Genomic DNA, 144179 nt, shown 5'->3' on the forward strand with positions numbered 1-144179 from the left:
GCAGATTGCTGTCCTTTAGCCTCTTACTAGATTTAAATAGCCTTACAGATATTTTTCTTCCTAGAAAACCTGGTGCAAATACTGTATGAGAATGTGATGGAGTCTAACATGCTTAGACATAGTTGTATGGGGAATATATTTTTAAAGACTCTTTTGGAAGTGAAACTCATGTTTCACACTATTTTCTGAAAAAGCTCATAGAATAACTGATCTTCCAAAACAGCAAAAATATGTAGAGGATTGTGTTCTGGGAAACAATGTTCCATGCTCATTCCAGCAAATGTGCAGGCTGCTCATTTTTGCAGAAGGATGTTGGTCTAAGTACATTAGGGTCATCAACGCAGGTGTCATTACTAAGCAAACTTTCAAAGCAACTCACCTTTAAAGGTTAACTCAGGAGACATCTACTCTCACAGATGGGCATGTAGACATAGGCTTAAAAAAAAAAAGCAACCATGATTTATTCATATTATTGTCTTGTCTAGATCATTACTGCCACCACTGAAAATGCTGGGATCGTTCTGCAAATTGACAATGCCCGACTGGCTGCTGATGACTTCAGACTGAAGTAAGAAAAGTGAAGACTTGAAAACAAACATTGTAGGAAAAATAAAATCCAATCCCTTGGCTTAGTTTATTCTAAATTTTAAAGAAATCTTTTATGGGATCAAGACCTAAATTCACAAGGGTACATTTTACAAAACCCTCATTCCACAAACAAGAACAGAACAAAGGCAATTTCAGGATGAAATTTTTGCTATCAAAAATGTTGGCCATCAATAGAGTTAATGTACGGTTCAGGTTTTGCGTTACAAGGGGAAAACTCCTAAGAGAAAACTTATCGTTCCTTGATCAAATTGCTCAGGGGAGAAAAGATTTTTTTGCATATGTGAGAATGCACTGCACTCTTTGAAATGGGCTGTACTGTGCTCTTCCAGATATGAGAACGAGCTGCATCTCCGGCAGACCGTGGAGGCTGACATCAATGGCCTGCGGAAAGTCCTGGATGACCTGACCATGACTCGCTCTGACCTGGAGATGCAGATTGAGAGCCTCACTGAGGAGCTGGCCTACCTGAAGAAGAACCACGAGGAGGTAGGAACGGGGTCCACATTAATCAACAATGCTGGCCTACAGAGGTTCCCCCACATCCATTCTATAAAAATAAAATAAATTCCATCTGGATGGACTTTCAACTTCTGTAACCCAGAGGAAAAAAAGTAATCCTGAGAAAATTATATGTGAATTTGGTGGGTTGTTTTTTTTTTTCCTTTCAGTGTCCTAGTTTCAACTTTTTGTTGGCTTATGCACATCTTAGGAAATCATTGCTTTTCTTTTAAGTTTCTCTTTTCTTTGTTGGCTGCACTGGGTCTTCAGTGCTTCATTTCTCTATTTGTGGCGATCGGGGACTGCTCTTTATTGCGGTGGCTTCTCTTGTTACAGAGCACCGGCTGCAGGGCACACCAGCTTGAGTGGTTGTGGCACCCATGCTCTGCACTGGCAGGTGGATTCTTAACCACTGGGCCACCAGGGTAGTCTGGGAAGTCGTTGCTTTTCATCACTATGGTCTTTTTTGCTTCGGGCTAGGAAATGAAGAGTATGCAAGGAAGCTCCGGAGGGGACGTGACTGTGGAAATGAATGCTGCCCCGGGCACAGACCTGACTAAGTTACTGAATGACATGAGGGCACAGTATGAGGAGCTGGCTGAGCAGAACCGCCACGAGGCCGAGGAGCAGTTCAACAAGCAGGTAGATCATCACCCTGAGCCTCTAAGTCCATGGCCACATGTAAGCCACTTCCTGTCAATCCACCAGCCCGCAATGACTGCATTTTATTTGTATTTAGAGTGCCTCACTGCAAGCACAGATCTCTACTGATGCCGGGGCAGCCAGTTCCGCCAAGAATGAGATCACAGAACTGAAACGCACTCTGCAAGCCCTGGAAATTGAACTGCAGTCCCAACTGGCCATGGTTTGTGCAAAGAACTTCTCGCAGTTCTCCAACAGGGAAGTTGAGCAGTTGGTTTCCTTTCTTTGCCAAGATGTCCCACTTGGCATGTCATAAAAGCAGGATTAGGGAGGACTGTATTATGGTTGTCAAAAGCGTAAGACATTCCAGTTAAAGATAACGTATCTATTTCCACGAAAGATTGTGTTTAAAAAATAATGGCAAGAAAAATTAAGGAAGCAGAGAAAGCCATAGAGGTTGTAACTCATGGAAAGTGCGTTTCTCCTAGTATTTTATAAAATGTACTTTTAGAAAATCACCCAATGATTTATTTTCATGGTGAATTTTTTATTTGCTTTTTCTCTTAGAAAAGCTCCCTGGAAGGGACCTTGGCAGACACAGAGGCCAACTACATGGTTCAGCTGTCACAAATTCAGATGCAGATCAGCAGCCTGGAGGAGCAGATCTGCCAGATCCGGGGTGAGACCGAATGCCAGAACGCAGAATACGAGCAGCTGCTGGACATCAAGACCCGCCTGGAGATGGAGATTGAGACCTACCGCCGCCTGCTTGATGGAGAAGGAGGGTAAATGAAAGTCAGAAACGTGCTAAATGCAGACCTTGGTGTATTTATGTTATGCAACCAAAAAGGGGCGTGGGGACCAGACTTGTATTTCTAATGTAAGAGTGACACGGTCCCATGAAAAGGCTGCTGCCATCATGAGAAAGAGTCCACTGCGTGGAGGGTTTCTCCTGCCTTTGCAAAGTGCAAAAAACAAACAATTCTTTTTTTCTCCAGTGGTTCTGGTTTTGGAGGATCTGATTATAGATGTTCAGGATCTAGAAACATGGGATCCAGGGATTCATCCATGTCTGATGGCTCAAGATCTGGAACTTCTGTCCAAGGCAGAGGTAGATATTTTTTTCATGTTTCTGAGTATTTTATAATTAAAACATAAAGACATGCTTAGCTTTTCATACAAAAAGTATGTACTGTTGTTATATACTTACCTAGATAGAACATACTCAGTGAATATATTCGGATTTCTCTTGATCTATGTTTCTGTGAGTTTCCAGACTGACATTGTGATTCTGTGATTTTCAGACCCAAGCAAGAGTAGAGTGACTAAGACCATCGTCGAAGAGGTGGTGGATGGCAAAGTCATCTCATCTCAAGTCAGCAATGTTTCTGAGGTGAAACTGAAATAAGCAATTTCCAGAGCAACAAGAGTGTCTTTCAGAGGAAAAAAAAACTCTAAAGGACACCAGTGAAGAAACTGCATCAATCTAGCCATCTTTCAGAATCACTTCAGGGAAAAGTATCTATCCAGAAATAGAAGACTAACCAATTTTCCTGCATCCTCTTCTTTTCTTATTAGAATGCTCTTGAAAAAGTTGAAAGACAGCTTTGCTCTAATTGTTTCTGTGCTTCAATAAACTTACTTTTGCAAATTAACTAAATTATTCCTGAATTTTTTTTAAGAAATGCAATACTTTAACCTAGAAATGAAGTTACCAATTATGACCTAGCTGCATTATCATTATGAATAATAATGTATGTATTATACATTATTTATATAGTATCTTCTTCATGAGAATCAAAATTATAGCCATTTTGTATGTGGGAAATTTTAACATCACATTAGAACACACTGATAGTTGACATTAGACCTCAGGTCTCTACGACTGCAGTTAACAGTTCAGCCCAAAGAAGGATGAGATTATTTGAATAATCAATCTATAATTAATTAATGTCTAATATCTTTTTTCTGCTTTTATTTTTGAGTTTTATTTTATATTAGAGTATGTTGTTGTTTAGTCACTAAGCCTCTTCCAACTCTTTTGTGACCCCATGGACTGTAGCCCACCAGGCTCCTCTGTCCATGGGATTTTCCAGGCAAGGATACTGGAGTGGGCTGCCATTTTGTCCTCCAGGAGATCTTCCCGACCCAGGGATCGAGCCCAAGTCTCCTGCTTGGCAGGTGGATTCTTTACCACTGAGCCACCTGGGGCTCTTTTATATTACAGTTGATTTACAATGATGTGTTAGTTTCAGGTATACAGCAAAGTGATTCAGTTATACATACCCATATATCTGTTCTTTTTCAGATTCTTAATATATAGTTTCTTTTTGTCCATCACTGAACTGGGGATTTCATGAGATAAAAAGAAACATAAAATATGTCTCTTACTTCAGAAAGTTTACATTTTAGATGGAAAGGAAAGCTAAAAGCACAAAGAAGACAGCAGACAATACAGTGTGTTACTACCAAAGGGCTTGACCCCACAGTATCCACCAGAAGTGCCACGGGAATCTGACAATCCACGTGTGCAGGACACTTAGGAGAATGGTCAGAATAAAAATCTTAGGAAAGAAGACGGGATGTGTGATATGGTGCCAAATTTCTGAAAACTTTCAAAGTCCCAAAGAGGAGATGCTCCGACATTTGCTCCCTTGTCAGATCTAGCCACATCTCTAACCAAAAATTGTCACCTAGCCAAGCTGGCATTTCCTTTTCCCCTGTTCTCCATGGCTGAAGTCTTTTACCCCATCAGTGGTCCTCAGAGATCTGTCTTGCCTTGCTGGGAAAATGAAGCCTGTTAAAATAGGGTAGAGGGTGATATAGGTCAGTCTCAGGAAGAAACAGACAAAGGACAAAGCCAGGTTCTATAAGGACTTTCCCACTCAAGGAATTTAACAGGGCCAGATCACAAATTAGATCATCAATCCCACAAGCCAGTCCTCAAGAAAAGAACATGGAGCTTGGCACAAAAACTCAAATTAAATATTACAAAAGGGTAAACTTGAATGTAATTCATGTAAATTGTACCTTCAAATATAAAGTCAATAAGAGCTGTATGAGCGTATCATACCTTAATAATAAAAACAACCAAATAATGTAGCTTTTTTCTTATAGGCACATTGAATAAAAAATTAAAATGAACCCAAAAGCACCCTGTAACCAGAGAATGAAGTTAGTACCTAAGCATTAACCACTATTCCCGGAAAATGAGCAACATTGTCTCAAGTCAAACATGTGTTTCCCATCAAAGCATTACAGCAAGTTAAACTTGGATGTTTCTTCTCTGCTGAAAAGTTAAGAAATGTAAACTGGCTGATTCAGCTTTGATTAAAGACAGAAGGACAGACTTGGAAGCCAGCTTATATGTGACCTCCCATCCTTTGGGCCATCATGGTCACATCAAGAAAGCCTCTCTCCATGAGTCGTCCCAGGTCCTGTCTTCCAGTCCTGTCCTACCTGGGACCTATGTTTATGGCTAGTATTAGCTTCATGTCAGGGCAAAAGTATGTGGCTACTCTGAAGATTATCTTTAGGTGAAACCCTCATTCTGGGTTTCCTTGGCATGTGTGGAGATGCTGCATTTGTACTAAATGATGGTTTACAGATACGGAAAGGTCTAGTTCATAAGCACCAACTTGCTGAGATGCAGTAGAATGTGTTATGAGCTCATTCAATTTTAAAAATTGAAATTATTGAATCATTTTGGATTGTAAAATTTATTTAGAGGGCTGAATAAATACTAAGGACAGGGTGTTCATATGTTATTGTTTGACATTTCAAAGACAGGTACTGGATTCCAGCCTAGTTGTTATTCAGACTGTTGTTATTCCAGACTGTTGTTATTCAGTCTCCAAGTCATGTCCAACTCTTTGAAACCCTGTGGACTGCAGCACACCAGGCTTCCCTGTCCCTCACTATCTTCCAGAGTTTTCCCAAGTTAATATCCACTGAATCGATGATGCCATCCAACCATCTCATCCTCTGTTGTCCCTTTCTCCTCCTGCCCTTAATCTTTCTCAGCCCCAGGGTCTTTTCCAATGGATTCCACTCTACCCACCACAAAACTTATCCAAAGATCTAGAAACTGTTTTAAGGAAACTGCAACAGTTAAGTGTAAAATGTTATAATATATTATAATAAAGAGTTATGATGTGGATATCCTAAAAAATTAAGAGAACAAGGCCACTTCCTTTGGGAAGCTAATTCATCAGAATAATAGGGAGAAGAGTTCTCTCAGAGACCGACCATTCCTCACAATGTGACAATTAAGATCTGTCAGATTCTTTAATATGCTTAGACCCAGAGATCTGGTATGTGCAAGGATGTTTGTTACATTATTTTCTAACAAAGTAAAAGCATGGAAACAGCCTGAATGGCCATCAATAAAGAATAAACTATGTGCATACAGACAATGGAATATAATGTAGACATTAGTAAGAATGCATTAAATAGAAATAAACACACAGACATACAGAACAGACTTGTGGTTGTCAAGGAGGAAGGGAGGAAAGGGGTCGAGTGGGGTGTGGGGTTAGTAGATGCAAACTCTTATATAGAGAGTGGATAAACAAGGTCCCACAGTACAGCACAGGGAACTATATTCAATGTCCTGTGAGAAATCATAATTCAGTTCAGTTCAGCCACTCAGTCATGTCCGACTCTTTGCGCACCAGGCCTTCCTGTCCATCACCAACTCCCAGAATTTGCTTAAACTCATGTCCATTGAATCAGTGATGCCATCCAACCATTTCATCCTCTATTGTCCCCTTCTCCTCCTGCCTTCAATCTTTCCCAGCATCAGGATCTTTTCCAATGAGTCAGTTCTTCGAATCAGGTGGCCAAAGAATTGGAGCTTCAGCTTCAGTATCAGTGCTTTCAATGAGTATTCAGGACTGATTTCCTTTAGGATGGACTGGTTGGATCTCCTTGCAGTCCAAGGGACTCTCAAGCGTCTTCTCCAACACCACAGTTCAAAGGTATTAATTCTTCAGTGCTCAGCTTTCTTTATGGTCCAACTGTCACATCCATGCATGACTACTGGAAAATCCGTAGCTTTGACTAGATGAATCTTTGTTGACAAAGTAATGTCTCTGCTTTCTAATATGCTGTCTAGGTTGGTTGTAGCTTTTCCTCCAAGGAGCAAGCATCTTTTAATTTCATGGCTGCAGCCACCATCGGCAGTGATTTTGGAGCCCAAGAAATGAAAGTCTGTCACCATTTCCATTGCTTCCCCATCTATTTGCCACGAAATGATGGGACCAGATGCCACGATCTTAGTTTTTTGAATGTTGGCTTTTAAGCCAACTTTTTCCCTCTCCTCTTTCACCTTCATCAAGAGGCTCTTCAGTTCCCCTTTGCTTTCTGCCATAAGGATGTTGTCATTTGCATATCTGAGGTTATTGATATTTCTCCTGGCAATCTTGATTCCAGCTTGTGCTTCATCCAGCCTGGCATTTTGCATGATGTACTCTGCATATAAGGTAAATAAGCAGGGTGACTATAATATCCAGCCTTGAAGTACTCGTTTCCCAATTTGGAACTAGTTCATTGTTCCATGTCTGGTTCTAACTATAGCTGCTTGACCTGCATGCAGATTTCTCAGGAGACAGGTAAGGTGGTCTGGTATTCCCATCTCTTGAAGAATTTTCCACAGTTTGTTGTGATCCACAGTCAAAGTTTTGATGTAGTCAATAAAGCAGATGTAGATATTTTTCTGGAACTCTCATACTTTTCTATGATTCAACGGATGTTGGCAATTTGACTCTGGTTCCTCTGCCTTTTCTAAATCCAGCTTGAACATCTGGAAGTTCATGGTTAACGTACTGTTGAAGTCTTGCGGAAGCCCAAAAAAGATGTCGTTTTCATTATAGGGGACTGGAATGTAAAGGTAGGAAATCAAGAAATACCTGGAATAACAGGCAAATTTGGCCTTGGAGTACAGAATGAAGCAGGGCAAAGGCTAACAGAGTTTTGCCAAGAGAATGCACTGGTCATAGCAAACACTCTCTTCCAACAACACAAGAGAAGACTCTACACATGGACATCACCAGATGGTCAACACCAAAATCAGATTGATTATATTCTTTGCAGCCAAAGATGGAGAAGCTCTATCCAGTCGGCAAAAACAAGACTGGGCACTGACTGTGGCTCAGATGGTGAACTCCTTATTGCTAAATTCAGATTTAAATTGAAGAAAGTAGGGAAAACCACTAGATCATTCAAGTATGACCTAAATCAAATCCCTTATGATTATGGAAATGACAGTGGACATGACAAATAGATTCAAGGGATTAGATCTGATAGACAGAGTGCCTGAAGAACTATGGATGGAGGTTCATGACACTGTACAGGAGGCAGTGATCAAGACCATCCCCAAGAAAAAGAAAATCGAAAAGGCAAAATGGTTATCTGAGGAGGCCTTACAAATAGCTATGAAAAGAAGAGACGTGAAAGGCAAAGGAGAAAAGGAAAGATATACCCATTTGAATGGAGAGTTCCAAAGAACAGCAAGGAGAGATGAGAAAGCCTTCCTCAGTGATCAATGCAAGGAAATAGAGGAAAACAATGGAATGGGAAAGATTAGAGATCTCTTCCAGAAAATTAGAGATACCAAGGGAACTTTTCATACAAAGATGGGCACAATAAAGGACAGAAATGGTATGGACCTAACAGAAGCAGAAGATATTAAGAAGAAGTGGCAAGAATACACAGAACTGTACAAAAAAGATCTTCACAACCCAGATAATCACAATGGTGTGATCACTCACGTAGAGCCAGACATCCTGGAATGTGAAGTCAAGTGGACCTTAGGAAGCATCACTACGAAAAAAGCTAGTGGAGGTGATGGAATTCCAGTTGAGCTATTTGAAATCCTGAAAGATGATACTGTGAAAGTGCTGCACTCGATATGCCAGCGAATTTGGAAAACTCAGCAGTGGCCACAGGACTGGAAAAGAGATGATGGAATTCCAGTTGAGCTATTTGAAATCCTGAAAGATGATACTGTGAAAGTGCTGCACTCGATATGCCAGCGAATTTGGAAAACTCAGCAGTGGCCACAGGACTGGAAAAGTACTGTTGAAGCCTGGCTTGGAGAATTTTGAGCATTACTTTGCTAGCGTGTGAGATGAGTGTAATTGTGTGGTAGTTTGAACATTCTTTGGCATTGCCTTTCTTCGGGATTGGAATGAAAACTGACCTTTTGCAGTCCTGTGACCACTGCTGAGTTTTCCAAATTGGCTGACATATTGAGTGCAGCACTTTTAGGACTTAAAATTGCTCTGCTGGAATTTCATCACTTCCACTATCTTTGTTCGTAGTGATGCTTCCTAGGGCCCACCTGACTTCGGACTCCAGCATATCTAGATCTAGGTGAGTGATCACACCATCAGGGTTATCTGGGTCATTAAGATCTTTGTTGTATAGCTCTTCTGTGTATTCTTGCTACCTCTTCTTAATATCTTCTGCTTCTGTTAGGTCCATACCATTTCTGTCCTTTATTGTGCCCATCTTTGCATGAAAAGTTCCCTTGGTATCTCTAATTTTCTGGAAGAGATCTTTAGTCTTTCCCATTCTATTGTTTTCTTCTATTTCTTTGCATTGATCACCGAGGAAGGCTTTCTCATCTCTCCTTGCTGTTCTTTGGAACTCTCCATTCAAATGGGTATATCTTTCCTTTTCTCCTTTGCCTTTCACGTCTCTTCTTTTCATAGCTATTTGTAAGGCCTCCTCAGACAACCATTTTGCCTTTTCGCTTTTCTTTTTCTTGGGGATGGTCTTGATCACTGCCTCCTGTACAGTGTCATGAACCTCCGTCCATAGTTCTTCAGGCATTCTATCAGGTCTAATCCCTTGAATCTGTTTATCACTTCCACTGTGTAATCGTAAGGGATTTGATATAGGTCATATCTGAGTGGTCCAGTGGTTTTCCCTACTTTCTTCAATTTAAGTCTGAATTTGGCAATAAGGAGTTCATGATCTGAGCCACAGTCAGCTCCTGATCTTGTTTTTGCTGACTGTATAGCAAAAATGCTATTTATTATGATAAATCATAATAGCAAAGAATACATATATATACACATACAACTGAATCACTTTGCTGTACAGCAGGAATTAACCAGTACTGTAAATCAACTATACTTCAATAAAAAATAAAATTTTAAAAATACATTAAATTTCTGTGTACTAACCTGTGTGTGAGTACTAAGTTGCTTCAGTCGTGTCTGATGCTTTGGGACCCTGTGAAACGTAGCCCACCAGGCTCCTCTGTTCACTGGATTCTCCAGGCCAGAATACTGGAGTGGGTTGCCATTCCCTTCTCCAGGAGATCTTCCCGACCCAGGGACTAAACCTGTGTCTCTTATGTCTCCTGCAATGGCTTGCAGGTTCTTTACCTCTGTACCACCTGGGATCTTCCCTGATAGCTCAGCTGGTAAAGAATCTGCCTGGAATGTGGGAGACCTGGGTTCAGTCCCCAGGTTGACCAGATCCCCTGGAGAAAGGAGAGGCTACCCACTCCAGTATTCTGGCCTGGAAAATTCCATGGACTGTAGTCGGACACCACTGAGTGACTTTCACTTTCACTTTTCCACCTAGGAAGCCATGTGGTAACCTGGAGTAATCTACAATATTTTGTTAAGTATAAAAAACAAATGCTCAGTCAGTACACATAATACATTTGTGTAATATATATAGAAGAGAGAGAAGAAAGAGTAACCCTTACGTATTTTTATGTTTGTATGAGTGTAGAAAACTATGCCTACACCAAAAGATTAGCTGTGATTACCTAGTGGGGCCTGGTGAGGAACTGGTGGGCAGGGGAAGAAGAAGGTGCAATTTTTCTTAATACATCTGTTAATGGCTTTACTGAGTCTATGGAGTAGACATTGCTTTTGTATTTAAAGTAACTTAGAAAAAGTGCAACTGTACGTGCTTCCTCTCATGATGCAAAAGCATTACAATGAACTAATAAGTCTATAACTATAAAAGCTAGGTGTTTTTATAAGTGATGGCAGCATAACAACTTTTTTTTTATTTAATAATGGGGTTTGGCCGATTAACAGTGTTGTGAAGGCATAACAACTTTTTGAGCCAACAAAAAAAGGGGAAGAAGATGAATTCAGAAAAGAAAAGGAATTTGCATTTCCTAAGCACTTGTTATACATGTAAATACTTTGTTGTTGCTGTTCAGTCATTAAGTCATGTCTGATTCTTTGCAACCCCATGGACTACAGCACACCAGGCTCGCCTGTCCTTCACTATATCCTGGAGTTGGCTCAAATTCATGTCCACTGAGGAAGTGATGCTACCTAACTGTCTCATCCTCAGCTGCCACCTTCTTCTTTGCCTTTCAATCTTTTCCACTGAGTCAGCTCTTCACATCAGGTGGCCAAAATATTGGAGTTTCAGCTTCAGCATCAGTCCTTTCAATGAATATTCAGATCTAACTTCCTTTAGGATTGACTGGTTTGATCTCCTTTCAGTCCAAGGGACTCTCAAGAGTCTCCTCCAACACCACAGTTCAAAAGCATCAATTCTTCAGTGCTCAGCTTTCTTTATGGTCCAACTCTCACATCCATACGTAAATGAACGTTTACCATTTCCTATATTCAACTCACAATGTAGCCTCATTCTGTAAAAAGTACCCAAAAGATGACTATGTATATTTCCATTTTTCCAAAACTACCTTTCCCCCAACTAAAGTAAATAAGCAGGGTTTAAAATTCCCAGAACACTCCTCCATCTGTCTCAACAGGGGGAAACTCCTCAAAGCTGGAGACAGGAAATGCTAACAGAGGTGGCCCTCAGCCTGAGTTCAGAACAGAAGCTGCTGCTGCTAAGTCGCTTCAGTCGTGTCTGACTCTGTGCGACCCCATAGACGGCAGCCCAACAGGCTTCCCCATCCCTGGGATTCTCCAGGCAAGAACACTGGAGTGGGTTGCCATTTCTTTCTCCAATGCATGAAAGTGAAAAGTGAAAGTGAAGTCGCTCAGTCGTGTCTGACTCCTAGTGACCCCATGGACTGCAGCCTACCAGGCTCCTCCGTCCATGGGATTTTCTAGGCAGAAGTACTGGAGTGGGGTGTCATTGCCTTCTCCGTCAGAACAGAGGACAGGATACTAAATGCCCCTTTGGCCATTAAAACTGAAGCTGGATTTCTGATAGTGGGCAAAACAAGGGGAAGACCAGCTTTCAAAGTAGGATAGGAGATGTTTCCTGGTAAAGTCAAGTGTGGCATCTTGAAGTGAGCTTCAAAATCTTACCTTGGCTGCAAAGGTGGAGGATGGAACAGGGGAGGCAAATATTTTCATTAAAACTAAATTTTTATGCACAAAAAGTATATATGATATGCATTATAAGCAAGAGCCATTCTAAAAATTTTATAATAAGATGGTGAGGAGATCTTCTGCAAAGAACTTTGTAAAGATCTGATACATGTTTTGAGAGATGTAATCATAGTCTAAGCATTCCCTCTTATCCTTGAAAGCAATCTATAGGTACAATACATAACTGAGATTATTAGTACCTGGAATTCACTGGCCTTGTGGAAAGAGGTTGTCATACTCTCACAATCTCTGTCAATTAAGCCTGGCATCTTCATCTTTAGAGACATATCTTTTTTAGCTTCACTTGTTGCTGACAGCTATCTGTGAAATAAATTACTTCAAATAATGTTTTCTTAGTTTGCCTAAGATCGAAAGGTCAGATTGTTAAATCTCCATGTTTTTATCAAGAACTCCATTGCACCATTTCAAAATGAGGTCATTTTGCTTTCCCCATAGGGTGTTCCACATCTAAAAGTTTCTGTAAAGATCCAACATTAATGCTTGTGATTTCTATCACAATCGTAGCATGGGCTTCCCGGGTGGCTCAGTGGTAAAGCATCTGCCTGCCAATGCAGGACACACGGGTTCAATCCCTGGGTCAGGAAGATCCCCTGGAAGAGGAAATGGCAACCCACTCCAGTATTCTTGCCTGGAAAATTCCATAGACAGAGGAGCCAGGCAAACTACAGTCCATGGGGTCCCAAACAGTCAGACATGACTGAACAACTGAGCGCAAACCACTTTGCTGTACGCTAGAATCTCACACAACATTGTAAATTAACTATGTTTCAATTAAAAAAAAAAACTCACACAATTTTAAAGAGCTGGATAGTGACTTTTATTTCAACTTCAAACCCAGAACAGAAATTTTTCCTGAAAGATGATTCTAGGCCTCTAGCCTCCAGCTGAAGGTGCCCAGAGCTTGGAAAGTTCCTGACCTGGTAAAGCAGGTCATCCAATTTAAGAACAGATGTAATGTTAGAAAAGTTTTCCTTATGTTAAGCCAGACTTGTCTCCCTGTGTAACTTCCAGCAATTATTGGATCCTGGCTCAGGCTTTGGGAGCAGTTTTTTATAGACTGTGTATCTTCTCTTTTTTCTAAACAAAAATTCCAGTTTCTTTAGCCTCATCTGACATTGTTTCATTCATTCACTCTTCATTATCTGGATCAGGTGTTATTGACATAATGGACATATTTGCAGTTAAACAGTATCCTAAAATACAGCACCCAGAACTAAACACCTGGTTCAAGAGTAGAGGGAGAATGCCCCCTGGACTCTGACTCCTTTACTGTATGTAGTCTCAGCAGCAGGCACTAGTCTGTTGGGGAACTTCTGCAGAGAAACTTTATCCTTCACCTGATGTTTTGTTCTCTTTGTGTCTTTAACTTATAGAACTTCACTTTTAAAACTTCACTTATTTTACAAAATCTAATTTATTGGGCATCATCCTTTCAGCCTGAAAGATTTTGTAGTGTACTTTCAAGTCTCTCACTCAACATATTACATATATTTGGGATCATTTAAAAGAAAAGTAACAGTCATGAAACCTAAAAATGCAGATATCATCACCCTCATGATGGTGATCACATGGCCCCACATGATCACATCATGGCCCCACACAGGCCAATTATAGCTATCAGCCTGACATCTGTGTTTCCTAAATATGCCATTTGAGGACTTTATTCTGTGTGCAACTGTTTCTACTTTAACAGAAGTTTTAAGGGATGTTTACTTGATGACCGGGGTGTTAGAAGACACAGGAACAGGCTCAGATTCCACCTTAAGTACAGTGAAGCCAAGGCCACGCAGAGAGAGAATATCAAGTAACACCAAGGTTATTGACCAAAAATATTCTTTCTAGTCGGACAGCTTTCATTAAAGATAGATAGACTACGTATAAAACAGAAAGAGACTCAGATGTAGAGAATCGACTTGTGGTTGCCAAGGGGGAGAGGTAGGTTGGAGAGGGATGGATTAGGAGTTTGAGGTTAGCAGATGCAAATGATAGTGTGTAGAGAATAAATAAACAGCAAGGTCCTACCGTACACACAGGGAACTCTATTCAATATCCTATGATAAACCATAATTGAGAAGAATATGAAAAAAGAATGTGCATATATGTATAACTGAATCACTTTGCTGTACAGCAGAAATTAACACAACATTGTAAATCAACTAAAAAACTGAAAAAAAAAAGATGATAGATACGTGAACAATACATTTTGTAATATGGAGATAGTGGAGGAAGGGGCTTCCCTATGTTAGTAAGAAATTGAGTGGGGGGGTGCTGGAAGTGCAGCATGGCATGGTTATTATCTCCAGGTAGAGTATTTCCGCTACAATTCAGGATCTTCATAGAACAATTTAACTGCAAAAGAAATAAGAAGCAGCCACTGCAGAGGTTTTTAAGAACCTGGAGAAACTTATAAGCTTGCTGTTTAATACTAACTCAGTACACTATATTATATCTATTCCACTTTAATTATTTGAGGGTCTTAAACTTTAATAAAATAAGAACACAAAATTAGCACTAATCGCTTCAGAAGTCCAAGGCAGGCTTCAAGAAAATTTCGAAACTTCATTTTATTTTTCTACAATTGACAAAATTTAAGAAAAACATAACAAGAGAATATTAAAATGATTTAGACCCTTTTCTCTTCCTACGTTTTATTTTTACATACTGTACAGGGTGCATAAGCTAAGGATCGGCCACTTTCTATTCCTTCACCAGAAATCCCTAAAGTTGATTTCAAATAACTTCATCTGAAAAGATAGCACTTATCACACAATTCCAAAGCAAAATAAAGTCTAATAATCACAGTCATAAAAAAATGCATGAGAGCAGAAATTCATAAGGGAAAATACAAGTTTAACTAGGTTGATATCATGTAAATATTCTCAGCTCCACTTCTCCAATATTAGAAAATAGATATCTGAAGGTATTTTCTGTACTTTTAGGCAAATAAATTCTATGGAGTTTAACAAATAATTATCAAAACAATAATTTAATATTGTAGATGTCATTAAAAATCCTTAAGGTAATTCCATCAGAGATGAAACATCCACTTTATCCACTATAATAGGAGTTACTAATTGATAATTCTCTCAACACTCCTTTGAAACACTGGGTTTTGCAGTGTTGAAGCCTTTCTTCATGTCACACATTGCCCAAAAATCAAGTGTATGGCAATTAGACTCTCTTCAAGGGAAAAGAAGAATTGTAGGGGAAAATGTGGCTTAAGTGGCTTCTTGGGAGCTTTTTCCATCAACTTTGGGATTGCCAACTGGGGAGTAAGTGAGAGAACAACAACATTTAGAGAAATCTAAATGTCCATCTCACAGTTTACCTAGACCAGGTGGGACTCTGGAGCAGGCAAACAGTACACTTTAATATAAAATCAAAGCATTGTATACAAAATTTTGGATCTGGGGCTAATGGTCCAAGAGAAAAACAGGACTACATGGGAATTACCTCGCAGTTCAGTGGCTAGGACTCCACACTTTCACTGCCAAGGTTCTGGGCCCTGGTTGGAGAAGTAAGATCCCTCAAGACACATGACATGGCCAAAAAAAGGGAAAAAGAAGTAAAATAGTTCTACAAGAAGTATTAATCAGATAATTGAGGTATTTCAAAACAAGGTAAGAAATTTTGCTACTGCTGGACGAAAGAACTGCACTAAAAAAAAACCAAAATATTAAAAGATTGGGAACATCTTACACATAATCTATACATTTCTCAATTTAACCAGATTAAGGAATTCAACAAGCAACAAAATCTACCTCTTAACTATGTTAGCTTTTTTTTTTCTAATTTGTTCACTTTTAAATAGTTCATTTTATGGAAAGAGCTATAGAAATGTTTCCAAATGTTTCAATAAAATTAGACTAAGCAAATTGCATACAATTTTTCCTTCTCAAAAGAATAGATAAATGCTGTAAAGAAATATTTAGTCAGTTATCTAATGTATTTGTGTTTAGAGAATCATATATATATACAATTTTTTGAAGGCCCTGAAATTGGCATTGCTAAATACCAGCGCACAGAAGTTCAGAATGCGAGTGTAACAAACACAACTTCTGGGGGTCCTGCTTCCCCAGATATCAGATGCAACTGTTAATAACACCATATTCCTGCTACAGACTGACAATGTAAAACGAGTAGCCAAGGGCTCCAGACAAAAGTAAGACGTGGTTATTTTATCGGGCACAAGGGAAAACACAAGCCAATGAGAGAAACACTATGTGAAGCCATACTCATTTTTATACTGGAGTCACCAGTTATGTAAAGAGTATTTTTCTGTTTAGAAATAAATGAAATCCTAAAAATGAAAGATCACTTTAGCTGAATACACTATAGAAGGTCATTATTTACAAGAATGCTTCATGTTCAAAGAATCATTACCTAATTAATGCTGCATAAGTAGGAATTATTCCAATTATGTAAAGTTGAAAAACATGTACCACTATGAAATGATGTATGGTTTAGTGATGCAAACAAAAGAGGTGAAACTAAAAAGAATAGCAAATAAAACAAAAACGCAAAATTCAGGGGCAGGAAGAAGAGGCACACAAGAGGCTCAATGACACTGGTAATGACAATGTCTCATTTCTAACATGAGTGTGGTTCACGGGTACCTGTTGCATTATTTTTCCCAATACTTTGTACATGCTGCTGCTGCTAAGTCACTTCAGTCATGTCCGACTCTGTGTGACCCCATAGACGGCAGCCCACCAGGCTCCCCCGTCCCTGGGATTCTCCAGGCAAGAACACTGGAGTGGATTGCCATTTCCTTCTCCAATGCAGGAAAGGGAAAAGTGAAAGTGAAGTCACTCAGTCGTGTCCTACTCTTTGCGACCCATGGACTGCAGCCCACCAGGCTCCTCCGTCCATGGGATTTTCCAGGCAAGAGTACTGGAGTGGAGAATACAGCATACAGGTTCAAATCAGGAGAGTCTTAAAATCTTCTCTGAGAAGACACTAATCTTAAATTTCACAAGGAACTCTTGGAAGCTTTAGTCTTAGGAGTAACCTATCAAGGTTTGAAGAAGGAAAGTAATATGACCTCTGTATGCAAGATGGTTTGGAGTGGTGGGGACAGAAACTAGAGAAAAAGTGAGCATGTTACTATAGCAACTCAAGGATAAATTGAAATTTTTCCGAATGGAGATGATCCTGGGAGTAGTAAAGAATCTGAAAGTTGGGATTTAGTCAGTTATTAGACTTTAAAGAGCTAAAATATGGTAAGCAAAAATGTTTAGTTTTCTAGGTAGAATAAAAATTGAAAAGTTGAGAGGGAGAGCAAGAAGAGATAATAGAGCAAGTTGTACTTAAATTGAATTTGATGTAACAATGGAACACCCAACTGGAAATATCCAATAGAAAACCAGAGATACAAATGGACACTGCCTACAAGTTACACTGAGATAAATCCGTAGAGCATGAAAAACAATTGTGTTTTCATTGTTATGCAAAATTTATTATGTACTGCAAAAATCCTAACCAACTGATAAATAGTCAGATTTGTAGAGTAAGAATCACTCTACAATTCACACAACTCTAGAAATTCAGAGCTAAATATATTTTGAGGTATGAAATATCTCAACTCAAGAACCAGAAGAGAGAGGTCCTTTCTGGAAGTGAGTCACATATTCAAACACACATTCAGAATGGAATCATGTCTGTCTTGTAGGTATTCGACTCAACTCAAAAAACAGTTACTGATTGTTCAGAATAGGCAAGTACAGTAATAAGGTAATACAACTAAACTATTAAAGGTAGTTGAAAAAAGATCAAAGTTAATCCTAAAAGATTAACATATAGGATTCTCAAAAGAGAACTGAACGCATTTGCTAATTCTCAATCAGTGCTGACCTCAGTGAACATCTCTTTCAAGGCAAAAGTCATCAGTTTTCTAACAACAACTGGAGAAGTTTCAAAGATAATGATTTTTGTGGGTAACTGAGCTTGTGGTACTTGTAGGTCCACATGTCACCCAATTTCATTTCTGGGGTCAGAAATTATAGATGAAGTGAGCTTCTGGGAAGATGAGACGTTTGAAAAAAGTGATTCCAAAGGAGTTAAAGCTTAATGGATTCGTATAATGAATTTTCTGAGGGCAACAGTGTGGAAATATTTCTAAGAGGTGCAGCAGAACATGGAATCACTAAAAGGCAACTATTCTTGCCCAACCAACAATTTTATTTTCATATAGGCTGGACAAATTTTCAGAAAGTATATTAATTTCCCAATGTAATGGTTTGTATTTTAAGCGAAAAGATATCTTTAAATGTACTGAAATTTTTTTTTACTGAATTCACCAGTGGTGTAAGAACCAGAAGAGAAATAAAAGTCAAATTGAGAAGCCAAAAAAAAGAAAAGGAAATCTTCAAATGTTCACAAATACCACAAACAGTATTGTAGGCTACAGTCTTCCAGAAATCAACAGCTGGGCTTCCATAGTGGGCCAGTGGTTAAGAATCCTCTTGCCAATGCAAGGACATGGTTTTGATCCCTGGTCCAGGAAGACCCCACATGCCACAGGGCAACTAAGCCCATGGGCCACAGCTGCTGGGCCCATGTGCCTAGAGCCTGAGCTCTGCAGCAAGAGAAGCCACTTCAGCAAGAAGCCCACACACCACAGGTAGAGAGCAGCCCCACCCTCCGCAACTAGAGAAAGCCTCGTACAGCAATGAAGACCCAGCACAGCCAAAGATAAAAACAAATAAATCTTTAAAAAGAAATCAACCATTGTGTTACACACAAAATCAGAAAATGATTCTTGAACACTCTTACCTTAATACCAGATTATCTTTCAAAGACAGCTCAGAAATTATTATTAACTATATACCAAGTTATAGTTAAAAGTAAAAAGGTAGCACAGCTAAACAGTCAATAGTATCATATAAGAGTATACAGTTGAAAGCAGAGTGGATTCTGTTTTACTCGATCTTTGAAATTAACACTGAGAATTTATCAAAGAGAATAGAAAATAATTTTAAAACAGTGCTGAGTTCAATGAACATCTCTTTCAAGACATGGGTAGTTAGTCTTGTAGCTGCTTGAAGAGGTTTCAAAGATAATGATTTTTCAAGGTTAAAATCTACAGACTCCACTATTTCCTCCAAACACTCAAAATTGTTCACAGAAGTAGAAGAATTATATTCATGTAAAATGATACAATCTAGAGGTGTAATTAAGTCGCATTATACCAAAAATTGCCAGTATGCTGTATTAATGTCTTGAATCAGAACACAGCCCCACGCCCAAGAGGAAAAGATTATCATTCAGTGCTAAACAGACAACAGTAATCCCTAAGGGAGCAACTCCCCTCCTGGTTATACAATAAGAAAGTCAAAACAAACCTGAGCCTTGCAATGAACATTCCATTTATTTAATAGCCAGAGTTTACCTCTTCCAAGCCTATGGGGAAATATCATTAAAAAAAAAAAAAAACTGTACAGCTAAAAATTTCTTTTGTAAAATATCTTTTTATAAACAGCCTAAATGTAACACTCCTGAGACTAAGGTTTTTATATATAAACTTACTTAGAAAGGGATCCACGTATAAATACGATCTGCCATACTACCAGCCATGCACACTGCATCCTTCAAAGCTATACAACAGTGCCAAGAAGCCGAGAGTGCTCAGACACTCAGAAACTGACTGGAAAATTGAAAGCAAGAGAAGAAGAAAAGGAAGGTATGGACAGAAACAGATGCATCTGATAGCAGCTGTCAGGGAGCAGAGTCCAGCCCAGAAAAAGTCTGTCATGACAGCACAGAACTGAGGAAGTGATAAGCACCAAGGGGAAGTAAGAAGCCAGAGGGAGACATAGGACATGGAGAGCTTGCTTCTGGAGCAGGCGTGTTCATTTAGCCAGTTTGTGCAATGTGAGTGCATTTAAGCCTGAAAACAGCGCTCAGTAATTCAAGCTATTATGTTAAGACCAATAAGCCAAAATAATATCCAAAGATATACAAATCTGGGTTACCAATAAGAACTATGTTGTACCTCTGAATATGATCCATACTTTTCCTGCTGCCCACACAATCTGTCCTGGGGAAGCTGCTAGAGACAACAAAAGAGGAAAACTAAAGCTGAGTCCTGCATTCAAGGTGTCTGAAACACATGCTCAGTTCTGAGGACTAGACAATTACAACTCTAATAGTGATGCAGGGCATATATCCAGAACTAGGAAGCAATCAGCACTAATGTCAGAGAAGGTTTATACAGAGACACAGCTTGCTTAGGCAAGACGGATGTTCAATGTCAAAGAGAGGAATTTCTGTAAACTTTGTGTCCCCTACCATCAGCCACCCTCTGATCTTTCTACCTCCCACCTCTCTCTCTTTACTGCTACCATTTACCACTTCACATGAAGGCCACATCATGCGTGGTAAGAGCTCCAAGTCTAGCAAATACTGTCTTTCCATATGTGTTAAAACGTTCCTTCCAAAAAAAAAATTTTTAACCAATTCTGGATGTTTAATACAGACAGTATGTGTCCTTTTGTGGGTCTGGCTCCTCTGACTTTGTATGATGTTTTCAAGGCTCATCCATGTTGTATCATGTATCAGTACTTCATTCCTTACTGTGGCTGAATATTCCATTGAATGGATATACAACAGTTTGTTCATTCATCTGTTGATGAAAACTTGAGTTATTTCCATTTTGGGGGTATTATGATTAGTGCTGCTCTTCATAAAGACAGACAGCAAATGATGGTTACATAGGCTGGGGGATCGAGGAATGGGGAGTGATTGCCTAATGGGTACAGTTTTTCTTCTGAAAATGCTTTGGAACTGGATAGATGTGTTGGTTACCCAACATTGTCAATGTGCTAAATGACAGGTACAGTTTTATTATTTACTTATTTTTGGCTGCATGGGGTCTTAATTGTTGCGCTGGCTTTTCTCTAGTTTCGGTCTAGTTTCAGTGTGCAGCTTCTCACTGCAATGGCTTCTCTTGATTTGGGCAGAGCAAGGCTCCAAGGTGTGCAGGCTTCAGAAGTTGCCACACGAGGGCTTAGTTGCTCTGCGGCATGTGTAACCTCCCTGAACCAGGACATGGGATCCAACCCATGTCCCCTGTATTGGCAGGAGGATTCTTAACCACTGCACCACCAGGAAGTCCTGTACATTTTTTAAAGGTTAATTTTATGTTATGTGAATTTCCCCTCAATTAATTTCTTTTAAGTGCAAGTCAAAGCCGCCATTGCCACCTGCCTAAATCAGGCTCCTATGTGTGGGCTAAGTTACAAAGAGGAAATGTTAGATAGTTTAAAATAGATTGCCTGTAACATGTAGGTTGTCTTTCAAAGCCAAGATCAGACACTACCTGCTTTTTGAAGCTTAGTGTGTGTGTGTGTTAGTCACTCAGTAGTGTCCAATTCTTTGCCACCTCATGGACTATAGCCCACCAGGCTCCTCTGTCCATAGAACTTTCCAGGCCAGAATATTGGAATGGGTTGCCAAGCCCTTCTCCAGGGGACCTTTCTGACCCAGGGATCGAACCCAGGGATCAAACCAGGTCTCCACTGCAGGCAGATTCTTTACCATCTGAGCTACCAGGGAAACTCACTGGAACTTGTTGGGGAAATATAATTAAAAATAAAATATTCTCCTCATTCAGAAAGCCTCTCCACAAAGGTAGTAGAGAAAGAAGACATTTTTGCATTGAATAAGCATTAAACCAGAATGTGATGGACATTTCATTCAATCCACTAAGAAAAGCACAGACAGAAGGATCTTTTACCCTTTTACAGCCAAGCAGTTAAAACCCATTACATCTTTGTTTTCGAGATAAACCCGTCCTCAAATAAAAGGACTTGACGTCATTATTTGTCACACATAGTTCACCTAGTAATTCGGGTGACTTTACCTAGTGATTGGGGTTACTATCTGTGTTCACTAATAGGCTTCATATAGAGGAAAAGTACATATCTTGTAATAGGAGGTAGTTTTGGAGAGAGGCTCCTTCCTTCCCTCAGGAACTAGAAGACCAGGGTGCTGTTTTCCTTGAATGTTTACATTCCAAAGTATGGTTCCCAGGTCCCTGAGGAAAACATTCCTGGGTCATATAGCTGGCCAATGGTTTATTGACCTTTTTAAAATATGCACTTATGTTTTGAAGAGAAAGAATCTACAAGATTTCTAAAGCAATTATTTCAAGAAAAGAGAGATAGGGGAGATATCTCTTTCCTTATTTTCAAGAAGGAGAATTAAATCTCTCATTTTTAATTTGTGTTTATTTTCTCTGATCTCAGCAAAAAGTAATTACTCCCTCTTCCAAGGTACCTTTCTGTGGCACTTCCCACTTAGTATTTTGAACTGAAGTAATTTCAACAGGATCAGTATCTGTTTTCTTTCTGCACCCCTCCTTGTGCCCAGCACTCTGCCCAGAGCCAACACTCAGAAAAGGCCCTGCATGACGAGAGAACCTTGTGGTGATGGAAATGTCCTGCACCTTGACTGCATCAGTGTCAGTATCCTGGTTGCCATTTTGTCCCACTGCTCATAGGATACTACCATCAGTTCAGTTCAGTCACTCAGTCGTGTCTGACTCTTTGTGACCCCATGAACTGCAGCACACCAGGCTTCCCTGTGCATTATCAACTCCCAGAGCTTGCTCAAACTCACGTCCATTGAGTCAGTGATGCCATCCAACAATCTCATCCTCTGTCGTCCCCTTCTCCTCCTGCCTTCAATCTTTCCCAACATTAGGGTCTTTTCCAATGAGTCAGTTCTTTGCATCAGGTGGCCAAAGTACTGGAGTTTCAGCTTCACCATCAGTCCTTCCAATGAATATTCAGGACTGATTTCCTTCAGGATTGACTGGTTTGATCTCCTTGTAGTCCAAGAGACTCTCAGGAGTCTTCTCCAACACTGCAGTTCAAAAGCATCAATTCTTCGGTGCTCAGCTTTCTTTATAGTCCAACTCTCACATCCATACATGACTACTGGAAAAACCATAGCTTTGACTAGACGAATCTTTATCAGCAAAGTAATGTCTCTGCTTTTTAATATGCTAAGTTAGTCATAGCTTTTCTTCCAAGAAGCAAGTGTCTTTTAATTTCATAGCTGAAGCCACCATCTGCAGTGATTTTGGAGCCCAAGAAAATAGTCTGTAACTGTTTCCATTGTTTCCCCCTCTATTTGCCATGATGTGATGGGACCAGATGCCATGATCTTAGTTTTCTGAATGTTGAGTTTTAAGCCAACTTTTTCCCTCTCTTCTTTCACTTTCATCAAGAGGCTCTTTCGTTCTTCTTTGCTTTCTGTCATAAGAATGGTGCCATCTGCATATCTGAGGTTATTGTTACTTCTCCCGGAAATCTGGGAGCAGTGACCCCACAAGAGACTGACCCAGACTTGCCTGTGAGTGTGCAGGAGTCTCTGGTGGAGGCGTGGGTTGGCGGTGGCCTGCCGCAGTGTCGGGGGCACTGAGTGCGGCAGTGCGTGCATAGGCCCTTTTGAAGGAGGTCGCCATTATCTTCATTACCTCCATTTGGTCTCAGGTCAAACAACAGGAAGGGAACACAGCCCCACCCATCAACAGAAAATGGATTACAGATCAAACCAGTCAATCCTAAAGGAAATCAGTCCTGAATATTCATTGGAAGGACTCATGCTGAAGCTGAAACTCCAATACCTGGGCCACCTGATGCGAAGAACTGACTCATTGAAAAGACCCTGATGCTGGGAAAGATTGAAGGCAGGAGGAGAAGGGGACGACAGAGGATGAGATGGTTGGATGGCATCATCGACTCAATGGACATGAGTTTGAGCAAGTTCTGGGAGTCAGTGAAGGACAGGGAGCCTGGTGTGCTGCAGTCCATGGGGTCACAAAGAGTCAGACATGACTGAGTGACTGAACTGAACTGAACACGGCCCCACCCATCAGAACAAGACCCAGTTTCCCCCACAGTCAGTCTCTCCCACCAGGAAGCTTCCATAAGCCTCTTATCCTTATCCGAGAGGGCAAACAGAATGAAAACCACAGTTACAGAAAACTAATCAAACGGATCACATGGACCACAGCCTTGCCTAATTCAATGAAACTATGAGCCATGCCGTGTATGGCCATCCAAGACAGACGAGTCATGGTGAAGAATTCTGACAAAACGTGGTCCACTGGAGAAAGGAATGGCAAACCACTTCAGTATTCTTGCCTTGAGAACCCTATGAACAGTATGAAAAGGCAAAAAAAGATATTACCATTGGGGGATTTTAATAAAGGACATGTGAGTTTTCACTGTACTATTTCTTACAACTAAATCTACACTTACCTCAAAACTTTAATTAAAAATTTTAAATGTCCTTGAATGAATAAACACATGTGAATTACCATCAAATACAGTTACAGAATACTATAAAGAGAAATACAAGCCAGACTGAAGGGAAGAAAATTGACAGGTGCATTCAGAGGAAGAGTTGAGCAGAATTAAGGGATGCCTTTAGGTTACTATGGGGACTATCAACCAGGTTGCTAAAAACTTCTGTGCAGAGCAGAACGCTTGAGAATGGACTGGGTCAAAAAAAAAAAGTTAACAAAATTAAAATGTTTAGCAACATGGATGAACTAGAAATTATCATACTATATGAAGTAAGTCAGAAAAAGACAAATACCGTATTCTATCACTTATATATGGGATCTAAAATATAACACAAATGAACTTATCTATGAAACAGAAATACTCACCGACGTAGAGACTAAGCATGTGGGTGCCAAGGGGGTGAGGTGAGGGAGCAATGGATTGTGAGTTTGGGAACAGCAGAGGCAAACTATTATATACTGAATGGATAAACAATAAGGTGTTACTGTATAGCACAGGGAATTCTATTCAATATCATGTGATAAATCATTATGAAAAAGAATATATATATATATATATTTAATGTTTGCTGCTGCTGCTGCTGCTAAGTCGCTTCAGTCATGTCCGACTCTGTGTGATCCCATAGACGGCAGCCCACCAGGCTCCCCCGTCCCTGGGATTCTCCAGGCAAGAACACTGGAGTGGGTTGCCATTTCCTTCTCCAATGCATGAAAGTGAAAAGTGAAAGTGAAGTTGCTCAGTCGTGTCCGACTCTTAGCGACCCCATGGACTGCAGCCTACCAGGCTCCTCCATCCATGGGATTTTTCAGGCAAGAGTACTGGAGTGGGTTGCCATTGCCTTCTCCATTTAATGCTTAAAGAGAGACAAAAAGAAGGCAAGAAGATAATATCCAAGAAAAGGAAAGTGAAGTCGCTCAGTCGTGTCCAACTCTTTGCGACCCCATGGACTGTAGCCTACCAACCTCCTCTGTCCATGAGATTTTCCAGGCAATAGTACTGGAGTGGATTGCCATTTCCTTGTCCAGGGGATCTTCCCAACCCAGGGATCAAACCTAGGTCTCCCACATTGTAGACAGACACTTTACCGTCTGAGCCATCAGGATTTATTTTAATAAACTAAGATAAAGGGAAGTTAACTAAGACAAGACTCCCTGGGACACTTACTAGAAGACAGCAGGGTCAATGTCGTGAGTTAGAGAAAGAAGGTTTAGAAAAATCAGTTCTTCAAAGGCAGGAAGAGAAGCTAAAAGAATTCCTGTCAAACTGGTGAAGAAGATGTACTGGGACCCAACAAAGAAAGTCTAATATTGTGACTCAAATGGGACCAATGGATGGGTGCACAGTTTTAGCTTAAGAATTATAACTTCAGAGGTTGGGACCTCCTAATGAAAAGGGAGTGGAGAACAGGAAATCGAATTCTTGTGGAGTTTCGTTTAGTGCTTACAGTCTGCAATGCTAACAATATAGCATGACTTATATTGGTCAGATCAGATCAGATCAGATCAGTTGCTCAGTCGTGTCCGACTCTTTGCGATCCTATGAATCTCAGCACGCCAGGTCTCCCTGTCCATCACCAACTCCCGGAGTTCACTCAGACTCCCGTCCATCAAGTCAGTGATGCCATCCAGCCATCTCATCCTCTGTCGTCCCCTTCTCCTCCTCCCCCAATCTCTCCCAGCATCAGAGTCTTTTCCAATGAATCAACTCTTCACATGAGGTGGCCAAAGTACTGGAGTTTCAGCTTTAGCATCATTCCTTCCAAAGAAATCCCAAGGTTGATCTCCTTCAGAATGGACTGGTTGGATCTCCTTGTACTCCAAGGGACTCTCAAGACTCTTCTTCAACACCACAGTTCTAAAGCATCAATTCTTTGGCCCTCAGCCTTCTTCACAGTCCAACTCTCACATCCATACATGACCACAGGAAAAACCATAGCCTTGACTAGACGAACCTTTGTTGGCAAAGTAATGTCTCTGCTTTTGAATATGCTATCCAGGTTGGTCATAACTTTCCTTCCAAGGAGTAAGCATCTTTTAATTTCATGGCTGCAGTCACCATCTGCAGTGATTTTGGAGCCCAGAAAAATAAAGTCTGACACTGTTTCCACTGTTTCCCCATCTATTTCCCATGAAGTGGTGGAACAGGATGCCATGATCTTCGTTTTCTGAATGTTGAGCTTTAAGCCAACTTTTTCACTCTCCACTTTCACTTTCATCAAAAGGCCTTTGAGTTCCTCTTCACTTTCTGCCATAAGGGTGGGGTCATCTGCATATCTGAGGTTATTGAGATTTCTCCAGGCAACCTTGATTCCAGCTTGTGCTTCTTCCAGTCCAGCATTTCTCATGATGTACTCTGCATATAAGTTAAATAAACAGGGTGACAATATACAGCCTTGACATACTCCTTTTCCTATTTGGAACCAGTCTGTTGTTCCATGTCCAGTTCTAACTGTTGCTTCCTGACCTGCATACAAATTTCTCAAGAGGCAGATCAGGTGTTCTGGTATTCCCATCTCTTTCAGAATTTTCCACAGTTTATTGTGATCCACACAGTCAAAGGCTTTGGCATAGTCAATAAAGCAGAAATAGATGTTTTTCTGGAACTCTCTTGCTTTTTTGATGATCCAGTGGATGTTGGCAATTTGATCTCTGGTTCCTCTGCCTTTTCTAAAACCAGCTTGAACATCAGGAAGTTCACGGTTCATATATTGCTGAAGCCTGGCTTGGAGAATTTTGAGCATTACTTTACTAGCGTGTGAGATGAGTGCAATTGTGCAGTAGTTTGAGCATTCTTTGGCATTGCCTTTCTTTGGGATTGGAATGAAAACTGACCTTTTCCAGTCCTGTGGCCACTGCTGAGTTTTCCAAATGTGCTGGCATGTTGAGTGCAGCACTTCCACAGCATCATCTTTCAGGATTTGGAATAGCTCAACTGAAATTCCATCACCTCCACTAGCTTTGTTCGTAGTGATGCTTTCTAAGGCCCACTTGATTTGACAGAATGTGGTCCACTGGAGAAGGGAATGGCAAACCACTTCAGTATTCTTGCCTTGAGAACCCCATGAACAGTATGAAAAGGCAAAATGATAAGATACTGAAAGAGAAACTCCCCAGGTCAGTAGGTGCCCAATATGCTACTGGAGATCAGTGGAGAAATAACTCCAGAAAGAATGAAGGGATGGAGCCAAAGCAAAAAGAATACCCAGCTGTGGATGTGACTGGTGATAGAAGTAAGGTCCGATGCTGTAAAGAGCAATATTGCATAGGAACCTGGAATGTCAGGTCCATGAATCAAGGCAAATTGGAAGTGGTCAAACAAGAGATGGCAAGAGTGAATGTTGACATTCTAGGAATCAGCAAACTGAAATGGACTGGAATGGGTGAGTTTAACTCAGATGACCATTATATCTACTACTGCGGGCAGGAAGCCCTCAGAAGAAATGGAGTGGCCATCATGGTCAACAAAAGAGTCTGAAATGCAGTACTTGGATGAAATCTCAAAAACGACAGAATGATCTCTGTTCATTTCCAAGGCAAACCATTCAATATCACAGTAATCCAAGTCTATGCCCCAACCAGTAATGCTGAAGAAGCTGAAGTTGAATGGTTCTATGAAGACCTACAAGACCTTTTAGAACTAACACCCAAAAAAGATGTCCTTTTCATTATAGGGGACTGGAATGCAAAAGTAAGAAGTCAAGAAACACCTGGAGTAACAGGCAAATTTGGCCTTGGAATACGGAATGAAGCAGGGCAAAGACTAATAGAGTTTTGCCAAGAAAATGCACTGGTCATAACAAACACCCTCTTCCAACAACACTAGAGAAGACTCTATACATGGACATCACCAGATGGTCAACACCAAAATCAGATTGATTATATTCTTTGCAGCCAAAGATGGAGAAGCTCTATACAGTCAGCAAAAACAAGACCAGGAGCTGACTGTGGCTCAGATCATGAACTCCTTATTGCCAAATTCAGGCTTAAATTGAAGAAAGTAGGGAAAACCACTAGACCAGTCAGGTATGACCTAAATCAAATCCCTTATGATTATACAGTGGAAGTGAGAAATAGATTTAAGGGCCTAGATCTGATAGATAGAGTGCCTGATGAACTATGGAATGAGGTTCGTGACATTGTACAGGAGACAGGGAGCAAGACCATTCCCATAGAAAAGAAATGCAAAAAAGCAAAATGGCTGTCTGGGAAGGCCTTACAAATAGCTGTGAAAAGAAGAGAAGTGAAAAGCAAAGGAGAAAAGGAAAGATATAAACATCTGAATGCAGAGTTCCAAAGAATAGCAAGAAGAGATAAGAAAGCCTTCTTCAGCAATCAATGCAAAGAAATAGAGGAAAACAACAGAATGGGAAAGACTAGGGATCTCTTCAAGAAAATCAGAGATACCAAAGGAACATTTCATGCAAAGATGAGCTTGATAAAGGACAGAAATGGTATGGACCTAACAGAAGCAGAAGATATTAAGAAGAGATGGCAAGAATACACAGAAGAACTGTACAAAAAAGATCTTCATGACCCAGATAATCATGATGGTGTGGTCACTGACCTAGAGCCAGACATCCTGGAATGTGAAGTCAAGTTATATTGGTAATACACTGAAACTCTACATAATTGGTATCCTAAATTGGCCTCACTCGCTAATAATGCTCATTTTGGGAGTATGAAACATCCATGTACTGGGCTACAATGAACAAGCCAGGAAGGGGAAGCACTTATGGAAAATGCCAGAAAAAATAGGACCCAAATGCCAAATCTTTGATTAGAAAAATAGCCCTGCGTTTCACTCTTGAATTACAACAGTGAAGAATTTTACCAAGAACACCCTGGTGTGTGTACAATGCTCTGATAAATCACTCCATGTGAAATGCATGTGCAGGACAAACAGAAACGAATGCCAGTATCACTCACACACCTTAAAACAGGCTGGGAAATGCTGACAAACATGTTCCAACACAAATCTGTCTAATTATATTCTTAATTGATACATGAAACACAAGATTAAACCAGATCGTGTGGAGGCGTGCTCCTGTGAGAAAAATCAACAATATAACAGAAAGAGGGCAAAATAGTAAAGTGAAGGTCTGTCACATGCCAATTTTTTTAAAGTACAAAAAAATACATTTTTATTTGCTGATGAATTATGTATCTATAATCTATCAAATGGCATGATTGATTAAAAAAGAAACTCACACTATCTTAAGCGGCTAAAGAAATTACTCTTAATAAGCAAAATAATACCCAAGCTCTATGAGATTAGCCCCCTAATTAAAGGATCAGTTAGACTGTTTAAAGAAAAGATATTCGTATGTATAACTGCCTGGAGGAGAAATCCATTGGATAGAAACTTGTGTGCCATCGGTTCTCTCTGGTACGGTTTTTACCTTTTTTTCAAATTAATTTTTATTGCAGTGCAGCTGCTTTACTGTGTTGTGTTAGTTTCCACTGCACAGAAAAGTGAATCAGCCAACCCCTCCCTTTGGGCTTCCTCCTCATCCCGGTCACCAAAGTGCATTAAGCAGAGTTCCCTGTGCTATGCAATACAGTTTTTAGAATAAAACCTGATCACAACTTTTATGTGTAGGACAGGCAAATACTAAGTGGATTAAGATTCATGACCCACACAGGCAACAAAATTAGGCACTTGAACAGATGCCCAAGTACGTCACATTAAAAGCGCATACACATGCGCCCGAGTACATTACTTGAAAATAAATGAACCTATTATTTTCGTTTCGATATTTTTTTCATCCTGAAAGCAAATATCCAGTCTTAAGTACAAGCAGGTTAGAAGAGACACTGTTTCCTTCAAAGGTTCAGGCCCAAATCCCAACATATCACTCAGTAAAAATCCATCAAGATGGAGGATGGGTATGTGCCTGACTTGCTTGGATTCATAAACACTAAAAACGTGGGGAATGTAATGGTTTTGAACTATGTATCCGTCTGCTGGTAGTTCATCACCCCCCACTCCCACCTCCTTCAAGCAAATAAGTGACTCTGTTCATTGCCTCAGGGAAGCAGAACGCAAAATCCTTGGTCTTGGAATAAAGAGGATTCAGAGTCCAAACAACAGAAGAAGCACCATTTATTTTACATGCATCATATGCAGAGTACATCATGAGAAACGCTGGGCTGGAAGAAGCACAAGCTGGAATCAAGACTGCCGGGAGAAATCTCAATAACCTCAGATATGCAGATGACACCACCCTTATGGCAGAAAGTGAAGAGGAACTAAAAAGCCTCTTGATGAAAGTCAAAGAGGAGAGGAAAAAGTTGGCTTAAAGCTCAGAAAACTAAGATCATGGCATCTGGTCCCATAACTTCATGGGAAATAGATGGGGAAACAGTGGAAACAGTGTCAGACTTTATTTTTTGAGACTCCAAAATCACTGCAGATGGTGATTGCAGCCATGAAATTAAGAGACGTTTACTCCTTGGAAGGAAAGTTATGACCAACCTAGATAGCATATTCAAAAGCAGAGACATTACTTTGCCAACAAAGGTCCGTCTAGTCGAGGCTATGGTTTTTCCTGTGGTCATGTATGGATGTGAGAGTTGGACTGCAAAGAAGGCTGAGCACCGAAGAATTGATGCTTTTGAAGTGTGGTGTTGGAGAAGACTCTTGAGAGTCCCTTGGACTGCAAGGAGATCCAACCAGTCCATTCCAAAAGAGATCAGTCCTGGGTGTTCTTTGGAAGGAATGATGCTAAAGCTGAAACTCCAGTACTTTGGCCACCTCATGTGAAGAGTTGACTCATTGGAAAAGACTCTGATGCTGGGAGGGATTTGGGGGCAGGAGGAGAAGGGGACGACAGAGGATGAGATGGCTGGATGGCATCACCGACTCAATGGGCATGAGTTTGAGTGAACTCCAGGAGATGGTGATGGACAGGGAGGCCTGGCGTGCTGCAATTCATGGGGTTGCAAAGAGTTGGACATGACTGAGTGACTGAACTGAACTGAACTGAACTGATTGTCTCCTCACTGCCAGGCACAAAGCTAGAAAGTGATGAAAGAGCCGTGAACAGGACAGACAGGTCTTGGGGCTTATATTCTAGAACAGAACCTTAGGATAGAAGAGCTTCCCTGGGACTGAAGGGAGAGGGGAGAAAGGAGGAATGAAGAGACAGGGGTAGTGGTGAGTCTCCAAGAGAGGAGCCCCAGACCCTGCTGCTGAGTCAGAGCCCCTGCAAAGCAGCAGAACGGGAGGTAATCTTGGGGACCTGATGGCTTAGGAGCACTACATCCTGCTTCTTGGACTGTGGCCCCAGGAAATGGACAAGAGCCAAATAGGTTATGGTTGAACGAGGTGTCTGGCAGCTGGAGCTACTAACAACCCACCTGGTATTTCCATGCCAGCGGCACACTAATGTAGCAGAATGGTTCTCAAGGCCTCAAGCAGGAAGCAAGCAGCTAGAAGCACAAATACAAATTCAAACTAAGAGGCTTAATCATCCCTGTTGAAATAAGGTAAGATACACACACACACTCTGTTTTCTAGAGCATTTACTTTAGAAACCTTGTCATTGTAAATTCTTTCCTTGTGTCTTTGAAATGTAAGTGAATCTTTTTAAAAGCTAGATAAGATTTTGTCCAGCTTTGCAACCTGTCTTTGACTTTGAAATGTAAACATCCAAGGAAAATAGCACCCCAGTCTCCCAGGTCCTGTGGGAAAGTAGGAGCCTCTCTCCAAAACTACCTCCTGTCACAAGAAGTGCAGTTTTCCTTTATGTGAAGCCCATTAGCGAACACAGATGGTGACCCCAATTACCAGGTAAAGTTACGACATGAACTGTGTGTGACAAATGGCGATGTCAAGTCCTCTTTCTGGAGGACTAGTTACTGCTTCTCTTGAGAACAGGGGTGTAACAGATTGTATCTGCTTGATTCTAGAAGGAGAAGATTTCCTTCTGTCTTTGCACTCAGTGATTCCTGGGATGTGCATCATATTCTAAGATAAAGCAACATGTTTTCTTTCTCTACTATCTTTGTGGAGAGGATTTCTGAGTTGGGAGATTTTGTGTTAATTTTTTCCCCAACCCCCAACAACACAAATGGAACCAGTAGGAAAGACAGAGACTGACACAGGGAACCCAGACTTAGACAGATGACATCAAGAAGCAGGATGTAGTGCTCCTAAGCCATCAGGTCCCCAAGCTTACCTCCCGTTCTGCTGCTTTGCAGGGGCTCTGACTCAGGGGCCCTATAGTCACAACTACGAAGTTCCCCAAAACTTAGACACAAAATTTTGGGGGAAAAAGGTGGGAAGTCCATATGATGAAATTTAATTACACATCCTGTGCAGAATCAAAGCTCAAGGTAAAGACTAATTTGTTATAGAGAAATATAGTAACGTATACATCCTGTCTACCTTAGCCTATGGACTCAGATTTATATCAACTATAGCAAATAATGGGACTTGCCAATGTTTAACTTTGGGAGTCCTATTTCAGACATTTGTGCTAACAACCCATTTCTTCTGGGTGAAGCATAGAGGGAAAAGAGTGGAGTGATTCTCAAGTGATTGTCAGACTTTGCTGCATGTTAGACATCAAGGAAATCACAGTCAATCTTAAAGGAAATCAATCCTGAATAGTCATTGGAAAGACTGATACTGAAGCTGAAGTTCCAATACTTTGGCCCCTGATGCAAAGAGCCAACTCACTGGAAAAGACCTTGATGCTGGGAAAGATTGAAGGCAGAAGGAGAAGAGGGGGACAACAGATGAGATGGCTGGATGGCATCACCGACTCAATGGACACGAGTTTGAGCAAACTCCAGGAGAAGGTGAAGAGCTAGGAAGTCTTATTCTCCCTGGTGGCGCTAGTGGTAAAGAACTCGCCTGCCAATGCTGGAGACATAAGAGATGCAGGTTCGATCCCTGGGTTGGGAAGATTTCCTGGGTTGGGAGAAGGCCATGGCAACCCACTCCAGTGTTCTTGCCTGGAAAACCCCATGGACAGAGAAGCCTGGTGAACTATAGTCCATGAGGTCGTAAAGAGTGGGACACGACTGAGGTGACTTAGCATGAATGCACCTTATGTGCCCAATGTTTTACATCGATTACTAAGACATTACCAGCTTATGTTCTAAAGGGTAGACTCTGGAGTCAGACTGCCTGGCTTTGGATCTTGGCTCTGCACTTCACTGGACTTCAGTTTTTAGAAATTTCCACTGCTTCCCCAAAATAGTTGGAATAATTCTCCCACTCATTAGCCTATGAAATTACTCAGCCCTGGTGGTTCAGATGGTAAAGAATCCACCTGCAATGCAGGAGATCCCAGTTCGATCCCTGGGTTGGGAAGATCCCCTGGAGAAGGAAATGGCAATCCACTCCTGTATTCTGGCCTGGAAATTCTCATGGACAGAAGAGCCTGACCCCGCATGAGGGTCACAAAGAGTCAGACATGACTGAGCGACTAACACACACACACACACACACACACACACACATAAAAACTAAACATCCCACATTTCAGAGCTCCTCTCACTTTCTCACACAGACTGCTTTCTGTCTATGGAATGTGTATCTCTCTAAATAAACCTGCTTTCATCTTACTTTGTGAGCGTCCCTGGTGGCTCAGACAGTAAAGAATCTGCCCTCAACGTGGGAGACCTGGGTTCAATTCCTGGCTCAGGAAGATCCCCTGAAAAAGGAAATGACTACCCACTCCAGTACTCTTGCCTGGAAAATCCCATGGACAGAGGAGCCTGGTAGGCCACAGTCCATGGGGTCCAAAGAGTCAGACACGACTGAGCATCTAACACTTTCACTTTGTTTTTCAACTTAACTGTGGCTTGCTCTTGAATTCTTTCCTGCTCAAAGCCAAGGACCCTCAATTGGTGGCCAGTCCCAGAGATTCACTCGAAACCTGGGACAGAAGCACTCATGTTCTAGCTGCAGAGAGTGTAAATCTATATCATCTTTGCCCTTGCCTCCTCTTCCCTTCAAAATCAGTTGCCACTTGCTAAAACTCACTGATTGCATGCATGCTCCCCCTCCTCTATGCCCATGGCATTATTCACATCCAGTTTCTTATGATTGCCCAGCCAGAACTTTGAAAACAACTTTACTTCTTTCTTCATGAACACTGGTTCTCAAAATGATGTCCTTACTCTGAAATCTTCTGCACTCCTCCCCAATTAATCTGACTGTGTGACTCTCCATTTCATAAACCGGGAATGATTCTCCATTTCCGACCAAATAAAATCTAGGCTTTGTAGCTTCCCTTTTCTATGATCTGACCCTGAACCTCCCTCTTTTTTTTTTCTCTTTCCTCTACAATGCCTTCTCCACCATTTCTCCCCACAATATGGCCCAAAAGGTCACCTCTCCACTTCAGAACTCTTCTAGAACTTTATCTTTACCCAACACACCTCTGTGCAAACAGTAATCATCCAATAACCAACTGAATGAATGAATGACCTTCAGTCTTGAATTCTAATTCTGAAGGGTCTGGGGGCTCACTCTTGTGAATGTCCCTACAACTGGTGTTCTCAACCACAGCATTTTGGTTCTTGTGAGTTATGTTATAATTAATTTTTTTCTAGTAACAAAACACAACATTTCCAAATGCTTTCTTTTTCTCATAACTAGAGTAGATTCAAGATGATCCCTATAAGAAGGAAGGATGTCCTTGCTTATTTGCACTCTGTTATGATTTCTAAAACATAAAGAATAGCATGTAACTCTAATGCACTGAGAATTACATGGATCCTGCAATTTTATATATGCCACAGTCTTTAATGAGCTATTATTACTGATTTCTCTAATAAAAGACAGTATTTTTGACAAGCAAATTAGCAAAATTTTCCTTGAAAAGTGATGATTGAGATCTTGAATTAAATAACTTCATGATTCACATGCTTATAGAATACTTTTAAATACGTCTCCTCTCTCATTAAAAAAAAAAATCTGGCACTATTTATTTTAATCTAGCATGTACGTGGAATGTTCCAGACATGGAACTCCCAGTTGTGTGGGCCAGCAGGGCCCAAATATTAAAGCTGCAGCGTTTAACACAGTAGCTACTAGCCATGTGGGTTGTAAGCACTTTAAGAGTAGCTTGTCCAAATTGAAATGTGCATAAAAATACGCATTGGATTTCAAAGACAGTATCACAAATAAAGAATGTAAAGTATCTCATTAATACTTTATATTTATTATATGGTATATGGTCCAGCTCTCACATCCATACATGACTACTGGAAAGACCATAGCCTTGACTATACAGACCTTTGTTGGCGAAGTGATGTCTTTGCTTTTTAACACACTGTCTAGGTCTGTCATAGCTTTCCTGATGAGAAGGCTGAGCGCCGAAGAATTGGTGCTTTCAAACTGTGGTGCTGGAGGAGACTCTTGAGCATCCCTTGGACAGCAAGGAGATCAAACCAGTCAATCATAAAGGAAATCAACCCTGAATATTGATTGGAAGGGCTGATGCTGAAACTGAAGCTCCAGCACTTTGGGCACCTGACACAAAGAGCCAACTCATTGGAAAAGACCCTGATGCTGGCAAAAATTGGAGGCAGAATGAGAAGAGGGTGACAGAGGATGAGATGGTTGCATGACATCACCAATTCCATGGGCATGAACTTGGGCAAACTCTGGGAGATGGTGAGGGACAGGGAAGCCTGGCGTGCTACAGTCCATGGGGTTGCAAAGAGTCGGACACGACTTGGCGACTGAACAACAACAATAACAACTACATGATGTATCTTAGGTACTTAAGGTCAAATAAAATATTTGAAAATTCATTTCACTTGTTTCTATCTTTTGATATGATGACTAGAAAGTATTAAATTACATATGCAGTTTAAATTTGTGGCCCACATTCTGTTTCTTTATTGGAAAGCACTGCTATAATGAAGAAATACCTGAGAGGTTTGTTTCAAATGCAGATTGCCAGGCCTGGAATCTAGTTCAGCTCTCTGTATTTTAGGCAGAGATTAGGCAACCCACTCCAGTACTCTTGCCTAGAAAATTCAATGGATGGAGGAGCCTGGCGTGCTACAGTCCATGGAGTCGCAAAGAGTCGGACGCGACTGAGTGACTTTACTATCACTTCACTATCGCAGGAACTACATGAAGTAATAAGAGTGTAATTCTTTCCTGATTCTCCTCCCACCATCAATGCCTGTTTCTCTTCCCATTTCTCAGTTGCAATTACCAAAAAAAGAGAATCAGTTTGGCCTAAATAATCATAAGCAATGCTCTTTAGTCAGAGCTTTTGGGTCAGGCTACCTCACAGGTCTCTGACCTACAGATTGACTCTCCTTGGGTAAAGTGTCCACCCCTAGACCAATCCACTGTGACCAATGGGGAGGGTGGAGGAGGCGAGGGTCAAATTAAACAGAGCACAGGAATGACCTGGAACCTCACCTCTCAGCAGGAGTTCTGGGTGCCCAGCTTTGTTTGGAGGGGACGGTGAGAATGCCCGGCACAGACTGGACTAGCCAACGGTGAGTTAATTCAGAAATTAAAAGAGCATAATGTACATTCAAAGGCCCTGTGAGCGCCAGAGCCAAAGATTGATTATTTCCTGAACTACACTCCAGATACAATTTCAGCCAAGCCACTCTACAAATAACAGTGACAGATCTAGCCTTTAAAATATTTCACATATCCAGCAGCCAGCTTTTCAGGCTAAACAAGGAATTTAGGTGGGGAGAGACATAACGTGGAAGCAGACTAGATAGTATTTGGAATATAGCCAAGGGATCAAAGCCCAGTCCCAAGGATGCCATTACATCACCAATCACCATATGACCTTGGGAAAGACACCTTAACCCCTCCTGCACAGACTCATCATCTTTACAGTTTACAAAATGACAGGAATTGTGACAATTAAATAGAATGACAGATGTAAAGGTGCTTTATAAAGTTATAAGAGCTGCACAAATGTTATATAAGTATGCAGGACTTGTCGTCAACTCTACTCTTACTCATGAAAGAGTAACCCGACAATACATCTTATCTCAGTGAATACACCCAGCACAGGGGCTGTCTTGTTGTATTTCTTCAACCTTGTTGAAACGTTGGAAATGTTAACTGTCAGTTCTCATCCTCTATTAGCACTTATCTCCAGCCATAGCTTCATCTGTAATATGCCTTCAGGAATTCACCTCAATATATCAAACTCTGCCATCAGGCCAGCCGCCCACCACAAGTCAAGCAGTATGTATTTAAGAGAAATACAATCAGTCAATCTTGCAGCTTATGACAGCTGTCAGCTGAATACAATGGTCACTTTTTCCAGTAACTGTCAGAATGGGTTTACAACATATTCTAATGCCCTCCCATAGCATTTCTGTTTAAATAATCCAAATGGTGAGGAAAGTCATAAAAGAAAAGCTTAGGTACCATGTTTTAAGCCCAGGTTTATTTCCATGTAATATTTTGGGAAGACAAAACACAATTTTCTTTATGTTATGCCCCATTTTCTTTCCACAAGCTAAATTAACTTCACTCTGCCAAATGTGCTCAATTTTACAGAGACCCAATCCAGGAATACTGAGACTGTGTTCATTTTTTGGTTCCTTTATGGAGAGACTGACACTTCTACCAGATCAACAATAGGAGAAAAGGGTTTACCAAATATTTGCATAATTGATGAGAAACCCAGGGGTTTCCACGGCTTCTGAAAAAAGGGAGCTCTGTATCTTTAAGGCTCCATGGCGCTCTCTCTGCTCGCGATGCAGACAGAGCAGGTTCTGCCGCAGAGACTCATCCTATCGATAAGGTTCTGTTAGCCAAGGTGGAGGATGGGAAAAGAATGGAGCTGTCCCAGCTACTCAATGAGATCAGGGCAAACTATGAAAAGCTCCTCACCAGAAATCAGATAGAGACCGTGCTTTCAACAAGGATCCAGGTAATGATTTCATACAGACAGGCATCTTCCAGGATAAGGAGACAATCCATGTCTATCCAATTCCTGTCCCGGCCTCTCTGAGGTACAGTATTTCCTTTTCAATGCAGCATATACTGGGGAAGGAATTTAGGTTTTACTGCAATGTGACAGGGACTATAGGAGGAAAGGCTGTATTTATTACTGTTAAATGACCATTAAATGAATGTTGATTGATGCATTTTATTTTTATATAAATCATGAGGTTACTGTCATTAACAAAACATGGGATCAGTATACAATAAAATGATGCACAATAATCTCTTTTAGACATCTTATAGGAAGGAAGCATTTCAGATACCCTTGGAAGATATCACGGATTTACTTATAGAAATAATTTAAATAACACCTTTAAAATGACAAGCTTTATAGTGAATTTATTATCTTGCACACTTTGCAAGATAAAACTAAGTAAAATATTTCTAAAAGGTTTCTATCATTTTTTCATGAGTTCGATTTTATACCAGACTGTTACAAACAAAAATCATGTGAGTATGTGAACATGGTACTCAGAAACAATGATGTAATTTGGGACAATCAAAATTCTCCAAATCAATAAGGACTTTTCACTTTGACTGTAGATTATTTTTGCTTTTATACTAAAAGGTGAGAAATGTTCATCTCTAATACTAAGCATGTAATATTTAAGTATTGTTTAGAAAGAGAGCCAAGTTAAATAAGGGCTAAATCCTCATTTCATGGACACTTTGTTTTAAAATGACAATAACCCTTAGCAATTAGTTAAGGTCTCATCTCTAAACAAATGGAAAAACATCTATTTTAGAAACAAAGCTTCAGAAATTCAGGGTTTGTTTATTTATTTATTTATTTTTTAGTTTACCTATCATATCTGAGATCAAATTCTATTCCAAGCACCCAAACACAGCAAAGAGTTTACTTAAGAACATCACCAAAAGGGAAAAAAATATTGCTGGGAAATCATAGGATGTTATCGTATTAGTAATTCATTTTTAGTAACATCATAAATTTAATCTCTAGGTAACATTTTCAGTCTTAATAAAGAATGATCAGCATCTCAAATGAAGCAAGTTCACTGAGATATTTGAAGTGTTGCAAGAATTCACTCACCTTTTACAAAGAGAAGAAAACAATTAATAGATGACAATTTCTGAAAATTATAAACCAAATAAACATTTTATTTTGCAATAATAAAAATACAAGTTACTTAGTTTACAAGTCACAATGCTGAAAGACTAAAGTGAAAAAGCAAGACTACAGTAAGTTTTGTTTCCTTTTAACATAAAACTACTTTAGGGGACTTCTTTTTTTCCCAAAGAATTCAGAAAATCAACCAGAATAAATTTGAGAAAGCATGATTACTTAATTATTACAAAATAAATATAAGCTATTTTAGTTATTTATAGCTATATAACAAACCACGCTAGAACTTGGTGAATTAAAAAGACAATTGTATTGTCTTTCATATTGCTATGGGTTAACTGGGTTCAGCGCGGGTGATTCTTCCACTGCACATGACATTGGCCAGGACCACAGGCATCTTGGGGCACAACTAGGTTGGGACAGCCAACATGGCTTACTCCTGTGTCTGGCACCTTGGCAGGACATTTCTGGAATGCTGGCTCAGCTGAGACAGCTGGGCCTGTTTCTCTCCATCTGGCTTCTACACAATCTCTCCAACAGGGTATCTGGACCTCTTATGCATTGAGGCTCCCAATGTATACCAGGGCCCCAAAAGCACAGAAGTGGAAGTTGTCAGGGCTTCCTAAGGCTTAGGCCTACAACTGGCACATCTTCTATATTCTGCTGACTAAGGCAAGACACGAGTCATCCCAGATTCAGTGTGGAACAGGACCAAACAAGGACATGAATTTGGGGAGGAGTGATTCACTGAGAGCCATCTTCAGAATCTAGCTACCACACAAGCCTAGCTGCCAGCTCCTCACTCAAACCCAGTAGATACCAGAATTTTTATGCTCTTCCATTTCTGAAATACTTGTCCTCCTCTTTTGTGGTTTCTCTAATATGTGTTGCTGCTTTGTTTTGCCAACCTAAAACTAAGAATAAGTGACACAACAAATGAATTTTGTCATCTAATTCCTTGAACTATACTTTATTGACTTTCATTTAATCCAACATTTCCTTTAAAAAAAATCTATTGTACCACCAAATTAATTTTTTGTGTGTTTTAAAATGTATTTTTATATGAACATTAAAAAGTTCTAATTTTTGCCTCAAAATAGTACAATCAATTCCATGCATTGCTCCTAGTGCTCCTGGGGCCAAATGTTGAGAATTCTGTCAAAAGATACTTTCATTCAATCCTAGCATCAGCATAAGAACACTTAAAGTTGAATATAAGCTAATTCACTCATTATTTAATATGAGAACATTTAGAGAGCAGTTCTTAAAGAAGTCATTTTGCTACCACCCTAGATATCCAAAGTTAGCATGCCTTCTAAAAAGATCATTTTTAAAAAGGTGAATCAACAGTGGATTCTTTTAATATAGAAGTCTATTTTAGAATCCCTAATGCCTATGATAACTTAACTCTTTAAATTATTCATAATATATTTTCTAGTAGTATTTACTTCCTGTTCATATATCCAGTCCCAGAAATAATCAATTCATAAAGCAGCTTATAAGAAAAAAGTGGGGGAAGGGGGAAGTAGTAGCTAATTTTCTATCTTTCTTCCTTAATGATGCCATAAATAATGGAAAGTTAAGAATCAGAGGTCTCAAACTTAGGCCTTGCAAACTTACTTCTCATTAAAATGTATTTTTCTGCATTTCATAGACTGGTATGGTAGGAAAGGACTTTCGAGGTTCATTTTACATCTGAGAAAACCGAGGCTAAGAGTGCAATTAACTCACGCATGTGTTTAATCAGTGACTGAGCACCAACCAGAACATACATCTGTAGTTTAAAGAAAAAAGATTTGATTCCTATACTATTTGTCTATAACTGCTCTTAAAGGTCTCATTTTCAAAAGTGCTCTTTTTGTTGTTGCTGTTGCTATTGTTGTTGTTGTTGTTGGCTTTCCTCTAGTTGGAAGAAGATCTAAGCAAAAAAATGGACAAAGATGAAGAGGCTTTAAAGGCAGCTCAAGCAGAGCTCAAGGAAGCCCGACGCCAGTGGCACCACCTGCAAGTGGAAATTGAATCTCTCCATGCCGTGGTGAGAATGACCTCAAGGCGGCTGGCCCGTTGAGTCCCCAGATTTTGTTATCTGATTAGGAGAGGGAAGGAGTAATATCCATCACTGGACAGTGACAAACTAGAAATCAGGGCACTGAATTCTATCCATTTGACCTAGTTCAGCTAGCGCCCTGCCTCCATCATGGCAATGTCTATCATCAGTTCACTGAAGGTTTAGTTCACATTTACAATAATGAAATAATCCTTACACCAGAACCCTGGGGTTCTCTAAATGTTAGAATGGGGGGAAAGAGCTTTTGTCATTATCCAAAGTCCTAACAGTGGAGGATTCTTTTATCCATGCTACAAAGACTTCTAATAGAAAAATATTAAAACACTTTCCAAAAATGCCTTTTATAAGGAGTCTGCTCTGGCTTTAATATTCAATATTCTATACTTTTCAATATTTAAGAAATCAAATAAATCAGGGTGATAATAAACTAATCATACTGCAGATTCCTTTGGAGGAGGGCATAAGAATGATCACAGGTTTCCTTGGAAATAGAAAACTCTCTAGCTGTAGATAGAAAGTACAACTTTTTAAAAGTTGGGCTATACCTAAAGCTGTAAGGAAATACCTCTTGCATAAGTGCTATACAATTATTGCAACCTTTTAAAGAAAGAACTCAACTGAATGAAGACATTGCAAATCAGATTTCAGAGACACAGTTTGTTTCCTTGATTCACTGATGAAGATCTGTATAAAACAGGAAAGAGGTCTTGAAAACTCCCTACATGCCAGTGAGCAACATTACCAGATGCAGCTGCAAGACCTAGAGGCAGTGATTGAAGGACTAGAAAAAGAGCTACAGGAAGTAAGGCGCGGCATTGAAAGGCAGCTTCGAGAGCATGAAATGCTCCTCAACACCAAGATGAGGCTGGAACAGGAAATCGCAACGTATCGCCGCCTCCTAGAAAAGGAAGAAATCAGGTACCTAATTTCCATACAGTGAATGACCAGAAATACAGAGCCACTTAGGTCACTGATGTAGTCGGAAAAATTAAATCTAAAAACCTGTCGTTACCAAGGCATGATCACTGAGTTCCTACCACAAAATCGACACTGCAAAAAAATAAGTGGGAGAACTAGTTCCAGCCCTCTCAAATTATAAGGGACTTTCTCGATGGCTCAGCCAGGGAAAGAATCTGTCTGCAATGCAGGAGACATGGGTTTGATCCCTGGGGTGGAAAGATCCCCTGGAGAGGAAAATGGCAACTCACTCTAGTATTCTTGCCTGAAAAATCCCATGGACAGAGAAGCCTGGCAAGTTATAATCTGTGGGGTTGCAAAGAGTCAAACATGGCTGAGCAACTAAGCACATACCAAATTATGAATAGATGAGCCAAAGTCAGGGACTTGAGCTACAAGAAAGAGTACAAGCAAGCCTGGAACAAAATGAAATGATCCTCCATCACTACAAAGAAGACCTGCCTTAACATTCTCACTCTCCCTATCATTGACCCCTTATAGAATTAGTGCCTCCAATAGACCACCCACGAAGAAAGTTTGAAAAATTCACACATTACTGCTTTTCCCCCTCCCACAAGGGCCCACTCCAGGCACACTTCAAACTCCAAAATAATAATAATACTATTAGTAATACTGTTGTTACTATTATTATTATATTACAACCATGGAAAGCAATGTTGTTCTATGTACATGGTTTGAAAGACTTCCAGATACTCTGACAACAAAAGGCATCAAAAGAGGGATTCTTAATAATTCACACACAGTTTCATAATCTGCAACCACTTGTAAGGTCATATGACTTGGAGCACAGCATAACCTACAATTTTCAATATTCCCAGAAAAATAAAGCCTTATTTGTGCTTGCTTCAGAATTCTGCTGCTGCTGCTGCTAAGTCGCTTCAGTCGTGTCCGACTCTGTGCAACCCCATAGACAGCAGCCCACCAAGCTCCCCCTTCCCTGGGATTATCCAGGCAAGAACACTGGAGTGGGTTGCCATTTCCATCTCCAATGCGTGAAAGTGAAAAGTGAAAGTAAAGTCGCTCAGTCGACTCTTAGCGACCCCATGGACTGCAGCCCACCAGGCTCCTCTGTCCATGGGATTTTCCAGGCAAGAGTACTGGAGTGGGGTGCCATTGCCTTCTCCATCAGAATTCTGAGTCCTCTATAAAACTGGGTGAAACTACTATCATCTATAATAGGTCTTGACACTTAACAAATCTTTGAAAAACACAAATTGAATTAAAAATGCCATTTAGTAGCTAAGTGATGCTGGGCAAATTATTGAATCTCTTTGTCTCAGTTTCTCATCTATAAAATGCTTACCTCAGAATTGCTAAGGATTAAATGAATTAATGTTTGTAAAGTGCTTAAAATAGTGCTATGTAAATAAATTATATAGCTGTATACATATAATTCATTTTTTATGAAATAAAATGGTTATAGATTTGGTTTAATGCCTAATCATTCAAGATGTTGATAAAGTGGTCTTTAACATTCTTTTAACATAATTTTTAAAGTTTTATTATCCTATATTTAAGATACACAGGTATTTGGGCTTCCCTGGTGGCTCAGTTGGTAAAGAATCCGCCTGCAATGTGGGAGACCTGGTTCGATCCCTGGGTTGGGAAGATCCCCTGAAGAAAGGAACAGCTAACCACTCTAGTATTCTGGCCTGGAGAATTCCACGGACATATGAGCCTGGCAAGCTACAGTCCATGGGGTCGCAGAGTTGGACATGACTGAACGACATTCATTTAAATTTATTTAAGATAAAGTTACAAAAGTTATCAAGAAAAATATAATGAACTCCTATGTTTAAGAAGTGAAACATTTATAATGTTACTGAAGTCCCCCTAATCCCCACCCCAGCGCCTAAACCACACCCCCACCCATCTTATCCCCCTCCATCAGTCTAAAGTGGCTTCCAGGTCTGATGCTTGTAAGTCTCATTATATATATATATCCCTAAGCAAAATGGGGAATTGTTTTGCATATATTTTAATCTTTGTAAAATTAGCTAGCTACAATCTTTCTTCCCCCTACTCATTGTTATATTTGGGAGATTGTTCCCTACAGATAAACAGTGTATCTTTAGTTCACTTATTTTCACTGCTAGATAGCACTTCCTTTGTATTGGTGATGGTTTAGTCTCCAAGTCCTGTCTGATTCTTGTGACCCCATGGACTGTAGCCTGGCAGGCTCCTCTGTCCATGCGATTCTCCAGGCAAGAATACTGGAGTGGGTTGCCATTTCCTTCTCCAGGGGATTTTCCTGACCCAGGATCAAACCCAGGTCTCCTGCATTGCAGGCAGATTCTTTACTGACTAAACTACAATTTATCCATTCTCTTATTGGAGAGCATTTGTTTCAATTACATGCTAATACAATGTTGCTTCTATAATTTTGTTTCCAATTTCAGATATTATGGTAGTATCCAAGGTGGGAAAAAAGAACAAAAACCTACCACAAGTAGAGTCGGTTTTGTTTTACCTTCAGGTGAGTTTCTGATGTAACTAACCTGAAAAGTGAAGTGCCATTTATAGGCACTTCACTTTATTATATTTAATTATTATTATTTATTTAGTAATAATATATAATATATAATTTTATATTATAATATAATATATTATTTAAAATAATATAAAATTATATATTATATATAATATATTATATATTATATAACATATAATAAGAATTTATTACAAATAAATATTCTAAAGTAGCAAAACCAGCAATATTTGAATACAGTTTGACATACACATTGACTGTGACTAGTACTTAGTATATAATAGTACTGTGAATAGTACTGAATAGTACTGTGAATGTTGTAATTTAATATTTCATAAATAATATTTTCACAGCCATTATAAATGAAATATCTTTTTCAACAAAAGTCCCACAAAAGTATGAGGATGAAAAAGTGGAAACAGTAACCAAACAGGCAATATTAAATGGAAATATTGTGAAAGAAAGCACTGAAGCTCATGGCACTATTCAGTAAGTAAAATAATTTTGACTTAGAAATAATAATGAACACATGCAAAAAAAATTAACTTCAATTGAATAATCTCAGTAATCTTTGAATGTGTCTAAACATAATTTTACATATTGTGATTTCTAATCAGACATTAATAAATATATAAAAACTCAGATGAAGTATTCAATCCTTAATTCATCATTTTTCCAAAAAATATAGCCAAAACATGAAAATTCCATAGAACCCCTTAGAAATTTTATTCATATGATTTTTAAAGACTACACATTTAACTGTCACAATGTAAATTATAAATTGTAATTTAAATTTTAATATAAATTATATACATTTCTTGATTTATTTTTCATATACAATACATATTACATGGTTTTTTTTACTATAGCTGTACTTCTTCATATAGAAAGATTTACTTTATCATTTCAGGACAGAGAAAGTGGATGAAGTTATTAAAGAATGGGAAGGCTCTTTCTTTAAAGATAACCCTCGATTAAGGAAAAAATCAGTTTCTCTTCGATTTGATCTTCATTTAGCAGCCACTGATGAAGGGTGTTCACAGACTAAGCAGGATAATCTACCGGATATAGAAGTCAGGCTTATCATGAGAAGATCATGCAGTATCCCTTCTATCAAACGTCCATCAACAACTAATTAATCCAAAGACAGTATTTGACTTGATGTGAAAATGACATTCAGATGGACCAGGGTAGGCCTGCTGGCCACCTTCTGTTCCAAAATGTAAGTTATTAAGTATGTATGTTATGACCAATGTGTGACTCATCAGAAAAAAAAAGAGGGAGGGACAAAATGCCTCTGAATATAATTGTAGGTGTATTTTTTTTTTGACAAAGGGAGCTTAAAATCAGAAATTAAGTACAGGTTCTACTTTATTTATTATCCAAATAGTCTTCTTTTTCCCTTAAATTTTTGTCAGAAATTGTAAGCATTAAGATGGTTTAGTTAAGTCTTTAAAATTTTACTCAATGGCTGAACACTGTAAGGAAAAGGGAAGGGTCTGTTTAAATATGATTGTATTATGTCAAGAAACACATTGAGTCATCATTATTCCATGACTAATTACATCTAAAAGGATTTTTCTACTTAAAAAAGAAAGCAATTATAAACAAACCTTTAAAGAGGAATCACTATTCACATAACCGAATTCTTTCCTTTTGAGATAATAATTTATGCAGGTAGAAACCAGATGTTTTGAGCAAACAATAGAAGACACCCCCAGGCGCATCTGATGATTAAATTAATCTTCATCTGAAAGTTTTCTGTCATCATTATCTGATTTCCTGAAGAGTAACTTTACTCGAAGAACTGTAAAGGTTGTATCCTCCCACACAAAAATCAGAGGGCCAGCTGCACAAGCAAAAGAGGAAATCTAGTTACTACAATTACTGGAACTGGATCCAACCTCTCATCATTCCAACTTTTCCATCTGTATAGAGTTAAATATGATTTTAATTTGAGTCTCTGATGTGAGCATTAGATAAAGATACTATATAAAGTATTATAAATATTTCTTGCAAACATTCATGTGAATTAAGATAACAGTATTGTTATCTAAGCAAAGAGTATTTGCAGGATTTATGTTTGTAAGTTGTTCAAACCCTAATAAATATGGAAAGAAAATATATTTGTGAATAAGTCAAGTATTGTTGCAAAGTTTTTTAAACAGCCTAATTTGTTTAATACAGGTATATTTAAAGACCTTAAATAATAAATACTTGTTTTAAAACATTAGAAATTTATAGGCTATCAATTTTTTTCTAAGCAGAAAAAACATTGAGTACAACTCTCCATACTTTTTTTCCCAGCTAAAGTATCACCTAAAGGGCTACAGCTATTAGCATAGTAATACAGCCTTTGGAACTCTCTCTCTCTTCTTTCTTTCAACCAAAAAAAAAATAATTTTAACCAGAAGAAAATTATGTTAAATAAGCTTTAACATAATACAGGGAATAACATTTAAATGTTCTTTCGGTTAGTTCAGCTTTATTTTAGCCTGGCTTATTCTATTTCGTGAAAGGGATGATTTTGTTTTGTCAAGGACACAACAGCATGTGAAGTACTTCTTTTTGCATAAGCATCTGACCTAAAATACATCCTGTACATCAAAGTGTTCTCATTAAATATTAGTTAAATGCTAACTTTATTAAAGCTTTGGAAATGCAATCATATAAGCTATTGTACTAAAAGTTACTGTACTAAGCAACAGTATCATAAATAAAGGAATATATCTAATGTCATCTATACACAGTGTTAAAAACAGTACCCAGCATCATGAATGTAACTGCTCGTGATAGTAATTCCACTATGCAGCTCTTGTATGTATAACATGTACATTTTAAAATACAGTACCTGAATTTATAACAGCTTTATTTGCTTCAGTATTTGCATTTTAAATTGGGATATGAGTTTACCAAAGTAAATGATACCATTACAATAAAAAAAAAATGAAACATGAACTTGCAAACCCGTATTGTATTTGAGTTTGATACATTGTATTGAGTAGAATTATTCCAATATTGTTAGCTTCATTGCAGAATGGAGAAAACTACAACCAAGGTGCATAAAAGCACAATTGTTATACTTTTATTTAATAACAGAAAAATTAAGAATGGTATATTCTAATATATGATATACTCTAATTAAAAAATAAAAATAATCTCATAGTCCTGGGAAAAGTATAATAACAGCAGCCACAATTTGCAGAGGGCTCACTCTGCTCCTGGTCCTGTAATCAGCGTCCTCAAACTCAATCTCTAATCCTCACAGCAATCCTACAAGATGAACAGTATCATCCTCATTTGATGGATGAATAGAAATTAACATTCTTCAATCTCTCTGAAATGGTTCAAATGCATGCTTCCATAACAAAATACAAAAGTAAACACTATGAGTCCCTTCACTGTTCACCCAAAGCTACCACAACATTGTTAATTGGCTACAACCCAATACAAAATCAAAAGTTTAAAGTTTGGGGGGGAAAAAAGTAAATAATAAGTTCAGTTACCAACAACTGCACAATCCCAGCCCTGGGACTGTCACTCATTACCCATGCAACCAGGAAGGAGTCACTTAAATTCTCTAGGTCTCTGTTTTCACACCTGAAAATAAAGAGAAAGGTGGCACTTGATCATCATTCCTGCCCTGCCTACTTCACAGAGCTGTTTGAAATAATACACATGTAAAAATATTTGGCAAAGCACTACTCAAATATATAAGAATATATGGATGAAAACAGTCACTGGGAGAGAAGAATTCATGTTCCTGTCACAAATCCCCAGATATTTTGAAGATAAGGCAGAAGACTGTAAAAGCAAACCATACTTTGTCCTCAGACCTGGAAATCTACTAGACTTCAATATTTCACAATGACTTCTAGTAATAGCAATTGAACAGCCATAACTTCTGCTTTCACAGAAAGGGCTGAGAAAACTAGCTTATTTCACCATGTTTCTTATAGCCACACTTTTGTTTTTATTAGCCAGACTTTTATAAGTGGTTCAGACAGAGTTCTGTCCTCCCTTTCCCTATTTTAAGTGGGGGGTGGGGTGGGGGAGGGGGGAATCCATTTAAAAATGCTTCATTAGAACAAACTCTAGACAAACTGCATGGCTCAGTGTTGGATTCAAAATCTTTTTGAGTCACAAACCTCTTTGAAAATCTGTTAAAGGTCAAAACCTCTATCTGGAAGAGAGTTGGGAGAAAGCACCTGAAAATTGTGTATAATCTTAAAAGGTTATAAAGGAATAAACCTCCTGGAGCCAAATCACAGACTAGTAGGTGTCCAAGGACTGTGGTTGTTTCCTTGTTCTCTCCCATGTTCTCCTCTTTCTTCCTTCCCAGTCGTGGTTCTTGTTCTACCCCTGTTTTTTCCTTCCCAGCATCTTCCCACAGCACGAGGGAAAGAAATCAAAGAGACTTCAATCCCAGCTTAATCACTTACTAATTTGGGGAGGAAGAAGAACCTCGAGGAAGTATGAGTAGTGTCAAAGAGCAACGCAGGTAAAGTTCCTGGATCTTGCTGCCAGAAAGAAAACTAAACTGCTTGGTCCTATCTCTGGGGTTTACCATCAGGTGCCTGTGAGGGTTCCCAATATCTTTACGTGTAGTATGAACAGTCATATTAACTGTTCATCCCACATCTTCCAGGAATAATCACCATTCAAAATAACCTGTCCTGCAGGCCCCATAAACATCCCTGCCCATGCAAGATCACATGTCCTAATGCCTGCTTGGGGAAAAAATCAACAGCATCTCAGTGTAAGTAGAGTCCATCCTGTTGGCTATTTCACTCTTCAGTCTTAATCTCTAGGACTTTCTCTATTATATTTTGCCTATATTCTTCCTTTCTTAATTTTGCAAATATTCAGAGCAGAGAAAGAACTAAAGGGAAGAAAATGAGATAGCTGATCATTTATTCACTCCACAGATAATGGGCACGGGAATGGGCATTGTTCCAGATGTTGAATCCCCCGGCCCACGGAGCTTTCATTCTTGATGGGAAGAAAAAGATAACAACATAAAAATATAACAAATAGAGTATGTTAGGTGGTAATATATAGTATAGAAAAAAAACATGAATAGGAGGCTAGGGAATGAGTTACAGTTTTATATAGATCAGGAAAAACGTACTGAAAAGGTGACATTTGAGTAAAGATCAGGAGATGAGACAGTGTATCAAGAGTCACCACTCCTTTGCTTTCCTACTATTTTTGAGTCCTCCCTTTCCCACTACCCTATACTTTGTTGCACACACCCAGAACTTTTTCTGCAGAAGACTGCCTAGAGATGAATAACCAAGCACCTGCCCCAGCATAGTGCCTGCCCTATCCTCCACCACAAAAGCCAGTGGAAGAAGGTACTGGGATTCCCTGCTGAAGCCTTCGTGTACCTTACATTCATCCATGTATCTGATGCTTTTATATTTTAAAAAAGCAATTTCAGGTACATTATCTCAAGCCCCACTCAGGCTGCTCATTATCCTTTGATGACCTCTTTTCCCTTTAATATGCTCTTTAGTTTCACTAATCTCTAATCATGAACATGAAAATATTGGAGGTGGAAGAACCGGACAGAGGGTCACTTGTCCCTGGCTTTGCGGTCTTCTGGAGATGCCCTAGTCCCTGCTGGCACACCCAGGATGGTGGCTAAGGGTAGCTGCAGAATCCAATCATTCTCAATGTCAACACCATTCTCAAGTAGTTTCAGATCCTTCCCCCTCTGCAGTGGCCCACAGGGTCAAGTGTTTATATATTCAAGGAGAGGCTGCTATCTAGCACATCAACGTAGTCATGATTTAGTGAAGAAGAGTCCTGGACTAGACCGTAGCCTGCCTCAATATACATTTACTGAGCTTCTTACAATGGTTCAAGGCCTTACTGGACACTGGCTACAGGAAGATGACCAATGCAGACGGCTGAACTTTTGCTTTCAAGGCTCTCATAGAGTACTGACAATAACAAATACAATCTGATACAACGTATTAGGTAAAGGCCATAATAGTTATCAAAGAACCTTGGGCGTTCAGAAGAAGAAATTCGGAGGGGAGGAGGGGCGCGTGAGGCGGGGAGTTCCCGGAGGGCATCAGAGACAGAATTTGAGCTGGATCCGGAAGGACAGATGAGTTTAAGCCCAAGAGTGAAGAACTGTCGTTCCTGGCAGAGGAAACCGAATAAGCCAAGGCGCTTTGGGACATAGACCCCTTGCCCGGCGCTGCCAGGGACACATAACCTGCGGCAAGGAGATTTACATCTCCGGGCCTTGGCTCAGAAACCTGTGACAATTACACCCGCCTTGCGCTTGGAAACAACTGGAAAGATCTGTGCTGCTTTCGCCAAAGCTTTTGCCCGCGGTTAAGGCAGGAAGCCCTGGGAGGCGCGCAGGAGGACGGAAACTGTAAACCCAGCTCTCCACGCCTCCATCCTCGGCTTGCTGAAGTATATACACTCCAGCTCCCAGAGAAAGAGGAAAGAAAAAGACCGGAAGGAAAAAAACCAGAAACTCTCGGGGGCAGAGACGCGGGGCGTGCGCGGCCTGAGTCCGGCCGGGGTGGTGCGCGGGCCGCGCAGCCACAGTGGTTCCGGGACTCGCGACTGGGCGCGCTTCCCGCCGCCTTCCGGCCCCGCGCGGGGAAGCTGAGGCCGAGCTCCCACCTCCCCTTGGCTCAGCCTCGCACCTCCCGCCGCGTCACCCGTCCCCGCTCTGGCTCCTTGGGGGCCGCGCGGTCCGGGCCTACACTCGGTCGGGCCCCCTCCTCCCTCTCCGGAGTGACGAATCGGCGCCCGGCTGGCAAAGTACTGACATTCGGGGAGTTTTGAGGAACGTATGGAGCCTGGAAAAAATCCTTGACTGTACTAAACACCACCGCGTCCCCACTAGAACGTTTATTTTTCTGAAGAGAGTCGGTTGGGGCCTGGAAAGGAATTAAGGAGAGTGTTGAAAGTGCGAGTGCGGAAGCTCGGGACGCGAGGGGCGGGGCGTGCGCGGGACAAAGGGAAGCGAGGCCGGAGCTGCGGGCGCTTTTTCTGCCCGCGGGTGAGTGTTTCCGACTGGGCCCGACTGGGTCGGGAGGGTGGAGAGGCGTGGGGTCCCGGCTTGGCTGGGGTTGCTGAGGGTTGCTGGGGTTCAGACTTGGCCGCGGGACCAGGGCCGGGGGCCGGTTGCGGCCTCTTTGAGGCCTAGCGGAGCGAGGGTGGGGAGAGAGTCCCATCTGGGGCTCTTGGGCGGCCAAAAGTGCCCCTTCCACTAACCCCGCGGAAGTGGTCAAAGCGCTTCTGCATGCTCCTCTTCAGTAGAGTAGCTGGTAAAGTGCACCTTCACATCAAACCTAAACGAATCGATCTCAGAGGAAGCCCTTGGGGCAAGCTAAGCCCGTGGTCCTCAACCCCAGGAAGGTGGATTCCCCTTGTCCAGGCAGCGATCTGAGGACTCAAGGTGTGGCTTGGAGTGAAAAGCGAAAGCTCGGCAACAGTTTGGCCTGGGTTTGAAACCCATCTCGGACACTTCCTGACTGTCTTGAGTCAAGTTACTTACACTGAACGAGACTCCTTTTTTCCCTCTGTAAAATGGCAGTAGCAGTACACATCTCGCTGGTAGTGTGACTGTTAAATCAGATGGTGTTAAAGTAGTAAACCTGTCCCGTATAAGGTATTCACCAAATAACTTCTCCAGGATTTTATGCCAGGAACCGGAGATGCATACAGTGGTGGACAAATGTACGAGATCACTCTTGAAAATTATGGTATAGCAAAAGAGATCAGTAATTTTAAAGTATTAACAATAAAATGTGACACACCTGGGAGCTTGTGGCAGTTATTATCAGGGCCCCCCACAGCAAGGCCTACTGGATGTTGACAGCCCACCCAAGCTTGAGCAGGAAGGAAATCTGCACCAGACACCAGACTCTGGTTTCCTGCCTGTACCTTAAGGAGAGAATGGAGACCCAGGTTGGGCCATTGAGAAAATAAATGATTTCTTCCTTTCCACACCAGGCCTCTTACTCATAATGCTCCAGAAATGCCCTTAAAATACAAAACAGGAGCAAAAAAAAAAAAAAAATAATCATGTTTCTCATAATGTTGGATGAAAACACTCTAGTAGTCATAGAAGTTATTTGCCTTTTTTATGAAAATGAATGTTCGTCTCTTTGTACACACTGTGTGTAGTGTATAGTGAGGTAAGGAACAAGTTCATGTGTGTGTGGTCATGTCCTGAGCTAGTGTTACTAGGACTGAAGTTGGTAAGAATTGAGCTAGGTACTGGGACAGCAATAATGAATTAGCTGGTCCCTGTCTCCATTCAGCCCCCATATTAGCAGGTGTAATATGATATCACTGATCTGTGTAAATTGGAGTACAAATGAGGAAACATTTAATTTTGTACAGATATGTCCAGAAATCTCCATTGAGGAGATGTATTTTGAGTTGAGCTAAGGAAGATCAATAAGAGTTTTTTCCAGTAGACTCTGGAAATTTATTCCCAGCGGTTATGAAGCTATTTACCATTATGTTGTTTTTTAGTCGCTCAGTTGTGTCTGACTTTTGCGACCCCATGGACTATAGGCTACCAGGCTCCTCTCTCCATGGGATTCCCCAGGCGAGAATACTGGAGTGGGTTCCCATTTCCTTCTCCAGGGGATCTTCCCAACCCAGGGACTGAACTCAGGTCTTCTGCATTGGCAGGCGGGTTCTTTTACCGCTGAGCCACCAGGGAAGCTCCATTTACCACTATAAGAGAATGTGAAGTTTATTGTCACACCAGTTACCTTTTCCACTGCCTTCAGGAGTAAAATGCTGTTTTACTAGAAAGAAGTTATCCTAAAAGGAAGGCAGGGCTGTGGCTGATCAGGGAGCTGTCGGTGTCTGGTAGGCCTTGTTGAGGTAGGCCCCAATAATACATCATATTCTTTTGTCACTATTTTTACCAATTTGACTAAACGTTTACATGGCATCAGCGAGACGTTTTCCATATAAGAGGTGGCTCAGTATCAAAAAAAAACAAAACAAAAAAGCTTGCAAGTACATGTCTAATTTTACTTTTTAATGTCCCCTGTCATAGTCATTTAATTCTGATCAACTAAGTGACCTAAAGAACTAGTAAAATATTTAAAAGGCTTGATTACTAGAAGATAATGTAATTTTACAAAGAAATATCAAACTACCCTTTTCTTTAGAAAAACATTCTCTTATGCTTGCTGAGTTTTGATTATCTTTATTTTTCTTTTTTTTTTCCTTTTTTTTATTTTAGTGTCTCAGATTCATTCTTAAGGAACTGAGAACTTAATCTTCCAAAATGTCAAGTAAGTTTCATTTTTTATATTTATCAATCTATATTAATAAGAGACTAATGCCCTAGCAAATGGGAATTCCAAAATACTCTCATTTTTTTTTCTTCAAAACAGGACCATTGGTAGTTTTGTTGCATAGTATTATATCTCAGTTGTTTACAAGAAGTTATTTATTTTCTTTCAAACAGAAAGACCATCTTATGCCCCACCTCCCACCCCAGCTCCTGCAACAGTAAGTTTTAATTTTCTTGTTAATGTAATAGCCAAGTCTGGCCTTGATACAAAAACCCAGATGTCTTCCAGTGACAGTCACTCAATCATCACAGCAACAGGATGAAAAATTCAGCTAAAAAACAGCACTTCCTACTAAATAAAATAACTCTGCATCTTACCTTGAACCAACCCCAACATTTAAAGAAACATACTACTGAAATGCCAACCTCCTATGCTCAGTTCTTCTTTTAATTAGAAATAAGTGGCAAGTTTAACACTTTTCTTGTTCATCTCTATTAAGATTCTTGAAAGCTAATATGAAATAAATGCTCATTCTGGCATTTATTGTTTTTAAACCTAACCTTCAATTGGTTACATTTTTCTCTTCCTATCTGTGTATAATTTTCACATTAAATCAAACAATAAAGCTTCCAGTTCTATACTACCTTATTGTAAATCTTTATTTTCAAGCTGTTCAAGTAAGGATTTCATTATCTGTGGGTCAGATCCTGCTATTGAGTTTTATGCCATAAACAATATTTTATTGGATTGAGACTTGATATGTTTCAAAGTGTATAAATAATAGTGAACTAGTTTTTTTCACCAAGCAAGCTCTGGCCCAGCTTGGTCAGCATGTAAAATAATTGCCCAGTCCACAAAACAGATTTAACAGTAACTCTTCAAGCCTTGCTGAAATGGATTCCTTGTTATTTTTTTATTTAAAAACAAAAAACACTGTTAACATTGACCATATCCTACAAAAGAAGTTAACTAAAGCTGTTAGCCCTCCTTCCATACTCCCTACCCCTAAATTTCAGGCTAGCTTACTAATTAGGGCCTTGTGTAACTTTGCTTTCTCCACTAGATAAACTTTTATTTACTAACCTTCTGCTGTATGTTTCAGTTTATCAACAATTTGTTTTTCCTTAGTAAGATGCTTTTAAAAAGGGATACTGTATCACATCTCAACTTTATATAACGTACAGTTTCTAAAGTTACTTCCAGTAGATCTTAAAGTCCTGTGTTTGGTTTATTTCCTTTCTTAAAGAACATTTCTTACTTCCATCTCCTTGGCACTCTGCTAGTGGCTATACAGGTGGAGTTGAACAATTGAGATTCCTGACCTCAAAGAGCTAACCATGTACTTCATTTTTGGAAATGGTATAATTGCAGTGTTTTAGTTTGAATTTTTTTTTAAGTTCCCTTACTTAATTTTCTTACATTATTGCCTCATAATATTGAACAGTGATTATCATTGCGTATGCAATCTTTGAAGGTGTCATTTTGACGCAAGTACTGCCTCTAACAGCGTATATTATCTTGAAGACATTAATTTTTTTGAGATAATAGAAATAGCTCAGAAACCAACCCTATGATTTCTTAAATGTGGAAAGGGATATTTTTACCTTTCTTTAATCATACTTCTGTACCATTATAATTTTACATTACACATAATATACAGAAGACTAGGGGTTAGTACATCCAACAGAATGGATATTAAATGAGTTATCCTCCTTTATTTTATTTCCATTTCTTCTTCCACCACCATCACCACCACCACCACCTCCACCCACCACTACCACCCAAATGTACCACCACTCCAAGTAATATACACTTCTTTTGTGCCTTTGATACTTCATCTGTGTTTTGCCTACTTATATATGCTTGATTTGCGTCTTCTATAACTACATAGACTAGAAATTGATCACTTGTTCTCTTGTAAAGAATATCAAATGATTGATCTGCTTGAATATCTTTTTTTTGGACACTAAGGATATGTGCAGTGGCATGTTTTAGAAAATTGTGTTGATAATAGCTACAGCTTAGTTGGGATGTGTTGTTTATTTTACATTATACAATTCAGCATTGGTATTAATTGCATGTTAAAATGAAATTACTGTCACTTGTTTTGATTGAATTTCATTAGGTCGAATACCTTACTTTTGGTCTCTCTTTGCTACATCCTTTTATGCACTATACTCTGATTCTCATGAACATTGGATGTCATTTTATTAACCACGAAGGGCACTGCTATATAAGAGCCCATTTGTGATCACATCAACACATAATTTACAAAAGCTGAAAATTCTGTTGCTCCAACAAGCAATTGTGGTTGGAAAGAGCTAGGGCTATCAGGAAATCAGATGAGGAAAAAAAGTTCAAGTCTGTCTACTAGAGAAGTAGTTCACATTAAAACTAAATGCAGAAATTGTTCGTGATTGACCTGTGGAAGATGGATCAAAGAAGAGATGGAAGAGAAAGCCTTTAAAATGACTGGGTTAAAAAGATCAGACAGTACCCCCAGAATGAAATCCATGCATTTCTTACAAGTCTTTGTTTTGAAATCATGTATGTGACATCCATTGAATCCCACATATGTTTTTTTCTATTGATGACTTCTGGCTTCCTGATTTGAATCTCTTCTCATTTCTCACACTATATAAAATGATTTAAAGCTGTCTTTGGAAGCAATCCATTTCTTGTTTTTGTTTTTGGTAGATAAGTGCATTGGTGGCATTCACATGACTGTCAAATAAATCATGTTTTGTTTTGCATGTAAAGTGTTTTCAGCCTCCCAGTTTATCACATTTCAAGCTTTCCAATCTCAGACATATATCGCTAAGTTGTTATTTCATATATTGACCATAAAGTGATCCTGAATGTTCGAGACACTTCAGTGTATTGCTTATCCTGAAAGACAAACACACATTCACACATACAAACACCACTGGCCCCTGCAAAGAGACAGAAAGAGACAAAAAAAAAAACAAAAAACCACTTGCAGACTGGTTTTTCAATGGAAAAAAAAAGAACAATTACAACACATCATTGCTTGTTTAAATTCAGGTTGCTTTTGCATGCCATATGCAGATCATTTTTCATTTCTGTGTTTTCCTCGTTTGAGCTCATTTCTCATTCGTGTTTTTGTCTCATTTGTTTCCATCAGCAAATGCCCAGCACACCAGGGTTTGTGGGATACAATCCATACAGTCATCTCGCCTACAACAACTACAGGCTGGGAGGGAACCCGGGCACCAACAGCCGGGTCACGGTAGGAGAATCAACTATTACAGCATCCAGCAAACAACTGGAATTGACCAGAAATGCCTTCAGGTTTAGGTCCTTTTGAATCATCAGCACAGCCATTTAAAAAAAAAAATTTAACCTGGCTTTCAGATTATTTTAAATATTCATTGTACAATCTTATACTGAAAAACAAACAAAAAAAAAATAGTGAGATCTGGATATGTATATAGAAGAGAAGGAGAATCCATTCTGTTTGGTGATTGGTAGAGATAAAGCCTTGGGCACTTAATGCTAGTACTCTATGTAGACAAACCCAGGATTTCCGATGGTTAAGATGCCCTTTTTGAGGCGAAGAGTATCTTTCATTTAAGGTTTTTGGCATTAGGCTCAATAACTATTTTCTTAATAGAGACTGGGCTTATAGATGTGGCCTTTTTGGGCTATCCTACCAGTTTGAACTGCTGCACACAATTATTTGTCTTTTGGATTTAACAGTTGACGTAACTGAGATTTGTTTCTCTCTAGTTAAAAAGATACTTGTGCCAATTCAAAGAATTGCAGAATGAAAGCTGAAGGAAATTAATTTGAGTTACCAGACTATACATATCTACAACCAGAAGTACATTTATAGTTCAGAGGGTAAAGGATATGATTTCTGAAACTTAGATGTTTCACTTAAATAATCAGCCTGAGATACCAAAATTGGATGATGTACTTCAAACTTTTTTTTTTTAACTTCAGACTTTTTATTTTAAAATTATCTTTAACTTCATTTAAGGAAATTTAAGGTACCCAAAAAACAAATAACTATAAAAATGATTTACCAAAAATAGATAAATAAATCCAAAAGCCAAATGCCTACATACATTGGAATGTGATATTGGTAAGAATTTATACAACCCAGAATGGCTGTAAACTTTTTAATACCTGATTTTGGTTTGCTGTATTCAAAAATAATTCAATTAGTGTGACTTCAAAAAAGCCCTCTCACCCTGTAGTCAAGCTAGAGCAGAAAGCTTGTAACTACCAAACTATATGTCTATCTTGGTAAGCATATTGCTTAGCTTGATAGGTTTTGTTTGTCTAAATACTTCATTGTTTCTGCATAATTTGTACTTCATAAGCATATCAAGTTGTATGTGCCATGCATATTTCATGGTATCTGAAAAGAATTCTGACAAAGTGTGTGTATGTATGCATTTTACAATGCATACAGTTTTTTTGTGCATCGGTACTTGTTTTTCCCTGGCCTGAATGTGTTGTTTGACAAGTGTAAAGGGTGGCAAAGTTATCAAATGATAAAGAACATTTTAATTTAATTAAGGGGCAGAATCAATTTTGGATCGTTTATGTTAATACAGAAAATTATTCATGGGTAATAATCAAAAGAATGATTACATTTTAATAGCTCTATACAGTCAGCTCTTGATTATCTATGTTGATGGAAAAGTAATGGTGGTAACGGTAATATTAGAATCATTTGTATTTTATTTTCTGTAAGCATTTTGTTCTCAGCCAGGCTGTAGCTGGGAATCCTTTGTTAATAAAGCCGTATCATTCAGTGGAGACGTACCAGGAATAGGAAAGTACAGTCTCTGTCTCAGGGCCTTGGGCAGTTACCTGTTTCTCCCCATTCCTTCCTGGGGACGTTGGAACCCAGTATTTGGAGTAAGCACTAGCTTTAGGGTAGATTAGTATGGGAAGGCTGTTGGACATGGAAATGTTGATGTTCTGGTTCTTTATAGTTGTTTTATTTGTATTATTGTCCTCTCAACACCATATTGAAGTGTAATCCAGGTGCTATGTAGACTTGAACTGAAGGGACTAGGAAATGTGGAGGCTTTTAGCCTGTGTTAATCCTTCAACTTTTAGTGACCTCTCAGGTAATCATTCTTTACAAAAATTATGCCTAAAATTCTAAACTACCTTTTTCTTTTTGTCTGTATATCCAATTTAAGCTCTGTTAGGACTCAATAGATCTGATTTTGACCTTTATAAAAGTGTTATTTTAATATGACTCCATTTATGTGTTACTTTGTGGGGGAGCTTCTCTGGTATTATTGTCTGCAAATCACCTTAAGTCGTTGATTTGAAGGAATGATTTGATGACACCCTGTGGAGTAGCTTCCCATAGGATCTACGAACATGTGGTTTTCCCGATGACTCCAGTAAACTTGAAGAGTTTTCAGACAATAAACACTTTATATATATATAAGCATGTTGAAACCTTTTGGAGTGCTTATGGTAGCTATGAAGTGGAATTCACTTCTGGTCAGTTCTTCATCAGATGCTGATTAACATTCTCTTAAGTACCTATGTGAAAACACATTGAGACAGAATGTTAAGAACAGTTCATTTCTGTGCTTTAATGGGAATTTCATCCCAGAAGAAAACCTTGGATAAGGTCTTACCAGAGAAGCAGCTGAAAATTGGGAAGAAATAACACAAATCTCTCAAGTAGCCAAAATTTCACAAAACCATAGACTTTATTATTCATAGGGGACCTTCCTCTGTTGTAAGCAGTTTTAACTAGCATAATTAGTTGTCTTCCCCCGACTCATTGCCATTTGGAGAGGGGGACAGTTGCTGCTGGAGGTAGGTTTCCTGACAGCAGCAAGGAAGGAAACAGCTGAAAAAGGAGACATGCCTTCCAAAATCATAACTGTCAGGTCATTTAATAAAGGAACCGACAGTTTTTCATACCTCAAACCAGGGGATTATAGCAAAGCAGTGGTTATAATTATATACAGTGCAAACTGCTTTTTTTTTGGTGGGGGGAAGAGTAATGTTTGAATCATTTTAGAAAGATGTCTGTTTGAGATGGTTAATGAATTAAGACTGTTGAGTTATATTAACCTTTAATGTCCTGAAAACCAGCTAGAATTTAACTTTGTTGTTATTGTTTTGGTTTGGTTCTGTTTGTATTTGTAAACCGACTGGTCAATGTAATGAAAATATGACCTCAACATGCAGATAATCCAGGTACCTTCCTTTGGGAGAAAAAAAAGAAGCAAATTCATTGTTATAAAATGCAGCTCTTTGAAAAATATCAAGGAGCAAATATTATTGTAATTTGTTTTTAGTGTTTTAATTCATTTGGAACCCACTTCATGAAATTCTGAAGGTTTGTGTTGGCTGCGAGTTGGAAGTGCTTTCTAGTAACTTTATGTATGAAGAATCAGACTTTTGTGTGTTTCTTGCTCTGAACTCATGACAGAAGGTTAGCTTTGTAGAAATCCACACCCACCCACCAGAGAACTCCTACAGCCCTAAGACAGATCTCCTGTTGGCTGTTCGTACCGCCACTGTTGACAGGTTCCATCCCCCATGTCTCACTTCACCCTGCTGCCCACTGCTGGCTAAAAGCAGGGTTTGTCTACACAGGCATCAGCATCCTGTGGTAAGAATACATGGGCAATGTGGAAAGAGAGGAATACTGCTGCAGAGATGAAATGCCTTCTCATAAGTTCATGTATGAAGAAGTAGAGTTACTGACAAGTATATAGGGCTGGAGGGAGACCCTTCTCATAGGAAGAAGAAACATTGTTTGAAAGTGGTGGAAGGGGTACAGGCATACTCTTCCCTGAGCCCTTGAATGAAAAATAAGGTTAGACTTGGGGTCTCAGCTGAGAATTGGGGTGGGGGGGGGTTCCCTCTGTTTTTACCGCAAGAACACATAAGGGCAAGGGAGCAAAATGTCACCTTAATTTTCTTATAAAGATTTGTTGGTTCCTATCTTTTGATAATTAGAAGGAAGCCTTCTTCCTTCCCAGCCTGGCAGGAAAATCAATATCAGACGTCCTCCAGAAATGTGGGGGAAACAAATGTAATTCAGCCATGATTTGATGCTGGGCCCTTGATCAAATGCAGCAGGGTGTGCAGAGATGTGAGTAGGTTCAGAAGCAGCTCTCCTGTACTGGAGGTGTGTGGGGGTTGCCCACGGGCTGCCTGGTCTCCTGCCTGGACTTAGCCTTTAGAAAGAGCTCATCTCCTCTATTTCTTTCCCTTTTGCCTTTCTCTCACCCACTTTCGTCTTTACCTTTTTAAAATCTATTTTTCAGTCTCCTCACCTTCTGTTTCCCACTTCTTTTTTCTCAGTCTTCCCCCAAAAAAATCAGCATTTTTTAAAAATTAAGTGGACTTTCTTAACATATGGTCTCAAAATAACTTAATCAGGCCCTGTTTCTGTCATTTCTCTGTTCCTGGTAAACTTGTTCACTCCTCCGCTGTGACTAGGAGTACAAAAAAGATGTGACTTCAGTGCACACTACCTAATCTCCTTTATTTAAAACAAAAACTAGATATGGGTATAGAACCTTAAGAAAAATAAAATCTCTAGTGATAACAAAGAAGTAAGAAGGTTTTTTGTTTGTTTGTTTTTCATTTTTGAATCTAGGGAGTACGTTTTGTGGTGGTGGCAGTGTTCATGTGGCAATGTGTTCCTGGGATGATACAAATGGTAAATAGTCCCCGGTAGGCAGTGTGAGGTGTGGCAGGTGCTGATCGGGTTCAGCTTCTGGTGAGATAATCAAGTGTTGACTGTATATGTAATGGTAAATTAAGCGAAATAAAAGGATGCCAGGTAATGTCCTAAATGTGGGACATCTGATGTATAACCATATATTTTTGCTGTATGGATAATTGTGTAATATTTTATTTGTTCTTACAGCCAGGTTGTCAAAGCAGTGGCAATAAACTGCTAAGTAACATATTAAAAAGCTCTGTGCTTAAAGTCATTTTCTTTATTTTCTTTTGATGTGAACGTTTCTGAATTTGCAGTGATAGCTATTTTCAGTGGAGAAAATATAAGAATCTTGTATCCATGGACGAGTAGAAGAAAGGCGCATTAGAATTTTTAAAGGGACTCTCTTTTCAGTTTGCTGGTGAACTTCTAGCAATTGAGTAATGAATGTATTTAACTCTTTTCTAGGCGTCCTCTGGTATCACGATTCCAAAACCCCCAAAGCCACCAGATAAGCCGCTGATGCCCTACATGAGGTACAGCAGAAAGGTAGGTGCCCTGGAGCCAGAAAGGAGTGAGGACTACAGTTTTTGCTCTTTGCTTTACATCAAGGTTCAATGGACTTAGCCGGCCATTTTGTGCATAGTCAGAGGAGAGGATACAGGATTGCAGTTGTTAAAGATATTAGTTCTGATTTCAAAATTCCAGAACTAAAATCCAACAAGAAAATGATTCAGTAAACAGTTAAGGGCTTCCCTTGTGTTCCAGTGGTTGAGAATCTGCCTACCAGGGCAGGGGACAAGGGTTCGAGCCCTGGTCCAGAAAGATCCCACATGCCACCGAGCAGCAACTGCTGAAGCACACATGCCTGGAGCCTATGCTCCACAACAGAAGAAGCCACCACAACGAGAAGCCCGCACGCTGCAGCTAGAAAGTATCCCCCTCTCAGTGCAACTAGAAAAAGCCTGCACAGCAGTGAAGACCCAGCATAGCCAAAAAAAAAATAATAATATATATGTGTATATAATAAACAGTTTAAATACTTAAGATAAAGTTGTGTAGCCAACATTGTGTAGTCTTTTGGAGAATATTTAATGACATGAGAAACATGTTAGGTGAAAAAAAGGAATGCAAGACTACAAGTACTGGTATCTTATTTTTATAAAAATAATAGGAAATACATGTTAGTTTGAATTTTTTAAAAAAAGCCTAGAAGACAATGGTTATCTCTAAACAATCAACTTATGGTACTTTTATTTTCTTCATACTTTTCTTGAATTTTTTTTTTTTTTTTTTTTTTTTGGTGGGTGGAACAGATGATAAACCTCCATTACTCTCAAAATAACAAGTATAGCTGATATCTTTATTAAAGATGAGCATTTACCTATTTCACCACTACTTAGAAATTTTGAAATTTTTGGTCATAATTACTATATGTGTAATTTGATAATATGTTATGTTGTATTACGCACAGTAACCTCATTCCTTCTAAACTCATGAATTTTTAGAAAGACAGACTGTGTAGAGTTATCTCATCATAAGTGTCTGTAGTGTTTGGAGGTCTCTGAAATCTGCCTTAAAGTAACCCAGCGAAGGACCCTTGATAATTGTTGCAGCAGGCTGATGGGAACATGGGTTTTGATACTATTCCTTGTGCTTTTGTTGATGATTAAAGTAAAGGTTTCTATATTAAAAAGTATTTGTAAAAGTCTGTATTTTTAGGCATCAATACTAAAATCTGAACTGTTTCCTTTTCAAGGTCTGGGACCAAGTAAAGGCTTCCAACCCTGACCTAAAGTTGTGGGAGATTGGCAAGATTATTGGTGGCATGTGGCGAGATCTCACTGATGAAGAAAAACAAGAATATTTAAACGAATACGAAGCAGAAAAGGTAGGCTGGGAACTACGTGGGACAGGTACAAGATAAAGTTCGTAAACACTTGCTTATTACTTATAAAAGAAACATACAATCTAATCAGACAGCTGAGGCTTCATCTGCCTGGGTCAAGTCACTCAATTTCTCTAGACCTCAGATTCCTTGTCTGTAAGAAGGAGATAGTTATCCTGTCTATTAATGTTCAAGTGAGATAATGTAAGTATTCATTATAACCTGCAAAATATTAATTCTAAAACAGAGAAACATTTGAATTTCAGATAGAATACAATGAATCTATGAAGGCCTACCATAATTCCCCCGCGTACCTTGCTTACATAAATGCGAAAAGTCGTGCAGAAGCTGCTTTAGAGGAAGAAAGTCGACAGAGACAGTCTCGCATGGAGAAAGGAGAACCTTACATGAGCATTCAGCCTGCTGAAGACCCAGATGGTAAAAAAAAAAAGTGGGGCTTTGTTTATGCTTTCTCTGAGAATTAAAATATGAGAAATCTCTTTAAGTTGAAGTTTTGTTTCCTATCCGAAATGGAAAACAAAGCACAATTTAAGTGCCATTTCAATATTTTAAATAATTATTTTGATTAAGATTTGTGTGTAAATTTCCCAAAGAAAAAGAAATACCCTTTTTAGTGCAGACAATAGCAAAAACTACCTATTGTTTATCAAAATCTTTGTACTCAGAATGCATGAAAGGTTTTTTTAGTTATAATCAGAATTTTACCTCAGCTGCTTTTAAAAGTTAAATGCCTTCAGGTTATTGTTATTGGTTCCTTAAATCAGCTGAGTTAAAGGCTCTTAAGTGAGAAAGTTAATGAATGGGAAGAGACATTTTGAGCTCTAGTTAATTCAGAAATCCAACTAGAATTTATAAGTACAACTCATAATGATACTTACAAGGATGCTTTATTGCTCAGTCGCCAAACTTACAAGGGTGCTTTACTGCTTAGTCACCAAGTCACATGGATCTTTTGCAACCCCATGGACTGTGGCCCGCCAGACTCTGTCCGTGGGATTTCCCAGGCAGGAATACTGGAGTGGGTTGCCATTTCCTCCAGGGGATCTTCCTGACCCAGGGATCAAACCCACGTCTCTGCGTGGCAGGCAGGTTCTTTACCACTGAGCCACCTAAGAAGCCCTACGAGGGTGCACACCTACAAGTGTTATACACACACACACGCACGTGGAGCAGAGCTTCCTAATTGGCCTTCCATGAAGAGTTTGCAGGTGTGCTTGTGCACTTCTGCTTCTCTGCAGCCAGGCGGGGTCTGAGGCTGCAAGGAGCTTCAGAGCTAGCCACCTCCAGCTATGAGTATACTCATCCACATAGCACGCATGCTATACAAACCATTTTCCTCATGTGCTGCTGTGATGTGGAAGAGGTTGGAAGCTCTAGCTGCAAGCAACAGAAACATTAGGAAAATAATTTAAGATCCCATTTTAAAGTAGTAATAACGAAGAAGAAGCTTGTAAGGCCTTAAAGAAGAGACCTTTAGGAAAAGAAACACTAATACCACCTAAAGACATGAATAAACTGAAATACTTGGAGAGAAAAGCAAAAATGAGTTTTTAAAAGAAAGGACTGGAATATTGACAAATATCCTCATAAATACAAATCTAATAAACATAGAGACTAGAATAGGGAATAGAGAATATTGACAAATATCCTCATAAATACAAATCTAATAAACATAGAGACTAGAATAGGGAATAGAGACAATAAAGAATATTAAGCAGAGTCAGCAGCGCTACAGACACACAAGCACATACAAACTCTTAATTGCTCAGATTGAATGATTAATGCAAGAAAAAAGCACAGAACTAAAAAAATAGACGAAGATCCAGTTTACAAATAATTGGAAGGATGGGAGGTCAGTACTAAGTGGGAACAAAGACTTGAAACGTAGAAGCCATAAGTAGGAATCAGATGAAGTTTTCACTAGGTGAAGCAACAAACAGCATGAACATGGAGAGGGACTGAAAGAGATTCACCAAGGAATAGTCTTGAAAAGAGAACCCTTTCTCTGTTTCTCAGCTTCTGCCCATTATGTTTTTTAAGTTGAAAATAGGATATTAGAACTAGAGCTGGCAGTAAGAAAGGACAGTAACAATTAAGATGCCAGGATAAGGATGACTTTAGACTTTGGACTTTATCCCTCAGAACAGAGTAGAAAGAGGAAGACTTGAGGGGTGGAAATGTACATAAAACCAAGAGGAAGGCAGAAGGCCCACAAGTACAGCAGCTGCTCACTCTAACAGAGAAGACCTACAAGCCTACAGGACAGAGGCAGTTATCCTCACAAGGTAGTGAAGGCTTTTTTTTTAGAAAGAGAATATTCATGAGATAAAGTAAATACTTGGTGAATTAGGAAATATAAACCTACCCTCGGAGAAGGCAATGGCACCCCACTCCAGTCCTCTTGCCTGGAAAATCCTATGGACGGAGGAGCCTGGTAGGCTGCAGTCCATGGGGTCACTAAGAGTTGGGCAGGACTGAGCGACATCACTTTCACTTTTCACTTCCATGCATTGGAGAAGGAAATGGCAACCCACTCCAGTGTTCTTGCCTGGAGAATCCCAGGGAAGGGGGAGCCTGATGGGCTGCCGTCTGTGGGGTCGCACAGAGTCGGACACGACTGAAGCAACTTAGCAGCAGCAAACCTACCCTCCCCTTACCCAAAAATGAATCAGCCAACTGAAGTGCAAGGAAAGACAGGTACAGACTTCCTTGGTTAAGTTTGTGCCCTCCCAATGCAAGGGGTGTGAGTTCGAGCTCTGTTCGGGGAACTAAGATCCCACGTGCTGTTCAGCATGGCCAAAAAATAATACATTTTTTAAAAAAGGAAAGACAAGCCCATATTGCTAAGACTTTATTTACCAGTGATCAACACTGGGGACATATGAAAGAAGAACAGTAATAAAAAGGAAACCTAGAGGGATAACCTAGCGCAGATGTACTTAATCCTAAGTGTGAATGTGAAAAACTTTCCCTTAAGTAAAAAAAGTTGCACAATTTTTTAATGGTAGCTTTTGTTCCAGTAATTTTAAAAGTTAGTTGATTTAAATAAAAATATTAACAAATAATAGCACATGTTGTTAGCAGATATGTCAAAAACTGGTAGTGATAAGAGCAAAGGTTCAGTTCAGTCACTCAGTTGTGTCCAACTCTTTGTGACCCCATGGACTGCAGCATGCCAGGCCTCCCTGTCCATCACTAAATCCTGGAGTTTACTCAAACTCATGTCCATTGAGTAGGTGATCCCATCCAACCATCTCATCTTCTGTCGTCCCCTTCTCCTCCCACCTTCAATCTTGCCCAGCATCAGGGTCTTTTCCAGTGAGTCAGTTCTTTGCATCAGGTGGCCAAAGTATTGGAGTTTCAGCTTCAACATCAGTCCTTCCAATGAATATTCAGGACTGATTTCCTTTAGGATGGACTGGTTTGATCTCCTTGAGAGATCAAAGAGAGTCCAAGAGACTCTCAAGAGTCTTCTCCAACACCACAGTTCAAAAGCATCAGTTCTTCATTGCTCAGCTTTCTTTATAGTCCAACTCTCACATCCATACATGACTACTGGAAAAACCATAGCCTTGACTAGACAGACCTTTGTTGGCAAAGTAACATCTTTGCTTTTTAATGTGCTGTCTGCTGCTGCTGCTGCTAAGTCACTTCAGTCGTGTCCGACTCTGTGTGACCCCATGGATGGCAGCCCAGCAGGCTCCCCCTTCCCTAGGATTCTCCAGGCAAGAACACTGGAGTCGGTTGCCATTTCCTTCTCCAATGCATGAAAGTGAAAAGTGAAAGTGAAGTCACTCAGTTGTGTCTGACTCTTAGCGACCCCATGGACTGCAGCCTACCAGGCTTCTCCGTCCATGGGATTTTCCAGGCAAGAGTACTGGAGTGGGGTGCCATTGCCTTCTCCGAATATGCTGTCTAGATTGGTCATAACTTTTCTTCCAAGGAGTAAGTGTCTTTAATTTCATGGCTGCAATCACCATCTGCAGTGATTTTGGAGCCCCAAAAAATAAAGTCTGACACTGTTTCCAGTGTTTCCCCATCTATTTCCCATGAAGTGATGGGACCAGATGCCATGATCTTCATTTTCTGAATGTTGAGCTTTAAGCCAACTTTTTCACTCTCCTCTTTCACTTTCATCAAGAGGCTTCTTAGTTCTTCTTTGCTTTCTGCCATAAGGGTTGTGTCATCTGCATATCTGAGGTTATTGATATTTCTCCTGGCAATCTTGATTCCAGCTTGTGCTTCATCTAGCCCAGCATTTCTCATGATGTACTCTGCATATAAGTTAAATAAGCAGGGTGACAATATACAGCCTTGACATACTCCTTTTCCTATTTGGAACCAGTTTGTTGTTCCATGTCCAGTTCTTACTGTTGCTTCCTGACCTGCATACAGATTTCTCAGGAGGCAGGTCAGGTGGTCTGGTATTCCCATGTCTTTAAGAATTTTCCACAGTTTGTTGTGATCCACACAGTCAAAGGCTTTGGCATAGCCATAAAGCAGAAATAGATGTTTTTCTGGAACTCTCTTGCTTTTTTGATGATCCAACAGATGTTGGCAATTTGATCTCTGGTTCCTCTGCCTTTTCTAAAACCAGCTTGAACATCTGGAAGTTCACAGTTCACGTATTGCTGAAGCCTGGCTTGGAGAATTTGGGGCATTAGTTTACTAGCGTGTGAGATGAGTGCAATTGTGCGGTAGTTTGAGCATTCTTTGGCATTGCCTTTCTTTGGGATTGGAATGAAAACTGACCTTTTCCAGTCCTGTGGCGACTGCTGAGTTTTCCAAATTTGCTGGCATATTGAGTGCAGCACTTTCACAGCATCATCTTTCAGGATTTGAAATAGCTCAACTGGAATGCCATCACCTCCACTAGCTTTGTTCGTAGTGGTGCTTCCTAAGACCCACTTAGGCAAAGTGTAATAGTATAAGAGCAAAGGTAATAGCTACTAAAAATAAGCTTGTAAACTAGACCTATACTATATGTATATAAACTTGAGTGAATAGAAATAATGTGTGATACCTTTATACACTGATAACAAATGTACACATGTATAAATTGATAAAAATTCAAAGTGAAATTTAGAACTAAACATTTTTTAAGGCCTTGGTGTTATTTTAATCGGATAAAATATATATGCCCACCTGGGAAACTGCTCCTACTAGAGGGAATGTCTTTTCTGCAGGGGGCATTGTCCTTACTTGGAAGTGCTGTAGTGACAAGGACAGCAGAAAGCTCCTGCGCGTCCGCAGTTGTAAGAGCTTTGAGCTACTGTCCGAGTGAGATATTTGGCAAGATCTGTACTGCTGTCACGTGCCAGAGACACTTAGTTACATCTCATTTGTGTTCCAGCCAAAGAGCAGATGCACATCCTCGCTTAAAAGATTTTGTGAGAAAAACCAGCATCTTGGCGGGTGAACACATTGTATCCTCTGTATGGTTTTTATCAAGTGACTGCCCTGGTGCTCCTTTGATGCCCTTTAAACCCACTTATTAGACCAGTGAGGACCTTGGCTCCATGGTAACTAAGTGTTAACATTGTTACACTCTCCTGATTATGGTAATTGGCGGCCTGATTTCCAGATCATGTTGTTTATTCCAGATTATGATGATGGCTTTTCAATGAAGCATACAGCCACCGCCCGTTTCCAGAGAAACCACCGCCTCATCAGTGAAATCCTTAGCGAGAGTGTGGTGCCAGATGTTCGGTCAGTTGTCACAACAGCTAGAATGCAGGTTCTTAAACGACAGGTCCAGTCCTTAATGGTTCATCAGGTAAAGACAGAAAACATTTGTTCCAGTAAGATGGGCCTGTGCCATAGGTGCCCGGTACCCTGATTGTATACCATGCATGAGTGTGCCTGTTAAATATTTATGTCCAATCTAACCTGTTCCTGATTCAGGGAAGAGGCTGGAGGGAGTAGACCCTTCCCAGAGATTTAATAAGTTTGTCATTAAAACTGTAACAGGGAACCTTTTGACAGAAAGTGTATTTGTTAAGAATTTTGAGACATCCTATCAACTTTTACTAGCATACTAAATATTTTTCTTCCCAAAACATTGCTGAGAGCTGACAGTATTGTCTAATTTACTCTTGTTAATGAGTCATTCTCTCTGTGCTGCCTTTTTACATTTTTTAAATTTTAGCACATTATATAAAAAGTTAAATTAAAAAAGCAAAACACTTATCACACTGTGAAAAAGTGTGGACCATTAAAAAAAAGAGACATATTTTCTGTGTTTGACATTAGCTTTAGAGAAGATAATTTAATAGTAAATAACAAAACCTGATCTTATCTTTTACAGCGAAAATTAGAAGCTGAACTTCTTCAAATAGAGGAGCGACACCAAGAAAAGAAGAGGAAATTCCTGGAAAGCACAGACTCATTTAACAATGAGCTTAAAAGGGTATTGATTTAATGCGTTAACTATACTTGTATCACTGTGTCTGTTACTTTTTTTTCTCATTCTTTTTTCCAAAATAGTGTTTTTATGTAGTGTCATTCACTTTGAAACAGGATTAACTTTGCTGTAGCTGGTAAGATCTTTACTTTATAAAATAATTTCCATATTCTGGCAACGTTGCAATAGGTTTGAAACATTGTATAGTATACACGTTCAGTGAACTAGGCCTGAGACTCTAGAACCCTATGATATTTTAAACTCTCATACACTTGTGAATTATTTTCATTGCAACTTATTCATCAAATGTCTTCATTAGCTGTAGCTCACAGTTCGCACTTCACATGAAGACAAGTAAACATAGTGTTTGGCAGCCTGAAATATAAAATAGAAGCTTTGAGTATAAGCCAGTGCTTTCAGCGTTGCTTCACCAACTATTCGTAACACTGGGTACTACATGGCTGCTAGGGCAACCTTCCTGTAGACACAGGAGCTTGGTTTTTTTCCTGCCGTATATATGAATATAGTTCTTAGCCAAGAAAACCCACTTGTGAAATAAGTTCTCTGATTCAGAGATTGTAAGAAAAGAACATGACTAAGAGAGTGTTTTGTTTTCTACTAGTTGTGTGGTTTGAAAGTAGAAGTGGATATGGAAAAAATTGCCGCTGAAATTGCACAAGCTGAGGAGCAGGCTCGAAAAAGGCAGGAGGAAAGGGAAAAAGAGGCAGCAGAGCAAGCCGAGCGCAGCCAGAGCAGTATCGTCCCTGAGGAGGAGCCAGCAGCGAGCAAGACCGAAGACAAGAAGGAGGACGAGAGCATGCCAATGGAGACAGGTAGCCTGCCAGTCGGCTGCAGAGTAAATGTTGAGGGCTTTTACTGCTGCTGCTGCTGTTAAGTCGCTTCAGTCGTGTCCGACTCTGTGCGACCCTATAGACGGCAGCCCACCAGGCTCCCCCGTCCTGGGATTCTCCAGGCAAGAACACTGGAGTGGGTTGCCATTTCCTTCTCCAGTGTGCTGACTTTCCTTTCTCAGTGCTTTCTGGAGGTCACTCTGTTAATCTTGCCTCTTGAATTACTCTCCATATGACATATGCATTCTTACTTCCCAAATCGTAATCTCTTATAATAGATTCACTTAAAGTGTTGGTATTGGTACAAAATAGCAGTGATGTGTTGCCTGTTTGAGGTCTTGGGTATTGGCCCAGATTGAGTCATATCATTCCCTGACTTGGGATATAAAGTATTGAATGTAGTGGTTTAATGGTTAAGGGTACTGGCCTGTAGGGCCCACAGATCTGGGTACTGTTTCACCCCATGCTACTAACACTGTGACCTTCAGTCTAGGTAAGTTAATTTCAGTTTCCTCCTTTGTAAATATTCTAGCACCCACCTCTTGAAATTGAGTTCCCAAGGATAAAGAAGCAGATGTACATAAAATCATCATTACTGGATTTGACATGGTATTGGCACTCAGTATTTTAACCTTTATTGCTAAAATTGTTTAAACAGCATGTGGTCCTTGCCCTAAGATCAGTCCTCTTTGGTGTCCTAGAACAGAGTTGGCCAAATCCTGCCTGCCACCTATTTTTATAAATAAAGTTTTATTGGAACCATTTGTTTACACTTATCTGTGGCTGCCTTGGGGTTCCAGCAGTATAGTTGAGTAGTTGCAACTGAGACAGCCTGACTCACAAAACCTGAAAATTTTCTATCTAGTCTTTACAGAAACTGTTTATTGATTCCATCCTAGAAAAATTCATACTTCCACTTCTACTGATTTTCCTGACTAAAAGCACGCCTAAAGGCAAACAATAACGTGTAAAGCTTACGTGAAGTACTGATTAAATCAATTATTGGTTGAAATCTTGGGATCCCCCTGCGTGCTGTTTTGACCCTGCCCAGTGCGCTGTGTAGTAAACAGAACTGAGCTGAAAGTATGGTAAACACAACCAAAAGCTCCCTGGACTGTCATTACAAGGGCTGAGAGGGACCATAGTCACCCTGGGTGCTCTGCTGACAGCTTCTGATTTGACATCTGGAAAACACCAAGTGGAATATGCTAGCGATCTTTACCAGATATTTCTACAGAATGTAATTCAGCAGATTAACATTTCAGATAGTCAGATTTTAAGTTTAATTATCTGAATCTTTTTCTGTTTTGTGTGAATGTGTTTTTTATCTTAACACATTTGGAGCATGAACAAGTTTTGTGGTTAAAGCGAGAGCATGAGAATGACAGCATGGTTCCTTCACTCCCTCGGCAGCTGGGACACTGCTCAGTCCCCTGCCGCTGTTCTGTCATCTGTGAACAGAGTACGCCTGAAGGAGAGGGTGCCCGTAGGTCTTTGGGCTTACCAGGTGGCTCAGTGGTAAAGAATCCTGCCAAGCAGGAGACCTGGGTTCGATTGCTGGGTCAGGAAGATCCCCTGGAGAAGGAAATGGCAACCCATTCCAGTATTCTTGCCTGAGAAGTCCTATGGACAGAAGAGACTGGCAGACTGCAGTACATGGGGTCACAGAGAGTCAGACACAACTTAGCGACTAAAACACCACCACCGTAGGTCTTTACTCAAATTTTTATCCTCCTAGCTGAAGGAAAAAAAAAAAAACTGAAGAAAATGATTTCAGACCATTGGAGCAAAAACGGAAAACAGCCTACCATGACTTATAACAAAATACTTTATCAGTCTTATACCATTTCCTTACCTGCTTTCTCACTCATTAAATCCAAGTACTTCACACAGCATTGTCCAAAGAAATATGTCCCTGTGTAATTAGAAATGTTCTGCTACCGACTCTTTTTAATGAAATTTAAATGAAATTAATTTTAATAACTCTTCAAACACCAGTGTGCACTTTAGACTTAAAGCACATTGAAATTTGGAAGCTAAATTTTCAGCAGAAATACTTGATCTGTATTTAGATTGAAAATTTACAGTTAAAATGTAGATTTTTTTTCCAAATTCCAATTTGTTTTAAACATGCTGAAAGTTCCTTGGTCACACTAGCCCGTCTCAGGGGCTTGGTATGTGTATTCATATGTAGTGAGCGGCTGCCTTATCATTGGATGCTGTGGCTCTGGACTGTCAACACGGAAGAGTAAAGTTTTGTCTGGGAACTAACAGTGACAAATGTGTGATTACAGAGGAGACACACCTTGAAGATACGACAGAAAGCCAACAGAATGGTGAAGAAGGCACGTCCACTCCTGAGGACAAGGAGAGTGGGCAGGAAGGGGTGGACAGTCTGGCAGAGGAGGGGACCAGTGACAGCAACACTGGCTCGGAAAGCAACAGCGCAACCGTGGAGGAGCCGCCGCCAGACCCCGTGCCAGAAGACGAGAAAAAAGAATAGATGTTGCCTTGTTTTATGTGTTCGAAATAACTTTTTTAAATGAAAAAATGTTTTTTGAGTTTTCATGGTGTTATGTGGTTTGTGTATTAATATTGTTCTTGTCCCTATCACACCACCAAAGGCTTTTGGACCATTGAGCATCACGAGCTGAATGGCACAGTCACCCTTCATAAGCGGTTGCAAAGATGGTTCTTTGGATCTTGTTTCTAGCCCTCAATTCCTGAGAGCCTCAGAATTTAGATTAACTGAGAAAATGCCCACCTCTTTTAGAGAATTATCCTTTGATGCTGCAGAATCTACTTGTACAAATGCCTTCCTACAGCTCACTTGGGTGCTTACCAAAGCCATAGCTTTAAGCCTTCCCAGTCCCCATCAATAGCTTCCTGAAGGTCCGCTTTCTTGTTTCCTTCCACAAAGAACAGCTTCTGGAGAACGTAATCATGTATGAGTATGTGTTTGTTCACCTACCCTTTTTTATTTTTCATCAGTGTCAGATACCAAGAGTTGTGTTAATGTGTTGAGTGTACCTTCAGCCACACTTGGATTGTATTGATCCAGAAATAGTCTCCATAGTTAGTTACTGGCTTATGAATAGTCATTAAAGTGAACATGGCACATATACACTTATCTATACTGCCTTTTGTTATCATTAATATTGGATATGTTCTGGTGAGAACTCATCTTTATTGTACAGGGGGAAAAATACTTTTTTTCCCTGAGTTTTCCAAAGACAGAATAGATCACAAAACTGAAGGAAGTAAATATTCTTGTAATGGAATATGTAACTTCAAAGTGATTAGCCCATTCTAGAAAGAAAACAGCTGGGAATTAAGGTTCATCCACTGGAAATTGTTTTACAATAATCAAAACATTTAAAACCTCAAGGCTCAGGATCCCATAGGTCAGAGCCAACCTTTTTGATAAACTCTTAGTAAAGTCTTAGAGACTAGAAGCAAGATAGTTTGTGACACACATGCGTTATAAAAACTAGAATAGATTTTTACTGAATAGTGGTATAACTGATGGTATATGTTTCTTAAAGGTCCAAATGTAATAAAAAAATGGAAAAAAGAGTCTCAGTGTTTTTAATGCACTAAATATGCAAGGAAAGCTTGTAATTTTGTTATCATAATGTGGTGACAATATGGAGTGGCCTTTCACAGCTCTTAATGAATTTGCTTATCCAGATAAGGTCCTGTTTCACCAAAGTACGTAAACTACTGTAAGTTCATTTGTACAAGACACTTGAGAAAATTCGTTTCCTTATATTGTAGTCATGTCACATGGTTTTCAACCCCAAGGGTAGTAAATTTCTACATTCACATATGAGAAAAAAGTTTTACACTGAAAAAAAAAAAATGTCCAAATAAAGGTAAACCCTTTACTTACATGTAGATAGCTTGTCTATATGGACAAGACTTGATTTATAGTGAATTCACTGCGACTGAGCTCACAGCCCACAGTGACTAGGACTTTGTCCAGCCTCCTGAGAGTGAGGAGGAAAGGAAACAAAGCTGGGAACACCCCCTTGGTACCTGTTTTTTCTTTAAAACACATGAAATCTTTCTCCTGTTTCTTTCTGAGTCAAAAACTAATTTATCAGGGACTTGTGGTGGTGGTCCAGCGGTTAAGAATCCACCTTCCAAAGCAGGGGACACAAGTTCAATCCCTGGTCAGCAAACAGGTCCCACATACCCTGGGGCAACCAAGCCCTCACAACAACTACTGAGCCCACACACTCCAGAGCCTGAGCACCGCAATGAAGAGCCTGTGCACTGCAGTGAAGACCCAGCACAGCTAAATTTTCAAAAATAGTTTTTTTTAAATAATGTATTCTGGGTGTAGGTTATTGTAGGGCTAAGAACTTCAACCAGCTCAGCCCCGACAAACTTGGTACCTTTTTTAGTACATTGTCAAAACTGGGCAGAGGAGTGGTTAATGTGGGTGGTAAACAGTGCTAGATCAAGATGGCTCTGGTATTAAAGTCTCTTAAATGGAAGTGGTTCCTTTGCTAAGCTGGAGATGACAGGGAAAACAAGTCTATCTAGACTGAGCCTGCCCATGCAATGCTAGAGCAACAGGTAGAAACTAAGATGGGATCTGGCAGCTTTTAACCACAGGGCAGGAAAATCAAATTAAAATTCCTTCCTGTCAGAGTGATCATGCAGAAAACACTGATGTTTGAGTTGTTTTCCTAGTTTATTTAAGAAGGTGGCATATGGGCAAGGTCCTTGTCTTCCATTCCCAGTAGGCATTGGGCATGTCACCGAAACTCGGAGCCTCTTTCAACATACAATAGACTGAACTACTTTCAGTCCCCTTCTCCACATAGACATGATTTTTTTTTTTTTTTTTTTTTTTTTTTTGGCTGCACTGGTTCTTAATTGTAGGATGCAGGATCTTCAGTTGCAGCAGGTGGGATCTAGTTCCCTGACTAGGGATCAAACCTGAGCCCCTTGTATTGAGCCTCTGGACAACCAAGGAAGTCCCACAGCCATTATTTTTAAAATGCACATAAAGTTTGAGGGCTTACATTTTTATTCATTTTTAACAACAAATGGCAGAGGGGAATCCCCAACGGTCTCCCAGTTTTCTTATAGGAGTTTCAAATGTCATATCTCCCCATTCATCAACAAGCATGACCTTTTAAGTAGCTCTCCTGCAGTACATGAAAATGACATACTCTGTAAAGCAGAGCTTACAGGAAAGTAACTGGAGGGAAGCTCGTTTTAACATAGAAACATCCTATGGAAAAGATAAGATACTTGATTCACTATATTTGAAAGAGAATCTGGTTCTTGCCTGGAGAATCCCAGGGACGGCAGAGCCTGGTGGGCTGCCGTCTATGGGGTCGCACAGAGTCGGACACAACTGAAGTGACACTGCACACTGGAGCTTAAATCCCTCCAAATTTTTAGTTTTGATCCTTCCCTTTTAGAGACTAGTTTAGGTTTTGAACAATTGGTGCTGACAGTGTGAAATTCCTATTGCCTGCCATTAAATTGAAGCTGTGGCTTCTCGTGTGAACAGGCAATGATGCTGGGATTATACTGTGTTAAATGCTCACTTCAGCAATCACTCCCTTCTACCCCAAAGCACTACCACACACAGTCTCCCTGCCTGGCTTCAACAAGGGCAGGAGTTTCATCCTGTTGCTTCTCATTGCTGGGCAAAACTTGCTGGAACAATTACCTTCTTACTGATTTGCACATTAGAGGGCTCAGTGTCTTTACAAAAAAAAAAAACCCACTGTGTAACAAGCTGAAAGGAACTCTTGAGCCTTTTTAGAAGAAATCATGCCGGATTATCATCTGGCTTACAATGTTGTTTCTTTGATCAACACAGCAGGGGAAATTCTGAGTATAGTCAAAAATATATACAGGTCTTAGTAATCATAAAACTGTTTATAAACATCTTAATATTCAGTTCAGTCTGTCAGTCATGTCCGACTTTGTGCAGCCCCATAGACTGCAGTACGCCAGGCTTCCCTGTCCATCACCAACTCCTGGAGCTTGCTCAAACTCATGTCCATTGAGTTGGTGATCAACCATCTCATCCTCTGTCGTCCCCTTCTCCTCCTGCCTTCAGTCATTCCCAGCATCAGGGTCTTTTCAAATGAGTCAGTTCTTCACATCAGGTCGCCAAAGATTGGAGTTTCAGCTTCAGCATCAGTCCTTCCAATGAATATTCAGGACTGATTTCCTTTAGGATGGACTGGTTAAACCATATGAAATTACCAATGTTAAGTTTTTAATCTACAAGATGACCATTTCACCTGGTCTAACGTAATAATTCTGCATTTTATAGTCCAAATTATAAGCTCTTAATAGCAGTTTTCTGAGTGTGAAATAAAACTTTGGACTTTCCAGGCTGACACTTCTCTAAAAATTACTGCCTATTATTAAAATCCAGATTAAGATGCAAGTCCTAAACTATCAAGTATTTAACAGCCTGATTTTTAAAATACAACACAATAACAGATAGTTAAATTAGCTGGCTTGTGTTCACATGTTTTCCCATTTAGCAACAAAAACATGTAATTTTTTGCATGTATTCAAGACATATAGGGAGGGAAAGCTCCCAAATCATTTAATTGCTTTTTACATAGAACTGAGACAGTGACTGCAGATCATGGCCACCTCCCTATATGAGCCATTTGAAAGGCAAGGAAGGCCACCTCAGACTTGACCTTCAGAAGTGGCAAAGACCTTGGGTCAGCCACCTCACCCACCCATCAGCCCCTTAGATAAGACCATTCCCTTACACAAGTCCTCTAGGATTGTCACCTAAAATGAACACCTCTAGTCTTGGTGGTGGGGGCAGAGGGGGGGGAGTGGGGAGGGGAGGGAGGGTGTAGGGAGGGGAGTCCATCCTCTCTTAGGACAACTCACTTCTTGAATTAACTAAAAGTATTTCCTCTCATTGAGCTAAAACTTGTCTTTCCATGGAGTCAAAGAGAATAAATGTAATCCTCTTCCAAATAAAAGATCTCTAAATATTTCTCTTTTTTTCTTCCTAAATAACTGAATAGACATATGATCCTATGGATTTCTTAAGACAGTTGAGTCTAGATGGATTATGGGTTTTTTTGTTTTTTTCCTGAGTCATCTCAAATGATTAGCAATACTTCTGTGGACAGTTGTGATTGAGAAGTCACACTGGTTTCGATGAATAATCTAAAGCAAAGAGAAGAGAAATCTACAAAAAAAGAAAAGCGAGAAAAAAAGGAAGTGAATGCATATGATAACACTGTTTTAGGCATTTGGGCATCTTCATCTTGATAGGATGATGTATTTTTGTTGTTCTTATTTTCCTTTTTTTTTTAAATTGAAGTATAGTTGATTGACAGTATCATGTTAGTTTCAGGTGTACCAAAAGACCTTGGAATATTTCAACACTGATGCCCCTTGAGGTCCTGCCACAGAACACAATTTCTCTCTTCCAGTGTCTCTGTTGATGAAGTGGGGGTAAAGGACTATCCCTCTTCTACTCTTGAGGTCTAGACCACCAGAAAGTACGAACGTTTTCTCTAACAGGATCAAACCCCAGTTCCTCTGCAGTGTACTGCACTTAATCAAGGCACAGCATCTCTAGACCTCAGAATCCACCTATCTGAAGCAAGGAGGGTTGTTGTGTGATGATCTCACAGTGTTGTCCAGAATGAAAATTTTATAACTGTGTAACATATGCAAACTCTATAAAATGAGGGTCAATATTTTCATATGTAGCAAAACAGGGAACAGGCAGATTCAGTTCATCACACAACACTTCTCAAGACTTGATCATTTGCATTCCACTGCCACAATTTTTATCATTTCCGGGTACTGCCTGTACTATGATTACTTAACAGCTTTCTTTGAATCAACTTATTTATTCCACTTGAATAATTTATTTTACAAGAAAATTTTATATCAGCATACATGCAAAACCATTGCCTGTCATAAAAATATATTTCAGCACATATTTATTTAAGCATAAACACAATTATGTTTATGCTTAAATATAAAGTATTTTAAAGAACATTATTTAAGAGCATCATCTAAAGTAACCTGAAAGGGACTTCCCTGGCAGTTCAGTAGTTAAGACTCCATGCTTCCACTTTGGGGGTGTGAGGATTCGATCCCTGGTCAGGGAACTAAGATTCCACATGGAGAGGCCAAATAAAAAAAAATAAAAGCACCTGAAGGATCCCACATAGCAGTGTGGGATAAAGCTCTTTGGATTCAAGTGTGATAAAGGGAGGTTATTTTTGTTGTTGTCATGCACTCCCTAGGTCGTGTCCAACTCTTTACAACCCCATGGACTGCAGCATGCAAGGCTTCCCTGTCCTTCACTGTCTCCCAAAGTTTGCTCAGATTCATGTCCATTGAGTCAGTGATGAAGTTATATTTCCCTTATAATCCCTGGAATGTCAAGAACTTTGTTTTCTTAGAAACTCTCCCTGGGTCAATAGCAGTTTATAGCTCAAGAGCAAATTAGTGAAAGTCAATCCCTTGATCACCTAATGCTGAATAATAATAAAGCCAACATTTGTTGAGCACTTACTATTGCCCTTGTGCTTTTCATGCTTTTGAATCTTATATCTAATTCCTGAAGTCAATATAAGAGTTGATCACTTTACCAATGAAATCTATATTTACAATCTTGGACTCAATCAACTCCTACAAATATTTTTTCTTGTGAAAAAAAAAAAAACCTAGCCTCAAGTTGTAGCACAATGTAGTAAATGTTATGGAAATTGAAGATTTGTCTTAGGGATTTCATCACTGTGGATTTGTAATCAAAAAGACTCAAGAGAATCTACTCAGAGATCAGTGTTCTTATAAAAGGAGATGTAGATATAAAAAGCAACCTTGTTTGAATCTGCACCTCCTTTTCCTCCAGAATTCTCCATACTCCCAAAATTAAAAAATACACATACATATACACACATTTTTTTTCTGATTTTTACTTTATATTGGCGTTCAGTTGATTAGCAATGTTGTGTTAGTTTCAGATGTATAGTAAAGTAATTCAGTTATGTATACACATGTATCTGTTCTTTTTCAAATTCTTTTCCCATTTAAGATTATTACAGAATATTGAGCAGAGTTCCCTGTGCTATACAGTAGGTCCTAACATAGCAGTGATACACACAGATTTAAAACAAATGACTTATAAGCTTTTCCATGATACGAGTTATTGTACTACATACGGAACTGCCCTCAAGTCTGATAGGGTGTGTTATGTTTGCATTTTACCCCTGTTGTGGTTTCCTGTCAATCTGTGAGCCTTGGGGAACCTTCTAGAAGACCTTCTTGGTTGAATCTCAGAATTTTAGCAAGCACCAATCTCAGATGTCTGTTACGCAGAGTTACTGATGGCTCAATGAGTAAAGAATCAGCCTGCAAACACTGAAGATGAGGGTTCAATCCCTGGGTCAGGAAGATTCCCTGGAGAAGGAAATGGCAACCCACTCCAGTATTCCCGTGGACAGAAGAGCCTGATGGGCTACAGTCCAAAGGATCGCAAAGAATCAGACACAACAACTAACCACACACACACACGACTCTCTGAACTTCACTTGTCTCTTCCTGTGTGGGTGCCTTGAATGGATCTTCCTCCTCCTCAAAAGACACTTCACATTTCCTGAGACATTAGCTTTAAAATCAAATGTCAGTCACAGTCTAGGTGGACATTTCTCAGATTAATGGGGATTAGATTATCCCCAGGGAGGCTGCCAGGCCCCACCCAAGCCTACTGAATTTGAGTCTACCAGGGTGGAGCCTAGGACTCTAGCACATCAAAGTTTTGAGAACCAGCAATTTGGTTTAATCCCCTCATTTTCCAAAAGGGGAAATTGAGGCCCAAGAGAAGTAAATGACTCACCTAAGATCCAGCTGTCTCAGCATCAGGACAAGAATTGTTCCTCGAAACAGATCCTCAGGATAGTCAAAAACCCCTCCCAGTCCAGTTGGACTGAACTCTGCCAAGAGTTGGACATCCCCACCGCGTGGTACTTTTTCATGTTTCTCTTTATGCCACTTGACTTGGTAGACCTCACGTGGCTAAACCATTACTTGTCTTATCACTGCCAGTGTCATCAGAAATCCAAAAACCAGTTGTAACCAGCGACCAGGAGCCTAGAGTTTGATACGCTCTCCAAAAGCAAAACTTGGAAAATCTAACCTAGGAAAACTCCTAAATTCCATCCTATAAAGGATGGAATTAGCCATGTTGAAAGGCAGTGGGGAGGGGTGGCTAAGAACACAGACCTTCACGCAGTTTTGGGTTCAAGTATGTTGCCTGATGCCTGGTATGCAGTAAACACTCAATAAAAGCTGCTGTGTTGATGATGGTAATAATTCAAGACAGAATACCTGAGCAAACTTGGAAAAATCTAAACCTGTTCGATAGGTGTATCTAAATCCAAAGAAACTCACAACTTGATCAACTGTGATAGGATTCTAGCTGAAGCAATGCTAGGTTAACAGACCACACAGTCAGCTTGGAGTGAAGAAAAAATGAGCCACTCAAACTGTTGAATGCCTACCAGATGCCAGGCTCAGAGCTAGGACTTTTGGACACATCATCTCGTTTATCCCTGACCACAGCCTTATGAGACGATAATATGATATCTTTTTCTTTTTTTGCTATACAGTAGGTGTTCTTGCCTGGAGAATCCCAGGGATGGGGAAGCCTGGTGGGCTGCCGTCTATGGGGTCGCACAGAATCGGAAGCGACTTAGCAGCAGCAGGTCCCTTAAAATATAGCAGTCTGTACATGTCAATCCCAAACTCCCTAACTATAGGATATTCTATTTTATCATCCTTATTTTAAAGATGGAGACTCTGAAGTTCAGGGAAGTTAAGTAACTTGTCCAAGATCACACAGTTAATTTACGGTGGAGACAAGATTCCTACCTAGATCTGTCTGACTCCACTACCATGGGTGATGAGTAAAATTCCACCCGTGAGATACAGACTCATTGCCAACTGGCCTCCTCTCTTCTTCAGCTCTTTTTAAGCACCAATGCTTTTCTCCTAAACCTTAAAATGATTTTTTAAGGAGAAAGGATTAGAAGAAAATAACTCCTCTTTAAAGAACACAGACAGTAAAGAATCTGCCTGCAAGCAGCAGACCAGGGTTCGATCTCCAGGTCAGGAAGATCTCCTGGAGAAGGGACTGGCAACCTACTCCAGTATCCTTGCCTGGAGAATTCCATGGAGAGGGAGCCTGGTGGGCTACAGTCCATGGGGTCACAAAGAGTCAGACATGACTTAGCAAGTAACACACACACACACACATGCACAAACAGACTGATAATCTAGTCATCTCCCAGATATTTGTGTAGATGGAAACATCCACACATATGGCATTCCAGGTCAAAACAGCAGCTCTGTGTGTTTAAATCATTTTGTTGGCATTTTCAGCCTTACACAACAGTTCTCACAGCATACCTAATGAACTGTAATCATTGTCCAAAGTACGTAACTTAACAACAAACGGGGAGCAAGTGAGATAACTGGTAAAAGATCCCACCAGAATGGTATCTGTCCTAAACACTCTGTGACTCAGCTGAACTCAACACATCAGCAATAGGCGTTGTATGTGGAAGCAGGGGGCTGATGCAAACGAGGCACCAGGAAACTCGTGCTTATCAGAATAGCTGCTTTGAGTTGGCTGCAGCCATGCTAATGCAAAAAGGATCTGAACAGGTCTCCCCTTGTGTTTTTTTTTTTTAATAATTTATTTTATTTTTGCCCTGCTGGGTCTTCACTGCTGTGAGGGTTTTCTCTGGTTGCAGCGAGCAGGGGCTACTCTCCAGCTGTGATGCACAGGTTCGCATTGCAGTGAGTTCTCTTGTTGCAGAGCACAGGCTCCAGGATGCATGGGCTTCAGTAGCTGCGGCTTCTGGGCTCCGGAACGCAGGCTTGATAGTTGTGGCTCTCAGGCTCAACTGCTCCAAGGTATGTGGGATCTTCCTGGACCAGGGATTGAACCCTTGTTGGCAGGCGGATTCTTTACCGCTGAGCCACCAGGGAAGACCTCCCCTTGTATTGATACTAGAATTATTGTAGCAAGATTTTCTTTTTACTGTCACCATCCACTTTGAAGGTAAATTTTATGAGTTCTGACTTAAGCTCCTGTGAAACTGAAAGTGTTAGTCGCTCAGTCGTGTCTGACTCTTTGTGACCCTATGGACAGTAGCGCACCAGGCTCCTCCCTCCATGAAATTCTCCAGGCAAGAATACTGGAGTGGGGTGCCAGTTCCCTCCTCCAGGGGATCTTCCTGACCCAGGGATGGAACCTGGGTCTCCTCAATTGCAGGCAGATTCTTTACCATCTGAGCCACCAGGGAAGCCCTCCTAAGGTAGGTCTATAAACCAGGTGGAAGTTGACAGACAGGTTTGTTCTGCTGTGGCTGAAAGTGTTCTAGGTCCATGCAACCTGGGTGTCCTGCCAGTGGACAACGTAACTCCCTCTTCTCCAACAGGGGTCGGTTCCCTGACACTTGGCGCTCCCCCCCAGGAGGGGAAGGGATGGGCTGTTTTCTGACTCACCCTGGCCGGAGGCAGAACCCTTTTGTCCGATGGTTTCCTAGTGATATTACCTCCCAACTGGGAGAGCAGACAGACGTTCCATCCATCGTACACCTGTGCTGTGCCTCCAGCCCCCTCTACAGGACATTGTTAAGAACTGGATGCTGGGAACTAGGACAAAACCGGCCCCCTTTACTTGGGACTGAGTAGGGATTTCAGGGCTAAAACTGGGCAAGTCCTGGGCAAGCTAAGATACACTGGCCACCCCGTTAAATAAATGGGGACCTAAATCTGGTTGTAGGGGCATGATCGTCGTCATAATTTTATGGCTGAAGTCCGGGATGGGGAAGGGACAACAGACCGGGATGAAAGCGGTACAGAGGTTACCTAGCAAGGAGAAATAAGCTGTTGAATAATGAGGCTCTTTGCCCTGAGTCAAAGCTCTCAGCCCTAAAGCAGAGCCATGTATCAGATTCTACAGCCCAGGCTGGGGAAAGAACGGGGGACTGGAGACTTACATGTTTCCTTATGAGCTGTCAATCATTCTTTTGGTTTTCCTTCACTTGACAAACAGCTGCTGAAATCCATTATGTTGCAAGAACCCTCCTGCTGCCGCTGCTAAGTCCTAGGCACCACTAAGAAAGGTCCAACACGACATGACCCCTTGCCTTTTGTCTGGTAGAGGAGATGTCTGCCCAAATGGTCAGAGCCCAGCGGATGCACACCTGCGTGAATCAAAGACATTGCAAAAATGTGCCCCGGAAAGGCCTTCTCCCTACAGAGCAATGAGTGAGGCACTCCTTTTGGTGGGTACTTGAGCACGGCAGGAACTGACTGGCAGGAGTCAGGCCCAGGGCCAGGGGGCAGAGGAGCATAAGACGGCTCACTGGAGTCCTTTGAACTCTGCTCTGAAGCTAGCCCACCTTCTCTGCCTGACCCCCAGGGACTGACAGAGCCCAGGAAATTTCTAGCCAGAGGAGATTGGCTAAGTAAATTATGATACTGAAAGTATTTTCCGAGTTAACTGGTAAGAAAGAATATGTAACAAGGTGGGGCTATACATACATTCTCAGATTGCTTCCTCTGCCTCAGTCACTCAATTGTGTGTCTGACTTTTTGCGACCCCATGTACTGTAGCCCACCGGGCCCCTCTGTTCATGGGATTTCCCAGGCAAGAATATTGGAGTGGGTTGCCATTTCCTCCTCCAGGGGACCTTCCCAACCCAGAGATCGAACCCACGTCTCCTGCATTGACAGGTGGGTTCTTTACCACTGAGCCACCTGGGTAGCCAACACTCTCAGACTAGTTTCTTTCAAAAAGTAAATGTATGTTGGGATCATACTCCTGTACAATTAAATACACATCCAGAGAAGAACTAGAAGGGAAAATAAAGAAACCAGATCCAGTGTGTTTGTGGTAAGATTAGGGGTGATCTTTTATTCCTCTTGGCAAAACTGGGTTTTGTATAGTTAAGTCATTTTCACCATAAACAAGGGAAATATCTTTAGTGTTATAAAGTTCACGTGGACTACATTCTAGTGAAAAACTACAGTTAAAAAAAAAAAAACAGTGCTGCTATAAATTAAACCTGTTACAAAAGAAAAAAAAGAACAGTCCTGGATTAACACATCTAAAGTTACCCAGGAAGAGAAGAAACAAAAGCCTGTACAGGGGAATTAATTCTCCTTTCAACTCATGGGGCTTAATTATTTTGTCCGTCTTCCCACCCAACTGGTGCCAGAGGTGGCGTCGTAACACCCAGGCCAGAAGCGAATCCAATGGCCGAAGATGCTGGATTAGCTGAGCTGGCCTCCAGGCAAGCTGGGAGATGTAATAAGAGCTGGTGTCCTTCCAAGAGATGATCTTTGAAGGATAACAATCCCAGGCTGCCATCAAAATGAAGAGATGGAGACAGATTCAGCTGCTGGGCTGAGCTAAGCTGAGTGATAACTTGCTATAGCCCTGAGGCGGGTGTTCGGATGACTAAGGAGGGACGGGTCCTCAGGGTGAGGGCCCAGCTCGGGGGATGGGAAGGTGGGTCCAGTACCTCATAGCTCCTCCCACATACCACAGGCTCCACCCACTCCTCCTTGGTACTTCACAAAAGGTGTGAGATTGTTTAAGTCCATTTTAAACAGGATGCTTCCTGTTCGTCCAGTTTCAAGACTCCAGGGATGCCAATGAATCCCCACCACACTGTCTCCAGCCAGCGCCCTAGGACCCTAGGCTTCCCCTGGATTGAAGAGAAGGAAGTAGGTAATTAACTAGGACATTTGACTAGTGGTTGGACTGACTCTGTCCCTGAGCTTTATCCATTTGGAAACATGGTTCTGGGATCAAAGGGGGCCCCCTTGGAGGTTGCCCAGCACCTTGGCTCCTTGTATTTACCTCCATCTCTGGCCCTAGAAAGCCAGAAGAAGCTGGAATACACCTGGACGGAGCCTCCCTAGCCTCATCTGGAAACTGACTTCTCCCCTCCCCCATGCCTCCAGGCCAGCAAATTTCTCCAGAGCCCAGACCCTGCTGGCAAAGATTTCTGCCCCCTTCCTCCTGCCCAGATCAGTGAACCGCCCTATCATTTTCAAATCACCCTGACTGGGTGCCCTTGACCCTAACCCTGATAAGATTCCAGCTCTCCTAGATCTTGGGGTGGGATGGGGGAGGGGCAGGATTTGCCCTGAACATTTCTTCCTGGCTCCCTCTTGGACCTCTTACTCAGAAATACACAAACAAACTGCCTTTCCTCCAGAAAAGATGGTAGACAGAGGTGGAGGAGCCAGTGACAGATCTCCACCCATTCCTTCAACACTTACGGATGGTTTGAGAGTCCTGTGATGGAGCACACTCAGAGATGAGGGGGTCCTGGCCCTTGGAGAAAGAGGAGAGAAAGGCACTGACTGTCTCTACCAAAGGCCACATGCGTGGTCCCATGAGTCAGGGGAGGGAAACAAACTTTCCTGTGTGCAGACACTAGGGAAGGCTTCAGAAGTGTGGTATCTGAGCTGGTTCTGAAAGGGCAGTGGGAGATGGAGAGAGGGCACTAAGGGAGGCAAGGGAGGCCCTGTGGAAAGTTTGGGGCAGAGACAGAAAGGAGCAGCAACTAAAACTGACTTTCCCTAAGACTGAATTCTTCTGCCAAGCTTATGGTTAACCTCTTTATACAAAACTTCACTCCCTTTCTTGTCCTACACCTGTTGCTGCTAAGTCGCTTCAGTCGTGTCCGACTCTGTGAGACCCCAGAGAAGGCAGCCCACCAGGCTCCCCCATCCCTGGGATTCTCCAGGCAAAAACACTGGAGTGGATTGCCATTTCCTTCTCCAATGCATGAAAGTGAAAAGTGAAAGTGAAGTCGCTCAGTCGTGTCCGACTCTTAGCGACCCCATGGACTGCAGCCTACCAGGCTCCTCCGCTCATGGGATTTTCCAGGCAGGAGTACTGGAGTGGGGTGCCATACCCTTCCAGATTGAGGAGTATCAAAAAAAAGGGGGGGGGATTATAACCAAGCAGGACCCAGTGGGGCCTTCCTGGGAAGACCACGCCCCCACAACATGTCCTCTACCTGCCTCTCAGTTATCGAAAAACTTCAGCCTCCTAGACCTTCCCAGATAACAAATTTAATTAGAGAAGTGAGAAAATGCAAAAATCAAGGAAAACAGTCAAGTAAGACAAAATAACAGTAGCTTAGCAATTAAACAAAGTCAAGGACCTTTAGTCCCTCCTCAAGGGCTATAGATCATGTTCTGAGCCATGTCCTTGAGCTATTTCACAGATAACTGAAACCCCCACCAGATGGAAGATGTTAACTACATGCTGACCACAAGCACGTAACCCCAGACTAGTTGGAACCAGAAGGTTGATGATGTTAATCCCTGATTACCTCACCACCAACCAATCAGAAGAATGCCCACAAGTTGATCATGTACCATGCAACCTCTCCCTCACCCTGTCTTTAAAAATCTTTCCTTGAAAGCCATCGTGGAGTTTGGGGTTTTTGCACATTAGCCACCTGTACTCCTTGCTTGGTGCCCTGCAATAAACGATGCACTTTCCTTCACCACAACCTGGGGTCAGTAGATTGGCTTCAGATTCAAGTTGGGTTTGATCACACAATAAGCCAGTTGTTTAAGTGGAGGGGGGATACTCTTTGGAGGGTTCTGATTCCAAACCCAGGCTGAATCTCAGCCTCCACTTGGTCCTCCTGGCTGGGAGGTATAGGAATGAGTTGTTATGGGAGACTATTAAAGCAACGAGACAGGTTAAAACATGCCTACTGGACTCTGGTAAGACCACCCCTTTCTCAGTAGGAGATAATGCAATCAAAATTTCTTAGAGGCCCTGGGCTTTGAGGTAGGGAATCCCCAGCACCCAGGAGAGTCCCGTGGCTGCAAAGGTCAGCAGATGGTGGTGACTCAGCACTAGGAAGACCAATGCTTCTGTCCCGTTTGGCTGAAGAGCTCTGGCCAAAGGACTGTTGGCTCAGATCCCTAGTCACAGAGACCTTTCTCCACCAGATACAGATCAGCTTCATCCAGATTCCCTGAAGAAACTCAGAAACCCAAAGCATCTCTCTAGAATGGCTCTGAAGAACTACTACCAGGATAGCCAGTCCCCAGCCCCTGCCTCTTGCCTAAGGAGCACCTACTCTCTGCAAATGAGAGTGAAATCAGGTGGCTCAGAATGCTGCCTCCCACCTGGGGGAGCTCTGAGAACCAAATGAGGCAATCCATGGATGCAGGTGAGCTATAGAAAGTACAAGACTCTGTTCAACGCCTAGGGGGTTTTCGGTTGTTGTCTGTAAGGCGAGAGATGCTGTACTAAATTCTCCCCCTCCTGTTTTCACTTCCTCTTCTTTCACTTTACCCTGGGAAGGGGAAAATCCTGTACAGATTAACAGCTGATGTGTAAAAGTACCCAAACAACGTTCTTCAAGTGGCATTTTAAGAGCATCTTCTGGTCACAGCCACGTGACTGGGTTCTGACGTTTCAGACTCAAGACCTGAAGATTTGCTAGATCAGAATAAACTGTGGGGGTGGAAGGGCCCGTAGGTCCAATGTACCACTCTACTGCTCTTTCAGAGGGTCCCCAGCCTGAGTTTGGACGCCTCCAAATGAAGAGTGGATGTTGTCAGTGTATCCAGGCAGCCCCACTGACATTAGCTCTGCATTATGCTAGACAATGTGGACAGGCTCACCATCCACTGGTCCTGGGTGGAGTCTGGTGGGAAGTCATGGGTACAGAGAGCCCAAGAATGCCCTAACCCTGCCAGCCTTTTCTCCCTTACACAAGTCCCCAAGTAAGCCAGACCAACCAAGGACAGCTCAATGGGAGTTGCTGTCCCCAAGCCATGCCAGCACCAATAATGTCACCAAGATCTGGGGACAGTTCCTACATTTACTAGGGTTAATAATAACACATATCATAACCTATATGGGAAAGAATCTGAAAAAGAATAGATATAGGTATATGTATAACTGAATCACTTTACTGTACATCTGAAACTAGCACACCATTGTCAATCAACTCTAATATAAAGGAAAATTTTAAATCAGATCAGATCAGATCAGTCACTCAGTCGTGTCCGACTCTTTGGGACCCCATGAATCGCAGCACGCCAAGCCTCCCTGTCCATCACCAACTCCCGGAGTTCACTCAGACTCATGTCCATCGAGTCAGTGATGCCATCCAGCCATCTCATCCTCTGTCATCCCCTTCTCCTCCTGCCCCCAATCCCTCCCAGCATCAGAGTCTTTTCCAATGAGTCAACTCTTCGCATCAGGTGGCCAAAGTACTGGAGTTTCAGCTTTAGCATCATTCCTTCCAAAGAAATCCCAGGGCTGATCTCCTTCAGAATGGACTGGTTGGATCTCCTTGCAGTCCAAGGGACTCTCAAGAGTCTTCTCCAACACCACACTTCAAAAGCATCAATTCTTCGGTGCTCAGCCTTCTTTGCAGTCCAACTCTCACATCCATACATGACCACAGGAAAAACCATAGCCTCGACTAGACGAACCTTTGTTGGCAAAGTAATGTCTCTGCTTTTGAACATGCTATCTAGGTTGGTCATAACTTTCCTTCCAAGGAGTAAGCGTCTTTTAATTTCATGGCTGCAGTCACCATCTGCAGTGATTTTGGAACCCAGAAAAATAAAGTCTGACACTGTTTCCACTGTTTCCCCATCTATTTGCCATGAAGTGATAGGACCAGATGCCATGATCTTCATTTTCTGAATGTTGAGCTTTAAGCCAACTTTTTCACTCTCCACTTTCACTTTCATCAAGAGGCTTTTGAGTTCCTCTTCACTTTCTGCCATAAGGGTGGTGTCATCTGCATATCTGAGGTTATTGAGATTTCTCCCGGCAATCTTGATTCCAGCTTGTGTTTCTTCCAGTCCAGCATTTCTCATGATGTACTCTGCATATAAGTTAAATAAACAGGGTGACAATATACAGCCTTGACATACTCCTTTTCCTATTTGGAACCAGTCTGTTGTTCCATGTCCAGTTCTAACTGTTGCTTCCTGACCTGCATACAAATTTCTCAAGAGGCAGATCAGGTGTTCTGGTATTCCCATCTCTTTCAGAATTTTCCACAGTTTATTGTGATCCACACAGTCAAAGGCTTTGGCATAGTCAATAAAGCAGAAAGAGATGCTTTTCTGGAACTCTCTTGCTTTTTCCATGATCCAGCAGATGTTGGCAATTTGATCTCTGGTTCCTCTGCCTTTTCTAAAACCAGCTTGAACATCAGGAAGTTCACAGTTCACATATTACTGAAGCCTGGCTTGGACAATTTTGAGCATTACTTTACTAGTGTGTGAGATGAGTGCAATTGTGTGGTAGTTTGAGCATTCTTTGGGATTGGAATGAAAACTGACCTTTTCCAGTCCTGTGGCCACTGCTGAGTTTTCCAAATGTGCTGGCATATTGAGTGCAGCACTTCCACAGCATCATCTTTCAGGATTTGGAATAGCTCAACTGGAATTCCATCACCTCCACTAGCTTTGTTCATAGGGATGCTTTCTAAGGCCCACTTGACTTCACATTCCAAGATGTCTGGCTCTAGGTCAGTGATCACACCATCGTGATTATCTGGGTCGTGAAGATCTTTTTTGTACAGTTCTTCTGTGTATTCTTGCCATCTCTTCTTAATATCTTCTGCTTCTGTTAGGTCCATACCATTTCTGTCCTTTATCGAGCTCATCTTTGCATGAAATGTCCCTATGGTATCTCTGATTTTCTTGAAGAGATCCCTAGTCTTTCCCATTCTGTTGTTTTCCTCTATTTCTTTGCATTGATCGCTGAAGAAGGCTTTCTTATCTCTTCTTGCTATTCTTTGGAACTCTGCATTCAGATGTTTATATCTTTCCTTTTCTCCTTTGCTTTTCGCTTCTCTTCTTTTCACAGCTATTTGTAAGGCCTCCCCAGACAGCCATTTTGCTTTTTTGCATTTCTTTTCTATGGGAATGGTCTTGCTCCCTGTCTCCTGTACAATGTCACGAACCTCATTCCATAGTTCATCAGGCACTCTATCTATCAGATCTAGGCCCTTAAATCTATTTCTCACTTCCACTGTATAATCATAAGGGATTTGATTTAGGTCATACCTGACAGGTCTAGTGGTTTTCCCTACTTTCTTCAATTTCAGTCTCAATTTGGCAATAAGGAGTTCATGGTCTGAGCCACAGTCAGCTCCTGGTCTTGTTTTTGCTGACTGTATAGAGCTTCTCCATCTTTGGCTGCAAAGAATATAATCAATCTGATTTTGGTGTTGACCATCTGGTGATGTCCATGTATAGAGTCTTCTCTAGTGTTGTTGGAAGAGGGTGTTTGTTATGACCAGTGCATTTTCTTGGCAAAACTCTATTAGTCTTTGCCCTGCTTCATTCCGTATTCCAAGGCCAAATTTGCCTGTTACTCCAGGTGTTTCTTGACTTCCTACTTTTGCATTCCAGTCCCGTATAATGAAAAGGACATTTTTTTGGGGTGTTAGTTCTAAAAGGTCTTGTCGGTCTTCATAGAACCGTTCAACTTCAGCTTCTTCAGCGTTACTGGTTGGGGCATAGACTTGGATTACTGTGTTACTACTAATAATAACTGCATCTGTGCTGTACATTTACTATGGAGTCAGGCTCTAGGGTGAGCCTGGCTGGGAGTGAATGATGAAGGAGTTAGTAAGAAGAAAAGATACTGTCAGTGGGTTTGGGTGGTGAGGAAGCTGGGAGTGAGGAAGTATGGCTGGAGGGTAGCCTCAGCCTGCCTTTGGGAGATGCCAGACCTTCACACCTTGAGTACTCCCCCTGGTCTCGCCCCAGCCTCACAAATGCCTACCCTTCCATCAAGATGCAGCCCACGTGTGCCCACCTCTGAGAAGCTTTCCCCAGCACCTCTATTTCCAGGTGGTGTGAGATGCTTACCATCTCTGGTTTGCACAGTCGGTGTCTCCTCCCAAGGGTGTGGTCCCAATCTGAGTCACCATGGTATCCCTGGAGCCCCACTCAGGGAGGGTATTAAACAATACTGATTGACATTCATCTTTGTACCCCAGTGACTATTAGACAGTATATTACAGAAGAGATAGATGTTCCATGAATGAATGAATAAGTGAATGAATGAATACCAAGGGGTTATAGGGCAGCATATGACCTTGGGACAGGCACCCAACCTTACACCACTTTTGTTCTCCACAGGGTTTCACAGTGAAGCGACCACTTCATTGGAAGGACTAGCTCAGCTCAACATTTGAGAATCACTCATTTGGCAAATATTCACTGAGCTCCAACGATGTACCAGGCTGGGTTCTGGGTGAACAAGACACAAAACCCTTCGCCCTCAAGAAATGTACATTCAACAGGGAATGAGACCAACTGTCCTTTGTGTCATGTAAACACATCCGTTCCCCTCACACCTCCTCCTTGCGCACCCAGGCCCCTCGACTTTAGCATTTGAAGGCGCCAGTAATGCCCTGCCTCTGTCGTGCTTCAGACTGCAACTCATGAAGCGTAACGAGAGGAGTGACATGGTGCCATTTCAGTCTGCAGCGACAGATGCAGGGGAGGTGGCACTTTTGCTTCCTGGTCCCCAGCTCACTCTGCATCCACTGACTGTCTTCTGCCAAGGCCGGGAACCAGCCCTCTTCATTAAAATGAATTAAATAGAGTCAGCTTTTCATAATTGAATGATGCAGAAATGACCTGAGGACCACGTTTGCCCTGGGCACCTTGGCATCAGGCCTTAGGTGCTTCACTGACCTAGGCTTCCTCCTCGGGTGCATGACTTGCCTCCCTGGCTACCTGGTTCCTAGCAGAGAGTGCTGTTTTACAGGCATTTGGAGAAGGGTTGCCAGCCTCCAGGATTAGTGTCTGCTGGAATGTGGGTGTTGTTCCTCAGCAGCATTTCCTACTTTCCTGGGTGGCACGACTCTCTCGCTAGGCACTGGAGATGGTTGCTGAAAGACACCCAAAACTCACTTGCACCAAATGAGGGGGCGTGCGTCCGCCTTTGAGACCAGTCCTATGTGGTTTTCTTACAGAGCTAGGTGTGCAGTACCATCTCAACAAAGACTCACGTTAAAAGAAAAAAAAAACCATAAAATGCGCAAGAACTGTCTGTTTCAAGTCATCACGCGGTGAATTGTTGCAAACTGATCAATCCTTTTTTACAGCAGATTATCTTAACTGGGTTGGCATGATGTGGATTTGAAAAATGTTTGACGTGAATTACATCCTTCCCAGATTCACTTTTCCTGTGTCCTCGCTAAAGTGGAAGGGTTGCTCGCTCCTAAAAGTAGCAATCATTTACATAACCCTTTTCACGCCCACGGCACGAGGGAGGGGTGTCAATACAATCCGTCACCAGAAGAAAGCCTTACAATTTCTGCAATCACAGGGAATTCAGAGGATGGCAAATAAAAAGCAATATACACTCAGCATGGCACAATTAATAAGTACTATTCTCCTGATCCTTTTCCCATTTCTGCCAGTAAAACTGAGCTCAGCGGATCTGCTTTCTTCTTTGTGATGCCAACTGATAAAGTCACCAACCTACCCGCACCCCCCTCCCCAGTGCAGCAGCATCAAAAATACCAGTATCTAGGAAGGAACTGCAGACGATAGCTTTTCTGCCTCGAAGCTGGGGAGGGAGAGGTGCCACTCTATATCCAAAAAATACTTCAAAGAATCAGATTTAATAAGGTGTCAGGTTGAATATTTTCACAAGAATATAAATCTTGTTCTCCGGGGTGATGTGTGGACTCACATGATTTTTCATTACTCTTTCAGGCTGGACTCGATTTGAATAAATCTGTCCCTGGACACATTCGGTCAACAAAAGGGTCTGGTGAGATCCCTAAAGCTTTAGAAATGGTTGCCTGAAAGACAACCCTAAATTTAGCCCTGAAAGACATCTGCGAGTCTGACTGGTTTCCTCACCTGAGGATGAGTTGTCTTAGACATCGCATTGGAGCTGACATCTCTGCATCCCTCAACTGTCCTATGGGCTTTCTCTATCAAATCACAAGAAGATCGTTCAATTTTCCCCTTCTCCCACCTGCACGAAAGAGCAAATGAAACCTAAATGTGTTTCCCCTACTGAAGCACCGTTTGGATCATTTAAAACCCACAAGGATGGCATCGTCTCCCCACCTCCTCTCTCCCTAGAAGCCCTCCTGGTCCAACTTGAACTTCCCTTCTAGATCCTTCAGAGTCTTCAGTATGAAACAAGAAAAGTACCTCTCTATCACTAAGTCCCTGACTCTTGGCTTTGTTTTACCAAAGACTTCTCATCAGGAACAGACAGTGAGGCAGAAAAAGAGGGGAGTGAGGGATAGGGAAAGTAATCACCAATCACTAAGAATCACTCACCAAAAAAGCAGCATCTCAATTAAAACAATTAAGTGCTCATCAAGCTCAGTCTCGTGGTGTAAAGTCAAATATTGGATTTCAGTTGCCCTGTAAGGCCTAACTGAGATTCTAATGAGTCAGACATAAACTGTACAGCTGGCTCATTCTTAGGACCCTTTGGGGCTTCTCAGAAGCAGTAGTGCCCTCTCACCCACAGTGTATCCCTACCAAAAAAAAAAAAAAGATACATTCTTACAAGTATAATCTACCTGATTCTGAGAATTCTTTGGGCTCTGTTTGCTCAAGTGTATGTAACCAATTACTATGCCCTTGAATCTCATACCATTTCCTCCCATAAGGCTACATCTCTGTCCCAAACTTGGTCAATCAAAATGTCACTATCCATTGGCTGACTCTGATAGACCACCACGCAACCATTAGAAGTGATGTTGTGGAAGAATATTTAATGATGAGGAGGAAAGTTCATCAGATACTTGTCAAGTGAAAATTGTAGGTTTGAAAACAACAGGTGCCGTAAGGTATAAGCCCACTTTAGAAGGTTTTAAATATATATTGCATATAATATATATATATAGCACAGATATGGTCATCTCTTAGTGGTTTTATTTTCCTTCTTGGGCTTTTCAGCAGTTTACGTTTTATGAATATTTTTATCATTGGAAAAATGTAAATAGAAAATAGAGGAGGGTGTGTCAACCCACTCCAGCACTCTTGCCTGGAGAACCCCAGGGAGAGAGGAGCCTGGAGGGCTACAGCCCATAAGCAAAGAGTCGGACACAACTGAAGCAACTTAGCATGGATGCACGCAAATAGAAAACATCCTACTTGTTATAAGCTGTGTGCCCCCTGCCACCCCAGTTAATGTGGTTAAGTCCTAACCTCCAATACCTCAGAATGTATTTGGAGTTAGGGCCTTTAAAAGATAATTAAAGTCAAGTTAGGTCATTTAGGTAGGCTCTAATCCAATATGACTAGTATCTTTATAAGGAGATGGTGTTAGGATATAGACCGTGGAATGAGCATGTGAATACACAGTGAGAAGGCATCCATCTGCAAGCCAAGGAGGGAGGTCTCAGAAGAAACCAGTCCTGCCAAATCCTTGATCTAGGACTTCTAGCTTTTAGAACTGTGAGAAAATAAATATCCATTGTGTATGCGACCCAGTTTGTTTTGGCAACCAGAGCAAACGATACACCCCTCATCCACCAAAGACTGGCCCCAAGGCCAAGCCTGCCATGAAACCACCTCTCACCCCCAAACTTCCCCTCCCTCTGTCTTTCTGTTGCTACTATTTCTGTGTCACCTGGCCTTGTTTAGAATACATTTGCTCACACACCCCCCTGCTGCACTGTAAGCTTCCTGAGGGTGAAGTCCACATGTTAATCACCTTTTTCTATCCCACCGCTGCTGGTTCAGAAGGCCTGGGAGTTCTCAATGAATGGCCATTGAAATAACCAAGGAACAGGAATGGCATTGGGGGGTCAGACCACCTAGATGTTTTCTGGCGATGGTGTTGTGTGTGTGTGTGTGTGTGTGTGTGTTGGGGGTGGGTGTGGTTTTTCCAGGAGGGTGCTACATCTTACCAGCTGTGTGATCTTGGGGGCGGTCACACTTCACACCCAAACCTGAAGAGTTAACAAAGCATTTTCATATGTAGCCTCTCGTTTGGTTGTCATAACAATCCACCACGAGCGCCCATTGTTTCCTCCAGGTCACAGGTAAGGTAACCATGCTCAACGAAGGCAGAGAAACAAAACATTTCATTGTGAACGTTTACAATAATAGCTAAAATGTGCTGAGTGCCTGGTGCGGCACTGAATGCTTTTCGTGCCTTGTCCCAGTTAATCCTTACAAGGAGTCTGAGAGGAAGGAATTGTTACTAGAGCCATCTTACAGGTAAATGGAGGCTCAGAGGAGTCACCTGAGATAACAGGGCTAAAAATGATGGAGCAGAGCTTAAACACAGGCTTGAGAACCATAACCCACACTTAAAACCAATGCCGCCTCCTCCTCACATAAATCCTTATATTTTGTTATTGTTCAGTCGTCCAGTGGTGTCCGACTCTTTTGAGACACCATGGGTTGGAATTTTCCAGGCAAGAATACTGGGGTGAGTTGCCATTTCCTTTCTCCAAGGGATCTTCCCGACTCAGGGATCCAATCCTTATCTCCTGCCCTCATCTCCTGCGTTGCAGGCAGATTCTTCACCAGTGAAAGCCACCAGATAAAGAGGGTCCTAAATGAGAGGCGCAGACAGGAATTGCTCCAAAATTCAGAGACGGAGTTGGTCTAGACAGTCTTCTTAAATAAGGCGAGGTTCGAGCCAAGTCTTTGCAGACATAGCTGAGTGGAGAGGATGGGGTGGGGCCCGCCTGCCTCGCTTCATGCTGTTTACCACTGAGTCTCAAAAGTCAAATTTAACCACCCAGTTTAACTCCTCATATCCCTCTGGAACCACCAGGCCCTACCAGCACCAGGCTGCTAGGTGCAGGGACGCACAGAGGATGAAGTGGAAGATCCCTGCCCATGAGAAGACCAGTCTCCTGCGTAGAACAATAGGGCCCAAGAAGATGTGAATCAGTTATGATGCCGTGACTTCAAGGGTCTATCCAGGACCTTTGGGGAAAGCCCTGGTCTGAATTCTGCCACTGATTTTCTATGAGACTTTAGGCAAATCGCAACCCGTCTCATGGCCTCAACTTCTGCACCTGGAAACAGAATCACTGAATACATATTAGAGAATGATTTCTATAGGCTACCCTCTATCATTTACATCCTATTTCTTCTCCCTCTCTCTCTCTCTCTTCCTCTCCTTTTTTGTTAAAAATAGGAATTTAATGTTAAAGATAGAGGTCAAAGCAAAACAAAAAAAAAAGTTTAAAAGTCAACAACATACAGATAAAAGTCACAGGAGCCAATAGACACTCAAGAAAGATGCTTGTTAAACACAAGATTGATTAATCCATTCTGCTAGGCCCACCTCATGGTTCCACACAATCAAAACCACTAACTTGGGCAATAAAATGTAAGCAAGGCAGCTATTTCTTGAAGATGGAGATATAAATAGCACCAATTGCCATTTACATCCTGCTGGGATGAAAGATGCTTTCAGAAGAGACAGTGTAAATGGATTAACCATTTCCTAGGGAAGCCAGACGAAGAAGTTTGAGTCGACAACAGTACGTGATACCTAGAGCAGCGCCCACCTGTCTCCAGCACCAGAACTCATGGGGGCCTCTCCTAAATTCTTTCTGCCCCTAGTGCCGGACCTTATCCCACTGGAACAGACACTGTAGCAGTGGGGATAGGTTTCTCTTGGCTTATTTCTTGTTAGATTCAAAAGATAAGAGGAATTCCTAAGGAATTGGATGGGCAGTATTTTCTTACTTAAGAACAGAAGTTGAATAAATAGAAACAATCCCCTGGAACCAGTTGACCAACACGGTCTGTTTAGATTCCTTTTGTAAATTTTATTGGAGTATAGTTGATTTACAATATTGTGTTAGTTTCAGGTGTACAGAAAAGTAATTCAGTTATGTGTATGTGTATATTCATTCTTTTTCAGACTCTTTTTCAGACAGAATATTGAGTGGAGTTCTCTGTACTACACAGCAGGTCCTTGTTGGTAAGCTATTTTATATCTAGTAGTATGTTAATTCCAAGCTCTGAATTTATCCTTCCCCTCCCCCACATAAGTTTGTTTTCAAAATCTGTGAGTCTGTTTCTGTTTTGTAAATTAGTTTACATCGCTTTTTTTAGATTCCAGTTACAAGTGATGTCACACATGAGTGATAGCCACATACGAGTACCCACATTTGATAACCATGTATGAGTGGTATCATATGATATTTGTCTTTCTCTAAGTTTCTTTAGATTCTTGAGCACACTTAGCATCTTGGTACATATACGATTTCTTTCCTTTGTATTTTCTTCCTTTTCTGTTTTTTAATGACAGGAGAAAAACTATCTGCAGAGGAAAATTCTTCTGTGTGAACTGAACCCTTCATCTTTTTCATCCCCATTTTAAGAAATATCCACTGCAGTAAGATGAACCCTTCTTTGGAAGATAAAAAAGAGGGGTCCCCATCATTCTACAATGCCAGGGCCCCCTTAAGAGTAGTGGGTCTCTTCTGATTGCTCTCCAGGTCAATTTTCAACAACCCACCCAGCATATCAAGGGGTTGGGCTCTCTAAGAAAACCTCCCCCTTCCTGAGCTGCTGTAGAAGCTTAGAAGATGTGGTGAAATGAAAGATTTCCCAGTAACTGTGCCCACAGGGTTCCAGGGACTTCACAAGCTGAAACCTGTGCCAAGTGACTCCTGCCTGAGGGCCAAGCAGGACAAACTATCGGTGTAACCATTTGTTCAGTGCGTCAGGAAATGCCCCTGCGTCACCTTCATTCGCTCATCTGATAGACATCAGTGTGCATCTGTCTCCCCCGCACCATATTCTCTTCTGGGGATATAAAAAGGAGAAGACAAGGCCCCTGTCTTCAGGAACTCAAGACTTAGTGGAGGCACAAGGAAGCTTCCATGCTTGCCTTCTCACTCCCTACCCCCACTCCAGCCCAACCCCGATGTCAGGAAATGAGAAAAGAAGGTTTGAGTCAAGTTGGAAAAACTGTTGGGTTGGGCTGGTGACTACCATTTTGGCGGAGAACCCAGTGGAACCTGAGATGATGAGAATTGGCAGCAATCGTGGTAGCTTCAGATGGTCTTCTATGCAGCATCCTTTGGGGGAGAGGGGTAATACTCTAGGGTCCTCATGAGGGACAAGCCTACAAAAAAGAAAAAAGATAAAACAGTCACAGAGCTGGACATACTGCCTGCTCCCATGGAGAAAAGAAAATGATATAAGTAGAAAAAGATGCACATGGCAGAGATTTATATTGAGACAGGCAATCAAGTAGGAAAAAGTATTACTATGAACCCAGGTGCCAGATAAAGGCCTTGAAGCCTGGGCCCAGGGTGGAAAACTACTACCTTTTCTGATGGGAGAGCGGTGGTGTTTGGGGAAGGTGAGTATAGGGGTTGCTTAAGTAGACTAAACTCATGTAAACCCCAACCCACCCATCTCCTCACCAACAACTAATTGGTGCCAAGAACCTGGGTCTGGTTGAGTCTGATTGGGTCTGATTGAACCTGGTTGAGTCTGGTTGCATCTGCTTAGATTGAGTTCGGTCTGGTCGGTGATGCACTTAAATACTGCCCATGACCTTGTGGACTAGCAGTCAACACAGAGAGATGAGTCCAAGTCCCACATCTGCTCCTTGTTTGGAAAAGTCTCTGATTCTCTTTAAGCTTCAGCTTCCTCATGTGTAAACCGGGGGACCTGATCAGTACTTACCATGTTGCTGGTGTGAGGATTAAATGAGACAACTGTGTAAAGCTTGAAGAGTGCCCAGTGGAGGTGGAGGCTGAACACTTGTTAACTGTTATTATCTGCTTACACAGAGTCTTTCCCCATTCTTCCAATAAAAATGGTCCACCCTGAACTCACACCACAGTCTGGCTTTACCTTTCATTTTCTGCCCTCGAAGAGACGATCCCTGTTTGATTCATATCCAGAGAGAATAGTCAGAATTCAAATGGTGAGATTTGAGTCATAAATGATTCTTATGTGAGAGGGAGGAAAAAGAAAGAATGTAGAACAATGATGTCTATGGGTAGAAATCTGCAACTCCTGTCAGCTACCAACACAACAAACAAAAACAGACTCAGTTGCTGGAGCCTGAAATTCAGTTTCCTGGATGTTAAAGATAGACTTGCTATGACTTAAGATGTGATCCATGAGGATCACCTGGGAGCTTGGGAGAAAGGCAGTTTTTCAGGCTCTATGCCAGTCATACGGAATTTGAATCTCAATTTTGACTCCCAAGCATGATGCACTTGTGAATCTGGATAGACCAGTGGTTATCAATCTTGCCTACACAGCAGAATCATTGAAGGATTTTTTAAAAAATCCTGATGTCTAGGCTGTCTCCCAGAACAAGCAGAATCTCGTTTATTTTTGTAGCTCACCAGATTATACCACCAAGTAGCCCAGCTTGAGAACCATTGGTCTAAACCAACCCTACAATTTACTGGTCAAGAAACTACAGTCCAGAGGTAAACTGACCTGCCCAAAATCTCATAGCGAGTGAGTGACAGTGCTTGGGGATTGAGCCAAGTCCTCCATTCCCAGGGCTCTCTGTGCTGTACTTTACTGCCCTGCAGAATTGGGGATGGGAAGGGAGCACCAGGCTTCCCTTTCTGGCTTGGCGTCTTCAGGGTTGAGTTTTGAAAGAGGAATTTCCTAGACAAGGGTGGCCTGTGCATGGGAATTCCCTGATGGACTGTGTCCATCTCCCCCCACCCATCTCCCGGGGATAGGTCCCAGAGCCCAGGCCAGGAGGTGCTCTGCTTCTAAATGGCAGCTAGTCTCTAGGTTAAAACAGCCCCCAAACTCTCACCCAGCCAGCCTGAGTCTGCCATTCCCACACACCCAGTCTTCCCAGAGACACAGAACACTCAGGGACTGTCCCACCACCAGGCCATACAGTTCTCAGAACTCAGGTGAGGTTTCTGAGCCCCCACAGCCTCAGGTCCTGGCTCCTCTCAGAACTGGCTGGGACAGGCCCCATTCTCAAAGTCAGCAACCGCGACGGTGTCGAAACTAGAAGGTCTAGAGGCTCCCCCTTGACTTGTTTTTGCTCTCTTGCCAGGGTTTTGAGGGAGGTGTGTGTGTCTCAAACCTCTGATTGTCTCTGCTCTCTGACTTTTCTGGTCTGTTTTTGAAGTGGCTTTTTGTTATTCTGCCTCGGCTCACTCACCTTCCTCAGCAGCTGCGGAAAACACTCGACCTACCTCGCTCTGCTCCCCACTGAGCGCTTGGATTCCATGTAAACTGCTTGCCTGCTGGCCTGGTCGGGAGGACCTGGGCCTGTGGAGTCCTTGAGAACAATCATGGAGCAGAAAACCTCCCTGTGCTCAAGGAAGAGGATGGAGGAGACCTGAGAAAGCAGAAAGAACTTTCTAGGCACACCATTACCTACAGCCTAGGCAGATCTGGAGAAAGCAGGGTTAGGGACCTCTTCTTTCACAAATATCAGGGTTGCTATAAGAAGGGTGCCCACCTGCCAGGAGAGGCTTCCCTGGCAGCTCAGTAATAAAGAATCCGCCTGCCTATGCAGGAGATGCAAGAGACTCAGATTCGGTCCCTGGGTCGGGAAGATCCCCTGGGGGAGGAAATGGCAACCCACTCCAGTATTTTTGCCTGAAAAATCCCATGGACAGTAGAGCCTGGGGGTCTAGAGTCCATGGAGTCTCAAAGAGTCGGACATGATTGAGTGACTGAGCATGCATACACACAGCCCAGCCAGGAACCTCCACAGTCTCTTCTGCTGAAATTTGAGTAGATCTAGAACAGCATTGAGATGGTAGCCATTCATCATATGTGGCTAGTGAGTGCTTAAAATATGGCTAGTGTGACTAAGGAACTCAATTTTAAATTTTACTGTATTTCAATGAAATTTAAATATCTACACGTGGCTAGTGACTACTGTGTGAGAGCAGCTCATCACCAGTGGTTCTGACAGCTGGCTGCACAGCAGAATCACCTGGGGAGACATAACCCTCGGATGCCCGCATACACCCCAGTGATTCAGATTTACCCACACGGGGCACGGACTGAGCTGCAGAGTTTGGGAAGCTTAATGGGTGACTCCAGTGTCCAGCCAAGTTTGAGAGCCTCTGGCCCAGAAAACTCCCAACAGCTCTTCTAACCCCAATTTCTACATTTTGATGTGATTACTGGTGTTTTCAGAATTTGAGGACCACAAATCAATGTGATACACCACATCAATGAAAGAAAAGACAAAACCATGTAATCATCTCAATAGATGGAAGAAAAAGCATTTGGTGAAACTCAACATCCATTCATGATAAAAAAATGCTTATAAAAGTGGGCATGGAGGGGACCTCCCTGATGGTCCAATGATTAAAACTTCACCTTCCAATGCAAGGGATGAAGGTTCAATCCCTGGTCAGGAAGATCCCATGTGCCTCGGGGCCAAAAAATTAAAACATGAAACACAGGCAATATTGTAACAAATTCAATAAAGACTTAAAAATTAATTAATTAATTAATTTAAAAAATTAGGGCTTTCCTGGTGGTTCAGTGGGAAAGAATTCACCTGCCAGTGTGGAAGACATGAGTTTGATCTCTGGTCTGGGAAGATCCCAACTGCTGCACAGCAATTAAATCCATGTGTCACAGCTATTAAGCCTGAACTCTAGAGTCTGCAAGCTGCAGCTACTGAAGCCCATGCACTCTAGAGAGAAGCCACTGCAATGAGAAACGTGAGCACTACAGCTAGATAGAAGCCCCCACTTGCTGCAACTGGAGAAAAGCCCGCATGGCAATGAAGACCCAGCACAGCCTGCTAGAGTTTTTAAAAACATCGCCACGAATAGCAGCAATACTTGATGAAAAGCCATGCAATAACCCCTTGAGAGGAGAGGGAAAAAGAGGGGTGGGAGGGGAAGGGAAAGAAGTAGAAAGAATAAGTAAATAAATAAAATTATTTAAAAACAAGTTAAGTGGGTATAGAGGGACTGTATCTCAACATAATAACAAACCCACACCCAATGTAATACTCAATGGTGAAAAGCTGAAAGCCTTTCCCTTAAAATCTGGAATCAGACAAAGATGCCCACTTTCATTGCTTCTGTTCAACATAGTATTGGAAGTTCTAGCCACAGCAATCAGACAAGAAAAAGAAGTAAAAGATACCAAAATGGTAGGGAAGAGGTAAAAACTGTCATTATATGTAGAATTTGAGGACCAAGGAGTTTACTCAGAGAATCCACTCAAAACAATGTAAGGTATTTTTCCATGTTCTAAACATAATATAAATTCATGGTAGAAAATTGAGAAAATTCAGAGAAATAAAAAGAAAGTTAAAATGCCCTGGAATCCCACCACCCAAATAAAGGGTTAAAACATTTAAGTGTAAATCCTCCCAGATATTTTTCCATGGATATATCCTTCTGTTTCCTTCAAAATTGGAATTATACCATGAGTCCTATTTTGTAATTAGCCTTTATAACTTTGTTTAGTCAGTTCAGTTGCTCAGTTGTGTCCAACTCTTTGTGACCCCATGGACTGCAGCATGCCAGGCTTCCCTGTCCTTCACTAACTGCCGAAGCTTGTTCAAACGCATATCCATTGAGTCGGTGATGCCATCCAACCATCTCATCCTCTCTTGTCCCCTTCTCCTCCTGCCTTCATTCTTTCCCAACATCAGGGTCTTTTCAAATGAGTCAGTTCTTCACATCAGGTGGCCAAAGTATTGAAGTTTCAGCTTCAGCATCAGTCCTCCCAATGAGTATTCAGGACTAATTTCCTTTAGGGTTGACTGGTTGGATCTCCTTGCAGTCCAAAGGACTCTCAAAAGTCTTCTCCAACACCACAGTTCAAAAGCATCAATTCTTCGGAACTCAGCTTTCTTTATAGTCCAACTCTCACATCCATACATGACTACTGGAAAAACCATAGCCTTGACTAGACAGACCTTTGTTGGCAAAGTAATGTCTCTGTTTTTAATATGCTGTCTAGGTTGGTCATAGCTTTTCTTCAAAGGAGCAAGAGTCTTTTAATTTCATGGCTACAGTCACCATCTGCATAAACTTGGTTATGTGGTTAACAAATATTCATATATCATTAACTGTAAGGTTACATGTTATTTTATCATAAATGTAAACTATAGTTTATTCAAATCCATATTAATATTGGCCAAATTTTTGCTAGTATTTTTAAAAACATTGCCATGAATATAATAGTAGCAATACTTGATGAAAAGCCATTCAATAACCCCTTGTGAGAATAGGAAAGAAGAGAGATGGGAGGGGAGGGGAAAGAAGAGAGAAAATAAAATGAAAACAATTTGCCCAAAAGGCACAAAAAATTCTAAGTAATTCAAGTTACTCTCCAGAAAAGTTGAACCAGTTTATACTTCTACCAAAAGAGTGTAACAGTACCTATTTTTATGCATGCTGGCATTGTACAAAGTGCATTTAATATTATCAATTTTGCTTGTCAAATTTAATGAGGTTTTAAAAAAAACACCACCAACAGGCAGCAACTCATTGTTGTAAAATCCAGCATACCTTAGTAAGCATCAACTCTGTACAAGGTGCTATCTTAGATATGAATAGTAAAGATGAACAGAACCAACTTCCCTGGTGATCCAGTGGTTAAGAGTCTACCTGCCAATGCAGGGGACAGGGTTTGATCAATGGTTCAGGAAGATTCTACATGCTGTGGAACAACTAAACTGGAGCACCACAATTACTGAAGACCACGTGCTCCAGAGCCCAAGTGCTGCAACTCCTGAGTCCGAGGGCCCTAGAACCTATGCTCTGCAACAAGAGAAGCCCCTGCAATAAGAAGGCTGCACGCTGCAACTAGAGAGTAACCCCTGCTCACCACAACTAGAGAAAGCCCAAGCAGCAATGAAGACTCAGCGCAACTAAATATAAATAAATAAATGTTAACAGTTTAAAAGATGACCAGAACTGATCCTACCCTCTGAGAGCTCAGGGCAGGGGGGAACTCAAGGACTTGGCTGTAAGTCAGGGAGAACTACATAGGTGCTAAATAGAGGTACAAAAGTCACAGTACTGAGAGGGAAAGAAAAGCCCATGATGCTTCATGGCAATGCCAGGAAGTCTAGGGGATGGGGAGGTGCATTTGAGCTGGATCCAGAAGATGAATACAGGCACTGGCGAGCATCAGGAGGTGGTGGTTTTGGCCAATATTGAAAGGTACTAGATGCTCAGGGGACCAGAAGATGTCACTTCTATCTTCCAGAGGCTCCTGCATTTATCAACCCCCTGCAGTCAGGAATCTGCCTGCAGTGGGGGAGACCCAGGTTCAATCTCTGGGTCAGAAAGATCCCCTGGAAAAGGGAATGGCAACCCACTGCAGTATTCTTGCCTGGGGAATCCCATGGACAGAGGAGCTTCGTCCATGGGGTTGCAAAGAGTCTAACATGACTGAGAGACTAACACTTTCACTTTCACTTTGCAATCAGGAAGACCACCTTTAGATCTATCCCACAGCCTCTTTTTGCCACTTAACTCCCTTATTTGTGGTGGAATCAGGAGACAGCTTGGTTTCCTTCTCCAAAGTCACCTTCAGAGACTTCTGAAAGTGAAAGTGAAGGTTGCTCAGTTGTGTCTGACTCTTTGCAACCCCATGGACTATACAGTCCATGGAATTCTCCAGGCCAGAATGCTGGAGTGGGTAGCCTTTCCCTTCTCCAGGGGATCTTCCCAACTCAGGGATCAAACCCAGGTCTCCCACATTGCAGGCAGATTCTTTACCAGCTAAGCCACAAGGAAAGCCCAAGAATACTGGAGTGGGTAGCCTATCCCTTCTCCAGAGGATTGTCCCAACTCAGGAATTGAACCAGGGTCTCCTGCATTGCAGGCAGATTATTTACCAACTGAGTTATGAGGGAAGCCCACTCAGAGACTACTATATGGATGTAAATACCAAATATAGTATCAGTTCAGTTCAGTCACTCAGTCATGCCAGACTCTTTGTGACCCCATGGACTGCAGTACACCAGACTTCCCTATCCATCACCAACTCCCAGAGCTTGCTCAAACTCATGTCCATCAGGTTGGTGATGCCATCCAACCAAACATAGTATGGTATGGTTTTATTTGGCTTATTCACTCCTTTTCTAGAAGACACTGGCATACAAGGTCAGTGTGTCCGTTTTTTAAAAGTTCCCTGGAATTCCCTGATGGTCCAGTGGTTAGGACTCAGCATCTTCACTGCTGGGGCCAGGGTTCAATCGTTGGCCTGCAAGCCACAGAGCATGGCCAAAAAATAAATTAAAAATAAATAAAAATTTTAAAATGAACATTGAAATTAAAAAAGAGTTGCAAAAGTCAAGGTCATAAGGGAAATTTTGGGAGACCTGGATTCCCCAAGCCTCAGGACCTAAGCCTAACTTGCACAGAGCGCCAGCATTGTACAGAGAAGGAGGCGGCCAGTTCAGGCCCTGGCTCTCCCACTTAGGACTTGTGGGGAAATTCACTTCATCTCACTGAGCCTCTAAAACATGGATTGGAGGAGCAGTGAAAAATTAGATTTGAAGGGTGGAAAAGAGTGTTGTTAAAAACAACAAGAATAAGAATAAGATGGCTCCCCTGGTGGCTCAGTGGTAAAGAATCTGCCTGCCAATGCAGGAGACACGGGTTCAGTCCCTGGGCCTGGAAGATCCCACGTGCTGCAGAGCAGCTAAGCGGCCTGCCTGCCACAACTACTGAGCCTGTGCTCTAGAAGCCAGGAACCGCAGCTACTGAAGCCCACTTGCCTAAAGTCTGTGCTCCACAAGAAAAGCCACTGCAATGAGAAGCTCAAGCACCCTAGTAGCCTCTGCTCACTGCAACTGGAGAAATCTCACACAGCAATAAAGATCCAGCACAGCCAAAAATAAATAAATAGAATTATTTTTAAAAAGAATAAGTTGTGACTCCCATCAATGTGGACCATGGTCAAGTTAGCCAGCTTCTTACTTTCCTTTTTTATGAGTCTGTTTCACACACACACACACACACACACACACACACACTCACTCACACCCTTTAAACGAAGTCTCTGACGTACTAGCATTTCAGGAACAAGGCAAATCCCCAGAGATGGCCTTTCTTCAGAAGCTCACTGAAAATGAATTCAGGAATTTGCCCAACTGTGATTCGGAGCATGGGGTTGGAAGGGCATGACAGCCACGGGACCTTTAAGAGTGGGTCCCCTTTTCTACCCATCGACCGACACACCCCCTTCCCCCAGCTCTGCTCTATTACGTCAGGGACAGAATTAAATTTCCCACCTGCCCTGCCTTCTTCACTCCCCCATCCCCTCCCTGCTCTGTGACACACATCCCTGGAGAGTCCCCCACATCATCGCGGAACAAAAACAAAACAACAAAGAGAAAAACACCAAACCTTCCCCCTAGCCACCTACCTCTCCACTATGAGTTGCCCACACGATAGGGATTCTTTAACTCAGGTTTCAAATACTAGAAATGAGATGGGCTGTTTTTTGTTTTTTTTTTTCACTTCTGCTATTTACACAGAAGTGCCTGCCAGGGCTCCTCAGGCGCTAAACCCACCATAATTCAAATTTATTTTTAGATTTCTTAACTGTAGAAGTCTGCAAAATGCCAAAATGGGTTCATGTGATTGAGTCAACAGGAGAGAGGCTGGGGGATGGGGGTGGGGGGTGAGTTGTGAGAACGTGTCCTCCTCACCCCCAGCTCCCCGGCCCCGACCCTGTGCTATACTGATTCTGCTTCATTTCAGCCTCATAGAGACTTGTAGAAGAAACCCATCTAGTATTGATCTATTTTCGCAGATATTGAAACTGAGGTTCTGGGTAGTTAAGCAACTCGGTCACACTAAATTAGTCAGGACCAGGACCTGGATTTGAAATCAGAACTGACTCAAAAAGCCAAAGTTCTTTGTGCTGAAACCCTCCCCTTCTCTGTCTTTCTTTCTCTTGCTTCCACAGCAAATTCACATGTATCTTCTTTACCTAAGTGTTTGCACGCTCCCCGCTCTAGCCACCTGTGCTTTGACCTTTTCTGCTTTGGAATAAAAATCAGGTCCACCAGAGAAGATTCTGGAAACTTACGGTTTACTCCACCCCCAAAGCAGTGCATAGGCTTCATTGCAACCTGTTTCAGTGACTGACTCTTTGCCCCTTGCGAATCCTGGTGCGGAGGAGAGCAGAGGCAAGTTCGAACCCTCTAACAGCAACCTAGGAGGCTGCTGGTTTGGGGCGACACAGATCTGGGTTGGAATCCCAGCTTGGACACTTAAGGCACTCAAATGTCACTCAGCTTGTGCTTCCTCACCTAGAAATTGGCAATGTGGTACCCACTTGGCAGTGGAGATGAGAGACCCAAATGAGGTCATGTGAGGGAAAGGACACAAGTCAGGTCCAGACCCAGAGCTGGCCATTCAGCACATGTTTCCCTCTTGCCTTCCCTTCTCACCACCTCCGGAGAGGAGCACAGGACTTGACCAGGGAGCCTGGCCTACAGGAAGCTCTGGTAACTATCTCTGAGAAGGTTCAAGACCTTTATTAAGTAAGCAACAAGATTCTACTAAGAGAGCCATAGCCAGATCATTTATTCTATGATAAACCATAATGGAAAAGAACATGGAAAAAAGAATGTGTATAAATGTACAACTGAATCACTTTGTTGTACAGCAGAAATTAACACATTATAAATCATGCTAAGTAGCTTCAATTGTGTCCAACTCTTCGTGACCCTATGTACTGTAGCCCTTCAGGCTCCTCTGTCTGTGAAATTCTCAGCAAGAATACTGGATTGGATTGCCATGCCCTCCTCCAGACGATCTTCCTGACCCAGAGATCGAATGGGTATCTTTTATGACTCCTGAATCGGCAAGCAGATTCTTTACCACAAGCACCACCTGGGAAGCTATACTTCAATTTTTTTAAAGAGTTTTCTTAGGCCAGCTTCCAACATTTGCAGGGGCCAGCCAAGGGTATCGTAGAAACCTGCATACCACATGCCAGATATGTATGCCAATAAACTGGCAAGTATTAATAAAATAGGTTCTATCCCATTTTGAAAGTATGTTTCCATCATGTAACGTATATTTTATAATGACCTCAAAGGCCATGTTTAAATTTAGAATTCTCAGATTCCTTGGAGAGCTTCCTACCAGCCTCCAGCCCAGGACCTGCAACTCAGTCCCTTTTCCTTCCTACTCCCCGGCCTGCCATGTAAGCTCTGTCTACACCACCATCCCCATGCACAGCTGGCCTTTGGCCAGCTTTGAGCCTGGGGGATTCTGGATATTGGGACCTGGAGGGTGACGAAGAAGTGGAGACACTTGACTGACTGTGGGCCCATCCTTCATGTGACAAAGAGGGGTGCAGTTAGAAGGAACTGCGGACAGCACTGTATTGGTCAGAGCTTCCATTTGTCTGTCACTCCAAGTGAGAATTCATGCAGCGAGCTGGGACCACAACAGTTGCCTCATCCTTCTTTCTGAATTAACCCCTAAACTCGACATTTGAAAGAAAATTATACTTTTGACCATTTTAATCAATTTGCAATCATCTTTGTCTCTCCCTGGGACAGAGGCCAAGGAGGGGAGACTCTAACACCTGTCCTTTGATATTTACACATAGAATCTCTTCAGCTCTATTTTTGTCCTTTGCTCTTAAAAGTCTTTGCTCTAGAAAACCAGACAGTATAGACAGAAACCAGATCTGTAGTTGCCAAAGGCTGCGGGTGGAGGAAGGGGTTGACTACAAAGATGTATGAGAGGATTTAGGGGTGTGATGAAATCGTTGCATGGTGTGCCTTGCTTGTGGTGGTGGTTACAGAACTGTATGCATTCACAAAAGTCCCTAGAACTGTACACTAAAATAGGTGGGTTTTATTGCATGCAAACTGTACCTCAAAAACTTATATAATAAAAATTCTTCAAACCACATTTTAAGAAAGGAGCAAGATTTGAAAGAGGAATGTGTTCAGGTCTCTAAAACAAATTTATTTGGTGAGACTTTGAGTCGATGAGTCGGTGTAGAGTACATCTGTCATGTTTGTAGCTGCCCATCATCTTATGTATGAATAGCCTTTCTTTCTGGAAGAAATTCCCTTGTTATGGTCTTGCCTCCCCAAGTAGAAGTCAAGAACTCAAACTCCCAGTCTCCCTTGCGGCTAGGCATGGACACGTGACCTACTCTCCACCAGTCAGAAGCATTCATGAAGATTTTGATTCAGGAGTATGGTGGGGGCTGCAGGGGGCTTCCACTTTTGCTGGTGTGGTGACAGCAGAGACGTTTGACTTTGAGGCCTTTAGTGGTTGTGAAGTTGAGTTCCTGGTCACCAGCTCAAATTTGTGTAGGGTGGGGATGCATAGGGAAGCTCCGTTCACTGCTCTCTGCTACTGGCTCTGCGTCTTCTTGGGGAAAGACCTTGATTTCTCTGAGTCTCTTCATCTGCAGGGCTCTCCTGACAGAACTGTTGTGAAATTAAGTGAAGCATACTAGATTCAGGGTCTGGTATGCAGTAGGTGCTGAGTAAGTATTAGCTCCTGTCCTCCCTCAAACAATAGGTAAGATCCTGGAAACTGGGAACTTGCCTTAATGGCTTGGGAGCCTCCCCAGAGCTGGGACCCTAGGAGCTTTATTCAGAAGCCAACGCTGACACTAACCTTTGAGGAGCAGGAGCAGGTAGTCCGAGCTATATGCCCGTTAAGCTGCCCTTCTCTGCCCAGCTCCTCTCTGGCTGTACCAAGGAGTGAGCATGATTTCATGAGCTCAAGGTAGAGCCTGTTTGGGGTCAAATCAATGAAAAGATGCTTCAGTTTACTGGTTGAGCACCAAGAATATGCCAAGTGCTGTGTTAAGCATCCAAGAAATAAATAAATTGCCAACTACTTGCAAGCTGATGGAGAGAGAAAAATGTATAGATGCCTGTCATACAAATTAGACTGAGAGATGCTAGGACAGTAGTAGTGTGAATAGAATGATGCGGGCTTGAGCATCAGAAATTCTCCAGGAGGTGAGGGCTCTCTGAGCAGGGTCTCAAATGATGAGTTTGAGTCTAACAGGGGAGGAGGGATTCAGAGGCATCTTAGCCTGAGAGAAGAGCATCTGGAAAAGCCCAGAAGGAAAGTGAGTTCGCTCTTGAGGGCACTCAAAGTTGGTCCAGAATGGTGGCAATACAAAATGGATAGCCTCAGGCTAGAGAAGGGCTTTGAATGCCCTGAAGAAAGCACAAGAAAAGGATGAAGCAGACAGAGTCTCTTTCCCAGCCCCGCCAGGAGATGATCAATGGACTCCTCGAATGTGGATGACCAGAGAGGACATCTCAGGTCCTCTGGTTCAGTTCCCAGGTGAAGAAGCAAGCAATGAGGTGCTCCTGGAAAATGGCTGGCTGAACGAGACCAGAACCCCTTATTCATTTCTACCACAACAAGCAGTCTCAAGTGAAGCAAGCATGAAGCCACCTGGGCTTTCTAATACCTACAATGTACAGACTCAGCTGTGACATGTGCAACACCGGCCCAGTGGCGGGCCTGTCCGAGGGGGTAGGGAGTGGGCCCACTGGATGTCTTACTCATCAATTGTCACGAGACCAGACATCACTTCCTGCCTCCTGCTTTCACCACAGAGGCTATTTCAGTCCAAGTTCCTGATCACCCTCGCCACCTGCCAAGACAAAGGTCACCACAGATGGCAACACTGGGTTTCACTGAGGGAACAAAAGGAGCCCACGAGGGATTCTGGGCAACCTGCAGCCACACACAGGGGCTCCAGCCTAGAGCTGTTGGCTACATTCAGACACTGTGGCCAGCCCCACCATCTCTAGGGGTCAAAATTAGAATGGTGTGAGGTTCCACTGAGCAATTCTGGAAGAATAAACTGCCCCCTGCTTTCCCTTAACCTGCCATCAGACCCCCATCCTCACCTGCCCCCACCGCTTTCCTCAGGGAACCTGGCAACGTGAAAAACACAGACCTATAAACCCTGCCTCTTGATGCCCCACAATGAACCACGCAGCAAAACAGGAAGCATCTTCTTGTCATTGTGTTCTCTGGGCAGGCACGTCCCGACAAGAGGCAGGAAGCCACCACCAAGCAGTGGCAGCAGGTGTCAGGGTAACCTGAGGCTTCCCGCCAGTCCTCCTTCCCTTTTCTTCCTCCTGGAGAGCGGCCTCCTTTCTCTCTGCAGCCTGACAACGCCTCAGCTCTCACCTGCTGCTCCTTTCCCTCTTAATGGCCTGAGGCCTGATAATGACCTTCAAATGCCCTCAAACCTAGTAAGATTGTTGTCTCTCCCCAGATATAATTCCTGAGACCAACCAGCCGACACAAAATGTACACATACACTGAAATTAAAATAACTTCTCTTTTAGATTTTTCTGATTGCAAACTTCTAGGTCAGTTTAAAATAGAAATTCTCTCAAATTTGGGGGGTGTCCCTGTCTGGCTGGGACCCCCAATCTATCCTAAATCTGCCTGTTGGGTTACCCTGCATTGGTGGAGACCCACACACCTTGGCTTCAAGTGGGGTTGGTTGTTCCCAAGTGAAACAAAACAGGGATGGAGACGGGAGTATTAGAGGCGTGGTTTGGGACTTGACCCATTGAATTACAAACCCAGAGGGACCGGAAGCCGGAGGAGACTCTGGGTTGAGCCAAGAAATTGGTACTTCAACCAGGGCTCCATCTGCACCAAAGGCTCCCTCCAGGGGACTCTGGGTCTGCTGCCTTCTCTTGGGTCTCTCCAGATCAGACCTTCTACAGAAGGTCTCTGTTCTTCCTTGCCTTGTACAAGACTTACCCTGTTCTTTCTTATGTTAATAGGGGGGCTGAGTTTATGGTAGGCTAAATTTTTCTTTATCCTTAAGGTCACTGGGTTATCAGTGCATGGTTGGATTGAATGACTATAAAAGTCTCTTCCACGTCCTGCTCCCTACTCCTTCTCAGAAACCTTTGCTCATGGGCAGGACTTCCCCATGAGTATGCCGTGCACGCATTCTCAGAGAACAGGGCAGCGGGTAGAAAGCCTGATCTGAGAACATCTTTCCCAGGAATGGCCTTAGCCCTTTAGGTCATGCCTCACATCAACTTGGCATGGTAGGAAAAGCCCCTTAGCTTGGAGTCAAAAGTCAAGACACTTCTAAGTCTCAGTTTCATTAGTCAGAAAATTGAAACCTACCAAACTGAGCAACCCTGATGGTTAATGCGATTAGACTCAAGAATGTGCTTGGAAATATGCAAGCCTCATACAAATGTGGAGATATTGCCTTCCATTAATTGATATGTTCTTCAGTTATTAGTTGACCATGGTATATTGTGTGTTCAGATCCTTGCTCTTGACATGATACCTGGCAGAGCAGATACTCACTAAATGGTTACTGGGTAAATGATGGGCCAGTGAATGGACAGATGGACAAACGGACATGAAGAGTAGTGGGGAACAGTCAACTATGGGACGAACATTATACACCATCTGTTTCACATGTCACAACAGCAGGGAGAGATTCACTCCAAACACACAGCCAAAGCAAAATACATCTCATGTGTCAAACACAACCAGATCATTGTACAAGTAACAAAGGCCAGAAATCTGGCCCCCAGACGCATCTCCCCTGCAAGGAAGCCAGGTTAAACAGTGCGGCTTTCCCTGTTCCCCCAACTCCCAAATTGAGTGATTTGGGAAAAGTGAGCAAGCTGTTCAAGGTCTGCCAGGCAAGACTTCTGGCCTTGGCCCTTGCCGCTGACCTCTTAACACCACCTTCCTCTCTTCTCCTGGGTCACCCCTGCTCCCCTCAGATAGCACTATTTCCATAACCTTCCTGATTCCCTTCTGTGTGCTTCTATGGCATGTTGGGCTTGCCCCTCCCCTCATTAGTTAGCTCTTATTACATTGGGCTTTAATTTTGTCTTCCATTATTTTTAAAATATTATGAAATACTGAATTCATAAAAGCATAAAGAATATTACATTGAGATCTTTGTCCACCACAAGTCAAACCTTACCAACACAGTGTCAGCTCCTAAAAATCCCTCTCCATTGACACCCTTTTCCACCCCCATCTTGAATTTAGTATCTACCTTTCCATGACTATTTTTATTTTTTTAATTGGAGTATAATTGCTTGCTATATATGTTAGTTTCTGCTGTACAACAACGTGAATCAGCTGTATGTATCCATGCCTGTTTTTACACATTTAATGCTTATGGGCAATTGCCTCTTTATTTTTCCATCTCCTCCACTGTTATGGAATGAATGTTTGCATCCCTCCAAATTCATACGTTAAAGCTCTAAGACCCAACGTGGCTGTATTTGGAGATGGGACCTCTAAGGAAGGAAGGTTAAATAAAATCATAAAAGTGAGTCCATAACCCAACAGGATTAATGTCCTCATAAGAAGAGCTATCAGGACTTCCCTGGTGTCACAGTGGTTAAGAATCCATCTGCCAACACAGGGGACATGATCCTTGGTCTGGGAAGACCCCACATGCCATGGAGAACACCACAACTACTGAACCTCTGTGCCTTAGAGCCTATGCTCTGCAACAGGAGAAGCCCCTGCAATGAGAAGCCTGTCCACCACAATGCAGAGTAGCCCCCATTCACCATAACTAAAGTAAGGCTGCGCAAAGCAACGAAGATCCAGTGCAGTCAAAAATAAAATTAATTTAAAAAGGAAGAGAACCCAGAAAGCTTTCTCTGTGTGTGTCTTTCTCTTGTATTTGTGTCTCTGTGTCTCTTTGTTCCTTTCTCTGTCTCTCCCCTCCAAGCTGCCTTGCACACTCTAAGAAAAGGTCACGTAAGGATATAATGAGAAGGTACACACCTGCTAGCAAGGAAGAGAGGTTGCTCCTCCTGGACCTTGATCTGGGCCTTCCAGGCTCACAACTGACTGTGAGAAAATTAATTTCCAGTCTTTAAGCTACACAGTTTGTGGTATTTTGTTGTGGCAGTCCAAGCTAATATACCCACCATGTTCCACATGAGCTTGGCAAGGTCATACCACGGGTATTCATCTTCGTATCTGTAGAGTCCAGCAATGTGCCTGGCATATAAGTGTTTATCAAATATTTGTTGAATAAATGAGTGAGTGAAGACACTGAGGAGGAAATATGGATGTCCTAGGGCCTATTCCTGGCAGCAAGGTGTTCTCTGCTCTGCCATGATACAGGTCTTATTCAAGTTGCTGCTGAGACTAGAATCTGCAGTCAGCTCCTAATATATATTTAAAAAGAAGAAAGGAACCCCCAAGAGAGAGCTGGAAGAAGTGGTGTCACCTAAGAAAAAGGTTGAAATCATTTCATCAATCAATCAAATATTCATCAAGCATCTGTTTATTAGGTATTCAGTCCCAAACTGCCTCCATTTCTGTAAGGCAATCAATCTTTGGAAAACCATAGACCAAGTGGTACAAAGATAAAAGTGAGCACGATGCATTTGCTTCTCTTATGGACAAGTCCTTGGTACAGAAACCAGTACCTAAGCACTGGTAAGGGGTTTCACTTCCAGAGTCCCTGCTTTGACTTTTAAGATTCTCCAGACAATTTAAAAAAATAATTAATAATTTTTTTAAAAAAAGATTACCCAGAGGGAAAGAAGCAGCAGTCTCAAGGGACTGGCTTTAAATCTTTTCCTAGGTATGCAACACATGGTCTTAACAAGTGGGCTGAGACAGAGGATAACAGCCAGGGCACCCGTAAGTGAATGATATTAGATACATGTTTTATTTACTTGATTTTTCATTTTTGGTTGTGCTGGTTCTTTGTTGCTGTGTGCCAGCTTTCTGTAGTTGCAGTGAGTGGGGGCTACTCTTCGCTGCCATGTACAGACTTTCATTGCAGTGGCTTCTCTTGTTGTAGAGCACAGGCTCTAGGCACACAGGCTTCAGTAGTTGCGGCAGGTGGGCTCGGTAGTTGCGGCTTGGGGGCTTTAGAGCGCTGGCTCAGTACTCACGGCACATAGGCTTAGTTGCTCCAAGGCATGTGGAATCTTCCCAGACCAGAGATCGAACCCGTGTCCCCCACATTGGCAGGTGGATTCCTATCCACTGTACCCACCGTAGAAGCCCTAAAAATATATTTTTAAAATCACAGCATTGTTTGGCACAATACAAAGACCAGCCAAAAATGTACACAGCACAATCTTTCTTCCAAGAAGCATAACGTCTCTGCCTGAATAGACAACAGTTCCCATGCTGTTGTTATAAATGGCAATTTGAGTGTCCTTGAAGTTAAGTGCTATGAGTATTCAAAGGAGGAAAGAAAGAGAAGGTGGGCCTGCCTGGACCTCGAAGTAGGGGATGCAATTTGGAAAGTCATAGGTTCCTCCTATATTGTCCCTCTCAGAAAGAGTGAATGGTCACTAACTGAATGCTAGCATGTGGAGGGGAAGCTCAGAGTGTTGGGAAATACTAGAGAATCCCCATTGCCTTGCTCAGGGATCAGCTAAGAAACTGAAACTGAAGGCCTCCAGCCCAAAGTGTGCCATGTCCACACAGCCAGAGTAGGAGAGGTTGGTAAGGACAGTGAGCAGAGGTCTGGGGTGGGCACCACAGCTTAGCATCCAGCTGAGTCTTCTGAGAAGATCAGAATCAGGATGCTTCCTTTATCCCTGCAGAACATGGCACATCTACCACAGAGCTCTTCTTTCCTGCCCTGTATCCTGTGGATGGGATCTGGGGTCTTCTCTGGGGCCTATATGGGGCTGGAGAACCAAGAAAATCCCTGAAGACAATAAGGATTATCCTGAGAAAGGAGCCTGGAGATTATATGGTCCAATCTCATTATTTTCAGGTGGATATCCAAGAATCAGAGAGAGGAATTGACTTGTCTGAAGCCACATAAAACATTCCAGCAGAGGAAGACTGGAACACAGGTCTTCTGCCTCTAAGCTCAATTTTTCTTAGAACCATCTGGCACATGAAAAAAGACCTCAGGAGGAAGCTTCTAGAATAGTTCCAAACTGAAGTTGCTCTGCTCTTCCTTGCCAACACCCTACCCAGATATAACCCACTAGAGTCTTTTCCACCTAGTGCAAAAGATTGTCTATATCTTTAAAAGTAAGCAGCCTCCAAGTACCAGTGATGGGAACAGCCAGAATCTTTAGAATGGAAGGAAAGTTCCAGTTCCATGAGGGCTTCTCAGGTCTCCATTTGGGGGATTTGGAATAAAAGAGACTGGTTAAGCAGTGGACAGGATGCCACAAGAAAGTTCTGCACTTCAGAGTCTCAGATGCCAAAGCTTAGGTATCTCCTAGGCAATCCATATCCTCACTTCGTACTTGAGAAAACTGAGGCCCAGAGAGGGGAAGCAACCTACCCAAGATCATACAAAGAACTGGTGAAAAGCTTGGCTTAATGCCCTGCATCCCAGTTAAATGTTCTTCATATCTTTGGGGCGAAGAAAAGCTATTCTATTTGTCCACCTTTCTTCCAGCCCTATTCAACCTTGGATTTCCTTCCCTCATTTTAGGTAAAGCATCATGTCATGCTTGGTCTCAGTCATAACTGTAGGCAACAGGGATGCAATCTAGCCTTAACTTTTTCTACACAGTAGTCCCCCCTTATCTGTAGGAGATATGTTTCAAGACCCCCAATGGATACCTGAAACTATGGATATTACCAAACTCTATATATCATACTTACTATATTTTTTTCTATACATATGTATCTATAATAAAATTTAACTTATAAATTAGGCATGGTAAGAGATCAACAAAAATAGCTAACAATAATATAGAAAAAGTATACCAATATACTGTAGCAAAAGTTATGTGAATGTGATCTCTCTCTTTCTCTCTCAAAATGTCTTATTGCAGTGTGCTCACTCTCCTTCCTATAATGATGTGAGATGATAAAATACCTACCTGATACAGTCAAGTGAGGTGAATGACATGGCACTGTAACATAGCATTATACTACTGTTGAGGTATCATCAGAAGCAGTATTGTCTGCTTCAAGTGATCCTAGATCATCAAGCCATGGTGATGTCAATGGGGATCCCAGGTGGGACAGAGAAGGACAGTGCAAGATTTCATCACATTACTCAAAATAGTATGCAATTTAAAAATTCGGAATTGTTTTTTTCTGGAATTTTCCATTTGATATCTTCAGACTATGGTTGGCCACAGATAATTGTAACCACAGAAAGAAAAACCATGGAAAGAAGGGATTACTGTGCCTTAAACTCCTTAGGAATAGGTATCATCTTCTATCAGTCAGAGTGGAAGCAAAAAAGAGAAGACCTGCTCTAGGTATTTCAGACAAAAGGAATTTAACATAGGGAGTCAGTTACACAGATGATAGAAGAGCTGATAAGTCAAACAGAGGATGGTGAAGCCACCCAGATATTAAAAACAGCAGGAAGTTGCCACCATCCCTAGAATTGGAGAAACAGAGGAAAAGGTAGTGCTACCAGAGCCCAGAAAATAGGGCAGGAGTTGGAACTAAAGTGCAGGTTACTCATCAGATGCTGGCACCACAGAGATAGGGGTTGGCTGATGGACTCTGGGTTCAAAAACATGCAGCCATGGCTGGGGATGCCACCGGGTGCTAGAAGCAGAGAGAGAAAGGAAATATCCTAGCAATGGAAAAATATGCAAATATTTACCCCTCAAAATATTGGAAAGGCTATACTGATATCAGTCAAAATAGATTTTAAGACAAAAAATGTTTGCGGAGACAAAGGATATGTTATAATGATAAAAAGGGTCATCCATCCAGAGAACGTAACAAGTAAACAGACATGCACCTAAACAACAGAGACCAAAAATAAATGAAACAAACATTGACAGAATTGGAGGGAGAAATATGAGAAATACACAATTCAACAATCACAGTCAGAGACCTCAATATGCTACTTTCAATAATGGATACAACAATGAGGCAGTAGATCAATAAGGAAATAAAGGACATGAACAATATTATGTACCAGTTGGGCCTATTAAATATCTATAGAACTCTTTACCCAACAACAGCAGGATACACATTCTTCTCAGGTGCACATGGAACATAGATAGACCATATGTTAGGACATAAAACAAATCTCAATAAATTTAAAGAATTGAGATCATATAAAGTATGTTCTCTGACCACAGTCAATAACAGAAGGAAATTTGAAGAATTCATAGATATGCAGAAATTAAACAATACACTCTTAGATAATCAATGGGTCAAAGAAGAATTCACAGGGAAAGAAACTGGAAAATACTTTGAGATGAATAAAAATGAAAACACACCATATAAAAAACTATGGGATGAAACCAACACAACATTGTTAAACAATTATCCTCACCCCCAATTAAAGATTTTAAAACCTATGGCATATAGCTGAAGATGTACTTAGTGAGAAATTTATAATGCCTATTAAATGTAAATGCCTATATTAGAAAAATGAAGAAAGATCTCAAATAAAGAACCTAAGCTTTTACCTTAAGAAATTAGAACAAGAAGAACACACTAAACCTGATTCAAAAAAATGGAAGAAAGTAACAAAGACTAGAAATATTTATTTAAATGAAATAGAGAATAGGAAAAATAGAGAAAGTCAACAAAACCAAAAGTTGGTACATTGAAAAGATCAGCAAAATTGACAAAGCCTCAACTAGACTTAGCCAATACCAAAACTACAAAAATATATTGCAAGAAAATAAAACTACTTACCAATATCCCCTATAGATGCCAAAATCCTCAACAAAAATCCTCACCAAATCTAGCAACATACATAAGAAAAAAAAAAAGATTATACACCATGACCAAGTGAATTATCCCAGGAATTCACATTGGTTTGACATTTAAAAGTCTGTCTCTATAATACACCATATTTAATAGAACAAAGGACAAAAATTATCATCTCAATGGACAGAGAGAAGTCATCTAACAAAATTCAACAAACTTGGAATAGAAGGGAATATGCATGATATGCAAAAACTAACTCAAAATGAATGTCAGAACTAAAACTATAAAACTTTTAGAAAGAAGCATAAGAATAAATCTTCATGGACTTGAATTAGGCACTGTTTTCTTAGATATGACACAAAAAGAATGTGAATAAAGAAAAATAATTTGACTCATAATTTTAAAGTTTTGTACATCAAAGGATACCATGAAGGAAGTAAAGATAATCCACAGGCTGGGGGAAAATATTTACAGGTCATGTATCTGATAAAGGTTTTGTATCAAGACTATATAAAGAACACCTGTAACTCAACAGTAAAAAAGCAAACAATCCAATTTTAAAATGGTCAAAGGATTTAAATAGACATTTTTCCAAGTAAAATTTATAAGTGGTCAACATTGTGTTGTTGTTGTTTAGTCGCTAAGTCTTATCTGATTCTTTGGCTACCCCATGGGCTGTAGCCCACCAGGCTCATCTATCTATGGGATTTCTCAGGCAAGAACACTGGAGTGGGTTGCCATTTCCTTTCCCAGGGGATCTTCCCAACCCAGGAACTGAGCCCATGTCTCCTGCATTGGCAAGCGGATTCTTTACCACTGAGCCATCAGGGAAACCCACAAATGGCCAACATGCACATGAAAAGGCACTCACCGTCATTAGTCATTAGGATAACACAAAGCAAAACCACTTCACACCCACTAGGATGGCTAGAATCAAAAAAAAAAAAAAAAAAGGGGAACAGGTTTTGTTGAGGATGTAGAACCTTTGTACATTACTGATGAGAATGAAAAATGGTGAGGCCACTTTGGGAAAAGCTTGACAGTTCCTTAAAATGTTAAACATGTAGTTGCAATATTACCCAACATTTTCACTCGTAGGCATGTTCTCTAGAGAAAAAGCATACATCCACACAAAAACTTGTATATGAATGTTCCTAGCACCATTATTCATTATAGCCCAAAACTGGAAACAACCCCAACGTCCAGCTCATCATGGATAAACCAAATGGAGTATAGGCATACAATGGAATATTATTGAGACATAAAAAGGAATGAAGTATCGTTATATATGACAACATGAGTGAACCTTGAAATCATTATGCTAAGTGAAAGAAGCCAGACACAAAGGCCACATAGCGAATAGTTCTATTTACGTGAAATGTCTAGTTTAGGCAAGTCTGTAAAAGACGAAAGTAGACTTGTTGTTACCAGTGGCTGGGGGTGGGGATGGAGGGGATATGGAGAGTCATTTCTAATGAGTAGGGGTTGAGGAGGGGTGGTTTTTCAGGAGGAAGCATTTTAAATATTCCAAAATAGACTGTGGTGATGATTGCACAGCTCTGTGAATATACCAAAAAAAAAAATTTTTTTTGACTGGTACTCTTTAAAAGGGTGAATTTATTTGTGAATTGTATCTCAATAAAATTGTACTTAAAAGGAAAGGAAAGAAAGAGGAGAGGAGAGGAAAGAGTAAAGAAAATGAAAGAAAAGAAAAAAGAGGAGAAAAGAGACAACCTAGTCCAATGGCTGATGCATGTTGATGTGCGGCAGAAACCAACACAATATCGTAAAGTGATTATCCTCCAATTAAAAATAAATAAATTTCCAAAAAAAGAGAGATATCCTGGCACATCCCTCCTCTTCTGCTTTCCAACATCTGTCAGTGCCTCCCACTGGCCAAACCTACCCAAAAGCCAGAGGGCAAAGCAGTTTGGGAAATGTAGTCCCCTGTGGCACTGAGTTGGGCAAGGGAAGGATGGGGATGGATCTTTCATTTATCTCCAGCTCCCTGGCATGTGATACCTAGGCTGTAAACATTTATCAAATCAATAAATAGTTTCATTCCCCTGCCTTGGGCGGGGCCCTGAGTCTGCAAGGGGGGCTTTCTGAATGTAAATGACCCAATGATTCATGATCCTATGACCATTGAGTGGGCTGTCACTCTCTTTCACCTTCTCATACCCCTCACACCCTCGGGTCCCAAAAAGCCACCTGAGTCCAGAGCCTGAGTGAGGCCGGACTAGTGGGAGGAGCGGGGGTGGGAGGGGCAGGGGAGAGGGCGGCTCCTCTCAAAGCTTAAAAGGGGCTAGAACCACATCCTCCCCAGACAGAGCCCCGGCACAACCTTCCTGTGTGGTTTCAGCCGCCGAGAGAGTCATGGACCTGGGTGAGTGAGCCTCCCCCAAGTGAAAGAGATAGCAGTTACCGGGGTCACTTGGACGGCCAGAATGACTTTGTGGAATGGGGGTGGAGGATGGGGTGGAAGGCATGGGGGAGTCTCCCAGAGGAACCAGGTGGTTTTGGTGGGAATCAGTGGCTCCTCCCAGAGAACGTGCCTCCCTGTTCCTCCAGGTACTTCTTTCGGACCTGGGGAAGGGGGTGACCATTGTTACCAAGAATAGTAGGTTCTGCAGAAGGTGCCAGGGCTGGGGTGGTAGAGATCTGGACAGCACCTGCTCTAGCTAGCCAGGGGGTGATGGGGAAGGCTCTCGGGGGCCCCGTTTCATCAGAGAAATCTTGGAGGGTTCAGGACCCTCCATTCGCCCGCCTATTCCCACCTCTCTCCCAGGCTAAATAGGGCTGAGCTTGTCTGCTCTCTTAGGGTTATGATGAGAGGCAGATTCAAGGTGAGTGCATTGTGTAAATGACACTATACGAGCAACACGAGCTGCGCTTATTTTCTCTCTGCTGCACATCCCATGGGGAAGCTGTTGCCTCTTGCCAGTCAAAGGTTGAATGGGCAACACAAAATGAGACTACAAGGGGCCTTCAGCTGAAGTCACAGCCAGGGCCTCCAGCTCAGCCCCCAGTCTCACTCACTTTTTCTTCCCAGGGAGATGGCTCTTCCCTTTCCAAAATCCATCCTCTGGTCTAACCTTGGTCTTAACTAGAGGGAGTCAAGGGAAGCCCCAAGCAGGTTCTTAGGGGTTCACCCAGCTCCAGACACCCCATTTACAAATCTCAGCAAAAGTCAGACTGGGCTGAGGCTACAAAGGCCAGGTTCCTGGACGGCTTGTTCTCACCAGCAAACAAACACCACAGCAGCCTCAAAGCCACAAGAGGTTGGCTTTAAAAAGTGAAGGTGCCCTGTTCATCCTCTGCTGTCCTCACACCCCACCCTATCACACCACAGCCTCTTGCCTTCATGTCGGCTTTTCCCGCCCACTCGGAACCTAGGGTCGACTTAGCAAACAGCTGTCAAAGGGCTAAAGTGGCTATTGTACCCACCGACCCAGAACTCCTGGAAGGCAGGCTTTGCTTCTTGCATCTCTGATTCCCAGGGGCTTTGGAGGTGTGAGCAGAAAAAGGTTTGTGGAATGAATGAATGGCATCAAGAACTCTGATGTTAGTTATTAAAAATATCTTCCAACTTCCCCTCCTTCCAGCAGCCTGTCCACTAATCCCACTTCCCAGACATCTACCCCTGCTAACCATGGTACCACAATGCAGACATTGTCCCCTGGAGACCCCGATCCTGCCCCTCTGTTTGACCTCTGTGAAAGAAACCAAGCAGGTCCCCGTGGTGCACTAGTAAAGGCTAGAGAACCGGCTCCCTGATATGTAGTGCTTGCCAATTTCCACGGTGTAAATTTTCCCATCATAGCCGATTGCAAGCTGTCAGCCGATTGCAAGCCATGAAACGACTGAGCAGAGTCAGAGAGGGATGCACATCACCGATTCGATGAGCCCGCGAGAGCAGCCACAGCGCAGCATGGAGGGTCCTCCTCCCAAGGACTAGGTTTGGGGTGCTAGACTCACAGGCATTAACAGGGGAGGGAGGTCCCTTTAATGCAAGACATGTCTCCAGTATAAAAGGATGTTGTTACTGCTTCACTCAATTCGAGAGAGCCCCAACGGCTGACTGAGCCCCAAATACTGGTAGCGGGGGACATCACGGAGACACTTTGGTCAGATCAGGCTCCAGGGCTCTGGGCCGTTTGTAGGACGGATGAGCCACAGAGGATCTGTTTTTTTCTCTTTGTCAGCCCAGCAGGGCGCCCGAGGTGGGTGAGGGGTAGAGTTTCTGTTACACAAAGTGAGAAACGCCAGAACCAGAGCTGAGCTGGCCTTTTTCACGATTTGAATGGGCAGCCCCGAGGTGCCTTCCTTGTCCATCTTCAAGAAATGGGGCCTAAGACTTCAGTTAGAATTTTCCAACGCAGAGAAGAAAAAAAATGAGCCATGAGATACTCATTTCCCACAGCTCAGCCAGAGATAGTGGCAGAGGGAGATGTTGAAGGAATTCAGGGGGCCGATCCCTTCTGGCCTTTGGGGGATCCTGACTGGGGAAGAGGGAAACCCTGCAGCCTGGGGGAGCTGTTGGGAAATCTCTCCTCTTTGCTTGGTACTTTCAGTCAACTGCTATTGATGGAAGAATTCAGGCAGGACCAGCCTGGTGCGAGGAGAGACACATGTGTCAATGAGCCATTGCAAGATGTGGGGAGAGAGTGCCGATGGGGTAAAAGGAGGGCAACTGTGAAACCTAAAGAAACGAACAGTGACTATGAGTCACGGGGCATTTAAGCTGGGTTTTGAAGGATGTGTAGGAGTTCTCGAAGCAGACAAGAAGAAGTAAGGGGCCTAGGAGGTAGCAGGAGTAGCGATCTCAATGGCTCAATTGCCAGTAATGTAACTGAGGGAATGGGCATAAGATATAGTAAGTGGAGGACAGTGGAGTGATTCAGAGGTTAGCCCCACCTAAAGGCATCCAAATCCAATTTTTTTAAAACTCCATGTAACAAAGCAGAATATCCTGTGGACTCAGCCTGCAGGCTCCCAGCTGGTCAGCTCTAATAAAAGCTAATAGAGACAAGAAGAGGCAAGTTTAGGAGGATGTATAGCACCTGGCTGTCCTGAGAAGGAAGGGAGGTAGGACGGACAGGCAGGGTCAATCTTTAAGATTCTGTATGGCACTGCTGAAAAACTTTGGGTTTTTTTACTGAAAGCAATGAGAAACCAGTGAAGATTTTTTTTTGTTTTAGTTAGGTGAGTTAAATATCGTGATCTGTGTTTCAGAGGAGCTCTGGGGTGGCAAAGCCTTATGTCAGGGTAGAAGTGGGGCCAGCTCTGGGATGTTACAGAGATAGAAGCAACAGAACAAGTGACCAATAGATGGAGGAGAGTGTGGATTCCCGTGATGCTCCACAGAGGCTCCAATACACAACAGACTCAACAGAAATGAAGTAGCAGGATTTCGATTTGAAAATCTCAGACCCATCTCTTTGCAGCTGTGTGACCCAAACAAGTGGATTAACCTCTCTGAGCCTCTATTTTCTGAAGTACAGAATGAGACTCACAAGGGGTAACTCACAGGATATTAGGAGAGAAAGGAACATAAAGTCTGAGAGGCAGCACGGAAGAGGAATTGGGAGTGTGATTTCTGAAATTAAATGGATTCAAAGCCCAGCTACACTACCAGCCAGCTGTGTGACCTTGGGAAAGTTACTAATCTCTAGTTTCTCTCACTGGGAGCTAAGGTTGGAGTTCTAGGGAATTTCCTTTTCGTTGTGATCATTACTAGAAACGCAAGAACTCAGAAAATACCCAATGCATCACTCAACCACTCCTCAGCCCCTGAGATTCCCAACTTCTCTGGCCCCACCCTGGTGGCTGCCCAAGGCCAGTTGCTTTATGACTTTGTAACAGACAAAAATCATTTGAGTCAAGGCCGTTGACCAGGCCCCCTCTGCTTCATACCAGAGTTTCCCCAAGTTCCTGTTTGGTCACCTTTCTTGAAAAACAACCTATGCTGGTCCTAGAAGATCCCTGCTCAACAACCGTCTCCAACACACCTGGAGGGAGACCTCACCTACACACATCCTCTAGCCCCCGTCCTGGGCCCTCCCCCAGCCAGTGGCAAAGGACTGAGACAGGGCCCAGGAAAGGAGGCTGATGGAGTGAAATAGAAACACAGCTCTTGCCCCTCGTGTTTCACCCGTTGTGACATCAAAACCTTGAAGTTTCGTGTTCTCACTGACAAGTCAGAGCAGGCTTTCTCTAGAGTAACCGAAAGACTGGTACATGTTTAAAGAAACCTCGAGCGCTTCACACCAAGATGAGTCAGTGGAGGTTGAGCAGCTCGTTGGACCGCGAAGAGAGTGTGCTTAAGGGTAGAGATGTGGACTCGAGCTCAGGGGCTCTCGGGATAATTCAGCAAGGAAGGGGGATGAGAGAGGGGAGAAGTGATGTTGCACAAAAATCCATTCCCACCCAGGACTGCAAATACTCAGGGGCAAGCTGGGGACGACAGCTCCTGCCCCCAGAAATAGAAGATGAAGCTAGGAAGGCAGGTCCAAGTAGATGGTGGAGGGCTGGACAGCCACACTCAGCATCAGGCTGCCATCCTTAGGACTGGTAGAGAGGTCCTAAGGATTTAGCAGGAGGGCACGATGGGGGTTGGCATTAGAGCTATGATTGAGGAAGATGTGCCTAGCAGTAATGTGCAGTATAACGGGAGAAATGCCTGTTTATTTATGTGGCTCCATGCCCTTCCTCCTTCCTCCAAGACGCCCCAACCCCAGAATTCCCTTCATAGGCAAACTCCCTGGATAATGGCAACTTGGATGTCATGTCATGAAATTTCCAGCAGGTGGTGCTGTGGCCAAGCACACGGAGTCACGGGCCTGTGCCGCTGCATCTGGGGAAGCAGGATTCCTTGCTTGAAGGAATTCCTTCCCTGAGCCTCCAGAAGGTGCTAGAAGCAGGGTCCCAAGCATTGGTCTATTGAACCTCCTGAAACTAGAGGTGTGATGGGTCAGCAAGTCCTGCCTTGTATTCATTCCTGGCATCACAGTTACTGTCTCCCATGGGCTGGTCCAATTATAGGAAGGGGTTTTACAGAGATGAATAGGGCATAGCTCTCAGACTTTAAGTGAGATAAGACTTCTGTATAAATCACCCTGTCGACTTGCTTGGTCTCCCCTGCTTGACCCCCTGGAAGAAATAAATTCCAAGTCCAGCTCTCAACTCAGCCACCAAGCAGGACTGAGCCACCAGGGCTCACATCAGGCCTTGAGAGAACCTGGGTTCTCAACCTGCTGTTCAGAACTAAGGAGGGCCTCCTGGCTTCCATAAAGTACCCAGCCTCTGACTCCTTCCCACCATTTTTCTCTTTCACCTGCCTCTTTTCTCTTTCACCAAGGCCCTAGATTAGAAGCAAGTTAAAGAAGAGAAAACATATCCATGCAAGTCAAGTGACCTCGGGGAATGGCCTCACTCTTGTCACACAGCCACACGGCAAGGTCCCCACAGGGCAGCTTGGGAGAAGGGCAAACAAGTCATTCATTCATTCAGCAGCACACAGTCTCTGGGCACCTCCTCATTATGGGCCTGAACTAGGTAAAAGGGACGATGTCCCTGGCCCAAAAGCAGGCTGGGGGAATGGGCCAGATGAACCACCAATGAGTGTTGGATGGATGAGCCATCCATCCAGCTGTTTGAGCTCCCCCAAACAGCCGGGTGAGGGCTGTTTGGGGAAGCCTCATGGGTCCCAGAAGAACTTTCCTATTTGCCATTGAGAGGCAGTAAGGAACACTCCTTCATGCAGCCCTGTGAAAGCAGTCTACCTCCTCAGCCAGCCTCCACCAGGAAACAGTCAGGGCTTCATAGGTGGCTGCCCACCCACTGGGTGCAGGAAAAATGCTGCCCATTGGCTTCTGGCACCAGAGCAGGGCAGGGCACACACACACCACCTCCACCACCTCAGGGCCTTGCTTCCTGCACAGCATGGAGTAGGAGGGGATCATCCAGATGCAGGAGTCAAGGTCAGCTGAAGCTCAGCCTTGAGGGATAATCTGGGCCAGGATGGACTTTCCAATTCCAGAAGAGACCCTGAAGAGCCAAGAGGGGGGACTGCCTGCCCTGCATTCTGATCCCCCTCCTTTCCAGGACCCGTTCTGGAGTTGAGGAGCAAGAAGAGGTGATGTCAGTGAGACTGGGCCGCTGGCCAGGTGCCCCAAGCTCTCATGTTCTCAGATGCAGTGTCCAGAGCTTGTGATGAAAGTTCCCCGCATTCTCCCTGGCTCTGTGGGGTTTTTTCATAACAAAGAGCCAGCCCTGCCGAGCAATAACTTTCCTACCTTGTCTCCTTCAGGGAAGCCAATGAAGAACGTGTTGGTGGTGGCCCTTCTCGTCATTTTCCAGGTGAGGTGTCCTGCCTGCCAAGGGAAGCTCCATTCCCTCTCCCAAATGCCCCTCAGCAAACCTAGCCCTTAAACCCAGGCCCTGGGGTTCTGGTGGAATCACTGGGCATTTACTGGAGAAAAAAATAGACCCAGGCACAAATTTGGTCTTCTTTAAGCAGATGGCCGCCCTCTCCATCTTCTGAGTAACCCTAGAAAGCCACAGGTGTTCTCTGAATTCCTTTACTCCATTTCAATTAAAACTTTTGGGAAAGCAGGTTACCCTGCCTTCCCCACTTCACTTCCAATATCCCCACCCAGGAGACAGAAAAGTAGACTCCTGAGTTCTTGGAAAGAGTTCTTTGCTTTGCAAAAAAGCAAAGGCTGTGAGGTTACTGGGTCTGGAACATATGTGCCCACACCCATGAGTGTAAATCTTCATATGTGAGATGAGAAAAGAACCTGTAGGCAGCTTACTATCCTATCGTCCCAAACATGTCTTCCTCCCAAGACCTCCAGCTAAATGCTCCCTTCGAAGCCCCAGTTCCCTTTTCTGAAATAGACTGATCTGAGCCCCACTGGCGGAAGGGGAGGGGAGGATGGGGACCCTGGAGGGACAGAGGGTGGATGGAACCCATCCTTCAGGGGGGTCCAGAACTCTGGAGGAGCAAAGGCCACCAGCTTACAGGTCTCAGCTTCTCAGTCCCAGATGTGGAAACAGAAAATCCACGCCCACCAAGTGCCAGAGTTAGAAATCCACTCTTCCCCCAACTTTGCTGGGGTTGGGAGCTCTCTTGGAGCCGGAGTAGGTGGCTGAGGCCGGAGCTGGAGAGGCAGTGCTTCAGAACTTGGCTCCTCCCCAGGTCTGGAGGCCAGAGAGGCAGTTTTCCAGGAGCTCTGGCCTGAGGCAGGCCCCAAGCTGGGCACTGTTCCCAAAGCCCCATCCCAGAGGCCTCCTGGAGCTTGGGTTGTAGCCTACAGCCTGGCCCCCTTCCCCAACAGCCCTCCCTCCCCACCGTCTTCCCCTCTTCCCAGGACTCCAGAGGGCTGGAGTGCTAACAATGGAGGCTGGAAGGTTGGGGAGGGGGTGAGGGACAGCTGGGCTCATCCTCCTCTTTACCTGGGGAGATGGGGGTGGCTCAGATGGGGCAGGATGTGGTGGGGCTGTGGGCTGCAGAGACATCAAACCTGGTGGCCCCTGGTGAGGGGTAGGGCAGGTACGAAGAAGAGAAAAAGGAGGCAGAATGGGGCAGTGGGAAGCACAGGTCATAGAGGCTGGGTGTATTGCCCGCTGAAGCCCAGAACCCCCTTATGTCCAGATCTGAGGTCTCGGGTGTTACCCTGGGCAGCCAAGGACAGCCAGCCTCTCGCAGGCCTCCTGGGCTGCAGTCATACCCAGAAAAGAGAAAAGGGTTGCCACTGACGTCTCTTCTCAAGATAGCAATGCCCCAAAAAAGGCTCCAGGATATGATTTGGTCCTCACCCTGTCCCCACACAGAACAGTGATTAATCCAGAATTTGGAAGTGAGAAAGAGCCAGGATACAGGCAAATCTGGAGACTGGGTTCCCGTTCTGGCTCAGTAACCTTGAACCAGTCACACTGTTTCTCCAAGAGCCTCCTTTCATCACCTCTACAGTCCCTCCAGTTCCCCAGTTGTGTAAATCCATCATACAGGGCTGCCCAGGGCCCCATTCCCAGAGGACGGACCAGGAGCTTGCTGAGGCAGTTTCAGCCCAGCTCCCCGCCCCACACAGCTCAGCTACCCCTTGTGTTTCCTTCATTGATCAAATCACAGCCGTCTGCCTGAACTTTCACCCTGCCCTGCAGATAGGCTGAAAAAAAAAAAAAAAAAAAAAGCCCTGAACATGTGAGCCCTACTGTTTGGAATTTGCCAGAACAGACAGCAAGGAAGAGAGAGGAGTAAGGTGCAGGGAGAGGGTGGAAGATGGCGGGAAGGTGGAGATATGGCTGTGCTTCCTTCCCGTGCCCAAGAGGACTCACAGCTGAGGCTGTGGCCCCGCCATCCACTTGGGCCCGTGTTGCCTGAGCTCCTGCTGCCTGCCGGTCTCTGTGCCTGGGGCCCCAGGGATCCATAAGCCTTCCAGTCACTCACCACCCATGATCACAGCATCTTGCCCCAACCCAGGGCTTTGTGGCCTCTTAACAGAGTTTTCCCTTCCTCTCTTCTCACTCCACTTCCTTGGTGGCTCAGGGGTAAAGAATCCACTTGCAATGCTGGAGACACAGGTTCGATCCCTGAGTTAGGAAGATCCCCTGGAGAAGGAAATGGCAACCTACTCCAGTGTTCTTGCCTGAGAAATCCCATGGACAGAGGAAACTGGTGGGCCACAGTCCATGGGGTCGCAAAGAGTCGGACCCAACTTAGAGACTATAACCACCACCTTCTCACTCTGGGCCTTCCTCAACCTTAGCCCAAGTGGATTTTCCCTCCAAAGCTGGGGTATTTTTGTAAGCCCCCTCCCTTGGAAAGTTCTTTCTACCAGATTCCAAAGGAGGCTCAAAAAGAAAGACCTACCATCCCATTCTTGTGGAGTTTCCAGCAGGCAAAATCAAAGTTCCATGAAGACAAAAGGATGCCAGAATCTGAGTTAGGAACCTCACAACAACCATGTGAAGGAGATAGTATTCATCTCCATTTCACGAATAGAAAACTGAGGCTTGGAGAGACGAAGTATATTTAACCAGGCCAAGGCTCTTTTGACCCCCAAGCCTAGACCATTTCCAGTCTGCCATTAACACCTGTAAGATCAAGTCTCTCAGAAGACTTGCTGCTTACTAGAAATGCAGAATCCCAGGCTTCACCCCATCCTACTACATCATATGAACCAAATCCCCAAGTTCAAGAGCATGTTAAAATTTGAGAAGCCACCAATTTCAAATTGAAGAATCACCTAGAAAGTTTAGACAAATAGATTCCTGGGCCCCAGCTCCTGACATTTGGGTTCAGTGGGTCTCAGATGGGGGTCTAAGAATTCGCAGATGATGCTGATCACAGTTTGAAACCACTGCTCCAGACAGTCGCACAGCAGTGAGATTTCAAGCCACTCAGCTAAGCTGGAGCACGTTCCTTCCCTGCAGGTGTGCCTCTGCCAAGATGAGGTCACAGACGATTACATCGGAGACAACACCACGGTGGACTACACGCTGTACGAGTCCGTGTGCTTCAAGAAGGACGTGCGGAACTTCAAAGCCTGGTTCCTCCCGATCATGTACTCCATCATTTGCTTCGTGGGCCTTCTGGGCAACGGGCTGGTCATGCTGACTTACATCTATTTCAAGAGGCTCAAGACCATGACTGATACGTACCTGCTCAACCTAGCCCTGGCAGACATTCTCTTCCTTCTGACCCTCCCCTTCTGGGCATACAGCGCAGCCAAGTCCTGGGTCTTTGGGGTCCATGTTTGCAAGCTCATCTTTGGCATCTACAAGATAAGCTTCTTCAGTGGCATGCTCCTGCTGCTATGCATCAGCATCGACCGCTACGTCGCCATCGTCCAGGCCGTCTCGGCCCACCGCCACCGTGCCCGCGTCCTTCTCATCAGCAAGCTCTCCTGCCTGGGCATCTGGATGCTGGCCATAGTGCTCTCCACCCCAGAGGTGATGTACAGCGGGATCCAGAAGAGCAGCAGCGAGCAGGCACTGCGGTGCTCCCTCGTCACCGAGCACGTGGAGGCCTTGATCACCATCCAGGTGGCCCAGATGGTGGTAGGCTTCCTGATCCCCCTGATGGCCATGAGCTTCTGCTACCTCGTCATCATCCGCACCCTGCTCCAGGCACGCAACTTCGAGCGCAACAAGGCCATCAAGGTGATCATTGCCGTGGTCGTGGTCTTCGTAGCCTTCCAGCTGCCCTACAACGGTGTGGTTCTGGCCCAGACAGTGGCCAACTTCAACATCACCAGTGGCACCAGCTGCGAGCTCAGCAAGCAACTCAACATCGCCTACGATGTCACCTACAGCCTGGCCTGCGTCCGCTGCTGCGTCAACCCTTTCTTGTACGCCTTCATCGGTGTCAAGTTCCGCAGCGACCTCTTCAAGCTCTTCAAGGACCTGGGCTGCCTCAGCCAGGAGCAGCTCCGGCAGTGGTCTTCCTGCCGGCACACCCGGCGGTCCTCCATGAGCGTGGAGGCTGAGACCACCACCACCTTCTCCCCGTAGGAGGCACCTCTACCGGGACTAGAGGGACCTCACCCAGGGCCCCTCGGATCAGGGACATGGAGCAGGAGATCCAACAGCTGCTGAGGGAAAGGCCAGTCTGGCTATTAAGGTTTATCTCATGATGAAAACCTGAGCCGCAGAAGACAGAATGCCAACCCTCGCTAGCTACCTCAACCAAGGCTGCAAAGAGACGTGGTTGATAAGCTACCCCAGATCCTGCAACACTCCAAAACCAAGACCATTATCCTCTAAATCCCAAAACCAGAGGGGAAAGTCAAGAAACAGCTCACACCTCGCAAAGTGAAGGGGAGCAGGTGTTGGTGAGATCTAGGTGGTGGAAGGGGCCCAGCGAGCATTCCAGATCAATGTTCTTCTCAAAAGAAGTCCTCCCCAAGACTCAAGGCAAGGTCTTCCAGAAAGCCAGACTTTGTCCCCAAGACCAGAGACCATGGGGAGATTTCTCGCCTGAGCAGGGGAACAAGGATGCCAGTGGGTCAAACTAACTCTCTGAATCCCTGCCTCCATCTCTCTTTTTCCTCTGCCATCCGAGCCAGCAAGAATCGGCAGCCTCCAAGCCTCCTAAAAGCATACTGAGCCCTCGCCCACCACCTCTCCTCGGGCTCTCCACGCTGAAGGGGTGTGGTGCTTCCCACAGGCCAGGCCGCTAAGCCATATTCCCAGCCAGGATTCTAGGGCAGAGATGAAGTATGGCCGGCCCATCTCAGGTCTCAACTCGGCTCTGAAGGGAGGAGCAGGCAAGGAGAAAGGTTAGGGGCCGGGGGTGGGTGACGGTGCTGCCTGCCGCCAGCCAATGCGCTGCTGCTTTGTTCTTTGCCACAGGGACAAAACATCTCTCATCCTGTTCTGCTTTCAGTTCATTAAGAGAGCACATTTTACTCATTAGAAATAAAACTTGTCCCTGGAGGAAACAACTTTAAAAGAAAGGGAAAAAAGTGTTTTTCAGTAAATGGCAAATGAGTGTGTTCTTGTTTTGCAAACACCACACCCCACCTGACCACCCCCACAGCCCTTTTCTCCCCCAGGCTTCATTGTTCAGAGATGCTCAGAGCCACAAGGTCTGCTTGAGCTATGCTCTGAGCCCTTCCAATGACACAGGCCCTTAGTGGCTGAACAAGGGAGGAGGGGCAGCAGGACAGGGTGTCCAGCTTGCAAACACCTTCCAGAGCTCACGGGACCCAAGCCTATGCAGTCAGCAGTGATCTAGAGACACAGTCTGAGCCGAGCTCTGAAAAGAACCAAGTTATCTCTGTAGCGTCTACGGCTGGGAACCCTCTCTGACCCTTAGCAGCACTTCCACACTGTCCTGTTCATCTATCCCAGCTCAGTCTGGAACTGGAGCCCCTGTCCCTTAAGTCAGTCTCCCCAGGCTCCCAAATGGTATTTAGAGGGAGGACCTCCCCCCGACACCCATCTGCCGTGGCATCCTGGATCCAGGGGGCTTGAGATGGGACCCACGTGATACATCCTGTACTGGATGCTTGGGAGTCAGGTCTGCCCTTGACCCTTCCTGGCCACTATTGCAACAATGGCCTTCCATTGTGTGGACACCCATTGTGGAGGGGAAGGGATCAAGGAACAGCCACTGATCCCATCACAGGCCCAGGATCCATGTCACTGGGTGTTCTGATGCCTGCCCAGTCCCCGGCTTCTCCAAGCCACAGAGGTTAGTCCAGCCTGTGATGTATGAGGAGGTGTCTGAAGGACCTGGTGCTATAATAGCTCAGGGTCTGGAGGTGGGAGGGAGCTGAAACACTCATGAAAAGGTGATTCCATCAATTTTCCAAAGTGAAAAGAGCCTCATTGGGAAAAGAGCCTGCCTGGAAATGAAAACCGTTCTCTCATCTCATAAGCACATTGCGGTACCCTCCTCCACCGGCTGCACTGGGCTCGAGCCGGGACCGGCACCCTGAGAAGGATGAGGCTGGCACATGGTGCCGTGGCACCAGCAGCCACATTAATATTAATCAGCGCAGCTGCCATGGTGGGAGGGGTGACCCCAGAACAACTGCGGGCCTTGAGAGGAGCGTGCCGGGACGTAAGGGTGGGAACGCTGGTGTGTACATCCTAGTGAACTTACACGTGGGAAAATAGCCTCCATTCCTGAAAGGGAGGAATGCAACAGAGCCGTCATGAGCAGGAAGCCAGGCCAACCGCACAAACACGCCACCTCGGCTTCAAATACGTTTTTCTAAAATACCTCCAAGTATTTGCAAAACCCCCAGCAATGTCCATTCCCCACAGTGCTGTGTCTCAGAAGCACTGACCTCAGCTCAGTGCTGGCCTGGTCGCTGCTCGCTTGCACAACGCCCTCTACCCTGAGGTGGGACAGGGGCCTAGGATGAAGGAAGGGACTCACTGGGAACACCCAGGGCCTCTCTCTTTCTCTCTCATCTGCTTCATGGTTCACAGCCCCACGACCCCTCCGAAACTCCCCTTATTTCCATCACCAGTGCTTTGCCCCCTCTTCCTTCTCAGCTACAACCCCAGGCTATAAATCTGATTTTTTAGCCTGAAGCTGCACATCTCTTGAACCATGGATTCATGGAGCTGCAAGGAACCTCAAAGATCAGCTGGCCCAACCTCTAATCATTCTCTAGTTGGGAAAATTGAGGTCCGGGGGAGGAACTGATTTGCCTAAAGAGCACTGCAACATGGGGAAGTAGGTAAACTTGCTTTGGGGACTTGAGGATCTGGCAGGACTGCAGGAGGTGGGTGAGGGAGAGTGGAGACGCTGGAGCCCAACCGACTTGGACTCTCATCTCTGCTGCTTCCCAGCTGTGTGACCTTCAGCTGTTGCTCAACTGCTCTGAGTCTCAGATTTCTCAACAGCAAAATGGAGAGGATTTGGCAAACATGTAGCACAATGCCCGGAATGCCTGGAACTCGGACTCTGCAGCCAGACCTCCTGGTTTGAATCTCAGCTGCACTACGTGGGCTGGATCCTTAGTCTCTCTGTGCCTCGGTCTTCTAATCTGTGTAATGGGGATGGGGGTCCCCAGGCGGCGCTAGTGGTTAAGAACCCACCTGCCAATGCTGGAGATGTAAGAGACGCAAGTTCGATCCCTGGGTCGGGAAGATCCTCTAGAGGAGGGCACAGCAACCCACTCTAGTATCCTTTCCTGGAGAATCCCATGGACAGAGAAGCCTGGTGGGCTACAGTTCATAGGGTTGCACAGAGTCGGACACAACTGATGTGCCTTAGCATGCACATAATGTAGATGACCAAAGAACCTACCTCTTAGGATGGTTCTGAGCAGTAAATGAATTCCTATATGTAAAATGCTTGGACATCCTTAAAAAGGATTGTTGGTAATCATTAAAATGTTCAATAAATGATAGATTTTTAAAAGTTACTAACCACAAGGAAATCAAATTCATTTCCATCCGCCTATAATTTATAAATCAAGCTAGAAGACAACTTTTAAATTAGTCTCTGCTTCTCACCCATTGTATGGGTAAGTCAACTGAGGCTCGGAGAGGGAAATGACTCTCCTGAGGTCTCCCATGAGCTCTAGGCAATGGTAGAACTTGATGGTTCTCGAGCTCCCATCCAGAGCTCTTCCCCCAGTCCGCCACACTGGCTTGCACCCATCCCCCCTCACACACACCAGCCTCATCCAAGACTGTCCAGCACTTCTTAGGCAGGCACTGTCCCTCTTGTCCTGCAGCAGATCCCTAAGAAGACCCTCTCCTCTCCCTCTTCAATAGTTGCCATCCTGGCCATTAGGTTGGGGAGAATGAAGTGCAAAAGAAATATGGCAGTGGTTCCAGAGGAAATCGGGCAACTGATTTTTTTAAGAAAGAATCCGCTCTGGATGTTAGGTTCTCGGTTTCATTTCTGTGTTGAGGGTGAACAGTTCCAGGAAGAAGAAACTGGCCTCTGAGGGTGGGGGGTTAAGGCAAATGACATGGGGAGTGGGGAGCAATTCTGAGAGGTGAGCAGAAGGCAGCAGGGAGGAAGGGGAGGGGTGATTTCTAAGGATGACAGAGCTGGGAGCTAGACTTGGAGAGTGTTCTCAGTGGGTAGAAAGCTACCCCCACTACACTCACACAAACACACACAGCATGCACACATTTCCCTGAGCCTCCCAGTCTCAGGTGGGGAGGAAGGGGCTATGTTAGCCCTATAGACAGATGGGCCCATGGCTTTCTTTGCCAGAAATGGGTTACAAATGGCCCAGTTTCCCGGTCTGAGCCCATAGAAAAAACCCCCAAGGAAGAAGAAGGGGGATCTCTCCCTTAACTCAAAAGAACAACCCTGTCAGCCCTCCTAGCCCCCACCCCAGGAAAGAGGCCCTGCAGGAAGTAGAGGCCTTGTCATACACACACACACATCCCACACAAACCACACACACAGACACACAAACCACACACACACACACACACGGACACACAAACCACACACCAACACCAACCTCCCTGTCATTTGTCATTTATCTTGTCTCAGGCCCAGAAAGAGATCCAGACAAGGGGCCTGCGGCAGAGAAGATTCACAGCCCTCGCTCAGCAGCCAGTGTAGCTCTAGACTAAGGCATGAATCAAACTGAGCTCATTCTCCCTCGGGCTCCTCTGTGTGCGGGCATGTGTGTGTGGCTCAATTCAGACTTCCCAGAGGCTGTCAGTTCTCTGCCTCCCACATTCTCCACTTTGAAGGTGGAGAAAACCTTATGTTTGCCTATTGTTCATCAGCCTCAGGGTATTCACTTGCTGGGCTGTTCTGTGCTTCACAGTGACCACTACACAGCATGCCTCTGGATTCTCATCTCTGGGGAAATAAACATCTCCCTGCAGGACAGGGAGGGGGCAGGTTTTGCCTGGTACTGAGGGTCCGTTTAGTTCCCTCTCATGGCAGTAGGTCCCAGGGTCAGACTGCAAGAGAGCCAGACGGCAGGGGAGGAAACACGCCTGGTCCTGGCGTCCTCCAAGGCTGGGTCAGAACTCACTTAGGACACGAGATGATCATTGCTCTAAGTAAATATCTGACATTGTGAAGTTCAACAGATGTCGCAGATGAAACGTCCCCAAACTCTTTCCCAATGTTTACAAAGGGGCCTGGGAACTCGTGCACATTTATCTTGTATGGTTTATGCAAACTTCACTCAGAGCTGAGAAGAAACATGATCACATGCAATGGCTGGAGGGTGCGTTCTTTGCAGGCTGGGGAGGGGCAGACGTGGCCAAAGGCATGTGATCAAGCCAGGCGCCAGGAGTCACCCACAGAGGCGCCAGGGCTTCCTCCTACCCGCCCTCCCTGACAGCTGACCCCCCCAGGCTTGCCTGCGTGAACCCCCCTTTCCACCACACACCTGCTCTGCTCACCTCTGTCAGGGATGCTGCTCTGCTCAGGGCACTGCTGCTGCTGCTGGCAACCTCTGGACTCAATAGTTCAGGAAAAGGGGAGGATGGAGAAGGATAAGGCCTGGGCAGTTCACAGACCCAACCCTCTGCATGCCCCCTCCATACAAGAGGCAGGCCCAGACCCACCTGGCATCCTCCAATCTCGTCAAAGGCAGAACTTGGATTTCGGTCCAAGAACTGTATACCTCCTCCACCCCAGCCTCCCTTTCAGTTACCCAACTCCTGCCCAATCCCCCTTACCCCCAAACTTGTGTTAGGGGAAGCACACTGATTGAAACCGCCCACCCCGGCCAGGCACCATAGTAACCACTTGCATGAGTTGTTTTATGACAGGAGATCCTGATAAGGAATACGGAACTAATAAGCCACCACCAACCGGAAGAGTTCGGGAAAGGTCCAAAGGAGACACCACGTGTCTGTCCACTTCCCAGAATCCCTCTCGCTAGCATCCATCTTGGCTGAGCGATGCGTGGGCCACCAGGAAATACTCTGAATTAGAATGATTGGCCAAAGACCACCCAGAAACTAATCCCATCACCATAAAACCCGAGACTGCGAGCCACACGGCAGAGCAGTTCTCCTGGGTTCCCTTACCCTACTGCTCTCCACCCGGGTGCCCTTTCCCAATAAAATCTCTTGCTTTGTCAGCACATGTGTCTCCTCGGACAATTCATTCCCGAGTGTTAGACAAGAGCCCAGTTTCGGGTCCTGGAAGGGGTCCGCTTCCTGCAACACTTGGACGTGAACTACTTAGAACTTGTGAGCTTTCATTTCTGGAGGACTCAGAGCTGGGAGACAGTGGGTGGAGGAGGGGAGGGTTAAGAAAGGGACTTCAGGAAACATGGAGCCTCAGGGTGGAAGCAGCCTCGAAGAAGGGGAGGGGTCCTAACCTGGTTGCTCACAGTGCTGAGTGGCTATGATGCTCCAGGACTGTGCTCTGTATTCCATCTCCTGCTGAATTCTTACGACAACAGGTGAGGAAACCTAAGCTTAGAGAACTTGTATAACTTACCTGAGGTAACACAGCCAGCAAAAATAACTACAGCCTGAGACTTCCCTGGCGGTCCTGTGGTTAAGACTTCACCTTCCAATACAGGGGGTGTGGGTTCAATCCCTGGCCAAGGAGGTAAGATCTCACATGCCTCACAGTCAAAAAACCAAAGCAGAAAACAGGAGCAATATTATAACAAATTCAGTAATGACTTTTTAAAATGGTGCACAATAGAATCTGCCCACAATGTGGGAGACCTGGGTTCGATCCCTGGGTCAGGAAGATCCCCTGGAGAAGGGAATGGCAACCTGCTCCAGTATTTCTTGCCGGGAGAATTCCAAGGACAGAGGAGCCTGGTGGGCTACAGTCCTTTGGGTCGCAAAGAGTCGAACACGACTGAGTGATTAACACCACATCAAAAAATCATTAAAAAAAAAGAATAACTACAACTTTATTAGGATTTTATCATGCGCTACACACTGTACTAAGCTTCCCATCTTATCCCATTTCATTTTCACAACAACTCTACTTGAATCCCATTTTACAGAAGAGGAAACTGAGGCTCAGGGAAGTTAAGGAGATTTGTCAAAATCACACAGCTACCCTTTGATAAAGCTACTAAGAGATTTCAACCAGTTCCAGCTGGCTTCTCAAGCTCATGCTCCTGCCACTCCACCCCATGGGCCAACTAAATAACTGTTTATTCATTGTCAAATACATACAAAGCCCCTACTTCTTGTCAGCCATTGTGTTCAGTACAGCCAACATTTCTCATAACCCATTGGATGCAAAGCACTGACCTGGGAGGAGGGAGAATCAAGTGCCAAAGACACAGCTCCACCTGCCCAGGGGGATGTAACCCCACAGCTGGGTGGCAGCCGTCTTTGTTGCTCCCTTCGAGCTTTGTCTCCCCTTCTCTCCTCCAGGCCCTGATTTCCACACAGGCTTCTTCCACAGGCTCACCCTGCGGGGCTGTGTGCCTAAGAGGTAGGGGTGTCCTGGCTCTCCCAAGGGCTCGATGGGCAACACGGGGCTGTGAGATGAGGGAACCGGACTAAATGGGTGGGGTCGGCCAGCAGAGCTCTGGGCACACTGATGCCTGAAGACGTGCAGAGTGAGTGGGTGAGGGGCTGAGGAAGCTGCCACACCTCCAGCTGTGGTTTCTGGTGGGGCCACCGAGGCAGCAGGTGGAGGGAAGTGCTTGTCACTCATCCAACAAAGGCAGTAAAACAAAAGCCTCCCGGAGCTCTGTGGGCGCAGACAGCCAAGGCGCCAAAAATAAAACACACACCTTTCCTTTGATAGACCCTAGCAGCTGCGGAGGGGCCTGGCCCCAGGGGAGTGGTGAGGAAAGAGCTCAGATTTCATGCCCAGCACAGCTCCCCCCGCCCCCCAACACACATACACACACACACACACACACAAGCAGCACACTCACTCACATACACGACCAGTTTCACAGGTCTGAGACCCATGCAATCACACAGAGCCTGTACTCAGAAGGGCCCACACCTGATTAAATGCTCAACTGTCTCTGTCTTGAAATTCTTCATAATTTTTGAACAAGAGGCCCAGCATTTTCATTTTGGACAGGGCCCTACAAGCTCTATAGCTGGTTCTTTGGGTATGTATCCTTAAGTACGTGCATTCACCAAATGTTAAGAAGCACAAAACAGTTAGATCAGACAATATATACACTGTACACACACACGAGTACAGATACATAAACACCCCACCCCACATCAAACAACAGTCATCCTTCGTGCACACCCACTGTAGTGCACACTCACAACCCAGAGGGCCGTGGACACTCAGAGCTGATGCTCGGAGACCTGCAGCCCACTGGCACAGTTTGATCAACTTTTAACGCTGGGGACAGCAGAGAAAAGCACTGGGGAACGGGTCTGGGGGTGGGGTGGAGAAACAGGTTTGTTTACTCTGTCCCCAAGATCCCCAGCAGCTATAGCCAGCTTCTCTCATTGGCCTGGGACCAGGACCTGGGACCAAAAGAAAGGATGAGCTTTGGAAAGTGGAAAGTGGAGGGGTCAGAAAAAAAAGAAGAAAGTAAAGGAATCAAGTGGGGAGGGGGCAGGGCACGCATGGAGAGGGAGAGAGGACAGCAGGGCAGGAGGGAAGTCTCCAGGCAGTGAGTCTGATCAGTGGTCCCATCAGAGTTTAGACATTCTTGGAGGGACTTCCCTGGTGGCTAAGACTCTGTGCTTCCGATGCAGGGGACCCAGGCCATAACTAAAGATTCTGAATGTTGCAACTAAGACTTGGAATAGCCAAATAAATAATTTAAAAAAAAAAGAAGGCCTTGGACTCAGAAAGTAAGAACAATGACTCTGACCTTCCCAAAAGTACAGCACACCCCACCTCACTCCAGAAGAGAGGCAGTTCTAAGCTTCCCCACTTCTGCTTCTCACTAGCCACCAGTCCTTGGGCAAAGCACTTAACTCTTCAGCCCCAGCCCCCTTCTCACATCCTCATTGCAGGGTGGTCAGGTGGGCATCAATACTGTGCTCTCACCTCCTGGATTCTCCCCAGCACTGGACATCTCATCTCCTTGTCAGGGCTTTCCATCTGATCCTGGGCTCAGAAACTCCCTCCTTCCCAGCCAGATGCAGCTGTGGACCTAGCCCAGCATCCTTTCAGTGACCGTCAGCCTCCCCATGTTCTTTATGATCCCACTGCACCTTTCCCCCGACAAGCCAGGAGGACCCCAAGACCTGGGACTTTTTCTTCCTCTTCTACTTTCTGCCCCCAGCCTGACCTCCCTTATGTAAAGCTGCTCCAGGCTCTCTGCCCTGAGATCCCAATAATCTGTTAGGTGGTGCCACACACCAAGGAGTTCACCAGGAAACAAATCAGCTCTAAGGGGAGTCCACTGTGCCCTTGGGCTGTCCCCATTACAATCACCTTCGGGGAAAGAGTTGCTGCCACCCAAGTGCTTGGTTTCACTGGAATTCTTCCAAGACCATAGGTCCCTCAGACCCCCACACACTCATACTCCCTTGATTTACAAGAAGGAAACAAAGGCATTGAAGAATGAAAGGGTGGGGGCAAGCAGCAGAGTTGTGGTCTGTGGTCTTTCTGATCTGCAGCCCCTATGAGACTAGACATAGTGTGGTCCTTCCCCACTGCCCGGTCTCTCCAGTGGGCAGATGCCTCCTATTCCCCAGGCCAGCCAGGGTGGGGGGTTGGTCATCAGAGGTCCCCCGGTCAGGGAGGAGGGAGCAAAGCAGAGCATTTGGCCTGAGACTCCCATACCAACTTCACCTTTTACCTTCTCTGTCACCTCAACAAGTACTCTCTCCTTCCAAGTCTTAGTTTGCCCCATGCGAAAATGGGCACAGTGTTGTCCTAACAACTTCCCTAGAGCTGTTGGGCGAATTCCGCTCAATGAGATCAGGAGGATGGAGGAGCTCTCTGTGACCACAAAGTGATAAGAAAATACAAACTTTCTTTGTATTGGTTCACTTAATGATCTCTAACTGGGAAATTCACACACAACAGGGGCCTCATCTTGGTGGTCACCAGACATGAAAGCCTCCAGCTTAGACATCAGTCTTTTTCTTTTTTTTTTAGTTTATTTATTTTAAATGAAACAAAGATGAATATTTTAATGAGAGAAGGTACAATTCACAAAGAATAGACATCATAACCACAAAGACACCTAACATTAGACACCTAACCACAAAGAAACAAAGATATATAAATCAAAAATTCAGAAGAAATATAGGGTAAAAGAAAAAAAATAATCATAGTGAGACATATTAACATTTCTCTGAGAATATTTTATCAAGTGCAGAAAAAGTAAGAATAGGAGCATCTGGAATGATGCCATTAATAATTTAAATATAATAGACTTTAATTAATTATATTAAGCTTATATCCTACACAAATATATTTAAAATTCTGTATGTCATACGTTGCTACTAGATAGACATCAGTCTTTAGCGAGGGGAGAGAGAGACACTTCCCACGACAATCACTGGAATAATCTCTGCTGAAGGTGTGGGTGCCTGCTTTGACCTTTTAAGGGTAATTTTTCCCCCGGAGATGTAGGAGTTTAGCACCCCTGACACATGAGAACAGAAGTCTCTTGCTTTGGCTGCAGGGCGGGGGAGCGACTCTGCCACACCTGTGTGCTCCCGTAGCCTCCGCTCCCTGACAGGCTGAGCCCACTTCTGACCACAGTTCCTTCCAGGAAAGGAGGTTTCAACCACACTTCGAAGGTTCTTACCAACCCCTGATTGGCTGGCCTAGCCAGTGCCTGGCACAGAATAGATAAAAAATGTTGGTGGAATCAATGGCGAATTTGGGGTCTTCCCACACCTTTGACTCATAAGTTTTCACTCTGCCCAAAAACCCCTGCACTGCAGAGATATGCCCGGGCCGCTGGGCCCTGCTACGAGAAGAGTGCTGGTCAAGAGAAAGGGTAAGGGTGCCCTTTCAGACTCGCTGGCCTGGGAGAGTCCCAGGCAGTAAATAGATGACCCTGCCTGCCAACGTCCACCCCCGCCCCACCCAGGCACCCGGTCAGAGCTGTCCGGCTCTGATGCGTGGGCTCCTCTGCAAATAGATGCCGTTTCCATGGGAACTGAAACCCCCGTTTGTTTTCCCTCTCAGACACTCTGTAATTTCCAGCATGACCTGTGCAACGTCAGTATCGTAACCTCGTGGCAAGCTGCTCTTCCGAGGGTGTATCCAGAGCAGGCAACTGAACTGACCCGAAGAGGTCACAACAAGTTCCCGCTGCCAACCCCAACACACAAGAAGGGCCTCCAGTGGTCGTGGGCACCAGCCCCCACCCACTGCCCCGCTGCAGAGAGGCCCACAGAGCAGGCAAAGCCAGAGACTAGTCCTTGATCTTCCTGATGGAGGCCTGGGGTGGAGGGGGGGCACCAACGGGGGCCCATTTCCAGTAAGAAGTGGGAGGGAAGAAAAAGGTCTCAGTCTGGCAGGCAGGGCCCCGGCGATGGGTAACAGATGATTTCTAGCTGCAGGGGGAGGGGAGGTTGTGCTCACAGCAGTTGGATCATCAGCCTCTATTGTCTGAGCCTCTGAGGGAACAGCCGCAGAGGCAAAAACAGAGCGGAGAGGGGGACTCGGGGTGCTGAGAGGGTGGGGGTGACAGGTGGATGAGGCAGCAGGGAGCTGGACGAGAAGAGGATGGACAGGCCGCCTTTCTCATAAAATGTTCTGCTCTCTGGCCCCCATTCCGCTCAGGCTCAGATCCTGAGGAGGCAGGTCCTTTCCCTGTTGAGCCCTGAGAAGACCACAGCCCAGGCCAGCACCTTGGCCACAACCCCCGAGACACCCAGGGCCTAAGGACTCAGCTGAGCCCAATCAGGCTCCTGGTCCCTGGAGGCCGTGGCTCTGTCTCCTACCACCTGCAAGGGCAACAGAGAAAGTTCACTCTGGGCCCCAGGGGGCCCCGGAAGAGGAGAATGAGCAAGGGCTGGAGTCTAGAAGCCTTTGAACTAGGCTCTTGACCTC

General features: G+C 43.0%; 4 protein-coding genes and 3 long non-coding RNA genes across 10 annotated transcripts in view; 5 read left to right on the top strand and 2 right to left on the bottom strand.

Annotated features, from left to right (window-relative positions):
- Positions 1-3404, top strand: part of KRT24 (keratin 24) — a 4363-nt gene extending 959 nt beyond the window's left edge. The window contains exons 2-8 of the mRNA XM_006068634.4: positions 486-568; positions 939-1095; positions 1588-1749; positions 1847-1972; positions 2317-2534; positions 2748-2860; positions 3054-3404. Coding sequence (XP_006068696.2) covers positions 486-568; positions 939-1095; positions 1588-1749; positions 1847-1972; positions 2317-2534; positions 2748-2860; positions 3054-3157 — 963 coding nt within the window. The 3' untranslated portion in view covers positions 3158-3404. The remainder of the gene's footprint in view (positions 1-485; positions 569-938; positions 1096-1587; positions 1750-1846; positions 1973-2316; positions 2535-2747; positions 2861-3053) is intronic.
- A 33355-nt stretch (positions 3405-36759) lies between these two features.
- Positions 36760-47953, top strand: KRT222 (keratin 222). 4 transcript variants are annotated; one of them, XM_044938987.2, is made up of 6 exons: positions 36760-36894; positions 41368-41496; positions 42227-42447; positions 44907-44983; positions 45349-45484; positions 45906-47953. In XM_044938987.2, exons 2-6 carry the CDS (start codon positions 41392-41394, stop codon positions 46132-46134), a joined length of 768 nt encoding a protein of 255 aa, XP_044794922.1. In that variant the 5' UTR covers positions 36760-36894; positions 41368-41391; the 3' UTR covers positions 46135-47953. The 4 variants fall into 4 exon arrangements, with proteins under 4 accessions (XP_044794922.1, XP_006068695.3, XP_044794923.1 ...); XM_006068633.4 differs by lacking the exon at positions 36760-36894 and adding an exon at positions 38115-38303; XM_044938988.2 differs by lacking the exon at positions 36760-36894 and adding an exon at positions 38248-38385.
- LOC112583678 lies at positions 46292-51328 on the bottom strand. The gene is made up of 2 exons (XR_003107788.2): positions 48502-51328; positions 46292-46844 (listed from the first exon to the last, which is right to left on the bottom strand). It is a non-coding gene; the product is annotated as an uncharacterized LOC112583678 (long non-coding RNA).
- A 23-nt stretch (positions 51329-51351) lies between these two features.
- SMARCE1 (SWI/SNF related, matrix associated, actin dependent regulator of chromatin, subfamily e, member 1) lies at positions 51352-73710 on the top strand. Its single transcript, XM_006068632.3, has 11 exons — positions 51352-52028; positions 54240-54291; positions 54468-54511; positions 57440-57544; positions 62450-62530; positions 63741-63872; positions 64136-64307; positions 69494-69666; positions 70198-70299; positions 70916-71126; positions 73439-73710. Exons 2-11 carry the CDS (start codon positions 54285-54287, stop codon positions 73645-73647), a joined length of 1236 nt encoding a protein of 411 aa, XP_006068694.1. The 5' UTR covers positions 51352-52028; positions 54240-54284; the 3' UTR covers positions 73648-73710.
- LOC123332602 lies at positions 59702-81533 on the bottom strand. Its single transcript, XR_006549461.2, has 2 exons — positions 81016-81533; positions 59702-59832 (listed from the first exon to the last, which is right to left on the bottom strand). It is a non-coding gene; the product is annotated as an uncharacterized LOC123332602 (long non-coding RNA).
- A 6427-nt stretch (positions 81534-87960) lies between these two features.
- LOC123332603 lies at positions 87961-92826 on the top strand. Its single transcript, XR_006549462.2, has 2 exons — positions 87961-88405; positions 92358-92826. It is a non-coding gene; the product is annotated as an uncharacterized LOC123332603 (long non-coding RNA).
- Positions 92827-122081: 29255 nt separating this feature from the next.
- CCR7 (C-C motif chemokine receptor 7) lies at positions 122082-135681 on the top strand. Its single transcript, XM_006068631.4, has 3 exons — positions 122082-122174; positions 128100-128149; positions 131228-135681. Exons 1-3 carry the CDS (start codon positions 122165-122167, stop codon positions 132305-132307), a joined length of 1140 nt encoding a protein of 379 aa, XP_006068693.1. The 5' UTR covers positions 122082-122164; the 3' UTR covers positions 132308-135681.
- The last annotated feature ends 8498 nt before the right edge of the window (positions 135682-144179 follow it).

This window comes from Bubalus bubalis, chromosome 3 (genome assembly GCF_019923935.1).
Source record: "Bubalus bubalis isolate 160015118507 breed Murrah chromosome 3, NDDB_SH_1, whole genome shotgun sequence".
Classification (NCBI taxonomy): domain Eukaryota; kingdom Metazoa; phylum Chordata; class Mammalia; order Artiodactyla; family Bovidae; genus Bubalus; species Bubalus bubalis.

Coding starts and splice junctions, on each gene's coding strand:
- KRT222 (XM_006068633.4), top strand. CDS start 38,208: ATGGAGCTGTCCCAGCTACTCAATGAGATCAGGGCAAACTATGAAAAG. Junction 42,448..44,906: donor CTAGAAAAGGAAGAAATCAG/GTACCTAATTTC, acceptor TTCCAATTTCAG/ATATTATGGTAGTATCCAAG. Junction 44,984..45,348: donor CGGTTTTGTTTTACCTTCAG/GTGAGTTTCTGA, acceptor ATATTTTCACAG/CCATTATAAATGAAATATCT.
- SMARCE1 (XM_006068632.3), top strand. Junction 57,545..62,449: donor GCACCAACAGCCGGGTCACG/GTAGGAGAATCA, acceptor ACTCTTTTCTAG/GCGTCCTCTGGTATCACGAT. Junction 62,531..63,740: donor ACATGAGGTACAGCAGAAAG/GTAGGTGCCCTG, acceptor TTCCTTTTCAAG/GTCTGGGACCAAGTAAAGGC.
- CCR7 (XM_006068631.4), top strand. Junction 128,150..131,227: donor CCCTTCTCGTCATTTTCCAG/GTGAGGTGTCCT, acceptor CCTTCCCTGCAG/GTGTGCCTCTGCCAAGATGA.